Here is a 121896-nt window from a genome sequence, read left to right as displayed (position 1 = left end):
ACACATCCAGCTGTTACCACACTACGTTTTCACACTCTTTTCCTGTGAAGATGATAACACCTCTCCCTGCCTGCTAAACACTCACTGAGTCATGATGTGTGGTGTATCAGCCCAGTATTAGGATAGCTTATGGAATACTCACAAAATGCAATCTATTGCTTTCGTGTTCATGGGCACAAATTGTTCCTTTTTTTGTGTGTTCCTCAGAATGAAATCAATGGCAATGGTAAGTCAATAAGGACCCTTTTTCGTGGTGGACACACAAATTAAATGCATACATCTAATTATGTAATGGTCAGAGCTGGTAACTTAGTATTAAATATCAAACACAGGACGGGTTCAGCAAACAGGATTTAGTTTGACACCGTATGTCCCAAAGTGTTGTTCATTGTACCCTAAACCATCCAGGGCCACTGCTGCCATGTGAGCGTCCTACGGGTAAATGAGTGTCCTACGGGTAAATGAGTGTCATAAGGGTAAATGAGTGTCCTAAGGGTAAATGAGTGTCCTAAGAGTAAATGAGTGCCCTAAGGGTAAATGAGTGTCCTAAGAGTAAATGAGTGCCCTAAGGGTAAATGAGTGTCCTAAGGGTAAATGAGTGTCCTAAGAGTAAATGAGTGTCCTAAGAGTAAATGAGTGCCCTAAGGGTAAATGAGTGTCCTAAGGGTAGATGAGTGCCCTAAGGGTAAATGAGTGTCCTAAGAGTAAATGAGTGCCCTAAGGGTAAATGAGTGTCCTAAGGGTAGATGAGTGCCCTAAGGGTAAATGAGTGTCCTAAGGGTAAATGAGTGTCCTAAGAGTAAATGAGTGCCCTAAGGGTAAATGAGTGTCCTAAGAGTAAATGAGTGCCCTAAGAGTAAATGAGTGCCCTAAGGGTAAATGAGTGTCCTAAGAGTAAATGAGTGCCCTAAGGGTAAATGAGTGTCCGAAGAGTAAATGAGTGCCCTAAGGGTAAATGAGTGTCCGAAGAGTAAATGAGTGCCCTAAGGGTAAATGAGTGTCCTAAGGGTAGATGAGTGCCCTAAGGGTAAATGAGTGTCCTAAGGGTAGATGAGTGTCCTAAGGGTAAATGAGTGTCCTAAGGGTAGATGAGTGTCCTAAGGGTAGATGAGTGTCCTAAGGGTAAATGAGTGTCCTAAGGGTAGATGAGTGTCCTAAGGGTAAGTGAGTGTCCCAAGGGTAGATGAGTGTCCTAAGGGTAGATGAGTGTTCTAAGGGTAAATGAGTGTCCTAAGGGTAAATGAGTGCCCTAAGGGTAAATGCTTTGTGAGGCTCCACCCCCCAAAACAAGGGGAAAAAACACACAAATATTTGGAGGTGCAATCTTCCTTAAACACATAAAAGAAAACCTGAACTATACAATTACAATATATATTACACTTTATTAATAATAATTATGTGATGTAATTATTATTACATTAGCCTGAACAGTACCCAAATACAAGGGGAATGAATTAGCATATTAGAATCATCTTTATTGGTAATGTATGCATATACAGTACATACGAGGATATACACAGAAATCAACAAATGAACAAAAACAAGGACTACAAAGTAGAACAAAGGTAAGCATCAACATTGAACTACTATGTACACATGTAAAATATATATATATATATATATATATATATATAAAGTGTATATATATGAACATAAAACACAACAACAATTACAATGAAATGGAGATAAAAGTGCAATAATGCAGAGTGCAAGGATGCTTGAATAAACATGAAAAGATTATCAAAGGATACTTTATGTACACGAGGTAGGTTGAAAATGTATATATATATATATATATAGAAGTACCAGATTATTGCACAGGGATTTGTTTCTGATACTAGATATGATTATGATTATGATGTTATACTCTCGTCATCCAACCCAACCAGAAGCCTAAATCCCTGTTCTGTCACATGACGTAATGCTGAGTGTTGCCTGTTTCTTTGTGGGAGGGTGAGATGGAGCTGATTAGAGCTTTGCTGGCCTTTAAAAACATGGGACAGCATACGTGGTGAGAGACAAGATCTCCAGACTACAGGTAAGACTTGAACTGTTGTTGTGCTTCAGTATAGTGTTTGTATTATCCTTTTACTTTCTTCAAACCATTGTTTTTACCTGTTTATGAAGCGATATCTATATTCTTCATCACCTCTAATCAAGCTGTTCAGGTCTCACAAACTGGCATATTTGCTCATTGTGTTGCTAATGTTTTCTTTGTAATTAGAAATGGTGAAAAAAAGGAAATAAAAATGCCAAAAAGAGTAGTTTTATGGGCTCATTAAAAAAAAGTATTCTGTCATCTGCAGTTTTTTTTAGGTCTTCCCTCTTGCAGAATATATATATATATATATATATATATAATTATTAATTCATTCTTGTTTTATGTTACATGTATACTCTATTTTTAACCTTCATTTTTCGTTAGGTTTGACTACTTGGCGATTCTTATTTTAAAGAGAACTTGTGGTACCCAACATTTCATAAAATCTTAATTTTGGTTTCTTGTCCAGCCATAGTTATTATTTCTTTTTTTTAAATAATAAATGTCCTATTTTGCCCTTGATTAGTTTCCATTACGTGCTTTAAATGAAATGCAACAGTGTGTAAGGGATTCATCCTTCAGTCCACTGTGACCAACACTGACAACCAACCAGGAGTCTGAAGGTCTGAATTTAAAAAGAAAAAGACTAAAAAGATCACACTTGCAAAAAGTCTAGTTTCAATACTCAAGGCTGATTCTTATGACGAAACAGATGGTTTGTCCCCCGTTGAACTGAACCAAAGGGACTTTCCTCTTTAAATACAGCTGTTATCAGGCTACGTGTTCACACTCTTTTCCTCTGAAGATGATAACACTTCTGGGCTTTTCCATGCTGCACAATCCTCTTTGCAGCGTCTTTGTAGTCTAGATGAGTTTGTTACAGCAACGCCTAAAACCAGGTATTATAATAAACGAAATGCTTTCAAAAAAAATTTAAACTTTGTATTAAAACTAAAGTGTTTCCTTTCTTCTTACTGGAATATTGATTACATTTCTTTGTTTTTATAGGTTTATTTTCATATGTTTTAGTCCATTATTAGAATTATTTGAGGTGTTTAAGCGAGTTTTGAAGTGTCCCACTGAATCCAAGAACAGTTACTGTATCAATGTGACATCCTGTAATCCGGGATCCCTTCAATACCTCTGGAGTGACTAAAGTAACTGCTGTACAGCTGCTGTATTCTGACAGTAGTGGGCTATTTGAACAATAAGATGTGTGATTTATATTAGCTCTTTATCGTCACATTGATTTGGCAACTAGAGCCTGCTCAAAATAATGGAGGTTTCACAGAGTATTCTTAGCCAAACAGACGAAACACAACGGGAGATGTTATTCACAAGATAAACAACTACCACGGAGAATAGTGATTCACCTCACACACAAATAAGTGAACAAACCCTCCCCTCATACAAACAAGAAGCTCTGTCTCACAAATGCTTCACAAAGCTGTATCACACGGGTGATAATGGGGTCATTTTATTCATCGTTACATTACTCGTCACACTGTATGGTCCAGGAGGAGCTCAAATCTCAGACTGAATATTGTTAAACTGCAAGTTACAAGCCACCAAATCTTGATATCCTTGAGCAGCCCAGTATCCCTAAGTATTCCACAACTCACAATTAATGTTGATTACTAATGCTCATGTAGTGATGTAGAAAATAATGGCGTGTAGGAGAGATGTAGCATGTCTGACCTCCCGGAGATCAGAGTTTTCATCCTGTCACAGACCTGCAATTAACGCTCCTTTTTATGGACTGGTTCTACAATCTTGTATGAAACATACAGTGGTTTCCATGTGCAGATATTGTAGAAAGTACCAATTTTAATTTGAAAAAACTCGTCTCAAAATATCTTTTAATAAACTTGTGTCTGGTGAAAGCGTGCGTAACAGTCGAATAAATTCAACCCTTAATGGTTTGACCAAGAGAAAGCAAGGAATGTGGGGCCTAACTGATCCTTCAGGGACCTCCAGGGAGTACCAGCTAAGTAGAATACAAAACTGCCCATATTGACTGAAAAAGTAAATAATCAGTTAATTAATAAATTTCAACCAGACCAGGATTGTGCTTTTAATGCCAACTTCATTCTCAAGACTGCTGCTGCCATTTGGGTGAACTAAAGGTAAATGCTCGGGGGTGCTCCACCTCCCAAAAAAGGGAAAAATACGCACACCCAAACATTTTTGGAGGCGCCATCTCCTTTAAACCAAAGAAATATATTGTCATTATAAATGTTACACAAAAAATAGATCCTGAACCGTACAATGAGAGTAATATCAGGAGCCCTGACTCAGGCCGTCACTGTAATGAATTGCTATAAATGTATGTGGGATTCTGTGCTGTGATGCTGGATGCAATAAACCTCTCAAAACTCATACTGTTATTGGCGTGGTGCTTGTTAGTGAAGGTTATTTTAAGGTGACATTTTTGAGAGTGTTGGTAGTGTTCTCTTCAGACCTGCTGGTTGTGTGTGTTTATCTTGTGTAACTCAACTGGTAGATAGTTCATTGTCAGTATCTTCCTCCTGGTCCTGGTTTCCTCCATGCACACATTTCAGCATTGACCATACAGTAATTTATATTAAAATTTTAGCGCCAGCATGGTGCCCCTCCGGCACTTGGTGCCCTACACCCAGCACGTGAGCGTAGCATTTTGACAGCTAATTGGAATGTAATGGTCCACTGTTTCAAAAGCAGACATGACGAGGTCTAAGTGGGTCAAATAGTGCGGTCACAGGCATCATAAGCTAAGAGTGTGTCATAAGACTAACCCGAAAGGTTGAGTCATATTGCAATGACTGTAAATCCATATCCTCTATTAAATGCTGCGTCTGGTTCTCCACAGCCTCCTGTGACGCCATGGCCTCCAGTCGTCCCCTCCTGCTTTTGGTCCTGTGCAGTCTGACTCTGGCTGATGCCCACTTCAAGCTGTTTAACCTGCGGGCCAGCAATCTTCCCTCCAACATCCTGGGAGACACAGACGGCTATGTCAAAGTGTTCTGTGGCTCCGCCACTCTGGGTGAAACGTCTATTCGCAACAACAACCCTAACCCCTGGTGGGAGGAGGAGTTCACCCATTTTAAGGCCCAGCAGAATGACGTGCTAAGGCTTGAGGTTCATGACAGTGACTTCGGCTTCGATGACTTGCTGGGAGTCTGCCAGCGTCAGATCAAACTGGGAACACACAACCACGACTGCTTCCTGAAGAAAGGTGGCACCCTCCACTATACCTACACACTCGGCTGAGACATTCGGCATGTGTAGATGTATTTGACCTTCAGTCGTCACATGCAGCCTACAATTCACTCAGACTGGCTCAGAGGGTTGTTTTCATCCTAATAGTCCCAATCATCCTAATTTAGAAATAGGATTAGATCAGAACAATAGTGACTCATTAACTTGATCAATGAACCTTGTTCTGGTAGCTGTCACACTATCATTGGCTATTTGAGCCTGTTTCTTTGACTGCCAATGAGAAATAAAGTGTGCTGGAAGAACCAAAGTGTATGTTTTCAGTCATTCAGCATAATATTGTGGTAGTGAAAGATATAAATAATAATTTGACCTTTTCTTGTTGACAGGAGTTTAGCACCTTCTAGGGCTGATAAAGTTTACTTTATAAATTCCTGATGAACATCACATCAAACCACTCATGAGAGTAAGGTACATGTATGGGAGAGTTGCAACAAAGTAAAGAATGTTGCTCTTTTTCCTCTTGTAAAAACGAATGTAAAATAACATGACAAACCTGTAACTGTGAAAAAACTGTAAAATACCATTTTCTTAAAGAGTTTTTTTCACATAAAAAGAAAATGTATCCTTTCATAAATATTTACTTTTTTAATAGATGTAATTGTTAGATTCATGTTTAATACATGTTTTAAAATAGATACAAGTGACAATTAATAGTAAAAGAAGTATTGTTTCTGTAATTTCACAGATTTCATTGTTAATTGATATTTTGTATAATTATGGAACAACAATGTTGAGTATGGGTTGTTATGAGTGTATAATATCTTTTAGCATTGGTAAACTGTTCAAATACAGTTTTTAATATTGAAAAGAAGAAAAAGTAGTAGTAATAGAAACTGTTATTCTAAATAGATTTATTGTTATATGAAAGATATTTATGATTTTAATGAGGCTGAAAAAGAAATATAAAATGCTTGTAAAATTACAGGTTTATATGATTAAAAATACAATATTTTAATGTCATTTTACAGATACTTGCTTTACTAATAAAGTTATTTACCACCTAAAATTAGTATTAATACCGTACATAATTCGTAAAGAAAGGAATGATAAAAAGACATATCTTCTGTTATTTTACATAACTTTACTATCAGGTACAGGAATAAGTCTCAGCTGCCATTAAAAAAAAACGTTGCAAATTTCACCTTGGTGCTCATGAATAAAACAGAAAAGTCAAACTAAAATGCTAAACAAAAACATTCATTGTTATTCATTGATGACATTTTCGAAAAAAAATTCAAACATGACTTCAAGTTAACGTCAACGCTTTTCCCTCAGGTGCTGCTTCTGGTTGTAGTCTTTCAAATCAAAATGGAACTAAATCTATGAAATAGAAAGCTGCCATAAGCGTCTATCAGATCCAGTTCACCAGCTTCCTCTGTGAATACTTTGGACAGTCAGACACAGCTCAGAGATGGAAGCGCAACATATCTAGAGCATGTACTTTCTGCAGTCACAAAATCTTACCCTCATACTGTATGTCCCTTCACTTCTTTGTTAGTGGGTAACAATCATAATAACTTTCCACATAATCATTCACAACGGAGTCTGTGGATCATCCTGACTGTCATGATTTCAGAAGATCAACCCTTTGTGTTCTATTCATAACAAGACATGTTTATATACGACACATTACAAACCAGTTTGCCATTTCTTTTCCAGGAATGTGACTCCGCATCTCTGTTCCTGCTCACCAAAACATTACTCTGCTTCTCAGTGTTTCTAGAGGCCAGCAGTATAACTCTACAGTATTTCACAAGTTAAACTAATATACGAGAGAAAAGTCATCATTTGTGCAGAGAAACAGAAATGCATACAAGAAACTACAGCCGTAGAACGTCTCCGTATGTGCTGGCAGACTATCAGTTATTGTCTTGCAATGTCATACTGAGCTCTGTCCTTCCAGAGTCCTGCAGGTCATAGTAGATCCTATGGATGTCAAGTTCTTCTTTGTAGGGCAGTAAGTCCTGTAGTGTGAACTCATCATTCTGGCCCGTCCACACCGTTAGAGTGTACCTGTGCAGAACATAGGTGAGCATAAGCATTCAATGAATAGCTCAACGTTAATATATATGTCAGACAAATTATTACTCGTTCACGAGGTCGTCTACTGTTCACAGCTGCTGGTAGGAGCAGTGATAGCTACCATTACTGAACAAAGACTATCACTGTAGATGAGGTGCCGTGTAGGCCATTATACCTTCATTACGTTGCACATTAATATACAATGCCTCTCACAAAAGCTCTTGAATACTATGTGTAGTGAACCTGTAGCCTATCAAAAAAAGGCCACCACGGTTGCTGATTGACTTTGTTTGTGCAATAAATGGCATTTTTCCAACATTAACAGATCACAACCACTTTCTCTGTCATAATCTATTTTCTAAACCATATGTAAGAGCCATTTTGTTGTTTTTGTTTTGTACAACCTCCCACCACATGGGGGCGTAGTGCCGGTGTGAGTCAGGCCACAGGTAATATAATCAGTGGGGTCATTGGACCAGGTGGTTGCTAATAGGTAGAAGCAAACAGTTTTTGACCGTGAAGATTTAAAGTGAAGTTTTAACAAATGCAAATGTTGTGATTTATTGGCATTGAGGAGAAAATGGCACTGAAGAGAAAGTGGTGTACTCTGATTATGTGAGGAATAAAATGCCTATATTCGAAACTGGACTTTGTTATTTATGGCACGCGTCAGAACAAGCATTACAGCAACCGTAGTGACTTTTTTATTGGGAAGCAACGGTCACTACACCATAGACTAAAGAAATCATAAATAATTTATCTTCATTTAATATTGCACGGTCAAAAACTTTGCCGTTTTGCTCAGTTTTGCACCTGAGGGCCGCGAGACCGTATATAGGTTATCTAATGAAGACACCAGAGATATTACAGTTATCCATGAGACGCTCAGTTACAATATAGCTTCCCACCACCTGGTGGCGGTAATGCGTCAGTCAGTTGTTGAACAAGCTCCAATAAGCAGAAGAAGACATGTTCAATGTTTATGCTTAGTTTCTCTGTTCTACTTGTTGTCATATATATATTATTTGTTTATTTGTATATTCCATGTATGCATACGCATTCATGGTCAATAAAGCTGATTCTGATTTATGAAGCGAACTCCAGGTCCACACAGTGAAATATGTCTGACATTGAAAGCTATTGTACGAGGTGAACCGTGATGGTTATTGGTAGAGAGCTTAATGGTAAGAGACGAAACAATCATTCCATGTCTCTTGATTAGCTCGGCTAGATTTTTCAACCATTACTTAAAAAAGGAAGAAAAAAAAAAAAGAAATACCAGAGTACTTGCGTGCCTGCTATGCAGAATACGGTTATACAGGTTACCAGGTTTGCTGATGTGAATGACTGGCCTCACTGTGTTGTTTAATTACCTGTCCGACTGTTGGAGCAGCCATGAGAGCTGAGAGAAGGACTGGGCCAGGAGAGCTGCACGCACTGGGAAGGTGACTGGATTCTTCAGGGCTCTACATATCTCCTCCATCACACGCACCATATTCCAGCTGTAACCTAGAGACATATTCAAACCAAACAAATCAATATGCAAGCATCCGTCAAACATTATCTACGAGTTCCACAATAAAAGCCAACGGAGTCCCCACAGACTTCTGTGCACCTCGACATAACCTCAGGAGTCTCATCGTCCGGTTGCATAAAAGTCATACTAAAACAGAAAATAATTTGTATAAAATAACATTTTACAAAGAATATATCATAATATAATGCATAATACATTTGACATGCTAACTACAGAAATACTTACAGACTTAGACCCTTAAAGTTTACCAAAGAGGAATAGTGAAGAGTAACTGCAGCATGTCCTCTGAGTCATAAACAAAAGGGACTTAAATAAAAGAACTAAAATGCATAAAATGATATACCACTATATGTAATGCAACTAAAACAATTGGGGGGGGGGGGGGGGGGGGGGGTAGAACAATAAATATCTTGTACATGCAACCAGAGCGATAGCTACTTCAGGGTCAAAAGTATAGCAAGAAGTATATAGCTAGTAGTAGTGAAGTGTCTTCACCTGCGTTATCTGTCCCAGCAGTCCATCCCGTAGTCCAGCCAAGTGACAGCACGGTGTGAGAAGGAAGAGTTTTCACAGAGAAGAGGAAAGCCTGGGGGTCCAGAGGTCTGGCCTGTCCCCCAGGACCAGAGAGGATATCTGCATTGATCCACACAGGACGGTCTGGCTGATACACCTCCTCCAGCAAAGCGACAGATGGAGACACCGCCTCCAGGCTGTGGAGAGTGCACCACAGTGTTGGCATAACACACAACTACATGTTGCATTTAACGGATATAAGATGCGTCTCACCTCTTGAAATCTAGTTTTATTCCCTTGTTGTGATCCTTCACTCCTTCCAGCCACTCTTTCAGTGTGATGTCACTGTCGGTGTCAGGGGGATGTGCCATGATTGGCTCTTTGGGGTCACGACCTCTGATTATTACATCAGCTTCAATCATATGAGTGGGACCTAAGGGTGAAAGTCGGTGGTCAAGATAGTCAGTGATGAGCCGAGGACAACGGCCGGGTCAACACAAAATCAAAATGAAGACATCCTGAAGACATCTGAAGCACAATTATGTGTAATAGTTATAGCGCCACCTACTGGTAACAGGAAGTTAAAGTCTCTATACTTTGGCTCGTTTCTCTTAGTAGGTAAATCAGATCAACATCAAATGAGTTCCACACAAACCGACAGCAAACCCCGGTGGTGCAATGAAAAAAACTTTCATTCACTTATTTCTATTTTGAATACATTGCTGTATTTTTCAATGTTCAAGACCACAACTTGAACCACAAGGTTCACATTGTTTTTCAAATGATAAAAACTATTGTCCTGGATTTGGCTCCATACGATCAATGCTGCTTGCAGCTTTAATTACCATTAATACTACAAATAAACATTGCTATGGGTGGCACAACTTCGCTGCCATTATGTGCAGAGTATATTTCAATTTTGGAATAAAAAGTCAACAGAATATGGAGCCACTGGCCCGCTGTGGTGTCGTGAACGCGCTGCAGACCCACCTGAGAGCGCCTCCGTCAGCCTGCTCCTGCTGTTGACAGCGTGCGACCATCTCACCTCGGCTGCGTGCCATTTCTTCACTTGACTCGGATTTAATAAATACTCCAGCGTCCGGTCAGACATCCTCTCTACAAAATAAAACGTGTCGTAAATCGCTAAAAGACAGAGACGAGTAATGCTGCCGTGAGACGGAGAAGGCAGCGTAGTGTTAGCTCATAGTTTGCTAGATTGCGATACGTAACTTGGAGGGTATTTTGGCTGTTTTACCATTTAAATTCCAAACGAAGAAAACTATAAAACATCCGAAGAAAACTAAGGCAGTACTGCGCCGGTTAGACAAAATAATCCTCTTCATAGCTCATTTCCACCATTAATATTGCTATTCTTCCATTTCTACTTCTTCTTCTTTGGTGGTTTTACAGCAGCCGGTATCCATACGTTGCATATTGCTGCCACCTTCTGGAACTAGACCATGGCTGCAGTCGAACTGTTTAATAAGGCCAAATCCCAATGTCCGCCCTAAACCCTCAAACCCTGAACCCTTAAGGACTTAGTGACGTCACCTGGTAAGTGGGTGAGTGTGAGAGACTGTGAGGGCTTGAGATGGTGTAAATATGAATGGGACAGCACTTTGTTGCAACATATCACGTTACCATGAAAACGACAAGAAATATGATGTATAACTGTGTGTATTTATTTTATACTTTGTACTCCCTGATTTGAACGTCTTCAGGCTCTTTCCTCACTAGATGAGAGGTAACTTCATATAATCTATTTACTCGTTTTTGTCAAAACAGCTTCAATGACAAAATCAAATGTTTGATGAATAAATTAATAAATATCTTCTGATTTCATGTTTATTTTTTGTTCCATTTTTAACCCTTAATGTTTCTGAGTAAATGTAATACTCCAGGCTGAACACAGTGATCCGTCCTCTTTGTTTACCTTTTTTTTTTTTTTTTTTACATATGCGTCCACTGGTTACCCCGTGTTTAACGTCACATTGCAATGATTTGTGGGTAATTCCCTTAGGCTAAGTCAGCATATAATGCTGATTTACGGAAAGGGTTCATAAAGGGCTCAAAATGTCTGCAAGAGAGCCCTCAAACACTTGATGATTTGACAGTGGGACAGCCCTAAACCCTCACGGACTTCGCGGGAGCGCGTCTCAAAGTCTGTGAGTCCGTAAGGGGGGACATTGGGATTTGGCCTAAGAGACTTGAGAAGTACCCTTAGTAACTGTTTCTTTAACTTCCTGTATATTCTTTGAAGGCAGCTGAAAACTGTCCGACTTGACCACAGTCTTTTGTCACCGCCCCCTGCTGCTGCCGCCTGCTCTCGTCCACTTTCATTTTGCTTCGGGGTGCAAGTGTCGTTTCCCCCACTTGCGTCTTAGTCCAAACCACCAGAGATGCATTTTTTCAAAGCGAACATTAAATCAGTAGAACAGCTGATCTTATTTTACGGAAATTCTCTGTGTTTGGTTGCAGGATGGCAGTCTGCCATTTGCACGGAGCATCCAGGACATCCATTCAGAGTTTTCTTTGTTGAGTAAACTGACAGAGCTGTTAATGAACCAGGGAGAGCAGGAGGAGGCTCTGCAGTACGCAACACTGCCCGTTCAGATCAGCGGCAAAGCAGGTAGACAGAGGTCAAGCGTGGCCAAGAATCTGTGCCTCATCATCACTTTCTAGGACCCCATGGAGGCTCCCTACTACACCAAGGAGTACTGCTGACTGGGCAATCTCACTCTACACAAACTGAAGGTACACGAGCCGACTATATTTCTGTGTTTGCATTTGCATGACCAAACGGAATATATACAGTATGTTTCTGAAATAAATATGACTAATAAATATTATATTAATTATTATAAATAAACATCATTCAGAGTAATTTTGAGCTACGTAAGTGATGATTGTGACGTGTGTTTCGTACTGATGTTAACTTGTTTATACTTATTTTCAGCCCAATGGTAATGTTTTTCCTGACCATAACTAAGTGGCTTTATTGCCTGAACCTAACTGCGGCCGATTCATTGTAACGACTTGGTGTAGAATGACATGCGAAAAACAGTGAATGAATTGATACATTTGCACAACACACATGTACATGTACACTTTTTTATTTATTTGTTTTACTATTTGAGGAAATCGTGAATTTACCTGTCAAAAACTGATGTCATTCCTAAAAAGTTAGGCAATTGTTTTTTCACAATAATAACACACTGACACAACATTTTAGAACCTAGAGTTCCTCTGGCTTCAAGTGAAAGTGTAGCCAGTCAGTGTCTTAAAAGAAGAGGGTTTAGATTTTGGCAGAGCAACAGTTGCCTTTACCTTTATATGGTATCGTTTTCACAGAATATAGCACCAATCAAAATCCAGCCTACAAATAATGAATTCATTAAAAGGAGACCTCTGCTCTCTGTACTCTCCCCAGGATTCTTTTGACACAGTGGGCAACTTCCATTTGGCTCTGGCAGCGGCCCTGGAGGACCAAGCTAACCCCGAGGCTCTGTATGTGGTGTACATGAAGCTGGCCGAGATCCACGGCAACCACATGCCCGATGCTCAGCTGTGCCGAGAATACAGAGACAGAGCCCAGAGTCTGAAGAGAGTTCTCTCTGGAGAGGAAGGCGCTGCTGTTGGAGAGCAGGACATGAAGGATGCAGACACGGAGCCGGGGCAAAAGAAGGACGAGGACTCTGGTGCTGATATGGAGCGTACGGCAAGTTTGCTAAAGAAAAACTGCATTTTCACTTCACCTGAAAATGAAAAGTGTGAAGATAACTTGCTTCCAAGAACTGGTATAACTCACAGAGACAGGATGTACAGACATAATCACAATAATCTTGATGCAGATGGCCCTCTTGTTGTTGTCTGAGACAGAAACCATCGTCGGTCGTACAGTGGCAGTATTTTCACCGAGTCCTTTGATACAGCCAAGGAGCAGATCTCAGACTCCAGCAGGTCCACTGACACTTTACAAACTCACCACACTCAAACAGATGGGAAAGACTTTGACACTGACTACCACACGCCCAGTCAGTGACCTGATAGTTACAAAAGTGACATCACAAGACACACAGATTCTGATGTTCAGGATGAACAAAACACCCCCTAAAGAAACGGATGTGCATGCAGATCCGATTAAAAAAGATGTCTTGAGGACAATCAGTCTGATACTGACCGAACAGAGACTGTTGGCATAGACACTGATGAAGCTGTAAGTGTGGATGACTACACAGAGAAATGAGATAAATGTGAACATAGTCTCTGAGTGGAGTTATGTTCTTCACTGACATTTCCTGCGTCTAGTCACATGTTTCTTGACCAGCACATTGACTCTAACGTTCAGCCACATGACACTTATTGTAGGAAAGATGACGTGAATAAAAACAGTCTGAGAGAATGGTGAGTTGATGAGACAGACGGTCCATCACTACACCTTGAACTATGCTCATGTCACACTAATATTACTCTGATAATGTAGAGAGTAACAGTGAAAATACAATTGTTTTGTTTCTTTTTGAAGCCTTTGGGAGTTTGATCTGGAGGACACCAAGCCTCTGCTGACGCTGGTAAGACAAGGACCCTGAGAAGAAACTATGAATAGTTTTGAGTGAATTGTTACACTATTTTGTCCTCTAAATATGTCTAAACTGAACCTCATATATAATCCATTGTTTCAGTTGTGGGCAGTAAATGTCAGCAATAAAATGAGGGACGTTGAGTTTGAAGCCAAATTGCTCCTCAACTCCCCAGAGGCCTCACCTCCTAATTTTCAGTGAGTTGTATTTGACGCATATGTATTAACAGTTAAATGACAGTGCTTTTAACATCTCTGTGATATCCTGAAGGGTTTTAAAAACGAATTTAATGATTGTAACCGACAGACATCCTAAAGTCCTCAGCATGGCAGAAGACGACGCCAAGGTCCTGAGAAAGAAGGCGCAGGAGGCTCCCTGCTCCAAAGAACTCAGTCCAGAAGAGGTGGTGTTAGAAGTTGTTCCCAGAGTCCTGCAGGGCTTGTGGATGCTACCCCCCCCCCCCCCCCCCCCCCCCCCATCTTAAATATGCATTCCCAGAAACTCAGCAAAATGTCTGTTGGGGTTACAGTGGCCGAGTCTCCGAAGCCCTCACCAGTGTGAAGCGTCATGCCACCTTCTCCCGCTCCATCAGGGATGACATGGTCCTGTCTATCCAAACAAAGATCAGACAGACACACCCACATAATGTCCTGGTGCAAAGGAGCAAGAGCTTCACACCAGTGCTGCTGAGTTGATGTAGCAGTCGGACAGATTTGTGGGATGTTTCAGCCCCAGAGCCCCAAAGTACCGGCTCATCTGACACCCGCTGCTGAACCTCCAGCAAACACTCCAGGAAGATTTAAACCTGGCTGTAACTGAGGAGCCGCTAACACTCAGTCCAGAGACACACTCTGCTGTGGTGGCACCTCCACCAGTTTCTCCAAGTTCAGACCAGGGATGATGTAAATGATAATTCCTGCTTGGAGATTGACCCAGAACCAACGAGAGAACCAAACCCCGCTGCTGTTCCCGCTTCTCCAACACCCCTTGTTGAATCTCCATCCATTGACGTTCAGGCCAGGGAGGATGAAAACCTAGAGCCCACAGTAGACCCAATACCACAAAGCAAAATTACTCAATTACAATTAAAGAATGCTTCATTCAGAGTGTTAATAAAGTATCATCAGCAAATGCCCATACTGTCATAAGTTAAAGTACTCATTATCCTCTTTCAAAATATTATTTTAGGTAATGCCTCATTTTACAGGTCTGCGGTTCACCTTATCGGAATTTTTTTAGAAAACCACTAATTAATAATTACAGGTAAGGAGTTCCCATCAAAGATACAGCTACATTTAAATCCAAATAAAAAGTAATTCATTATTTAGTTATAACTGGAATGTCTCCATGCTGAACTATTTGCTTAAATTTCATATTTTAACGACTCGTTTCACAAGGCACATTTTTTGGGGACTTATGTCGCGTAATAATACACATTTGGTGCTTATGTGGGAATTTCTGGTTACTTAACGTAAACTACAGTGTCCATCCGTATTTGGACTTAATGTTCTTCATGTGGAAAAAGGCTGACTCACATAAATAAGTAGAGCCGAATAATGCAGTCAAGTAGGTAGCTTTTTGGGTACTTTTCCTCTGTGAGTAAGTTCCAAAACTGTCCATGAGCCCTGGACTTCAGCTGAATGTCAGCCTGTAGTGTCAGAATCTCATCCTCTACTCCAGACGAGCAGCTTCTAGCTGCCGGCTCAGCAGTTGCTAAATTGAGAGCCATGTTGAGGCAATAGATATGCTCTAAATTCTGTATTGAGAACTGGACACTTGGACAGGATCAGTGTTTTAGGGATGCTGAGGGGCTGGAGGCCCCAACAGATGCAGAAGAACTCCTAAACTAAAGGTTATTAGATACATTTCAAATTTCTACATCTGATTGAGGATTCTAATACTTGCTTTTTATGAATTTAGTCTGTATCACCTCGGTACTGTGTCCTTCTTCTGTGATAAATTCAGTTAAGCACATTTTCTATTTCTGCAGGAAGGTTTGTTTTTTTCTTAAATTGAGGGAAAATGTACTCTGATCTGATCTGTTGTACAATACCTTTACATGTCCCACTTATGTTAACGCAGATCACTGTAGGAGTTTAACACTTGACTGACAGCTCAGAGGTCCAAATGTTTATGAATCCATTGGTTTATGATTTTTTTCTTAACCTGATTTGAAATCTTACACAGCCTCACAAAACCTGTGCTGTGGTTCTCTGCAGCTCAACACAACATCAGTGTGTGTGTGAGCGCAGCACATGTTGGCCTGCTGCAGAGAAAACCAGAGCAGAAGGAAGAGCTTGAATGTAACAGACACAACAGATTACCACCATCGCCATCTGGTGAGCTGCTCTGTGAGTCACAGCCTGGTGTTCTCCTGCATCATTAGCGCCCTCTAGTGGATCAGCCAACGAAAGGAGCTGCAGGTGGATCCCTCCTCAGTCCACTGAGCTCCCTGACTGAGGCCATGTCCACACCACTACGTTTCCATTTTAAAATGCATATGTTTTGCTACGTTTACACTGAGCGTCCACACTACGCCGGAGTTTTCGAGCACCGAAAACGGAGGAGTTTGGAAACGCTTCCGAGGACGGATAAGTTTGAAACCTCCGGGGTTGCCTCTTCGTGTGGACGGTCGAAAATGGATAAGTTTGGAAACGATGACGCCCACACCCACGTTCGCTACTTGATTGGTTCTTAGCAGTCATGACGTGTCCTTCCCTGATTCGTCACGCCCCTATCACCTGACCCTTTCCCCGGAAATCATAAACAACAACAGCCTTGATTACCGATCGACTACCAGGTTAATTTAACATGGACAACTAATTACAGGTGTTGCTGACCTTGCAGTCTTTATTAGCAGCTGTTGTGCAGTTAACGTCTGCATTATTATGGTGGAAGCAGCTGTTATTGGAGCGATTAGCGAGAGGCTCTCCAGTAGGACAGAGACTTCAGCCACCAGCAGAGCTACGAGTAAGAACAGACAACAAAACTGAGGAAACGAGTGAGAGATGTGTGTTGACCACATTTATGGACCCATAATCTAGTAAACTTTTATGTGTAAGTGCTAATATTGAAGTAAATTTGATGTGAGAGAGAGATAGATTAAGACCCACAGTGCTGTAACTAAGTCTGAAAAATAAAACTTTCCACGAAATGTGTCTGTTTGAGTTTATAGAGGACGATTTTAGAGTAATATCTTAAGTATCAAACACGACCGTTCATTATTAAAGACTACTATATTATGTTGTATTTTTTTAACTAAGCAACCAATCTACTTCCCGTTTAAAAAAAACGGTTAACTTCCGTCTCGGCTCTCCTCCCTCTAGACCGCTTACCGTTGCGTTTGGTCAGCACGTCTGGGTGGGTGGTCGGCCTTGCATGTATTTTGTCATATGACAACAAATTAAGACAAAAATTCAGCAAAATCAATGCTAGCTACCAGCAGCAGCATGTCCAATTGTCAGGTGGCGCTATGAATCAATATGGGCTTTTAGATGCCTTCAGACCTGGACTCTTATACCACGTGTGAAATTTGGGGCAGATCGTACAATGTAAAGTCAAGTTACAACAGATTCGTTGCGCAACATGCAACTGCCCCGCCTCACCACATAAACACCTTTCCATGAAAACCCAAGAGCTTTGGATTTTACCATTGAGAAGATCTTGAGTTTCTGCTGAACACATTTGAGATGAATCTGTTGAATCCTCTAGTTTTGAAAAGTTCCATACTGCACCTAAAATGGCATATTGTCACATGACCAATGAAGTCACTGTTGATGGTATTGACTAGTCCCATGCAATTTAGCATCACAATAGCCGGAGGCTATTCAACCAAATTGAAAAAAGAACCAGATAAACCCTCTTGGAGGAGTTCAGAAAAGTTAACATGAAAAACGCACAAAATTAAAAATGCCCATCTTCCAGTTGTGCGGAGACAGTGAAATACGTCCAAAATCATGAAAGCAATGTGGTTACCATATTTTGGGAATATCCGAGCAACTAAGGCCTCCAACACATTAGGGGGCGGGTCCGCTAAACACACATGAACCCAATCACTGTACATTCTAGCTACAAGTTGAGAAGTTTTGATGTGTGTGCAGAGTTTTGTTTGTTTTAGAGTAAACTCTAAAACAGGGTGTCAAGAATGCGTTCAAAGGATAAAAGTGTTGAGGGGGCACTATAGATCTGACCTGCCATGCTCAAACCCAATTATCTCATGAAATCAAAATAATGACTTATTTGAACATGGGTGTCAAGTTTTATTTGTCTTTGTGCATCCTAAAGTCCTCAAACAAGTGTTTGTAAAATTGAATTAGTATACAAAATCATACATGGCTGACTGTTTAAATAAATACAATGTGTTCTTAAAGATGAGAGTAACATTTTGTGAATATCCAATGAACTTCATCCCAACCCTGGCATGCATTTGGGGGCACGATGGAGCCCCTGGTCAGGTTAAAACCCAATCACTGCAGAACTTTGCATGTGCCATTGTTTTCGTATTCCACCATCCCCTCAAAATGCAATTTTACATGATCTTTCACAAACTTTAAACATACAATTAGATTTTAGATGTATGTGTTCTAATGCGTTCACAAGCATTTGCAAACACATTCTTCTCACTCGTTTGAGCAGCAGTGCATTGTGTTGTTTTTTCAGTATATCATTACGTGTTTTATTTCCATTTCAAAAAGAATGCACTACTTGAAAGCTCTGGTTATAATATTGTTTACACTTTGTTGCAGAGTTAAACAAAAAATGATGTTTAATAATCTATTTTTATGCACTCTTTTATTGTAACACAAAATGTGTCATGGCTGCTTCTGTGCGCTCTCTGATCTTGTGTTTGGTTTTCTATCTAAAAATAATCTGAGGATCCTGTCTAGAACTCAAAATCCCAGTACCTGACTGAACAAAGAAGTGTTCTACAGCAACATTGTGGACCTTATTAGTATCTTGTGGAGGATTCTGGCTCCATCCTGCAGATCCGTTTTGGCATGGCACTCACACACACAATGCATTTTTCATAACCAAATGCAACCTTTGTGGGGTAAAACTCTGCTTTGCCAGTGTGGTTTTAACAACGTGTGGTTCTAACAACGTCTCTGGGGAATATGTCACCATGGCTCATGTGCGTGAATCGTTGGACCGGCAGAAACACTTCTACAGAACTTAGCTTGAACAACAGGAAAAGGGCTTCAAAACGTGTTCAGATCATAGTTGATTCTTCAAACAGGAGGATTAATGATCCGTCGAAGCAAGCTCATGATCTCAAAGTGAGTCTGGAAATGACTCAAGATGGTTTTGATGATATTACAATCTCATATAAAACTTGATTAAAATATTGTAATGAAACCAGGACAGATTTGGACACAATCACAAAAGTTAGATCTTTTTTACATGTAATCTCAGACAGAACAGAACAAGAAAAGCTGACTGGATGTGAAGAAAAAGTGTGAAAACTCTTCAGTAAGAAACTATCACTGGATAAAAATAGAGTTGGATGAGGCTCATAGGGCCGGGGAGCATATGGCATCTTCATAAAAGCCCAGACCCCTTTGGGTCCAATTTCTATGGCTGAAGGACAAACTTTCTGTTCGAAATATAGCTAAACATTTGAAGGGCTCAGGCGTCTTTATCAATGAGGACTTCCCTGAATCCATTCAACAAAAAAGGAAACAGCTACTCCCAGCAATGAAGGCAGCTCAAGAGAGAGGGGACATTTCAGATTTGAGATACGACAAAATTATATAGAGCTCTCTGGTGTGTCTGATGGAAAGAATGTTATTGTTGGTGCTATATATTTTAATATAAACCTTTCAAAAATTGATTAGATACCCCCACTGGAATTTGTCAATATTCATTACTTAGTTACTTTTCCCCCTCTTATTTATAAATCATCATGAGTTAAAGAAAATTCTGCTACTTTGATTATTAATAACATCTCAACCTCAATGACTGTATTCCAATTTAAACATCCACCAAGAAAAACATTCAAGATTTCAATAAGCCTCGGTTTACAATAGATTTTGTAAGCTATGTCTCAAATCCTACTCCTCTTACCCGTGGTGTTTATGAATCCTATAGATTCCAACAATCCACTCAAGCAGAAAAACAATTTTTAACGATTATCTATTTTGCCATGTTTTTCAAAAATACTTGAAAAAAATTACATATAAAAAAGGATTCTGTTTCATGTAGATTCTAATGCAATTCTTTAAAAACACCAGTATGGTTTCCACTTATTTGCTTATTTGCATTATGCGTATATGGCTTTACTTCACCTGATTGACAAAGTTATGTCTGCACCTGATAATAATTCATTTATTTGCAGTGTTTCACAGAACTTTCAAAAGCCTTTGATACAGTTAACCATAATATTTTATTGGTAAAAGTTGGATAAATATTGTTTTCAGGATACTATGTACAAATGGTTAAAGATGATGTCTCTAACAGAAGACTGTTTGTGTTTTGGGTTGCTATTCCAACAAAGCCAGACTGATCTGTGGGGCTCCACAGGGGTCCATTCTTGGACCATTGTTATTCCTTATCAATATATTTGAATATAAAAACAATCTATTTACTATTTATGACATTAATATTTCTCTAATACTTGTTTTTATTCAAAAGATACTTTTAGATGAAGGGAATATTCCTGAACAGTTCAAGACCTTTAAAGCAAATTCATAGGTTCATTTTGTATCTTGTTGAAGTACTTTGTCATCAATATTACGTAGTCATATCTTTATGTATATGAATGTTGTGTTCTCCTTAATATTGTGACATTATTTAGGTGGAGGCTTCAAGTAAGACCAGGGGGCTTTCTGCCTCTTCCTGCACTGACCTGTTAGTGCATGAAGACCAGAACACTGACCTGTTAGTGCATGAAGACCAGAACACTGACCTGTTAGTGCATGAAGACCATGGCTTAAACTGTTGCAGCAGAGGCTGAGATATTCTGCTCTTTTAGTCCCTATTATAGGCTGAGCTCCGAAAACACTAGATCCTACATTTCTCATAATGTCCCTCTATGTGCTGGTATCATCAGGATATTTTCTGAAGAGACAGTAAAGACATTACACTCTAGTGATCCGTATGACAAGTAAGGGACCTTTATGTGTAAAATAAGCAGAGTACTCCTTTAAGTTAAGCTTTACAAACCTCATTCATTTCTCATTTATCTTCTATTGCTTTCCTTGTAAACATATAGCTCTCTCTTATGACAGGTACATAACAACTGCCACAAAGAGTCTATAATACAGAAAAACGTATGCAGCTGAACAACAAAAACATGTCTGGTCAGTCTTCTGTCCCCTGCTGTGAATTCCTCGTAGTAATGTCCGAGCTAAGCTAAGAGACAGACATAATCTGAAAAAACACATGGAATGCAATGTTTTACCATTATATTTGCCTTCCAAATATTACAGCAGGATGTCTGCTGTGATCCTTCCAAGCTTTGTTCAAATCCCTTTCATTACTTGAGCATTTGAGCGAGCATACTTCAGACCAGGTTTGGGTGATCAAGGGTTAACGGAGGATGTTTTCGAAGGTCCTGGGGCCCACCAGGGGGCCACTGCTGGGAGCAGCTGTGTTTCTGGCTTATTAGCCCCTTATCAAGATTACTGCAGACAGGAGGCCAGAGGACAGGACAACAGATTGAGGCCTGACAATCTCTTTGTACCATACAGAGAAAATATCATTAGAGAAGAGGTCAGCTGTTTGTCTGAACCACAGACATTCTCACGTTGAACTTGGAGATTTAGTCACACATCCGTCTAGTTTATTATATTCAGTATTTTGCAGACTCCAGTCGAGCATGGATGACATCTTAATAAGAGCCACGAGAGGACAAAGACCCCCACGAAGACAGGTAGTGCGAAAGGCCCCAGTTGGCGTGTAAATCACTTCATTGTGCTAATCAGGTATTAGAGACAGCCGGAGCAATTAGTGAGTTACAGCAGAGATTTGTATTGGCGAGGCAACAACATTTCTCCCTCCATGAGAAACCTCAGGGATTTGGTCATACATAGTGCTGTTGCTCTTTAAGATGCTTGAATGGGCCAGAATCCTCTTACTGTTACTATCCACACTAATTCTCAGTGGAGGACATGAACTGCTGTGTTGGAGTTATCACAGCCTCTTATCATGGCCTCAGCTGTCAGGCTGCTATAGTGAAACGCTTTCTCATTGAACCTGTTTTTGCACAAGGAGGCTTTGGTGAATAGCATGCCTCTTTTAAGTGACATTCATTTGGTTACCTGCAATAACAACTGTGGACTATACCAGTACATTTACAAAAGAAAAAAGGTGGAAATGATCCTAATGAATTCTACTGACTGTTTTATTTGCAGAAAATAATTAGAAACCTTTAATGGCCTTAAATTCCACGACTTGATCTGGACATCTAAACATCTATACTGCTCTGATTTACATTGAATTTTGTACACATATTGATGGCCCCCTGCAAAATAACTGGATACGTTGAATGTCGACATTTCTGAACAAATAAAATCGGTTTTCAGAAACGCTCATTGCCCAGTGGTTAATATTGTGAAGCAACTGGTTAGGGTTAGGCAAGAACATGACTTGCTTAATAAGGTTAGAAATAATAACGTAACACTGAATCTAGTGTAAGTCAATAACGTTCCACTTTCTCACAGAAAAATGTTCTGTAACAAGAGTAACAATATTGCCTAGAAAGCAAAAAGTCACCTTTGACTTTTGATTCCACACGGGACATGAATGGTTCATGGACTGTACTTGTAAAGCGCTTTATAGTCTTTCCGACCACTCAAAGCTCTTTCACACTACTTGTCATCATTCACACATTCACACACTGATGGCAGGGGCTAAGTGTCACCTGTCTATCAGACAAACTCATTCACACACCGTAGGCACAGCTACGGGAGCAGGTTTGGGGTTAAGCTGATCGAACCGCCAATCCTCTGATTGAAGGACGACCCTGCTCTCCACTTAGCCACAGTCACCACAGTGAAGAGTGGCCAACATTTCTATCCATGACAAGGTATCCCAAACACTACTGGCCACATTTTCATTAACTTGGCAGATGACTTTCATGACCCAAAATTGATTAACCCCTTGTTTCCGGGAAACCCAGGACCTTTCCTGTTGTGCCAGCATCTGGTCAAAGATTCCATTTGAACACGAGAAATATCAAACTTAAGATGAAAAAACAGAGATCAGCTAAATTTACTGAGGATATTCATGCTCTTCAGAAGATGGACCCTTTTGGACACTCACTGAGCTTTCCTATAGTGCCATAGGACAACATATAAAGTCTGTAAATAACATTTTCAGGCAATTAGATTCAACCATAGACCATTTTTTTTGCCTTGTAAATATCTTTGTCTTTCGGTTTTTCCCACATCCAGTGGAGCGATTGATTGGCGACTGGTGTGCTCGGTCGAAGGTGTTGGCTGTGAACGGGATTCTTGCTCTTTTGAAGTAGTTTTGTTATTTCTTGATGCCCTCGCTTTTATCCAACAGGTGCTTGATGCGTATAGGATGTGGGGAAAGAAGGGCTCTTGCAGTTTGTTTCATGGTCTTCTGACCATGAGGAGCTGGGCTGGTCACAGACCCACTGTTTCCAGCTGTGTAGTAGACTAATACCACTGGGATTTAGGTAAGTCAAGGCAATGCAATTCTTTATAAATATCTTTTTTAAACTTTATTATAATGCACATTTCATTACAGAAAAACTCAATATGCTTTACATTTAAAAGACCAATTAAAGTAAGACATGAATTTAAATAAAATAAAATAAACATCAAATATATGCAACACCAAAGAAACATATTTATGATGACACCCAATACCTACACACACACACACACACACACACACACACACACACACACACACACTTTAACACTGTTCACAGGCCTTAGGAAGCAGTGAGGATTAAAGCTCTTCATAGATCGCAGCTCGTCCAGCAAAGCATCCCAGAGGGCAGGTCCACAGTAACTAAGGCGACACCCACACTACTACGTTTGCGTTTGGAAATGCATATCTTTTGCTACGTTTACACCCAACACTACTCCGGAGTTTTAAAATACCAAATAAGAAGGTGTTTGAAAATGCCACAGACGCCATGTTAGTTTGAAAACTCTGGTGTTGAGTTGTAGTGTGGACGGGCGCAGAACCAAAGAACTTGGAAAAAAGATGATGTAGAGCATGTAGCGTAGGACATGACAAAATCCTGCGGAAAGTAATTGAGAGAGCCACAAGCTACAACCTGAGGCTCAATTTTAAGAAATGCCACATCCGTCATGCATTGGTGCCATAAGTGGGACATCTGATAACAGCAGAGGGCCGTAGACCTGACTCAGCTAAAAGAGAGGCACTACAGCATGACACCTGAAGGAATCCAGACCTAGCATCCAACACAGAAAACACTTTGTCATTTGGTATCGTGGACACAACCTCCTCTACATCATGGTAGTGCTCTCACTTGATGACTTTATTTAGGTTGCTTTGGTCCGTGCAGATTCTTATCTTCTTATTGCACACTGTGGCTGGCATTGAACTCACCCACTCCAGAGGCTGGTGGACTCGGGTGATGTAGTCATCCTTTTCCATCTTAAGCTGTCGGTTAACAGGATGGACCACGGCCATTGCGTCTGGGTCAATTTTCATTTTATTTTTTTTTACCTGGCAGTGTTCCATTGGTGCACGTCAATTCTGGGTAATCATCCAACTGGGTCAGTCTGTAGTGAGCTGGGGTCACTTGCTGTGTTCGCTTGGTTTTCAGCAGTGTTCTGCAGGGAGTAAAGACTGCCTATAAGGCCCAGATGTTTAGCTGTAGCACCGTAGAGCACATGCTCCTCTGCTATGTTCACTATTTCAAACTTTAGACTGAGCTTGCACTTCTTGTGTTTTATTGTGAGGTCAAGTGCAGCCACCGGCTTTAGCTTGTGATTGGAGTATAAGTTTAGTACCATCTTAGAGCGCTTCAGCTGGCCTTTGTGCATTAGTATCTGATAATTGCCTCGTGTTATTGTGTTGCATTTTGCTCCAGTGTCTATTCTAAACCTCAGAACTTGAATATCTACACACTATTATCCTCTTCAGTGGCGTGTGCTTGTGTCATGTTCAGCAATCCTCAGCCAAATCTTCCTTGCTCTACATTTACAATGACAAACATGTTCTCGCGACTGGGTTGAGTGTTTCACTTATTTCACCTCAATTGATTTCAGGGTCGGCCGTACAAACAGGCAACGAAATAAAGACTTTAGTTTAGTGCAGAGCTGAGCTATTGTGGACATGTGAACCTTTGAACATGGCCGTTAGTAATGATGGATTGGATGTTTGAATGCCTCCCCATCTGAGCTCCAGCAGCAGCATTCTTTGTTGGCATAGTTTAGAAGAGGGGGAGTGAGGGGGTGAAGTTAAGGGTCACAAGGCAATTGGAGCTCTTTTGAGATGCCATTGTTGTGGAGGGTCAGACAGGAATGGATGTTAAGATGTGCAGGGGAAGGACATGTGTGTGTGTTTGTGTGTGTGTGTGCCCGTTTGTGTGCAGGAGAGAGAGAGAGAGAGAGAGAGAGAGAGCGAGAGAGAACCCTCAGAAATAAGGAACCCCATAACTTATAAACAGCCCAGTCTCTCAAAGGAAAGTGTAAGCTGGAATTTTTCTTGAAGAAAAAAGCAGAATGAGAGGCATCACACTGTTACACACTCTCTTCTAAATAACTATTAACCTTTTATTCCACGTGCTTTAATGTTGCATAATGTCTGATATGTGTGACACATTGCCAAATTTGTCAGAGTGTTATTTGGACATTAGCATACCGTCGTAGTCAGTTGTTAATGAAAGCACCTCAGTGGGCAATGACTGACTGTCATAAACCTCTGTTACCTTTCAAAAGCAGAATTAGCATTGGCAGCCCATTAGCAGACAGCTGCTGCTCTTCCCACTGCTTGTAAAATACCACCAACAGTGTTTGCTCTGTATCAGCTTTGTACCAGTGGAACCGACATACAGACACAATAGCATGTGCATGTTCATCTCAGAGATTAATTGTGATGGATTTAGATTATATATGTCTAAACCCCACATTAATGCACTATGATGGTGTGAGGTTATACCTAAACCTGGTATTATTCTGGTATTATTCTATATTTACGTTATTTCAACAAACCACATGTAAAGAGCAAACCCAATAATGTGTTTGTCCATCTCTCAATAACTTCTCTACCCTCTAAACCCATTGCTTTTACTGAATATGTAAATCTCTAAAAACAGGTCATGCAGTGCAACAGCAAGGCTCATTGATGTGTTTTAACGGAGCTCTATGGCACAGAGGAAGAAGACATATCGGACTGTGATACACAATACTTGTAGGTTAAATCCACAGCTGGATAGAGTATCAGCAGCCTTAGTCCTGCCGAATCTGTTTTAGCTATTATATATATATATATTATTATTATATCCTCGATATTGTTTGTCAGTGTTTTCCTAAATGTATAAATATGTTTTCTGATATGTCTCCTTCGTGGCTAAAATTTGGTTATGTTCTTGCACATACATTATTTAAGTATTTTAGGGGGAAAATCATGACCATTGTTAAAAGAATGTAATGTTGACTGTTGGTAGGTGATGGGATGCGAAACATGGCCTCTGCGGTGTCGGTTAAAAGTTTAATACCAAGCAATGACAAAAACAACTAGAGATGTGAAAAGAAAAAGTTAAAACAACAAAAGTTGTGGTCTTGTTTAACACAGTTGTAGATGTCTGTGATGTTAATCTGTTAACTGTATCCTCCTGTTGCACTCTGTGAATCTCTGTGTATTACCATACAGTGCAGGTGTGAAAGAGGAGGGAGTGTTGGCTTCCTGTTAGCTGCTATTTTGCTGGTGTGAAGTTGATCATTTCTTGTGACTGTATCTTGTATTGTCGGCATGTTTGTTTACCCACACAGACCACTTCCAGCTGTTCCCCCTGACCACTGTTCCGTGTGGCACCGTGGATGAACGGCCCTTGTAGATCATTAAAATATCCTTATTTTCACTGATTAGTTCTACCATTTGGTACCGTAAAACTAGTGACAATGAATTTGATTTGCATTCTGAAAGAGGGAAGTGAAGTCACACTGCATGCAAATAATCACACGTCAATTTCAAGATTTGAGCCTTTCTATTTATCTCTATGTGCCTCTCTCTATCTATGTATCTATATGTGCCTCTCTCTTTCTATTTATCTCTATGTGCCTCTCTCTTTCTATGTATCTCTATGTGCCTCTCTCTATCTATGTATCTATATGTGCCTCTCTCTATCTATTTATCTCTATGTGCCTCTCTCTATCTATTTATCTCTATGTGCCTCTCTCTATCTATTTATCTCTATGTGCCTCTCTCTTTCTATGTATCTCTATGTGCCTCTCTCTATCTATTTATCTCTATGTGCCTCTCTCTATCTATGTATCTATATGTGCCTCTCTCTATCTATTTATCTCTATGTGCCTCTCTCTATCTATTTATCTCTATGTGCCTCTCTCTTTCTATATATCTCTATGTGCCTCTCTCTATCTATTTATCTCTATGTGCCTCTCTCTATCTATTTATCTCTATGTGCCTCTCTCTTTCTATGTATCTCTATGTGCCTCTCTCTATCTATTTATCTCTATGTGCCTCTCTCTTTCTATTTATCTCTATGTGCCTCTCTCTATCTATGTATCTATATGTGCCTCTCTCTATCTATTTATCTCTATGTGCCTCTCTCTTTCTATGTATCTCTATGTGCCTCTCTCTATCTATTTATCTCTATGTGCCTCTCTCTATCTATTTATCTCTATGTGCCTCTCTCTATCTATTTATCTCTATGTGCCTCTCTCTATCTATTTATCTCTATGCCTCTCTCTATTTATCTCTATGTGCCTCTCTCTATCTATTTATCTCTATGCCTCTCTCTATTTATCTCTATGTGCCTCTCTCTCTCTATTTATCTCTATGCCTCTCTCTATTTATCTCTATGTGCCTCTCTATCTATTCATCTCTATGCCTCTCTCTCTCTATTTATCTCTATGTGCCTCTCTATCTATTTATCTCTATGCCTCTCTCTATTTATCTCTATGTGCCTCTCTCTATCTATTTATCTCTATGTGCCTCTCTCTTTCTATTTATCTCTATGTGCCTCTCTCTATCTATTTATCTCTATGTGCCTCTCTCTATCTATGTATCTCTATGTGCCTCTCTCTATCTATTTATCTCTATGTGCCTCTCTCTATCTATTTATCTCTATGCCTCTCTCTATCTATTTATCTCTATGTGCCTCTCTCTATCTATTTATCTCTATGTGCCTCTCTATCTATTTATCTCTATGCCTCTCTCTATTTATCTCTATGTGCCTCTCTCTATCTATTTATCTCTATGTGCCTCTCTCTATCTATTTATATCTATGTGCCTCTCTCTTTCTATTTATCTCTATGTGCCTCTCTCTATCTATGTATCTCTATGTGCCTCTCTCTATCTATGTATCTCTATGTGCCTCTCTCTATCTATGTATCTCTGTGTGCCTCTCTCTTTCTATTTATCTCTATGTGCCTCTCTCTATCTATTTATCTCTATGTGCCTCTCTCTATCTATTTATATCTATGTGACTCTCTCTATCTATTTATCTCTATGTGCCTCTCTCTTTCTATTTATCTCTATGTGCCTCTCTCTTTCTATTTATCTCTATGTGCCTCTCTCTATCTATTTATCTCTATGTGCCTCTCTCTATCTATTTATCTCTATGTGCCTCTCTCTATCTATTTATCTCTATGTGCCTCTCTCTTTCTATTTATCTCTATGTGCCTCTGTCTTTCTATTTATATCTATGTGCCTCTCTCTTTCTATTTATCTCTATGTGCCTCTCTCTATCTATTTATCTCTATGTGCCTCTCTCTATCTATTTATCTCTATGTGCCTCTCTCTATCTATTTATCTCTATGTGCCTCTCTCTATCTATTTATCTCTATGCCTCTCTCTATTTATCTCTATGTGCCTCTCTCTTTCTATTTATCTCTATGTGCCTCTCTCTATCTATTTATCTCTATGTGCCTCTCTCTATCTATTTATCTCTATGTGCCTCTCTCTATCTATTTATCTCTATGTGCCTCTCTCTATCTATGTATCTCTATGTGCCTCTCTCTATCTATTTATCTCTATGTGCCTCTCTCTTTCTATTTATCTCTATGTGCCTCTCTCTATCTATGTATCTCTATGTGCCTCTCTCTTTCTATTTATCTCTATGTGCCTCTCTCTATCTATGTATCTCTATGTGCCTCTCTCTTTCTATTTATCTCTATGTGCCTCTCTCTATCTATTTATCTCTATGTGCCTCTCTCTATCTATTTATCTCTATGTGCCTCTCTCTATCTATTTATCTCTATGTGCCTCTCTCTATCTATTTATCTCTATGTGCCTCTCTCTATCTATTTATCTCTATGTGCCTCTCTCTATCTATTTATCTCTATGTGCCTCTGTCTTTCTATTTATCTCTATGTGCCTCTCTCTATCTATGTATCTCTATGTGCCTCTCTCTTTCTATTTATCTCTATGTGCCTCTCTCTATCTATTTATCTCTATGTGCCTCTCTCTATCTATTTATCTCTATGTGCCTCTCTCTATCTATTTATCTCTATGTGCCTCTCTCTATCTATTTATCTCTATGTGCCTCTCTCTATCTATTTATCTCTATGTGCCTCTCTCTATCTATTTATCTCTATGTGCCTCTCTCTATCTATTTATCTCTATGTGCCTCTGTCTTTCTATTTATCTCTATGTGCCTCTCTCTTTCTATTTATCTCTATGTGCCTCTGTCTTTCTATTTATCTCTATGTGCCTCTCTCTATCTATTTATCTCTATGTGCCTCTGTCTTTCTATTTATCTCTATGTGCCTCTCTCTATCTATTTATCTCTATGTGCCTCTCTCTATCTATTTATCTCTATGTGCCTCTCTCTATCTATTTATATCTATGTGCCTCTCTCTATCTATTTATCTCTATGCCTCTCTCTATTTATCTCTATGTGCCTCTCTCTTTCTATTTATCTCTATGTGCCTCTCTCTATCTATTTATCTCTATGTGCCTCTCTCTATCTATTTATCTCTATGTGCCTCTCTCTATCTATGTATCTCTATGTGCCTCTCTCTATCTATTTATCTCTATGTGCCTCTCTCTTTCTATTTATCTCTATGTGCCTCTCTCTATCTATGTATCTCTATGTGCCTCTCTCTTTCTATTTATCTCTATGTGCCTCTCTCTTTCTATTTATCTCTATGTGCCTCTCTCTATCTATTTATATCTATGTGCCTCTCTCTATCTATTTATCTCTATGTGCCTCTCTCTATCTATGTATCTCTATGTGCCTCTCTCTAACTATGTATCTCTATGTGCCTCTCTCTATCTATTTATATCTATGTGCCTCTCTCTATCTATTTATCTCTATGTGCCTCTCTCTATCTATGTATCTCTATGTGCCTCTCTCTATCTATTTATCTCTATGTGCCTCTCTCTTTCTATTTATCTCTATGTGCCTCTCTCTATCTATGTATCTCTATGTGCCTCTCTCTTTCTATTTATCTCTATGTGCCTCTCTCTATCTATGTATCTCTATGTGCCTCTCTCTTTCTATTTATCTCTATGTGCCTCTCTCTATCTATGTATCTCTATGTGCCTCTCTCTTTCTATTTATCTCTATGTGCCTCTCTCTATCTATTTATCTCTATGTGCCTCTCTCTATCTATTTATCTCTATGTGCCTCTCTCTATCTATTTATCTCTATGTACCTCTCTCTATCTATGTATCTCTATGTGCCTCTCTCTATCTATTTATCTCTATGTGCCTCTCTCTTTCTATTTATCTCTATGTGCCTCTCTCTATCTATGTATCTCTATGTGCCTCTCTCTTTCTATTTATCTCTATGTGCCTCTCTCTTTCTATTTATCTCTATGTGCCTCTCTCTATCTATTTATATCTATGTGCCTCTCTCTATCTATTTATCTCTATGTGCCTCTCTCTATCTATGTATCTCTATGTGCCTCTCTCTATCTATGTATCTCTATGTGCCTCTCTCTATCTATTTATATCTATGTGCCTCTCTCTATCTATTTATCTCTATGTGCCTCTCTCTATCTATGTATCTCTATGTGCCTCTCTCTATCTATGTATCTCTATGTGCCTCTCTCTATCTATTTATCTCTATGTGCCTCTCTCTTTCTATTTATCTCTATGTGCCTCTCTCTATCTATGTATCTCTATGTGCCTCTCTCTTTCTATTTATCTCTATGTGCCTCTCTCTTTCTATTTATCTCTATGTGCCTCTCTCTATCTATTTATCTCTATGTGCCTCTCTCTTTCTATTTATCTCTATGTGCCTCTCTCTATCTATTTATCTCTATGTGCCTCTCTCTTTCTATGTATCTCTATGTGCCTCTCTCTATCTATTTATCTCTATGTGCCTCTCTCTTTCTATTCATCTCTATGTGCCTCTCTCTATCTATTTATCTCTATGTGCCTCTCTCTTTCTATGTATCTCTATGTGCCTCTCTCTATCTATTTATCTCTATGTGCCTCTCTCTTTCTATTTATCTCTATGTGCCTCTCTCTATCCATTCATCTCTATGTGCCTCTCTCTATCTATTTATCTCTATGTGCCTCTCTCTTTCTATTTATCTCTATGTGCCTCTCTCTATCCATTTATCTCTATGTGCCTCTCTCTATCTATTTATCTCTATGTGCCTCTCTCTATCTATTTATCTCTGCCGATCCAAACCAAACCCCAAACTTAGGTATTTCACAGTGCATTTCTTTTCACAGCAGTTTTGGTTTCTGCTCATTTCGGATGCCAATCTGAAGTAGTTGAACCTGCTTGTGATGGTGAGTAGCCGATAAGAGAGATAAACATACTGGTACAGCGTACATACAGGTGTGTGCCAGCCAGCAAGCTGGAGAACAAACATCTTTTTGACAGCAGAGAAAATGTTGTTTTTTAAGAGGGCTAAACGCCAACAAATGTGAATTTAGACGGAAAATGTCCTCAGATAAGAACATGTTGTGAATGTCCGCGTTGCTGTGTATGAGAGAGAGCGTTCGAGAGAGAGAGAGAGAGAGAGAGAGAGAGAGAGAGAGAGAGAGAGAGAGAGCGAGAGAGAGAGGGAAAGAGGATTTTTGCATGCAATGGTTTTGTATTTTGTTAATAATAATGATTAAAATGTCAATGTTGTGAATGAAGCTTCAAACTATTTGGTAGCCTACAACACTAATAACTATGTTATTACCGCTAATGGAGCGTACTGTCTTTGCTTGAGACATCCTTAGAGCCCCGTTGGTATTATATGGCTCGGGTTGTGTTCTTTGTTTGAAGAATAAACTCTATTGCATCAAACTCTGTCTCATTGTTCTTCAAAGATCATCTGGACACCAGTATTAAGTATGGAATAACAATAGAGTTGGGGAACATTAGTTTAGACTTCATCAACTGGCCTGGTCTGAACTTCTTTTCCTCTACACAACCACAACCACATGGACATGTGTAGATATGAAGGTTAAATGACCCAATATGTGGCCAATAGCTATATAAAACTATCAAGGAATTTCTGTCTGTATGGATGTGTGTATATGTGTGTATGTGTCCTTCACAAATCTTGTTCATTAGATGTTCTACCGATTTGATGGAATTTGGATATGCACCAAGTTCAATATAAATAAACTTTGAATAAACGATCAGCAGCGCTCTGCGCAGCAGTGGGGCCGGGGCTTCAGCGCTCCGCAAGTTGAGTCAATTATGTCGTCCAGACTGCAGTTCACTTTTGCTGCTGCATGCTGGATATACTGCCAGTACAACTGAACTTTTATTTACTGTGAGAACGAGTGATGAGCGATTCTCAACAACTGTGATGAAGTTATGGCTCTGAACAGGCACTGCAGTATTTCCTTTAGATATGTTTGGAGGGAGAGTTCTTCGAGCAGAAGTTGAAGGTGTAGTTATCCTTTTGACACCCAACAAAACACTTCCAATAACTCTATTCAGATTGTCTGCCTGGAAACACAACATATGATGATTATGAATCAGATCAATGGCATCTTAGCAGAAAGACAAGCACTGCATTGTAAAAGATCAACTCCTACTGCAACCTATCTATTGTAAATAAATGCATTAAACAGAATTGTCAAATTCATTGCCAGCAGTAAACATGCTATTAAAAAAGCTCGCTAGCAGTAGGTTAGCTCTTTTACCCCCATCATTAGCACCAGTCATGACCCTTTCCATGCAGGCCGTAGCGGTCTCCAATAAATCGGAGATGGCGTAATTAAGAGGTCTGGAACAGGCCACTACTCCTCTATTTACAATGTTCTCTATATGTTGTGTCATAAGACCGATGATCAGAGGGAGCCACACATCTAAAGTGAGCTGAGTTCAGGGAAAACATGGCACAGTATATGTTAATGACATTTCTACCTCACTTTTCCTCGACAGAAAGACAGACAAACAGACAACTGGCTGAGCTCCTTGTCAGCCTGCTGTCTGTTTCACTATTGTGTTGCTGCTTTAATGCTCAGCAGCCAGTCACTGAGGAATGTGGAGCTGCTGTGACTCACTACTTTACGCATTTGCATGCCGCTTGTTGAACGCCCCCCGCCCCCCCTAACTCACCTCCTCGCTGAGTGTTTAATTAAACTTTTTTGTTGTTGTGAACGCAGCAGTTTGGAGTTAAGCCTGATGCTGGGATCAGGGCCTGGGGATGGGAGTGCGTGTGGGAGTGGAAGGTGGAGTGGGGGTGAGTAAGGCATTCGTCAACCTACCATCGAGGCCTCCACCAACCAGAAAGGTGCTGGGTAAGCTCCCAAAGGTGGGGGTGCAAGTTGAGTGAACTGGGGAGCAACAATTCATTGATCTACAACCAGCACTTGAAAGTGTAAAACTAGACTACTTTATTAAAAAGTTGTTTTGATTAAACGCTGAAAACGTCAACGGAGACACAAAGGAAGCGTTAAGCTTCTCAGTGTTTAGCCTTAACCGACTCTAACCACATTCAGGATGCAGGACGTGAACCCTGGAGTTCAGTGTCTTGTGATTTGTATTCCGTTCAAGAACGTTACACTTTCTGAAAAAAAAATGCTATTTCCTCCAAAGTAGTCAATCGTCAGTAAATCAGTCAAAACCAGGACTTCTTATAGTTTATAGTCTTATATTCAGTTGTTCAATTTAAAAATTCAAAATCATGATTCATAGTTAATACAGTTTATGAAAATAATGTTACTTGGTTAGTGGTAAAATCAATATGTTTAAGATTGCTATGGATGACAGTTTAATTAACCCTTTATTAAAGGTATATGTAGTCACATTTCAGTTGTTGCTTGTAAACACGGCATTCAAAGTTTACCCGTCAGCCAGGCGCTAGAGAGAGGAGAGAGAGAGAGAGAGAGAGAGAGAGGGAGAGAGAGAGAGAGAGAGAGAGGGAGGGAGGGAGAGAGAGAGGGAGAGAGAGAGAGAGGGAGAGAGAGAGAGGGAGGGAGGGAGAGAGAGAGGGAGGGAGAGAGAGGGAGAGAGAGAGAGAGAGAGAGAGAGAGAGAGAGCGAGGGAGAGAGAGAGAGAGAGGGAGAGAGAGAGAGAGAGGGAGGGAGGGAGAGAGAGAGGGAGGGAGAGAGAGGGAGAGAGAGAGAGAGAGGGAGAGAGAGAGAGGGAGAGAGAGAGGGAGAGAGAGAGGGAGAGAGAGAGACTCGTTGGTGAGACCAAAGCCGTGAATCAGAAGAATAAAAAGTTATTTTCTGATTCCTTCACGGACGTTTTGTTCCAAAGCACAAATAATCACATCCACACAGGAAGGTGCTGGTTTGAATGAATGCAGCCTGTAGATCTTCAACGCCAAACACTTTTAGTAGATCACAAGGGATGATTGTTGTCGGAGTAACACGTTTCCCTTTAGACTATGGCACAGGGAGACACAGGACAATTCAATAAGTATACAAAGGGCATGTTGATGCCCCTGACATATTTGACATGAAGGAAGTCTTCATCTGGCACTGGTTCATTTCATTCAATTTGATTTGTAATTCATCTCTTATTTTATACATCTCAAATATTATTTCTCCAATAAATCATGTAATGTGTGTTTAGATTGTTATCACCAGGAGAAAATGTAGTATGTCTTTATTTAAGCATCTTAAATGATTCAGAATAGTAATTGTTGTTGAAAATGTTCAGTACTGAAGCAATGAGTTGATTAATCGATTGCCAACACGTTTAGATAATTATTGCTGTGTATCTTCATCCCTACTTGTTTGCTGACATCACCATGGACTCAGTCATTTCTGACATTTTACACACCAAGCAATTCTTCTATTAATCAGCAACTTAATCAGCTGCTTGAAGCTCTCGTGATCAAGTTACTAGTTGTAAGTTGCAGCCCTGGAAATCCCAGCATCTCTCTGATTGATTGGTGTCAGTTTGGATTTAAATGCAGGTGTGTGCAACGAGTAGTTCCTGAAAACATGTAAATGCAAAAAAAAAATAAGCCAGTGTTGAATGAGTCCAATCCAGTATTCCAGCTCATGTCTTCCTCCCCTCACTCTCCGCTGGGCCGATTACTCTGCTTTACTCAAGCCCAGCTTGGTCTCCAGAGAGACTCACACACACTCCCAAACACACATTCACACACACTCAGACCCAGAGTCGCTGTGGTCAGGGATGTAGGCGCTGGAGCTCTCTCTCAGCAGCTAACTTGGAGCAGCCTGGATGGAGCGCTGCAGTGTGCCGGATGGAGAACCTGTGGACTGACAGCAGACACTGACACTGACTGAAACCTCAGCATCCTGTTTTACCATGGAGTTTGGAAGAGTTTGGTCCAGATATCAGAGGACGGTGCTGATCACCATGATGATGTTCAAACTGGGTAAGGCTTCAACATGTGCACATCACCTTCATATACACGTGTGCCAAACATCTGAGTAGGAGCTGTAAGGCACTTTTTAGGGGGAAAACAAACAATTTACAATTACATCCACAGTCTGTATGCCTTACTTGTGTGAAGAGCACAGAATGTGTGCTAGTTTGTGTGTGCGCACATGCGTGGCGATATATTGATATGTGTGTTTACAGCCACTACAGGAGCATCCTGGAAAAGTACCTGATGGGTTGCTCACCCTTTATTTCATGGTTCTGTGCTTTAATCATTTCCAACAAGGTTCCTGGAACAAACCATGTTGCTCTTAATGTAGGGAACATATAAACAATGTTCACTCGGCACACGTCCAATGAATATGCTCTAATTAATTGCTACCATTACCTGGTGGGTATTTCAGATGGACAGGTCAGCTGAACTTACAAAAATGTGAAACGTCACTGTTTTTCCAATTTATGAGGTAACAGCATCAAATCAAAGGTTACTGTTAATTGTAAAGCAAAAAAACATTTTTTACAACTAAATTGTGTCGTGATTCCTGTTTCTATGTGAGTTTTCGAGACATACCACTAATCACAACTCCCTGATTCATAATTTGAGAGGATGTAAGTAGCTTCCTTATGACTCCCTCATTTGTGTGATGACTCTGCTGGTAGTGGGGTGTGTCTGAGTGTGTGTGTGGCTGTGAGGGGGGGGGGGGGGGGGGGGGTCATTGGTCGACCCCACAACCTTATGAAACCCTATTGACCCGTTTTTCCCGCGACCTTCATTCGTGTGAAGCGTCTGAAGCTGGTTGTAACGCTGGTGGACCAGCAGCTGGGATTGGCTGAGGGCGGCATTGTTGAAGCTCACCATGGTAACGCTGTGAGCGTCCGGCTGCACTGCTACACAGCTTTTTTTGTCTTTGCTTTGAATGGAAGGAGTGACGGGTATTAAGGAGCACGGCGAGAGACCTGGCACTCTGAGCTCTTCAGGATTTAAAGCAAAAGACAGCAGCCAGAAACACTGACGGAAAGCAGAGTACATGTGATGATGAAGAGGAGCTTAACAGGGATGGAAGAGCATGACTACAGACTTACCTTTCAAGAAAAGTACATAAAAGCACATCTATGGCATTTACACCAAGTTACTGAGAGTGAGCAGCTGAAAACTAACTTCTTAGAAATGACTATTTTCTCTTAATACCCGAGTAAACACACAGTGATGAGCTTAATGACTAGTCCAATAACTACAAAAAAAACTAAAAAACGCAAACTAGACAAAAATATTGTGTTAGAAATGAAGCAGTCTTTGCAGCAGCTCACACAGGAGACAAAAGCATGTGCGTCTCTGACTCAGTGTGTAACTGACTGATTCAGAGAGGATTTGTGCATTTTCTTTGTATAAAACAAAGCAGCCACCTGCTGTGAAGCCTTCGGAGCACAAAGATGAACTGAGGCAGAGCTGCTGGTCTCTTGTAGTGATTCAATAAAATTCCTCTGAGCCCAACTTGTGCGTTAGGCAGGGGCTTCCCATTCTCTGTGATACATGGCGTTGCTGCTTCCTCTGCCCTCCAGCGAGACGCTGTTGACTTTGGGTTGCTGTCTTTGTGACTCGGGGAGACCTGTTCTCTCTCTCGCTTTTGGCACCTGTCAAGAATGAAAAAGTCTTATCTCATTTAAGAGTATATTTATCTTATTAGAATCGGCTTTTTTAAGACATGCAGAGGTTCTTAAAAAGTATAAATTGTCTTAATAACATATGTTCATTCAGCGTAACATTTTCTTAATGTCATTAACTGAATTTGTTAGAGTTATTTGCGAGAATACACAGATTCTCCCAAAAACAAAAAACTGTAATTAAGCTTATGTGACTTGTTTAGGTTTTGAAATATTTCAAAGATAAGTTTGTAGTTATTCGATAATTTTCTTATTGTCAACAATAGTTTATTAATGGTGCCTTGTAACTACTCTTTGACATCCTTGTCTGTGTCTCTCAGCCCAGAGCCCATTGATTTCCACTGAAGACATGAATAATTAAAAACATCTCACAGGTATTATAAACACTCAGTAATATCCTGGCCGCTGGTCACTGTAGTTTTTATCTAACGGATGAAATAACCTGAGTAGGAAGCCTGAGCCAGAGTCTGATAGATGAACGTGCAGCGTAGACATCATCACATTTAGCCCAAACTGCACTTCTTCAGAACTGAGGAGAAGCACGGTAACATCTCATTCATCACAGGGGCCACTGACGGCACGAAATAATCAGGCTATACCTACGAATAACAGTGTGCCGTCATTTGTAGGCATCCTATGATATATTTTCATATGTTATGCGCGTAATCATGAATGAGGAAGTATAAACCCACCAAGGGCCGGAGGGAGAGGGAGGTGGATAAGTCCAACAAACATCTGAACCAGGAGTCAGCCGTTCGTTCCCCGTGTAAAACGAGAAATCAAAGTTAATCTATTAGCCTCATAATTTACGACTTCATTAACGGTACTTCTGTAGATATTTGAACCCAAACGATGATCTTTTCCAAAAAGCTAACCAAGTAGTTTTGTTCTTTAAACCCCAACTTTAGAGTGAAGTTGGGGTTGATGTTCCTGAACCTTGGTAATGTCTCGGTGTGTTCATACTTAGATGAATTGGTTTTCCTGCTTTTCTGTTCGTTTTGAGATTCATTTTAGAGTTCGATTTTTCAAAACCTGCAGATACATTTAATATAACAAGGAAGCAAGTTGAAGCAATGTTAGAGCACACCCCCTCTGAGGAGACTCTGTGAGGTCCCCGGAGAGCAGTTGATCCTGACATCCTTCTACCTACTTACAGTCAGAGGCTCTGCTCAGCGTTACTGTTGAACTGAGACGCTGGTACCACTCAGTGCCGGGAATCAACCCTGTCTGGCCATAACCATGATCTATGAAGTGCTCAGTAACGGGGGGAGGGGCTAGGGGGTGCTGGTATCAGCTCCCTGGAATGTGTGAAGGGCTGATTGGGTTTAGATGGAGGGGTGAAGAGTGAGGAAACCCTCACTGTCTCTGTCAGCCTTCTGTGAGATTACAGGCAGCCAGGTTAAAGGGCATGGTTCTGACTGAGCTTTGCATGCCGGTGCAGGGAAGGATCTTGGCTCTCTTTGACGAGGGAGGCCAAAGAGAGCCACAGTGAGAAAACGTAAGTGAGAGCCAACAGAGGGAGGTAAAAGAGGGATGTGATGCAAGACAGAGGAAATTACACTTCTGAACAAGACATCCCAGCTGAGGTTGAGATAAGAAGTAAGAAACATGCACAAAAATATCACCTTTACCATCACACCTGGATCCATTAACCCATTCTGTAGCATTGAGGGATTTACTGCATTAACACAGAAAATAAATCTCTTCCCATCGCTGTCAAAACTTTCATGGTTCTTAGAAAATAAAAAACAGAATGTCAATGTATGTTCACACTTCCATATACATTCTTGTTGAATTGTATCACTGCTCTACAGTTGCATTTAGTAAAATGAGAGGCAAGATGGTGGTGCGCACAGACGCAGCTGCTTTGTGCTCCTCACCACAGCTTCGTGTTGTTTTCTAAAAGCTGTGGCGCAGAACTCAGACATCTCAGTCTGAGAAGACTGATGTGCTGCCACACTGCACCTGTGCTTTTGCTGCAACTGCTGATGTTTGCACACTGGTTAGTTGTGTATATATATATTTGGACTTGCACAGATTCAAACTTTTTTATCGCTAATATTTATACAGATTTTTTCATCTAATTTGTGCCGTATTTATTTCTTAGAAATATGTGTGAGGTCTTTTAATAAAATACATCACCCTATCAGGTTGAGGAGATTTTGTTATGCTTCCACAATGACAATAAAGTTCTTGAATTGAATTGTGTATAAAAAGCAACGCCTACATTTGTGGGCAGCAGGGAAAGTTGCAGGTAATCTGTAATACTGAAAGATATAAATTAGTTTTGGGTGAATCTCGGGTGTGCACTAGAATAATCTGACTTTCAATGCTTCGAGAAAACAGCTGGACAATATTGGCTTGTCGGTCGGTTGGTCCACCACTCTGGCATAAACCTGCAACATTATGATTATGATCATGTGAGCATGGCTATGTTAGCATTAAGCTCAAAGCACCACTGTGCCGAAGTAAGGATTGATTCCTTTTCCCTGCACCTCATTCTGACAGCTTTGGTTATTAACACTATGCGGGTCTTTTTACCAGAACAGAAGAAGCACAGCTGTTCTCTCGATCTATCAGGTATGGAAAGCAAAAAGATGGTCAGAGGAGAGGTGAGAGACTGATGTGAGGAGGGGAGACTTGGTGTTGGAGCAGATGAACGTGATCACAGATGCATGTGAGAGGAACTGGAGGTGTTGAAGTGGATGCAGTGGGAAATGAGAGATGCAGGTGTTGCAGGGATGATACACATTGATACTGGGATGTTTTTGTTGATGACTTGCTAGCAGAGGTGCACATTGATGATGACTTTATCCAAAGCATCCTATGGTTCCATGCATTTCTAATGCCTTTGTGATGGAAAATCGAGCACCTTCGTAGGAGACACAGGGGGAAAGACGTCAGACTTGGTTGACATACTTGTGGTTCTTCTACCTTAGAATGGAAAGAGAAGAATTTTTAGCCAGACTATGTAACTTTTGAAAGAAAAATGGACACAATCTACCTCTTCCATTTGAAAAGCTGAGTTTATAATCTATAAAATGCATGCAAGTCAATACACTTAGGGGCTTTGCTGCTACAGTATTACTTGATCCATTATGAGCATTAGCTAATGGTGGATTAAATGGCCAGTATCTAGCAATTTGAGGGATCTATTAGCAAAAATAGACTGGTTTTCATTAGTGTATAATCACCTGAAAGTAAGAATCATTGTGTACTCATTAGCTTAGAATGAGCCCTTATAGCTACATTCACAGAATCTGCCACTTAGCACCCCATGTTTCTACAGTAGCCCAGAACGGTCAAACCAAACACTGGCTCTGGAGAGGGCCTTTCATGCTTTCACGTTACCTGAAGGCCACTGTAGCTCTCTACGCACTTGTGAAACTGCGGTAAAGTGAGCCGCAGAGTGTTAAATCATGGTATCGCCAGCCGCCGTCTGACTTCTGTTTCTCCTAAAGTAGAGTTATTACGGTATGGATGGTCTCTGAGCAAGATGAACAGTGTTACCACGGTTATGCACTTGACTCACATTACGGCAGTCTTGGAAAGGGAGAAGTGAGCGGAGGGGTATTCGGTTGGTTGTAATCTGCCACCACAACGCTAGATGCCACCAAATCCTACACACTGGCCCTGTAAGTAAACAGGTCGTACCCCTCCAGAAAGTATGTTATTTTCAACTCTCAACCATCTTTTGCATTTTTCGGGTTAGTAATATCACTATTGTTCTATAGATCACAGTCTGAAGTACAAACTGTGTACAAACAGTAATGAGAAAAACTTTCATTGACAACATTGACAGCTGCATGTAATACGTTTGCTTTTAACACCATCTGCTGTGAACTTAAAGGTAGCTAAAGGTCAGAGTTGTAGTAGCCCACTGTATAATCCAGGGGGCAATGCAGCTAAAGGTCACAAAGGAAAGGCGGTGTACTGTGTTAGCCAACAGGTATTCAGTTCACTTACAGCATATTGAAGTTCTCTTTCACAGTTGTGTACCTTCATGGCAGGCTTTTTAAGTACGTCCCATTACATATTCAGAATCAGCTTTATATGCGTACGCATACATGGAATTTGACTCCGGTTTCCACTTGGCTCTCGATGTACATACACAAATTTACAATAAACAATCAAAATAAAAATATATATAAAAAATAAAAAAGGGCAGCAAAATAAAAACCAGATGTAGGTATAAACATTTAACAATATGTACAATATAAGTATAAACATATATCCAAAAAGTATGTATGTATATATATATATATATATATATGGACATAAACCATAAACCCTTCATGGGGACATGTTGACTCAACAGAATATAAAGGGGTAATCTGTGAGTTTATCAGTGTTTTTGGAGATTAGCGCTCAAACTACTTTGGTGATTTAGTGGTATTTTTTATAAATTGAGGTCACTTGTCAATTAAAAGGTTTACCTTGGTGTTTTTCCTTTCCTTGGAATTCTAAGTTTATTTTCATAGCACTCTTGTGTTTACCATTGTTGCTACCATCATCACCAGCACGTTTGCGTGGCAGAGGGGAGTCAATGTGCTATTTGTATCGCCGAATAGGACTTTAACATGAATTGAATTTGGGAAAGACAAAGGTAAATATGCAATGTTTACATTTTTGGTAGTACGGTACTACCTCTCTCCATCCCTGTTTGGGAATCCGGCTTGTGAGAAAGACAGATTTTTTATATGAAAAGTGTTGCGTATTGCATCTTTAATTGCAATTTTGTCTTCCATTCCAGGCTTACTGTGCACATCTGCAGCAGACACGTGTTTGTCATCTCCCTGCAACAATAATGCCACATGTCTCGACTCCCTGGGTGACTATGTGTGCCTCTGCCCCAAAGGACCGGTGTGGTACATGGGCAAAAACTGTGATGAGCTGTATGACGCCTGTATCATGGCGCCTTGCACCAACTGTACCAGCAAGCCTGGGACTGACGAGTTCACCTGCCACTGTCCGGACGGCTTCACAGGGCTCAACTGCACTCAGGATGTAGATGAATGTCAGAGCAACCCCTGCAAAGGTATCCAGTCCAATTGTGTCAACAGAGTAAATGTCTATTCCTGTCACTGCCCCCTGGGACTGGGAGGGGAGCACTGCCAGAATAACGTCACCACTTGTTCAGAGATATCATGCCAGAATGCTGGCACCTGTATGGACGTCCCTGACGTTGGGCCCGAGTGCCAGTGTGCTGCTGGGTACCAAGGGAGGAACTGTGAGGAAAACATAGATGAATGCCAGTCTCAGCCCTGTCAGAATGGAGCCATCTGTAAAGACGGGGTTAACGCCTACCAGTGTTTCTGTGTGCCTGGATTTCAAGGCTTCCACTGCGACTTGGACATCAACGAGTGTGCCTCTCAACCCTGTCAAAATAATGGCAGATGTCTGGATGAGGTGGATCACTACAGGTGCGACTGCACTCCAGGCTTCAAAGGTGAGCCGCTGTTTAGTAAGTCAGGGTTAAGATTGGCTGGGATATTGAAATGAGGAATTCATGTTATTGGATCAGAGATTCTTGTTAATGATCTGACATTTAATATAAATATATTTGACTATTAAACATATATGCAGCTCTGCTCCATAGACTCTCATCAATAGTTTCAGATGTTCTTCATGTTCAGGCTGCTTTAGTGGATCTGGAGCTCATCCTAGTTAAGCGTTGTGTAATAGTGATACTTGTTACACAGAGAGGTTGGAAGGAGATATACGATTTTCTACCTAAATACTGGCAGGAGCGTGTTTGGTTATCAGTATCAAAACTAAATTATTGACATTAATACAATTATTAACATCAATAAGATTAGTAACTAATATTAATAATAACGGGGCACCACCCTGAGAATAGGAACCAATAACCAAACTATAAACTCAAAATGTCAATAGTCAAAGTACTATTTCACATTCAGAGTGAAACATGAAGGTTTGAATTTGAGCACAGTCCAGGATATCCAGCTATTATCACAACACACATGCACAAAGTAAGCGCAGAAAGCTGCTCTTTAAAGTATAACAGAGTTTATTAAATTCTAATAACATTGATCAAGTCAAATGATATCTAAAACTAAAAACAACTACTACTATACAAATACGAGCCTACTATCTAAAATCAAAAAACAATCCGTGGTGAGAGATTGTATTGTGTGTGTATGGGGAGAAGCAACAAAACTACTAAAATGGCGGATGCAGTCTCGTGACCACACAAGACTACAAAATCGCATTTTGGAATGAAAACCATCAAAATGGTGTTTACACTACAGAAATGGCAGAAGATAGATAGGACTACCAAAATGGCGAATGTCGTCTCGTACGTGATCACCTCTACTAAAAACAAAAAAAACGATGGCGGGGCCACGATAGAGGCCGCGTTTACACACCACGTGTGTCTGAGATGAGTAGCAAAACCTATATGTGTGTGTGAGAGTATGTGTGTGGGGTTAGTTAAACAAAAAGACAAAGAAAGGAAGAGAAAAAAGTAACACTCCAAACAAGGCAGATCCTCACCGGCGCAGTAAAATACAGGAACTATTTCTCTATCACACAGAAACCCGAAACTCAGCCGCAGTTCTGGTCTTTTAACTGTTCGTTACAGTTCCAACTTCACTCGCGGTGACTGATTCAACACAACACTATTACAGCAGCATGGAATACAACAGTAGTTTCTTCACAGCACTAACGGAACTCTGCGGTCCGTAACAATAACACGTTATAACAATACAGTAACTTAGAACAAAGCAAAGCAAGGTAACAAACACACTCTGACCTATCTCTGCCCGGACAAAAGCCTCTTACTCTGAGATGACTTTGTAGCGGTCGATGTGGTTCTTCAAATTTCTTCATTAAATTCAGGATCCGGCGCTTCAAGCTGTGCGGCGATAAATCCTCCGTATGGCAGCAGATATTCCTCGGAATTCTCTTCCTTACAATCTTCTACAGGTTAAAGTTGTCCGTTTCTCTTTCTTCAGGATCCAAAACAGTCTATTGTTCGTCCAGCGAATGTAGAACTATTCCTAGGTTTTCTTAAAAGCAACAACGTTGTGCGTGCGTCCTTTAATGCGAATAGAATCGCGTGGGATGGCTCCGAGCTCGAGGTAACGCAGATTTTTATAGTCTCATTGGGGCCCTCGTCCAATGAGTTGAGTTTGGACCAAAAATCACACGTAGGTGAGATTTAATGTCTCAATCAGGCTGTTGATTACCATGCAGGCCCAACACCCAACAGCCTTTGTTCCAACCACATGGTGAAGTCCCAACACACCTGTGGAGGTATCATTAGCAGAGTAGGTTAGCACATCATTAACTAGCGTTAGCACTTCTATACTATGCTAGCTACTGAAGGTATACTGAATGTGTTTTAGTGATTGTAATAGTGAATAAAGATGGTGGTTCACTTTTACACTTTAGCTTTTATCTTTACCTTTAAACCTGTTTTCATCATGATCATAGCCTTCAAACACATACCGTAGACCCTTCTGTCTGAAATCACTAATAATATTTATTCATGGAGTGCCGTTTGTGACGTTAGCTTATCTCAGGGTAAATTATGAGACACTAGTACTTTACATTTAAATGCTAGGCTGGATTACCAAGAGGGTAAAAAGGGCAACAGAATCCAGGGAAGGCCAATTCAATGAGTTGAAATCAATTTGCGGTAATTTTGTTGATTTAGATCTAAAACCATATTTGGTGCTTATTATTTCATAAATGTGTGTTTAATCTAATTACTAATACTAACTGAGACACAACAACACCTGGGATAAGATAGTGCTCAAGAGACTGCGTGAATTTGTCTTGTCAATCCCATTATCTGTATGAATTAGGTCCATATTGGATGATTCCGCGCCAATACTAATGTGAAGTGCCAATATAGGAGGTAGTGTGGCCTTTATTTAGAGAAGCAGAATGTAAGAGTCTGAAGACCAGGGTAGTGGATTAGTGTAGCACATTTGACCAGCATGCGTGTTGTGTCAGACACCTGAATTTATGCTTAACTTTTTTTTTAAACTGTAACCACAATCTTTTTTGTGTTTAAGCTGCTATGCCATAGCCATACTTCATTTGCCATAACCTTGATCTTTCCCTAACCTACCATACTGTAGTTCAGTCAGTCCATATTGAATCGCCAATCTTCAGATTGGAAAATGCTCCACCACTGAGCCACAGCCGAACCTTTATGCTAACCTTGCATTTATCCAGGATTTTGTGGCAACTTTCAGTGACTTTAAATTTGCCAATTTTTAGCAGTATGATTCAGACAAACACTAAATCTTTAAAGGAAATTTTTCTTTGGTTAGAGATTAATTCAGTCAGTACAAATATATGCTTTATTTGTTATCTTTGTATAGAGAGCAAGATGGGTTGAGCTTTTATGCCAGTAACTATATAAACAGAAGTTGCATGGCTTTTTTTTTGTTTAAGTAGCATTAGTCTGTGTTGCTGTCGTCCGTCTGCAGCTCCAGTGTTATTGTGTTGTATCTGAGTCCTTGGCCCGCTGCCATGCCCGCTCTGTGCCCTGCAGGGATTAACTGCGAGGTGGAGATCGATGAGTGCGAGGTGCTTCCCTGCCAGAACGGCGCCACCTGCCGAGACCACGTCGCTACATACACGTGTGAGTGCATGGCCGGCTTCCAGGGCCATGACTGCGAGGTCAACATCGATGAATGTGCTAACATTCCCTGTTTGAATCAGGGCAAGTGCATTGACGGGGTGAACAGGTAGGATCACACACATACATGTTTACACTTTCTGCACATACCCAAACATACAATTTCAGTACAGTTAGAATGATTTGGGTATTTGAAACGCAATATAGTTGACAACCATGAGGTTGACAACTGATACGTCCACATAGACTGTAGTACATGTAAGTGGAATCCCAACTTAGTTATAAATGAGGTCTGACAAACAGACAAATAATGTTTGAGTGTTTCAATTAAAAAGATGTAGACCTATACTGTCAAGGTTGACAGATTCGTCAGCTGGTGTGCTGTTAATTATCTGACATTTAATATTAGGAAGATGAATGGTAAATGGTGAATGGACTTGTACTTGTACAGCGCTTTTCTAGTCTTTCCGACCACTCAAAGCGCTTTAACACTACATCATCATTCACCCATTCACACTCATTCATACACTGATGACAGGGGCTACCATGCTAGGTGCCACCTGCTCATTAGGACTAACTAACATTCACACACATTCACACATCGTAGGCAGAACTACGGGAGCAATTTTAGGGTTAAGTGTCTTCGACATGCGACTAGGCCAGGGGTCGGCAACCTTTTCTATCCAAAGAGCCATTTTGCCCTATTTTCCACCAAATAAATTTCGTCTGGAGCCGCAAAAGCTATTTGATATCACAGCTTATAAAGTTGTATATATAGTTATATTATATAAACAAAAACTATAGTTTGTTGTATTTATGAAAATATAGAACAAGAATAAAGACAATTCTTGACATTTCTTTGCAATTTTACCTGATATAACAATATCAAACTCTTATGAAGAGGAGAGTTTGCTGCAGCAGCTCAGAAATCATCTCCAGCGTGTCACTGTTCAGCACACAGGGGGCTGTTTTAGAGTGTGCAGCATTCAGCATGTCGTAGAAAGCATTTTTCATAAAGAAATATGATTATTGCTCCAGACATATTAAATATCGAATTAACGGGAAAAGTCCGAGCAGCATCATCATACCAGCCATTGTAAACACTGCAAACACAATTATACATGAACTAATATCATATCTGGAAGATATCTAGAAGATTTGCCACAATTTTGGCCAAAAATCGACGACCTATGCTCTCTCTATGGCTCTCTCATCACGGAGCAGGATCGCACATGAACACATGCAGGAGGGGCACGATTCGACCCGGAAACGCACAGCGGCGTCCAAATTACTCTCTTTCAAACCGTTTAAACGTTATGGGTATGCATGCCAGCATCAGCCGCAGGTCACGAGAAAAAAAATTGGGTAAAAAAACTTACGTTTTGGCGATGAAAAAAGGATTTATTCGAGCCGATTTTTGCACAGCTCTGCCCGCCATGTTCTGCTGCATGTCTGTGAGTGAGATCAATGCGCTCGCGGAATGAATCACAAAATGGCAGACGATTCTGTGGGGTGGAGCAATCCATGTAGAGAGGGGGGTTCGCCCAGCATTTTGCGATTTTTAGTCAGTAAACAGACCCGGATACGATCAAACACCCCTGCATGGCTCCCGTTGGACTATCCCGCATCTAAAAATGTCTCACACAGTAAATCGGCCTTACCAGGGTCACATAGACACACATTATGAGCCATTTATTGTTATGAATGACAGATATGACACATCATAACTGCTCAAAATTATTCAAAATGGTGTCAAACTGATTTATTAGGATTATTGAACACTCTTAGTGATAAGAAAAGTGAATATATAGTTAATATTTAATTATATAGTATATAAAATGCAGCAACAGCAATGCAACAGCTGGTTCCGATAATCAAAATTTAGATTTTTATGACCATTTATGCTGGCCTGCTTCACTCAATCGAAGTAAAATATGTTGTGGGGACATGTAAAACGTGGTGTTCTATGACTGTGGCGTGTTTTTAGGCTTGCAGCTGCATTATTAAAAAAAAAAAAATGTTCAATACAAGTGCTTTTTTTCAGGCGAACCTAGAAATTTTTTAATTTGAGCTGTGCCATAAGTGTATCAGTTATTAACCAGTAACATATACACAATATTTACACAATTCAACACATCTCACAAGTGTTACCAGTATTCTAGCATCAAAATTATTAAAATAGACCTTGTAGTTAGAGCTCGGGACTCTCTTGAGTATGGGTATGCAATTTTCGAGCAGAGGCCTAAAAATAGGGCTAGGGTCCTATGGGTTTTAAACTCGGTGCCCAATATGTATAATTCCGAATTATCTAACGGTTTTTAGTTCCTGGGTCCGGATCCGGTGCGCCAGTTGGGGACCCCTGATGTAGACTCAGGGAGCCGCAACAGAGAGGCTGGACTAGGGAAACAGGGGATCGAACCGCCCATCCTCTGATTTAAGGACGACCCTGCTCACGTCTGTACTTTTTTACATCTGAGTTTTGTATCGAGTGCTGTTTTGTGTTTCATCTATGTGAGGTAACAACATTTTTGCCAATAATAGAAACTTTAAAGGTTTGTAATAAAGGCTAGTTCTTGGTTTAGCTCCTGAGTCTTCAGAAAAGGGTATTGGAAGAAGGCAGTGGTGGGCCGTGCATTTTATACCTGGGCCTTCACTGCTGTCCTGCAGCTGAAACACCTCATTATGACGCCACAGCTACGGTTATTATTTGTTTCGTGTTAAAATGAAGCTCAACACCTATAAATACACTAACTGCAGAGTGCAGATACATGAATGCCCCGAGAGTGTGTCTCCTCTCTTCTCTGACTGCAGCTGGGACTGCTGCGTGAGGCTGCTGTGAGAGTGACCGCCTGTGAGTGCTTTGGGGCGGCTCACGGCAGCACCCGCTGCTCGTTCACGACAGTGCAGAACGGTACGTGCTTTCATGTCAGAGTCAAAACACCAGAAAAGTCTCCAAAAACACCAGAAAAAGTCGCTAGATTTGTCGCTAGTAGCTTTTGACAAAAAAAGTCGCCAAGAGGGTTTGGAAAGTCGCCAGATTTAGCGAGAAAGTCGCCAAATTGGCAACACTGGCACCGACTAAATGTGTCCCCAGAGCAACATTGGATGTAACAATGGTTCCTATCACATATAAAACCAAACAAAAATCTTCATAAAAACTAGTTGTACAATTAATAATATATAAAGAAGCATATTAAAGCTACTGCAGATGTAAAAACAAAAGCAGTTCACTTACCAGAGCTGCTGTTCACTATTTAAAGACAAAGTCCATGCTCCTTTCTTTGTTAATAAAGAGTTTAATCTCACGGTTGTTCAGTACATCCGTGCGTTTTAGTTCCAGTAAGAAGTCCTTCTCCATTCATGGACGCCAGTGAAGACAGTCGAGCCTCCCCAGTTGTATTTCTTGAATAGGTTTTAATGCGTTTGAGGCTGAAAATGTCCGCTCCACAGAGGCAGCAGATATTGGGATTGTCACCACCCAACATGTCACGCTAGCCCACTGACCAATCACGTACTTGTAGGCCAGCTAGCAGGCTCTGGCACGTCAAAGAATACGCCCAACATGTCAAACTAAAGATCTGATTGGCTGAACACTATGACAATCAACAATATCGTCCCCATTCACTTAAACTGCAAATGGATTCACGTGTGAGTCTGCAGGCCTCGGGCCTCTGTTCTTACCTAGAGACACAGAGGTGAGATCTGATTGGATAAAAGCTCTCCTTAAAACAAGCTGCACTGGAAGCAGAGCAACTGAGGAAGACAGTAGCTGTGCAATGAGAAAATAAGATAATGGGAAAAATATTTGTATAAATTATAATACATGTAGTGTATTTATGAAAAATTATTAAATTATGAAATAGCTATAACTTTGTGATTCTGTCTAGGCCAGCAGAGAAGGCCTTGCAGGCCCTGACGGCCCACCACTGGAGGAAGGAATCGTGACTTTATACCCTACTTCAGAAGGCTGCTCTTTGTTAGTTTTAGTAAAAGGTCAGGTGAACACTTAAGGATGCAGTTTCTCTATAAAAACACTTTACAACATCTTTTATGCATAGCTGTAAAACGAAGATGTGTGTTTGTGTGACATATTTATTGTCTTTTTTATTGGTCTTATTTCTAGGTGAACTTATGGTGGCCTTTTAATCATTAATCTATCAATTGCATTACTTTTGTTTTCTAATTCAGTGTTCCTCTGGAATATGTGTCTGGTGTTGGTGCTGGTGTTAGTACTGGTGTTGGTACTGGTGTTGGTACTGGTGTTAGTACTGGCTTTGGTACTGGTTTTGTTACCAGTGTTCAGAATCAGAATCAGAACTGTTAATTGTCAAGTACCTTACACATACAAGGAATTTTACTAGGTCAATGGTGCATAACAATGAACAATGAACACAGTGCAATAATCGAGACATCATTTAAAAATAGAAGCATATTAAAATGTACAATAAAATATGGTAGACATACAAACAGATGACAGTACTTTAAAACAAGCATATTGTAAAAGTGGCAAGTGTATTTAAATATAGAAACATGGAAAGGATGTGCAAGGGATTGTAACGGTAGGAAATTATCAGTGTGTGTGTGTGTGGGGGGGGGGGGGGGCTGGTACTGGTGTTAGTACCAGTGTCGGTACTGGTGTTAGTACTGGTGTTAGTACTGGTGTTGGTACTGGTGTTGGTACTGGTGTTGGTACTGGTGTTAGTACAGATGTTAGTACTGTTGTTAGTACTGGTGTCGGTACTGGTGTTAGTACTGGTGTTAGTACTGGTGTTAGTACTGGTGTGAGTACAAGTTAGTATGGCAACATGTCTTTCATATATTGTCTGCTGTGGATTAATAAAGTTCTCACCTGAGCTCACAATGCAAACGTGGTTAACAACTTGTCTGGTAAATCATGTCACTCTACAACAGCACAGAAACATGATCATACGCAGAAACTAAACATGAATCAAATAGCAGATGCAGCTTGTCACAGTGTTTCCAATGATGTTTAGTTCAAAGTCAAGGCCCTCTTCGTATGTTTCCAGAACGAAGCTTCCATTAATCTTTATCTTTGTGTTTGAGTATTTGTTTTTGCTGACATGCATGAATGATGTATTTGATGAGACTTTGGTGGAATCTGATCAAATAATGAATTATATCAAGGTTAAAATCATACATTAAGTGATACTGGAGGGACTCTATATTATTGTCTGATCCATGTTGGTTTATATTACTGCTGATTTCTATATGACTACACTCGGCCAGCAGTGTGTTGTGACAGCCTGAGGCTGCATGGCAGACATTAAAGTTGACCAGGGATAATAATTAATCCACTTACTGCCAGCCATTGTGATGAGTCATTAGACGGATAGAGGTGGTGAGAATACCTGGTAGTAACACTGAGTAGACGAGGACGGATAGAAGATGCTATATGTTACACTTAGGAACAAGAGAACTGATAAACATAAAATAGAAGATCTTAGTGCAGGTTTGGACAGAAGAATGAAGTGGTCAGACGCCACGCAGCTGATCATCAGCATACAATTTCTGTGGAACTTTTCAGATTTCTTTTAATGAGTGCCGCAACATTTAAAACGTAAAAAATCTCTTTCAATAAGTTGGTGTCCAAAGATTCTATTATCTTTGAATATTCAAAGAGAGACTGTAACTTTTGACAGAATAACTTGCACATTCTTGCTGTGATACAGAAAAGGAAGAATTCATAAGAAATAACACACCCTTGCTCATTTCAACACACTCAGGGGGTTTGTTACTACTTGGTCCTGTATTAGTCACTTGTGGCCACAAGTGACTAATACGGCTACTGTTCAGAAAACAATGAAATAGCCTTGCAATCCATTTTTATTCACTCTATATATCCATTTTGCCTTTATTCGTCCTTCCTCCAGATATGAGTGTGACTGTGAGGGCACCGGCTTTGTGGGCGACCACTGTGAAGAAGATATTCCTGAATGTGCTTCCGACCCCTGCCAGCATGGAGCTACTTGTTTGGAGGAGATCAACCAGTACAAGTGCCTCTGCTGGCCAGGTACACATCACTCTGTGCACCACCTCTACACCTGCTATAACCCACTGCTCAGTATACGCTATCATACTGTTATATAGCAACAAAACATCATCACAGTGTGAACAATGTGCTGATAAAAAAGTGCAAAGGAACTGTCAGTCAGGTCAAAATTCCAAGACATGGACTCGGGCTGGATAATCTACCCGCGGTTATGGGGCGGCTGTGGTTGAGAGGTAAAGCGGGTTGTCTTCCAATCGGAAGATCAGTGTATGAATGTGTGAATGAATAACATGTAGTGTAATGCGTTTTCAGTGGTCTGAAGACTAGAGAGGCGCTACACAAATGCAAGTGCGTTTACCATTTGTCTTGTGAATTGTGCTCTAACATTTCCATTCAGTAGATTTGTGCGTGTTTGCCAGCATGCGGTACGAGTCTGCTCCTCCCGTCTCTTCTAACTGGGTCCCTGAGGATCCCTGAAGTGTCTTAAATAAGAGTAGCAAAAATATTTCCTGTCCCTCTATTTTCTCGAGTTCTCTAGCTGCTCATTTAAAGGTTACATTATACACTTTGTCTCTTCCAGAGCAGATGCACTGGGACACATTTTGATTGGAAGTTGGGAATACTGACTTGGATATATCGACTCCTGACCTGCAATGGATTGGGGAAACTAAACTGTCTATACAGGCTATAAGCAGTTTGGTCGAGCTCTTGTGCAACCTACAAAATCCACAATCCTTGTTAGTGTTGCCAACTATTGGAAGGCATGCTCGAAAAGTCAACTTCACAAGTGACATCACAACCTTAACTGACCCTAAGCAGCTTTAACATCAGCTCTTATTTTTAAAGCTGATATTATTTCATTTCATGTGTCTCAATCTATACGTCTTAAATACTTTCATGAAGGCTGTTGTATAGATCAACTGTGGACACTGGCATGAACTGGTTCTTGTAAAGCATATTTTGTGGAAAAAATAAGTCTATTTTTGAAAAAACATAAAAATAACCAAATATAGAGAGAAACAAAAAATGCATTCCAAAGTTCAACTGAAGCTTGTATAAGGCATCCGCACTCTGAGTTAGTCAAATAAAGTGGGCAACCCCCCATGTTACAGTTAAAACATGACTTTGTGTTTCTATCTGCAGAGGGAGGGATACATCCTGGTATTGACATGCAAGTTTGGTAAAGAAATAGTGTATGTCATTTACAGAGCTCTATTGGCAGAAATTGAGTGTAATATCAATAAGTACTTTTTCTTTTGTGTATAATCACCTGAAAATCAGAATGATTGTATTTTCATTAGCATCGAGTGAGCTGTTTATATCTACATGGAGCCCGTTACCATGTTTCTACTGTAGCCCAGAGCGGAATAGTAATGTTTTCATGGCAGCCACCATCGCTCACCTACTTAACACCTGCAGCCTCACCGCTAGAAGCCGCCAAATCCTACACACTGGTCCTATAACAAAACCCACTCGTTCAGAAAGAAACGTACGTTTTCAGCTCGCTTTATTCAGACAAATCTGACAGCTGAAGTCTTTATGCAGCCCGTGTTTATGCGACTCAAATGGCCAGCGAACAGTACAGACATCAGCTCTAGCTAGCTAACAATGTGTGGACGATGTTGGTGTGTAAGTTAGGATGGAATCACTTCATGGCCTGTACGGATAAAATGAATAATTATAGTTACCATGAACTCTTTTAAGGGGAGACACCCAGGCAGGATACATGTTTGTCCATGCACTGATCAATTATGATATTTGTTTCTATTTTGCTTCATGTTTTCTTTCAGAACAAGAAAACATCCAAAATACACATTTTGGTGTTTATTTGACTACTTTGTCTATTTGTTTCTGCAGACTTCTCCTAAATTCACCAAACGTTAGCATCAGAGAATGCCTCATTTGAATATTTGAATATTAGTTTTTTTTACCCTATTTACCTGCAGTGTCCTCAAAATGTATGGAATTTTACAAAACATATATTTAAAGGCCGTTTGATCTAAATGAGTTTTTCTCAGACTCTGAGCCAGAGATCTCTACTTCAGTAGCTCTTACATTCACCAAACCTCCCACTTCCATTCCCCTCTATATTCTGAGGGGTTTGTCATATATCATTCATAGCCTGTTTATACAACATGTCATTACTAAAAACATTGTATTGACTCATCCTTTAAACATTTTTTTTCACGTGCATCTAGGTTACGAGGGAGAGAACTGCCAGCTGGATATGGATGAGTGTGGGCAGCAACCCTGTGAGAATGGTGGCGAGTGTTTCCAGCGCTCAGATATCCTGAACTACAGAACGCTGCCTGAATTCAGCAAAGCCAATTTCAGCTATGAAGAGGCCGCCGGGTTCATCTGCCGCTGTCTGCCAGGATTCACTGGTAAGCTAGTTATAAACCCTGTTGTTTCCCATGTATATTCTGCCTTATTAATAACTCAATGAAGTGATTAGGACATATGAATCTCAGTAATGTGTTCCGTTGGCAGGAGACAGCTGCTCAGTCAATGTGGACGAGTGTGAGTCTGCTCCGTGTCAGCATGGAGGAACCTGTCAGGATCTGGTCAGCTCTTATCAATGCATGTGTCCAGATGGCTTCACAGGTAGGAGAAACCTCTTATCTGCTCGTCTACTCTAATCTTCCTCCAGAGAACTCCCCACGGAGTAGTGTCCCTGTCCCTGTCCCTGTCCCTCCTCACTGCCTCACTGTGAGCATGTTCAGCTGTGATACTGTTCAGACTTTACTCACTTTACCAGGTGGTTATTAAAATGAACCACGGGTTCAGATTAGTATCATAATGACTGAATGCACACAGAAGGATTCACAAATGTATTTCAAGAATTATAAATATGAAATCATACTTTTGTTGGGGCGCACTTATGTCAAAGAAAAGCTAATTGGCTACATCCCTGCTGAAAAAAATGCATTTGTGAATCGAGCGACGTCAAAACCCAAATAACTAGAGTGCTGCAGGGATTTCTGTAAATCAACAGGAAGTTAGCATCTCCCTTAAATACATAAAATAAAGCATACTGAAAATGGTCAGTACGAATACTAAAAACAGATTATTTTTGCGTGTGCTGTGGATGTACTCTTCTCTCCTAATGTCATGCACAAAGGAAGTGAAGGAGCCTCTCATAGCGGGGACATTAAATAGATTTGCAGGTGGTGGGTAGACACAGATCTCTGACATTAAAAAAGAAAGGTGAAGCTGGCTGGTGAAGTCAGTGGTGAGCAGCAGCCCACGCTTTTGTCGAGCCTTTGACTTTTTAAGAAACACTTATCTCCAGTAAAAGGTTACTGAAATATTTCTAAAGGTGTTTGTTATTAGATCATTAGAGCTGAAGCGATTAGTCAATCAACAGAAGTTTCATCAATAACAAACTCTTGAATTATTATTTCTTGCAAAATGTTTATAGATTATAGTATTAGTGAATCAGATCGATCAATAATGAAAATAAACATGCTACATGCAAATACCAGTGCTGTTCCTTCCTCACACAGACATCTTAGTTTACTTAGGTTCTGTTCATTGCACATCGTATTGTTGTGTGTTATCAGAGTAGATTAGATTAGATTAAACACTGGGGAATCCTGTCACAAGCCAACTCTCTTTTACAGTAATAACGAGTGATAAGTTGATAGTAATCAGTGTTTTTGTGTAAACAGGACTGAATGTCCTCAGTAGACAGTGTCAGCCGACAAGTCTCAGTAAAAGGGTTAATCTTCCTCCTGCTGATCATTCCTCAGAGCCAGCCAAGGTATTAATTCGTCATTAGAGGAGATTTGTCACTCAAAAACAGGAAGAACAGTCCCAAAAACTGACCTTGAAATGCACAATCTGGATTTAGAAGTGAGGAATTCAGCCAGACGCTCTCATCAACACACTGAGAGGCTAATTGAATCTGCTAACGGTATCGTGCGATGTGGAGCAGAGGATAGAAAGGGCATATGGTATGGAGGAGCAGAAAACAACAAAGCCAATATAAGGTGCCATATGTCAGGCGTCCACCCTGGGTATTAGACGGGGGTCTCCTATGATATTTGTCAGGGGGAGGGGAGATTACAGAAAAGCTGCTTAGGAGCCTAATTAAAGCCTGATGGAAAAAAAGACGATGAAAAACTTGTGAGCAAAACAACGGCCTTTTTCCAAATGATCTGCATTTCTGGAATGCTCTCTGTAAACATCACTCTTGTGCAACAGCAAGCAAAGAGGAAAACTCCATGTGGCTCATAAACCTATTGACTTTGTGTGGCACATGTGCAAGAGGTTGACTGTCCCTGTGCATGACGGGGTCGTCACTGTAACGCACTGCTAACTGGTAGAGATGGACTCTCCTTACTGTACCTGCGCCATGCTTATAGTTTTAGAAGGCCGTTTGGACATTTGGATTAAAATGTCTGAGTTTGGTATTAGTTTTGTCATGTATTATGAGTAACGAGTTTCACTGTGTGGCTTCCTCAGGTTGGCTACAGGTGTGTGCTTTAAGCTTGATTTAGTCAATTACAGATCATGTGAACAAAAAAACTGCATTATTCATATCTGAATCTCCAGATTTCCAGCTCTTAGCTCTTTTATTGTCAAACTATCAACCCTGATGCAATCTTTTTTTTCTGAAAGTGAACATACAATTCAAACATAACATTTAACTAAAACTTAAATCTGAGACTTTCCAACTGTCATCTAATAATTGACTAACAATTAACAATTAACTTCAAACATTAGAACCTTGACTTTGTTGACCAATATCAACCAAGGTTGGAGTCAGCCCCCCCCACCACCATATTTCAAAGTGTTTTATTTATTTCCATTGGAAATAATCCCCTTTATTAGTCACTAATACCAGCCCATTGGCAATACATCTAATGTGATAAGATCAGACACAATGGTGGATGAGACTGACTAGCTGCTATGCAAACGTTAATAAAAAATCAATATGGGCTCCATGTATCGGTCCATACATGCTCAGGTCTGAAACCTTGAACCTGCAGCACCTCCTGCAGGTTCATTCTAGCATTTCCTGCCACTCGTGGGCATCCACAGGCCGGCACATGGAGCAGGGAGGGGATGCAGCACTGCATTCCTCTTGTCAAACACCGAGAAGAGCCAGCTGGAGGAGGCTTAGCACTCTGCTCGGGCTGGGCTGCAGACAAGAGAGGAGCAGGGGGTGTGAGGGAGGGATTCAGGGAGGAATGGAGGAAGGAGAAAGAGAGGGAGGTAAAGAAAAGGTGGGCGGGGCTGCCTTGTAATCACTTCTGCCTGTCTGCCTTGTACAGAGTGGACGCATGTCTGCTTCGTAAGCTAAAGAGAGAGAGAGAGAGAGAGAGAGAGAGAGAGAGAGAGAGAGAGAGAGAGAGAGAGAGAGAGAGAGAGAGAGAGAGAGAGAGAGAGAGAGAGAGAGGCTGGTTGTGTCACTTCTGTCAGCCAGCAGTGTGAGGAGTGTGTTGGTGGTTCACTCAGTGGATCATGGGGGGAAGCAGGTTGATGCTGCTGCTGCTGTGCTGCTGCTGCTGTGGGCTCTGGGGGCTGACAGGTACGGTACGGTACAGCACTTTAAGGCTACATTAACAAAAAAGTTGCGTGCTTATGTATGAGGGTGGAGTCCTGGCACAGAGAGGACAAACAGCTTAAGGGTTCCTTAAGTGTAGAGTATTTTAAAGGACTATGTTAATGCGAGTTGACTGCTGCTGCCAAGGCTTAATGTTGAATGCAGTTTGCTAAGTGGCTGTGAGTACTGAAACCAGGCAGGTAGACTGTAATTCTGGCTCAGGGTGTGTGTGTGTGTAGGTGTATGTGTGTGTGTGTGTGTGTGTGTGTGTGTGTGTATGGCAAGCATGTAGTACATTATTTCAATGTCTAGTTAAAACAAAAAGTAGGGCAGACACTGATTTAATTGTTTTAGGGAAATCAGTGCAAATCTAAGTCTTCTCTAATTATCTAATTGTGCAATTAATGTTTTTTCCTCCAGTCATGACACTAATGGAAAAATGTATGCCTCAACCGTATCTGCATTCCCCCTGATTGAATAACCAGATTTATGTGGTTCAATTATTAGTAAATATGTCTTCAATTGTGATCCATTCGAAGGGTGTGTATTGGCTGCATCAGTGTTGTTAAAGTAAGTAGTAGTACTAAACGTGAGGGTCTCTCCATGCAGGCGTACACTGTGAGGTGGACATCAACGAGTGTGATAGCAATCCCTGCAAGAATGGCGCCACGTGTGAAGATGCTGCCAACTCCTATAGGTGTCACTGCCCTGAGCCAGAGCCTGGCCAGGAGCCTTGGGGCGGGCGAGACTGTGACGTTGGTCTGGTCGGCTGCCAGCAGCACCACTGTCAACACGAAGCAGGTTGCGTCCCCGTGCTGACTGATGATGGAGACCATAGCTACACCTGCCTGTGTCCTCCTGGCTGGACCGGAGAACGTTGCAATACCTCCACCACCTTTTCCTTCAACTCCGAGGGCTATGTCCACATGCAGCTGCCTGTTCCCAAAAACAGGACGAAACGAGAAACCAAGGACCAAGACAATCATGGGCTCCACATGCAGCTCCGATTCAAGAGCACTCTGGACGACATGGTGCTGTACTACCGGGGCACCGTGGAGCGCTTCGTCTCCCTGGAACTTGTTGGAGGCTCCCTTCGGGCCAGGGTGAAGTCAGGGAAGGTACTGCAGGTCATTTACCCTGGCCTAGTCAATGATGGTGAATGGTACCAGGCCACTGTGACCATGGATGAGAGGCTGGTTCTGGTTGTAAAAGGACCAGGCTGTGAGGATGACTGCTTTGTGAAAAATGAGGGCTATAACCATCTGATCTTCCTCCAGCCAAGCTCCTTTCAACAGCTGTATGTTGGAGGGGCACCGCAGGAATATTTAGCACAGACGTCCAGCGGAAGGGGGTTCATTGGATGCATGGAAGACCTTCAAGTTGACCACAAGCTACTTCTGCCTCAGGACCTCATCAGAGAGGAGAACCAGGGCTTGGAAATAGGATGCAGTAAAAAAGATTGGTGTCAAGATGACCCATGCATGGAACGTGGGCAGTGTGTGGACATGTGGGTTCGTCCCAGCTGTCAGTGTCATCGACCCTACTATGGAGAAAGCTGTGAGAAAGGTGAGAGTGTACCTCATGGGTTAGTAGGACTGAGTTTGACTTAAAAACATTTACATTTTCCACTGGATAGAGTAATTTGTGGCGAGCAATCAGAGCGGCGATCTCCAGGACTATGCGTAGGAGGAACTGTAGGAATGCTTCTGTAGGTGTGATTCTTTTGTATCCCACTCAAAGTAAGGGTCCTGATTTTTGGTGAGGGTATGACACATCCAAATGTAGGGATGAAATATAAACTCCCTCCTAACGAGCATTCAACGAACACTTTGTCTAGGCAAAGCTGCCGATATCAAAGTCTGAGCTCCTTTATCTCCTCCACTCTGTAATAGAGTTAGCTCCTACTGCTGTTTGAGGCTGCGATTATGCCAAAGTGTTAAAGAAGTACTCCAGCAAACTGGTATTGCACTGCCGTGAAGTTGGAGAAAAGGATGAAAAATAGAGCATTATAATTCAAAGTACATAAAAATCGAATCAGCACCACAATCCAAAGCCATGTATTCCCTACAGTATGGCTCAAAGTCCAAAGGCACTGGATCATGCACTTCTCATGATGCAACTCAATCGTTTACCTTTCTGGTAAATGCACTTCTTCCAAACTTTATGTTGACAAATGTGGCTGTTAATGCCCAAGCTGAGACACACAAGTGTTTCTTTTATTAAAAATAGCCTCAATAAAAATAACGAGACGTCTCTGATAATTCATGTGGAACTGAGTACTCCTTCAAGAATACCTAAATAAAGGATTGCTGATATAGGTTTAGCATGTGCCATTGTGTTTGGGTAAGATACTGATAACTTTGTGCTTCTCACCCCAACCTCAGAATATCCATCCTGGACCTTCGGTCATGAGAACACCACCAGCTACGTCGGCTTCAACATCACGGAAACTCATGGAGACAACTTCACTATCTCCTTTTTATTGCGCTCCCTCAAACACAACGGTCTGCTTCTGCAGCTCCATCGAGAAGGAAAGCCCTACCTGACAATCTATCTGAAGGAGGGCACTGTTGCTATTTACAGCCCTCACACCACACTGCTGTCGGAGGCCAAGTTCGTCACTGACAGCAACAATAATTTGGTGACTTTAAAGGTGCAGTACGGCCATGTGGTTTTCCCCAAAGCAGGAAATCATCGCGCATTAGGAAACGTTAGTATAGAGGCAGGGGACGTGGCATATGTTGGAGGGCTCCCTGCAGGCAAGAGTATGAATGCCTGGGGTGGAAATGTCAAGGGCTGCTTGCAGGACATTCGGCTGGACCACAGGCATCTGACCATTGAGGATCATCTGGAGGGGGTGGAAGTTTACCAGGCAAGCACAGAGGAGAACGTGCTGCCAGGATGCCATAGTGATGACACATGCAAGGTGAAAGAGGCATTTATTGTCTGCTGTATGATTATTACTTCAACTACAGAATAGACAACAATAAGATGAAATGTGCACTCCCCTCAAGATCACGTGAAATGCAGAAAAAGGCTGAACTGATGACAGCTTCAGTATTTGTTGCTGATATTCTTTAACTATGTACAGTAGTGTTAGGCCTTACCGGTCATGTAAATACATCAGAATTTGTCAAAAGTTAGTGCTGCATGTCTCCAAGCTCAACTGTACTCTGGCTCAGTTGCTCTTTGATATAGCTCACTAAAGCCAGCATGAGAATGTAGCAGAATATACTGTTAACATGCTATGTTATTACTGTAGAAGTGTAGCTCAGGCTAATGGGAATGTAAAGTCAAGATCACCAAAGTCATTCAAATTCATTTTCTGGCTTTAATTCAAAATACTTTTGAGAAATTTCAGTTTGGACCTAAGTGATGTACTGACCAACCAATATTGCCAACTCTTGAGACACTTTATGTAATCAAGTAAAAGAGTCCATGACGTCTAACATAACAGAGATTGACAAAGCTGGTTTATATTCAGTTTTGATGAAAAGACAGGTAAACACTATAATGTGTTGCCAGTGTGAAACACTGACCCCGTGCTTAAGGTGTTAGCACCTTGCAGCATTGTCTGATAGCTGGGCTGTACTGTATAAACATTGATCTGGTTGTTAGTGCTCAATCCTCTCTGCAGCTTTTACCACTGCCGTCGCATCAGGTGAGAGACTTGACAAGTGATCATCTAATCCATCCATCTGTGTCTGTCTGTGCACAGGATCAGCCCTGTTTCAATGGTGGGAAGTGTCAGGTTACCTGGAATGACTTCCTGTGCGACTGTTCCATGAAATACTCTGGCCGGCTGTGCGAGGCACGTATGTGGTGCGTCGACAACCCTTGCTTTGACGGAGTGCGTTGTGTGGACCTACAGGATGGTTATGAGTGTAAGTAATCCTTTGACAGTGATTATCGCTCTCTTTATCAAGTCAGTGTCAGGTCAAGTTTGTTTGTTCAGCTCTTAATTTCTTAATTAGATTCACAGTCTTAAAAGGTATCTGAAGGGACAACCTGCCAACCGTAGACCCTCACTGACATCAGAGAGAGAACTCCCCAGTCCAAGGGAGGAAAGAAGCTCCCTGAACTCAGGAGTCTGACTGCAAGAGGTGTTTGAGAGGACGGATTATCCATACAGAAACAACAAACTCATTTTTACAAGTAGCAGAAATAATAATATCAATAATAATAATACACTTTATTTTTGTAGCACCTTCCATACAAGAAATGCAGCACAAAATGCTCTACAGGAAGATTGACTGAACATTAAAAAAAGCAAAAAACAAACTTCAGTGCAGGTAGTTTGAGACTAGACATTTAAGCCAAACAATATCCAGTTTGACACGAATTCACTACAGGTCTCGATTATACCGAAATAACTTTCCACCACCTCAGAAGATCTTCCCACGGCTGTAACCTCACTGCAGGTCTCATCTGTTTCGGGTACAGAAAACTGACCCAGAAAAAACACCAGTGTGACACACCAGCGTCTTCAAAATCTACCAACCGCTGATAACAATTAGAAGAAAAAAACAACTAAAAATATGAAAATGACTTCCATAATTGGCTGCATGCACATATACATCAGTAGAGGCATAAAATCACTCAAAAGTCAACATGTTAAAGAGTTGCAGCAGTTGCATGCAACTTCTGCATGTCCTTATTTTTGGGAGTTCATTTATATATAAATACACAGTTGATGTCAACTGTCAGTGATGTAACACAATCCCTATAATATTTGAGATTATATGTTGGTATTTCTAAGAAAGCAGGATTGTGGTGCAGCTGGAGAATGTAGTTTGGCTCTATGCAAATAATGTGTAGTAACGTCACAAACCAGTGGATGATTTCATCTGGTGACTTGTGGAGCTAGTGGTAGCTGGTTTCATTGGAAAAGAGTTGTCAACACACATTTTACTTTCTACAGTTACTTAAGTGAAGTTAATGTTTCTCTCTGGAGCCTTCATGTTCCTGTGAGGTTGTACCTGCTGGCAGACACAACTGAAAAGCGAAAGTGAGGCTTAAATGGAACCAATCTTAACACTGATGGTGTCATCATCCTACTGCCATTGCATTGTGCAATCAACATTTATTTCATAATGATGAATAAAAGCAAAACACCTGTCTATTGCCAATTAAGTTAGATTTGATATTTGTCCTACTTCTGGAAAGCACGAGCGCTCTGCTAAACAATTGTACAAAGCAACTAAGATGAGCAACAATGGTAAAACATATCTGAACTGTACTTCAAGGAGTGCTTCAAGGTTTGGGGGATCAGTAGGGGGTTTTGAATCAACATGTAACTTATACACAGTCCTTGGTTTCAGTAACTTCAGTAACAAAACTACTCATCATCTTCTCTTCACACAGGTTTAACTGAAGCCATTTTTCAGGACAACGCTCTTCAGTATGTTGCAAACAGCTCCCTGCTGAGCCCGGTAACCAACATCACCTTGGATATTCGGACGCGGGACGAGAACGGTATCTTGTTACGGGCCTTCAGCAGAGCAGAGGTCTTCTGCCTGGGTCTGCTCAACTCCTCCCTGCTGGTCAAACTGGACAGCGGGGCGAGTACAGAGCTGCTGGCCTTCACAAGTGACAGGGCCATCGCTGACGGAGCGTGGCATCAAATCCAGCTGGCCATGGTCGATCCCACGCAGTTAGCATCCCGCTGGCGCCTTACCATTGATGGGCAGAGAGCTGGTGGCAGCTTCGGCATTGGAGGCAACCTTAACTTCCTCAATGACACCAAAATCTGGCTGGCTGAGAAATACACTGGATGTTTAGGGGAGTTGAGAGTGGGTGGAGTCTACCTGCCTCTCATAAATGTACCAGAAGCCCCTCAGATAAGCCAGTTCTCCAAACTGGGTGGGCATGAGCCAATGATAGGATGCCAAGGTGCACCCATTTGCGATTCCCAGCCCTGCCTTAACCAGGGTGTATGCCAGGATCAGTTTAATGAGTTTAACTGCAGTTGCAGCGCAGGATGGGAGGGGGAGCTGTGTGAGATGGAGGTAAATGAGTGTTCTTCAGGTCCCTGTGTCTACGGGACATGTAAAGACCTTCTAGCAGACTACCAGTGTGACTGTGAGCCTGGATACACAGGAAAAGACTGTCAGCACGAGGTGGATAACTGTCACAAGTTCAGCTGTGTGAATGGAGGAATCTGCATGGACACGGTGGGAGTTCACACATGTTCATGTCCTACTGGATACGTCGGCAAACGCTGCCAGTGAGTAAAGACTTCCTCAACATCACATTTGAGTCTTTTTAGCTTTTGCTCATATTTATGAGAATTACCATACTGTTGTGTAATGACATCATGTCTGTAAACATCCTGTCTGATGCGTGGAAGATGCTAAATGAACCAAAAGCTTTGCGTAGCCTTTAGGGAGGTCTATTGGCAGAAATGGAATCTCATATTATATTCTCTTTAGTATAATCACAATTGTTGTGTTTTTGTTATCTTGAAATAAGCCGTTTGTATCAACATACAGAGCTCAACGTCCTCTTCACTGAGCCTGCCGCCATGTTTCTACAGTAGCACAGAACTAACAAACCAAAAACTGTCTGCTAGTGCACAGCAGGTTCCTCAGAGCTTTTCCCCTGTAGACAGCTGCGGCTGCTCAGTGTTGATAGCTGAGTGACTGAACCAAAACTGTCAAATTGGGAGCTGTAAAAGCAGAACAATGAGCTAAAGGGAACTGCAGAGTTGGTGATATTATATAGTTAAATGAGATAAATATATTATATAATTAAATGAGACTACTAAACCCCATCAATAGGCCTTTACAGCATCGCTGTGTTCACTTACTGCAACCGTGGTGTAGTTCTTTTATTGCCTAACTTCCACTTGTTACTTCTGACGATTATATTCACCGTTCACAAATCATAAAGTGGTGTTGATTTTCCAAGATTATCTTGCTCAACTAAATTTATCATCAGCGTCACCGCCAAGTTTATTTTATGCTATTATCAAAAATCCAAAAGAAGGGATCCAGGTCGATACTAACTTCCTGTTGGCCTACAAGAATGATGTCATCCCTGCAGCACTCTATTACACATAGTCATGAGACGTGAAACATTGTTAATCTGAAAATATTGATGATGTTGATTGATGAGAAGTGCAAAGTGTCTATCTTCACAAACTAAATAGTTTTTAGCGACACAAAACTTGTTTCATGTTCATGCCATTCTTATAAATGACATTAGCTTCAGATCATTATTTATTCTCAAGTAATCAGCGTTACTGCTGAATGTTAAACCATAAGTAAATTAGATTCAAAACAGACCTTCACCAAGGCCAAACAATGGTCAAAGGTTCTATATATGACATTCAGAGCATTATTAAAGCAGCAAACCGCTATTGTGTATGTAAAGATATAGAGGAGTAATGTCTACCTGAGCAGAGGATGAAGGCGCTCTCCCTCTGTATGTGTTGGTATCAGAGCTTCTCTGTTCTTTGTTTTGGTAGTCGGGCTAGCCGCCCGTACATCTTAGTGCATTTGAGTCCCTCCCTTCCTGGCTAACTCGTCGCCCACCTTCCCATTCCATCCCAGGTTAACGTTGTTCGCTCCGTCAGCTCTGTCAGACTGTTGCCATTATTAGCAGTGTTAGTGTTGTTATCCCTGTTGTAGTTGGTCCTTGAAAAGGGAATGCTTGATTTGATGAAGCACAAGCCACGATCAATGCAAAACGTCAAACCAAACTCAATGGTGGAATTAGGCCTTTATGATTGTGGGATTAATTGTGAAGTTCTTAGTTTCTCCTCCACTGCGTTTGGGTCGTAATTAAAGGTCACCTACATGTATAACTACCAAATCATACGTTTGAGTGTGCTGAATATGTGTGTGTGTCCGATAGATGGCGTTTTCCTCCAGCGGCATGCGATTCAAACACAGAGTGTCTTAATGGAGGGGTCTGTATAGGAGGTGACTCTGGAGGTAACTGCACCTGCAAGCCGGGATACACTGGTGCCAGGTGAGAGCAGCACACTGCACATTCCTCACCACTCACACACAGCTGCTTCTCAGGAAAAAGTGTGTCTGACCCACATCCAAGTGTAAAGGTCAGGAGAGAGTGTGTGTGTGTGTGAGCTGCTGCTCTGTCAGTCAGCGTTTTGTTAAAGCCCTTCTGATGTTTTTCAGGTGTGAGACAGAAATAGACGAGTGTGAGTCCAGCCCTTGTCTCAACGGGGCCACCTGTCTGGACAGACTCAACCACTTCCAGTGTGTGTGTGTGCTGGGTTTCAGCGGCACATTGTGTGAGAGTAACGTAAGTGACGGCCCGATCTTCACACTGACTCTACATTTGAGTTGATTCACTTTCACAGCATATGTGCTAAATCAGAACCTGAATCTGAGTCATGGGTTTAAGATTGAAGGAACCTTTAGCTGACACAGAAGCAATGACAGGAAACAACACAGACATACACAGAAAGTACGGTTTGAAACATAAGTAACAGCAAAATAGCATTACTATATGTTAATCCCATAATCAACTGTCCCAGTCCATTCCTCTGCAAATTGGTAACATTTCAGGATTGCTAAATTAACACTAAAGGTTGTAGAATTGTTCCAACACAAAAGGGAACCATGCAAACTTTTAAATTACATCAGATAGATGAAAATCACTCAAATAAAGTTATAGCTTTGTATAACTAAAGGTGAAAAGTTAGAATATTCTTTTTGATTCGTAAAAATAAGTTTTATTATAACAGCAAATACTAACAAAAACCAAGAACACAATAAAGAAAACTAATACAAACAACAACAGTTAATAAATTGATTTTTGTCCAGATTCTCTTCAGACAAGACAACTGACATGATGGAGGAGATTAAAATAGGCAAACCAGTTGTTATCTTTAAAAAATTCAAACTAATTATGTAATAACCACTGATAAACCCATTAGTGATGACGTATGAGTGCCATATCAGAAGAATTAGCAAAGACGGAATGGTCATGTATTATAACATTCTGTCCTGTCCTCTTGCAGAAAGAGGAGCATCAGGAGCGAATCCCCTGGCTGGTGGTGACCATCCCTCTGATCACCCTGTGTGGGTTACTGGCTATACTGGTGGTTTTTTGCCTCATCATGACAGCACGGAAGAAGCGTCAGTCAGAGGGCACCTACAGCCCCAGCTCACAGGAGGTGGCTGGTGCCAGGCTGGAGATGGGCAGTGTCCTTAAAGTGCCTCCGGAGGAGAGGCTGATCTGAGTCCTGAAGCCCTGCAGCTCTGCCTTACTGCCTCACATCCAGTGGATGTATCTATGTAAAGGGCAGAGAGAACACGTGCTCTGATGTGTCACACTGATGGCCTTCCTGGCCTACAAAGAAGCAATGGAGGATAAGTCAATGACTGATCCTCCACCTGGGAAAACTACTGACCTCGAAGTCTGACAGATGGACCGGTAAAGACCAGAGGCTGAGAGAGCCAGTCTCTTGATTACTCAGGCTGTCCTGTTGGGGACAGTGCGGTCAAAGGATGCTCTGACCCTGAAAATCCTCTTGAAACTTTAAGTCTTGAGGACAATCTCAAGCTTGATTCACGTGGGACCGAAATTATGCAAGAGCACTAAAGAAAAGCCCGAACACTGTGGGTGTAAAGGAATGTATTACACAGGCTGAAACTCTCTGACACCCTCCATACGGTAAACTAAAGGCAAGCAATTCATCATTTATGGTTCAGCAAAGCAACACCGATTTCACTGCTGATTCTGCTTTGCATGGCAGAGGAAAGAAGCATGTTTACAGGGAGAAGAAAACATTTGAGACCAATTCTGTCAAACTACAGAGTTTAATTTGAGTATAAATTGCACAATACTATCAATGTGAATCTTTCATCACCAACATGCTCCTTGTAGGATTATTAAATTACACATAAAAGGAGGCGTCTGTTTTATAGTGAGATTTTTACACTCATTTAGATCCTGGGTGTATTTTGTTAGAGGTCCCTCTCAATGCTAGTCTTCATACTCCATCTCTCCTTCCACAGTTCATTTTGTCTTTTTTGTGAAAGTGAAACAGCAATTGCAAACATCAGCTGAAGAAGGAATGCATTGTTGATTCAAACATCATTGTCTCCTTTTGCTGAATCGGAATCTTTGAATTTGTACAATATTTTCTGAAGCAGCAGTGATTTCAGGTGCTTAATATCTGCATATAGATTAATTATTGTTCCATGGAAATAGAGCATTCTTAAGTTGAAGACAATACTCTTCTATCATCTGTCTGCAGTTTTTCCTTAACTCAGTTACTGAGACATTTCTCCTTATTTAAGCTGCTGCAGTCTGTGAGGGACGAGGACGTTGCTGCAGCCTTTGCAGGAGTCAAACACTGTTATGTCAATATTTGCTGTATTATATTGTCAATGTGCACTATACATGCTAACCACTCTGCTGTTTCTTTGACACTGTGTAAGGATGCTGTGAGTGTTTTATCAGAGTTGTGTTGCATATAATGTGCTGCAAAACTTCCAAGTCACTGTATTTTTCCTTTTTTTCAATATTTTTAAGGGGAACAGTATTTATCAGTAGGAATCTTATTGGTATGGTCTTAGGTGTTATCAGTATTTATGGACATACATAAAGACAATTTGTACAACTTATTTGCTTTCTTTCTAATAGTTAGATAAGAAGATAAAGAGGCAAAGTATGGAGTGTTGGCAGGATGTGGTTAGCCTAGCTTAGCATAAATAGTTGAAGCAGGAGAAACGGCTAACCTGGCTCTGTCCAAAGTTCTAAATTACACCAACCAAAAACTCTAATTTCACTGATTAACACATTATATTTCCATTTTTTAAAAACCGTGCACAAACACAAATGTAAAATTGGCACAATGTATCCCTCTATCATGAGTTACCAACAGCAAATCTATACATGCTCGTTACATGCATACTTCTACTTTATACTTTTAAAATATACTTCTGTCTTCACAGGAAGTTTTTAAGGCAACAAAATCCCTTAGTTAACAACGACTCACATTACCAACGACTCACATTACCAACGACTCACCTTAACAGCGACTCACATTACCAACGACTCACATTACCAACGACTCACCTTAACAGCGACTCACATTACCAAGGACTCACATTACCAAGGACTCACATTACCAAGGACTCACATTACCAAGGACTCACATTAACAACTACTCAGATTAACAACTACTCACATTAACAACTACTCACATTAACAACGACTCACATTACCAACGACTCACATTACCAACGACTCACATTAACAACGACTCACATTAATAACGACTCACATTAACAACTACTCACACTAATAACGACTCATATTAACAACGACTCACATTACCAATGACTCACATTAACAACTACTCACACTAATAACGACTCACATTACCAACGACTCACATTAACAACGACTCACATTAACAACGACTCACATTAATAATGACACATTACCAACGACTCACATTAATAACGACTCACATTACCAACGACTCACATTAATAATGACACATTACCAACGACTCACATTAATAACGACTCACATTACCAACGACTCACATTAACAACGACTCACATTAATAATGACACATTACCAACGACTCACATTAATAACGACTCACATTACCAACGACTCACATTACCAACGACTCACATTAATAATGACACATTACCAACGACTCACATTAATAACGACTCACATTACCAACGACTCACATTACCAACTACTCACATTACCAACTACTCACATTACCAACTACCCACATTAACGACTCACATTACCAATGACTCACATTAACAACGACTGACATTACCAACGACTCACGTTACTCACATGACTAACGTGAGTCGTTAGTCAAGCGAGTAACGTGAGAATGGCGACTCAAGTAACTAATGACGCACTTAAGTTCCGAGTCAGGTGACATAATGTCAACGTTTACTTTTAGTTTCACGAGACACAAACAGCAGTTTCCTGGACGTTAGTCCACACTTCCAGATTGCCCTAAACAGACTCACGCACTTTATCGTTCACCAATGCTGCAGATAGGGTTTACATTGGAGTTTGTTGAAAGCTTGGTGCATCGCATACAGCCAGTAAAGAGGGCCTTTGTGCATCAATTTCCGATGCCGAGGGGCACTGGGCAACTGATGGTATTTGATGAGTTTGGAGAGAGAAGTGGTTGAACTCACGTTGGTGACACTGCACAGAAATATTGGAAGGATGGATAAAGTGTTCACCATTACATAGTTCCAGCACTTAACTCCCCCTAAAACAACAAGTTGTCCCTTTAAACAAATAAGATACAACGTAGAGCACTTTACAGGTGTTTGTTGCCATATTTCTACACTTTGGACCCTGCTTCCAGTCTTTATGCTAAGCTAGGCTAATCACAACGCAATCCCAGCTTCCTACTGAACACAGACATGAGACTGAAATCCATCTCCTCATTTGGTCCTGGGACAGAGGATGTTGCATGTGTACGGATTATAAAGCCCCCTGATTTTGGGCTGTACAAAATGAATTCAATTGAATTGAAATATAATCTAACTCTCAGAAAGAAAGCAGATACGTGTATCTCTCCAAAGGTTGAACTATTTCTCAAAGTTGTTTTATGAATAAAACATTGTCAAGTTACCATTTTCCATACTCTAATCCTACGACAAACCTGTATTCTAGCTTCGGGATAATGTTTCACAAATAGTTATCAGACTGCTCTTTTAGACTTATAGACCCTTTAAGTAATGAATCATTTCTGTATTTAAGTTAAGGATTCTTACTGAACTCAGAATGAGTCATTAAGCTCTGATGCCGCTGTACTCATATTTGTACTCCAGGAAGTCGCACTGCTCACTTGCCTTTCATTCTGACTCACCAGTGCTGCTAACTTTACTGAACTTCACCAGGATGCTTTTACAGGTAACTAAAGGTGCTGATGTGATATAGATTCAGAATGACCCACTGTACCAGTTTCATGTCAATGTAAAGAGAACGGTTTCTGAAATGGAACTGGCATACAAGTCCCAGCTGGATATGAATTGGAAAGACAGAATGTAGTATTAAATGTACTTTTAAATGGGTGGAATGTAAGATTTAATCATGATTTGTGCAGTTCTAGGTAGGGTGGTACAATTACAATTTCTAGATTTTAAAGTTTAAGGTCATCTGACCTTGTACAACTGACCCAATATTGCTCAAATGTGGCTGATTGTATACATTTTCAGGCTAAAAGTACGTCCACATACATAGATGTATCCGTTTTTATGTCTTGGCATCTACAAAATATTGTATGGTGGCTCATCAATGCCCATGATGTTATAATACAGATGTAATGTTCACGTACGTGTGACAATCAATTGTATGGAGCCTATTCTGAAGGTCTGGGCTCCAATGTCTCTGGAAACGTGTCCAAACCTGAGGAGATACTCAGTCCGAAGAGAACCGATGTCCTCAAATCTGTTCTCCTGCTGAGATTCAGACGTACCCTCAGATTCATTCATGTCCACAAGTATTAGACATATCAACACCGACTCCTGGCTTGCGTCTCGGACCTGTGAAGACCTCTACTCTACATCAACCCCGGCTTATTTATGAAATGTGATGTTTAAACCTAATGCAGATATCAATATGGCTGTAGCTGAGGCTTATGTTGTGTATCATGGTTTACAAGTGACAATAGAAAAAAATGGGTATACAGTACATTAAAACCTGATCTCCCAACACACTGCTGCTTCTCTCACTGAGTACAAGAACGTAGGGTTGTTGTTATTCCTACTGGTTAAGTCAGAAAAACACTTAATGCAGGGAACATATGGATGTGCGTACGATGGGATATTAGCATGTGCCTTCATGTTCTCCTGCATCTACGGAACACAAGAATCCTGTGCTCTGTTTTTATGCTACTCTTTCCGACAGATAAAAGCCTTTGAGTAGACTGTAAATGAAAGTACGTCCTGAAAGAGGTCACTGAAGGAAGCTCACTGTGAGAAGTATGCTCAAACATTCAAATGTTGGTAACAAGCATTATGATATTGCAGAGTCATACAGTGGTATACAAGGACACATGCGTATCCCTATACTCAGAATGGTAGTCATTTTACACTGGAGTTGTTTTAAAGCTGTGCCATGTACAGCTCACTGTAGATCCGTACATGAGAAGTTCTATTCCAGAATAAAGAGCATTTAGTTTGTGAGTGTTTCTAACAGCTCAACCCAGGATTTACTGTCATTCACTCCCTAGATTATCTAATTTAGAAAAAAAAAACTCTTCATTTGTACTCAGAACAATTGTCTATATGAGGAGGATTTCATGGTTTATGGTCATTTTGTGCATGAAGTGGGAAACGGTGCTTTAATTGGAATCAAAGTATGAAATGTGTCTTAAACAAGGACGAATGAAATACAAAGGAAATGTATAACCTGGATGGATGTTTTCATTTTGAAACTGTTTTCCTGTCGGGTTCAGTTTTTCACATTACCAACCGTAACAAGAAAAGAACATGAAACAAGGTTAAACCTTTTTAAAAAGGGCGTAGGTGGTGTAAATAAATAAGAGATCAATAGAATTAATATCTCTTGTATCTTGAATCCACCTCCTAAAAAGTTACTCATTACAAATCTTATCTGGTTTGTCAGCATCCCCAGAATAAAGTGTTTACTATTTTACTGAGCAAAATGGCTAATTTATAAATCACCACACTGTTACTGACAGAGCTTGTATTCGTTTTAACATTGGAAAAAATATTATATTCATCATTTTAATAAAGATCATCGATGCAACTCTCAGGGACAAGAACATCTCCATCCAGCAAGGATGGAGGAAATGAATGATGCAAAACTCTTTAGGATTCTGAACATATTTGTTCAAACTGAAATATGTTACTTCACGAATAAAAAAATACATGGATCAGCAGTAATAACTGCTGCAAAGAAACCCTGATATATAAAAGTAGATTAGCTAAACTATTGAAGCCCCTTCACAGTCCCCCCCCCCCCCCCCCTCCCCCTCCCCCTCCCCCTCCACACACACACTCTCTGTCTCTCTTTGAAGCTATAATGGTGCATTCCTTTGTGTCTCTGAGCGGCTCCCACCCAGGCTGGCTGATGGTTTGGTCAGTCCTTCTCCTCTCTAATGATAGCAAGTCAAGCATCCTCCTCCTCCCTGATCCCACAGTGTGGGGGTGGAGGAGCCAGGAATGCTGACATGAAATCCTGCTCAAATTGTAAATCATTTGTGCATAAGGTAATAACAGTTTTGTTCTTACTGTCATAGGTTATTACGTTATGAGGATTATTACATTGAAAATGAATACATTGAAAATGAAGCAAACAAAAGTTGACTGGCATAATAGGTTAGAGTTCTCTCCTTGTCTTCTTAAAGCAGTTTTACATCACTCATTTTGTATGCGTTTCTGTCACGGTTTAGGCTTTGCCCCCTGTGTTCCTGTGTTCCCGTGTCTCTGTCTCTGTGTGTGTTTCCCCTGATTGCACTCATCCTACTCACCTGCCCAGTCCACCCAGCTGCCTTCAATCTTCTCATCACCCCACACATATATACTCCCCTGCTTTCCCTGTTCTGGTTATCAGATCGTCTTTGTTCATTCCCCTGTCTGTTCCAGTTTTGTGTCTCCCTCGTGTCTGTTCGGTGCTCCAGCGTACTCGTGTTTGCTCCTGGTTTGTACCTTTGCTTTTTTTGTGACTTTGCCTTTTTTTTGCCTGCTCCCTGTTGGAGTCGCTTTAAGTTTTTGTTGATGACTTTTAAAGTAACAGACCTTATTTCCAACTTCACCTCATCTCCAGTGTCTGTGTCTGCGCTTGAGTCTTAGCTAAAGCTGAGAGAACGTGACAGTTTCACTACGAAAGCCAGCAACACTTTCAATATACGCTCGTTACATGTACACATTCTTTTCAAAATAAACTTCGATCGTCACAGGAAACAACATTGGAGGCTGAAGACCTGGCAAAATGACCTGGCTACGCCATTAGTCGACACAGGAAATGCCGTTTAACTCGTGCACGCAGTGTATGATGGTCGCATCCACCAGAGTCCTGCCAGTACCCTCGACTTGCGTGAATATGCGAGAGCCCGATCAATGCTGCTTGCAGCTTTAATTTATTTGTATTATCTTAACTATACACTACTGGTGTGTTGTACAACGGGCAGTGTGAAATGCATTTGTTGGCTGGTGGCAGTCTTTTGCATGTACTGTGTGTGCGGGTATGTGGACTGGCGACAGTCTGTGTATGTATGCAATATGTTATTTGTATGTATACAAGACAAATTTCCTTTGGGACAATAAAGTCTATCTTATCTTATGACGCTGTCATCGACCTCCTACATAGATGCTTCTCTCACCTGGAAAAGCCTGGAAGCACTGAGAATCATGTTTTGGGATTTCTCCAGTGCCTTCAACACCATTCAACCCACGCTTCTGGGGACAAGTTGGAGCAGACAGGGGTGGACCACCACCTCACAGCATGGATCCTGGACTACCTCACCAACCGTCCACAGTATGTGCAGATACGGGAGTGTGAGTCTGACCTGGTGTCCTACAGCAGGGGGGCCCCACAAGGAATCGTGTTGGCTCCCTTCTTCTTCACCCTTTACACCTCGGACTTCACACACAAGTCCTGCAAAAGTTATCTGATGACTCTGCAATCGTCGGCCTCATCACGGACTGCGATGACAGGTACAGAGAGCTGAACCAGGACTTTATTGGCTTGTGCCAGTGGAACTGCCTCCAGATCAACTCAGGGAAAACCAAAGAGCTGGTGGTGGACTTCAGTCAGTGTAAACACTCTCCTCCGGTACCAGTGAACATCCAGGGAATGGACATTGAGATCTTTGTAGTACCTGGGTGTTCACTTGACTGGACAGACAACACAAACGCACCATAAAAGCTCTGCGCCGCTCCTTCAGCCACCGGCTGATTCACCGCCGGTGTGTGAAGGAGAGGTACCGCAGGTCCTTCCTTCCTGCTGCTGCCAGCCTGCACAACCAGCTCTGCTCCCAATAGACCACACATAGATAGGAAATGACTCACTCATTTATTCATACATGTGCAATATCAATGTATTGCAGATTATTTATATTGCACATATGTACAACACTTCATACTTCTTACCTCATAAGTGCGATTTTCTTGTTTTACTGATGTCTCTTGTTGCACTGTCTACTTTGCTGCTGTAGTCCTGCACATGTCTCCACTGTGGGACTAATAAGGGATTTTCTTTTCTTAATCATTGAACATTTTAAATGTGCACCTCAAACTGTTGCTTTTAGATCATTAATTGTGATCTGTCAAGTAACATATTTCCTTTTTTGTCACGCCTCTAAAATAATTTTTATTTTGTCAACTGTACTTTACACCACAACAATGTTAAGGAACACTACAACACACACCATTGACATCTACTAACACGCAATGTGTGTGTATCAGCCTGATATCTAAACTATAGAGCTCACTTAACATATCGATCTGCCTCGCTGTGTGACTGGCCGACATGTTCCTTCATCACCATAAACACAAACTAGTTTATTTTGAACACCTTCTGCCACAACTACTCACCAGAGCAGTGCTTTTCAACCTTTTCTGAGCCACGGTACATATTTTACATTAAAAAGATCCCGCGGCACACCAACAACCAAAAAAATTACAAAATGACACATTATAGCATAATACAGCATATATGCTGACAATTTAATGACAAGTCTCTCAATGTGTTGATCCTTAGTGTGAAACCTGGGCCTGTTTAAATGAACACAAAGCTGATATCCTGGCAGAAACTGAAGATGCACACGAAGCTCTTCCTCAACAGCTCTGTCTCTCTCTGTTTTTAGTTTTGTTGTCCAGGGCCCAGTTCAGAGTCTGCATTTTTCCTTTTCAAATATTTCTCCATCGCTGTTCGTCATGTCACCGCAACCTCTCCCGCGCATCATTTCATTCTACTGTCTTAAATGAACAAGGTCATTATTGCGCTGCCTACTGCCACCCACTGACATTGAAGAGTATTGCATTACTTAGCCAGCCACTATATAACAATGGCAAATTATTTGCAGCAACTAAATAATATTTTTTCGGACAGATTAAATGAAATTGGACATTTTCCCACGGCACACCTGACGATCTCTCACGGCACTATATGTGGATTAATCCGCCGCTGAAAATAGTCCCAAACAAATTAAATCTTTCCTGCTGTTTGTGTAACGTCTGATAAAAACTGCAGTGACCAGGAAATAACTGAGCCTTTAAAACAGATCTAAGCTATATATTTGTTAGCTGTTAAGATTTCACACTTCAGCAGAGAAAGCAACACACAGGATAGGGAGGCCAGAGAGTACTGAGAGACCGACCAACACATAGTTGGTTTGGGTCTTTTAATGGGATTTGCTTTACAATAAGATACATTTTGAATAACACAAACCATATATTTAAGTTGCCTCTAAGCTTTCAGTCTCATGATCTTTTGATCCTGATGGACCTGCCTGTGTGCCTTACCCTTAAATAAACCATTTTATTTTACTCTGCTTTACTCATATATAAAGTCAGGGCCATAAGTATTTGGACTGACTATTTTTCTAATTTTGCCTCTTTACACGACTTTAACCACGATACACGACTCCAGTGGATTTGAAATTAAGCAGTCAATATGTGGTTGAAGTGCAGACTTTCAGCTTTAATTCAATGGATAAAACTAAAATATTACATGAACTTTTATTGAATTATGGCAATTTGTATACAGTCCCCCACATTTGCAGGGGCTCAAAAGTAATTGGACAATTGTTTGACAAACGATTCCATGGCCAGATGTGGTCGGTTCTGTCACTATTTCATGAAAAATGATGCAGATAGTAGGATTCAAAATGTTAAATTAGCATTTGGTAGCTGGTCCATGGAACTCTCAGCATGCGGATCAAAAAGGTGTCAATGCAAGTGAAGGAGGCCATTATTAGGCTAAAAACACTTAACAAACCATCAGAAAGATAGCAGAAACATTAGGATCGACCAAATCAACAGTTTAGTACGTTCTTTAAAAAGATGGAATGCACTGGCAAGCTCACCAACTAAATAGTGGCTAGAACAGGTGAGGAGAGTTGTGCTGATGAGGGAGTGTTTGATTACTGATCAGGGACAGGTGAAGGGAGTTAGGCTGATGAAGCTAATCAAAGACACAGAACACACAAACCCTTCATAACATCTACTGAAGTCAAGAACACTCTGGAGGAGGTAGAGTGCCATTGTTAGTCTACAATCAAGAGACGCCTTCATGAATCTAAATACAGAGGGTTTACAACAAGGTGCAAACCACTGGTAACACTGAAGAACAGGAAGGCCGATTAGACTTTAACAGAAAACATCTAAAAAGACTGAACAGTTTGAGGTGTTTAGGGCTAAACTATCTGCTCAGATTCAGCCTAATACTACAAAACTGATTGGATTGCTTCTCAAGGCAAAGAAATGGAATATTGTTCAATTGGTGAAGTAAGTCACCTGATCTCAACCCAAGTGAGCAGGCCTTTCACTTTCTGAAGATACAACTGAAGGCAGAAACTGAAGGAGGCTGCAGTAAAAGGCCTGGCAAATCATCTCCAGGGGAAAAAACTCACCGCTTTTGGTGATGTCTATGGAGCCAGACTTCAGTCATTGACTGCAAAGGATTTTCCTCCAACTATTAAAAATAATGATTATATTCACAATTATGTTAGTTTGTCCAATTACTTTTGAGCCCCTGAAGAAAATATAACTTGCCTGAACAGACTTTTGTGTTGATTACTATTAGTGTTTACCTCTATTTTTTGAATCCCTCAATCATCTTTCTTATTTCTCTACATTTGTTTCATTGAGAAAATGTTTGCCTCAGTTTGATTGTGACGATGTAACCCTGTTTCAAAACCTTTATTAGATCAACTTACAGTCCCTTGTCACCACTTTAACATGTCTACCATGTCCCACATGTCCTTCAGATACAATGATATATGCTGACATTTTCCTATACAAATAAACTTCATTATAGACTCTCCCACCCTGGCCCTCAGAGCGGGGTGCATGGTGCACCCTGTCTCCCTCCCACCCTGGAGCACCTCCTCCTCCACCCATCTTCCCCTCACTCTCCCTGACTGAATGGCTGGCTGGCAAGTGACAGGACTGACAGACGAGGCCTGTTCCTGGGTTAGTTTCTTGTCGGCGGGGAGCGAAGCCTCCCGGCGGTGTCAGCCATCATAGTGCCAGCTCCAGGTCTAATGAGGGAAACTGCCGCCTCGGCATTCTCTCCCTGGTGTCAGGAATTGGCCGACAAATCAGCAGTGCATCACGGGCTCAGCACAAATGATATGTTGACAAATGCAGATATTTCACTTTTAATTGACACTAAGAGACAGAGATGATCCGGCTGCCAGAGGTTCTGAGGAGACAAGGACAAGACAAGATGGGAGAGAGATATATGGAGAGGGAGAGCAGGGACGGGGGGAAGAGGGGGGTCTCTAAACAGTGTTAGAGAAAAGAAGATAATGGAATAGGCCTTGGAAGATGTTTAATATTTGCGCAGGGTGTCATTTTTTCTGTGTGTTATGGTTGAGAGGGAGAAGAAAGGGGGGTTGAGATTAGAGGTGTGTGTTTCCGAGACTTGTCAACGCTGACAGCTGCTGTATTATACGGCAGCCTCACAGCCTACTGACTCCTCTAAACCCTGACAACATTGCCTATTCATTTAGCCAGGTGGGCTCTCTCTGTAAAGTCCCCGATCTCACTCCGCCTGCCAAAAGCTGGATCAGGGAACACTTGATATTCCACTATGTATTTGCTCTTATTGTCTGCATGCCGAATCATTTTTTTGGGCTATAAAGTCTTTTCTTTAATAAGTCATACCACTGTTCATAAACTACAATACAAAGTTTTATTACTGTGTCATACATTGTGTCCAGCTTGCAGTAGCCTACACACCACAAGTAAATCATGTATAACCAGATCCAGTATACTGCGTTGACAGTTTCTAACTATACTACAAAGAATATACTAGTTATTTTAAATTTTGGTCTGTTTTCGAGACCTTCAGGTGTACAGCTAAATTCATAGATTACTGGTTGAGTATACTGTATGTAATTTGAACTACATAATTCATAGTAAACTCTGTAGCTTGCATTCTTTGAGACAAGTTAGCTAACTTTATCAAATCATTAAGAAAATATTAATATCTTTTTAGGTTTGTCGAGCAATTTCATGAAAATGGACACGTTTAAGTGATCGTGTGCTCTTTACATAGTTTGTGATGACTCGTGTTCATTTCACTTCCTGTTTTATTTTGTATTCACGTGCCCATGCTTCCTAGGTTGCTTTACTTCCTGCCAGTTTTGTTCATTCCCTGTGGTCCATTATCTCATCAGACCTCCCAGTACTTATACCCCTCGGTGTTCACTAACTTGTCAGATTGTTAGTTCTTTTTACAAGACTAGCTCTCCAGCGTTTGTTTGTTCCCAGTGATTTATCTGGATTGTGATTGTAACCTGCTTCTTTGTTTTTCCTTATTCTTAGTGAGCTCTTTATGCCTTTTTGTGTGCAGCATTGACTGTTCAGCTGACTGCCTTTTCTGTCTTTTGTAACTCAAGCTCTCAGTAAGCTTTTGGATTTCTGTACTTTACTTTATTCTCATGTGATCCTTGCTATCGAGTCTTTTGTCTGACCATCACAATGTTCTTAATTGTACTAAAATGTTCTATGTGTCCCAGTAAGTCATGACAGTGTGACAGTGAGCCAGCATGAATCATACCAGAACCCGGAAACATAAGCAGCTAAATGGAATTCAGCCATAATTCATTTTATTATTTACACTTGTTTTTCCTCCGATGATATGTCTTCTGTGAAAAGGGGCCTCTGTTCATTTGAAAGGGGAACCGATTAAACTTCCATGTCTTTTAAGCATTTAGTATCTAAATATATTATATTGTACAGGTAACATATATACTGTAAAATCCAATCTACCCTTGTGAGGTAGAAAAAAGCAAAAACACTGAAAATCTATATTTGAAATTGAAACATTTATAGCCGAATTTTGATTAGATCAACTTTGTAGATAGCAGATATTCCCATTAAAAGACTACTTTGGTTTATTTATTTTATTTTCCAAATAAAACTCCATGTGGTCCTTACTGTGAACTTGAAGCGCAAAGACTATAATTTTACAAATCTAACTTTTTAATAAAATGACAGCAAAGGTATGCACACATTATGTTACCAGAAGATGCATTTGTCTTACTGTTACAACATAGTTCCCCACTGTTAGCAATATGCTAACTTTCAGTGCTGACAGTTTGATGATGTTATCCAGTTGACTGAGAACATACACACACAAGTCAATAACAGCTTTACTCCTTTACTTCCATGCAGCCCTTAACAATATACTAAATCTATCAGCTAGCCAGACCAGTCATTAAAAATGTGTGTGACAGCAGACAGCTTGGACCCCTTGTTCCCCATGAGTGTCCTGACAGTCCAGTCTGACAGGGGGTTTGACCCGCTTGACTTGTCTTTGATGTCATTTAATGTTAATATGAATTGGGGGCTCCCCGGTGCTTCCACAATGACTGTTTATCAATCCAATAACATTAATCCTCCAAAAGATCCAGCTGTAAATTTAACCAAGACGCATAGTCGGCAGATTAAGGACCGATAGTGGCTCTTCAGGAGGAGGTTTAAACCAACTATGGGTTCCAGTGTGAATGGAAATAGTTCTGCAAAAAAAAGGTTCTGCAGCATTTGTTTTCCAAAAACATTATTTTTTTGGTCTTGTGTTTTGGTAAATGAGTTTAAATTACACATTTTAGATTAAGGCAACTAACGTCCTGCGTTTGACCATCAGGAAGAGCAACAGATGAGGGATTCCTCTTCCAGAGCAGAAAGAAGAGATGTGCACAGATTAACCAACATAATGTTGTTACATTATTGATGCAGGATGCCAAAACAAATACAGATAAATTGTAAACATATATGATGACTGGACCTGGGAGGACAATAAGCAACTTAAGGGGTCTCCAAACACATAATACCTTCGCCACACAACCTCCTTTCCACCAAGGAGACCTGAAAGAGGACGGACAAACAAGCACACAGAGAGGAGGGGAAGAGAGAGATGCTATTCTTCCTAAAATATAGAATGTTCAATGAAACAAGGAACACCTATTTTGACAACTTTAACTCTATAATCACAAATTTCAAAGAGTTTAATGAGCTCTCAAAATGATCTTGCTGCCCAACATCAACAACCCTAACCCTAACCTGCTGATCAAAATAGCGAGTGAGATTTAACACAACATCAACATTTCTGTCTGTCAGACTTTGAGTAATCACACGGTTGTCACGAGTTTCTGTAACTCGATCAAACTGCTCTCTATGTTGAGCAGAGCCATTGACCGGCATGTCAGTTTTATCAGATTTTAGAGAAATTTCTTGACATGCCAGTGTTTCAGAGCTGACAAACAGTCCTCTAATTTAATAATGTGTGAATAATCAGCATTCATCTCTATAGGAATATCATCAGCGTAGCAGTTAAAATTAATTTCACAACTGCTAGGTGTGGTTTAGAGGTTCAACCCTTGGCTTTTCTGGGGTAAGTTTGGCTACAATGTCAAAGAAAACTCTAGGATTATATTGAGAACATATATAAGCTGCTTTTGCTGTGGACAGAGCATGCTTGTAATTGTACAAGCTTCTGCTATGAGAGGTAAAACGTATGTGTTTGTGTTCATTCTCCTGCAGTCCTTAAGAACACGTTTCATCAATAAACCACAGTGTAGACCAGTGACTTTGAGTTGCAAATGAATCCAGAAGACTAGAACAGAGCTGTGTTGAAGTCCATGTCGCTGCAGTGAAAGGAGCCAGAGCTAACTGCTGAAGTTGACGGACCAGTGTGGAGAGTGGTAAATATGTCCGCAACAACATTAAGAGGACAGGATAGTGTCGCTTCACATTTGTATTATTAAGTGATCTGATACCACAACTGTGACAGTAGAGACATGGCAGAAATCTCTATCCCATGTCATAAAATCAAGTCGGAGGAGTTTCTACTGGAGTGAGTGGGTTCATGTACAATCTGACTGGAACCAAACATATCAAGAAGGGCCAAAAAGTCTTTACTTAGAGGATCATCAGTGTTATTCACCAAATTCTTCTAAACATTGTGAATAAGAGTCAGGTGGTCTATGGAGTTCCACAAGTTGGAGCCTGTAGCACAGGACAAGACTTTTTATTGTTAATGGAGATTATTTTATTACAAGAGCCTCAAATTTGTTGAATTTAATATCAAGATGAGGTTAAAATATAAATGGGCTTATAGATTAAATCAATAGGTACAGGTAGTCAGGTGGAGAAGCCTCGTTTAATGGTAAGAAATCAAATGATTGGTGGACCATAATCAGACATTATTAAACCAAAATTTTAACTTGTTGGGGCTCCAGTTGTCAGTAGGCCAGTCTGTAGAGCTAGCAGTAGATGTTGTAGTAATTGGAACAAGATTCCTTATACTGGTGGCCTGCATACGTCCTGGTGAGAGGATAGCGTTGTGGAACCAGCTTCCCGTTTCAGTCCGGGGGGCAGACACACTCACCACATTTAAGTAGGCTTAAGACTTTCCTCTTTGATAACGCTTATAGTTGGGGCCGGCTCAGGTTTATAGTTGGGAGTTGGGGCCGGCTCAGGTTTATAGTTGGGAGTTGGGGCCGGCTCAGGTTTATAGTTGGGGCCGGCTCAGGTTTATAGTTGGGGCCGGCTCAGGTTTATAGTTGGGGCCGGTTCAGGTTTATAGTTGGGGCCGGTTCAGGTTTATAGTTGGGAGTTGGGGCCGGCTCAGGTTTATAGTTGGGGCCGGCTCAGGTTTATAGTTGGGGCCGGCTCAGGTTTATAGTTGGGGCCGGCTCAGGTTTATAGTTGGGGCCGGTTCAGGTTTATAGTTGGGGCCGGTTCAGGTTTATAGCTGGGGCCGGTTCAGGTTTATAGCTGGGGCCGGTTCAGGTTTATAGCTGGGGCCGGTTCAGGTTTATAGCTGGGGCCGGTTCAGGTTTATAGCTGGGGCCGGCTCAGGTTTATAGCCCTGTTGCTCTCCCTAAGGTATCTTCCTTTTTTTCTCCCCGTTAAAGGTTTTTGAGGGTCCTGGGACAGAGGATGTCACATGTGTACAGATTGTAAAGCCCTCTGAGGGAAATTTGTGATTTTGGGCTATGTAAAATGAATTGAATTGAATTGAATTGAATAAGCTTTATTAAACCAGTGTTGAGCGTGTCAGTTTCCACTCGTTACATGCATAGTGTCTTTTCAAAATAAATCTCTGTCTTCACTGAAAGTTTGGTTTAGGCAACAAAACCACTCAGGAAAAAAGGGAAAAGCTTGGTTGACCCTTCCTGTCACATCTTTCTAACTCCACTGACATTCTGGAGGTATGTAGTATCTACTGAATTGTTGAATTTGTAAATGACGTGTTAATGATCAATTATTGAAGAGATAATTACCAATTGTGTGCCATTTTATAGTGAATTTGGGTGAGACAAAATCAAATTAATATGAAATAAACTGATATAGGATCATTTTTTTTTCAAGTATATACGCTATTACTATTTCAAATGCTCAATATAGGTTCACCTCCTTTAAACTGAGTGTCAAAAGTACCTTCAAAAATGACTTACTGACGTTAACCACCTACATTAGTTTCAGGGAAAAACTAGAACGTTTCACTGGGCTTCAGGTCACTTCATCTGCTTTCTTGATTGTCTTGATTGCAGTTCTCCGTCATGACCACCAGAGTGCAGACACAAGCTACAGCTTTAACTGAGCCAAACGAGCCAAGTTTCAACGTGTATATTTCACATCCTTGGGCTTTGCTCATCAGATCAGTTTAAATAACTAACCCTCCAAGCTTCCACATCTCTCTCATGAATAAAGCTATGGCCCTTAGTGGTGCCTGCACTGTCTCCTGGCAACGCTAGACTGCTCTCTAAAGCTTAATACACAGTCTCTCTGACAGACACACATGTGAAAATACACACACACAACACGGGTAATAGTTGCGGGTCACAACAGAAACATCATTAGATACCCAGCTGTCAGCCACTTTCTTGGATTCTAAATTGCTAGAGTGGGTGAGAGTGATACAGCACAGCCGAATAATGACTCAATTGCATATTGTCTGATCTGTTAAAAAAAACCCTGGCGTCTTCTCACCTTTAAGTGTCTGCTGGAAGTGAAGGCAGACATACTTAAAGTACTGCAGGAATCAAGTCGAGTCTGGGCTGAATGGCTTGACTCAAGGGGTGTGTGCGTGTGTTTGGGGGGGGGGCTTTCTCACGGAAGTATGAGTTTAAGGGAGTAAGTTTCACACGAAGGCAAGCGAGAGTATTTACTCTGCTGATGAATTTGTGGTTAATTGTGAGGGTTGGTGTGTATGACTATGTGGGGGGAATGTTAATGTGTACCCTTGGGTAGGGCTGATAGAGAGGGAGACATCCCTCATTAAAGTAATTAGACCTGCAGGAGAGGATCCCCCAGCCCAGGAATAGATATGACACACACACACACACACACACACACACACACACACACACACACACACACACACACACACACACACACACACACACACACACACACACACACACACACACACACACACACACACACACACACACAGAGTGAGGACCTCTAACACTTTAGACACTAAGACAAGCATGCTTCAACAAACACCTATGCATGCATGCACACACTACACAAGTTTCTTCAAACACACGTACCACACAACCTGATCTAGTTCTAATTTTACAATGTAGCTTTGTCTCAGACTGTTGCACATTAATCCTATGATATGCCTGAAAACAATGCCCACATTTTTGGAAAAGACATTCAATATATTGTATGAATGCTTCTTCTACCTATTCTCTAACATTCCCAATTAGAGAAAGGATGAAAATTAAAACTAGACAATTAAATCTGGCCCTGAAAAACCATATCTGGGTAACTCGCAGTGAGAAACATCGTTGAAATACATTCAATGGAGTTAATTTCTAAAAAAAAGGCATGTTAGTCAATGGCTTTGACACAACCGCTGCAGTTATAAAGTATAGCATGGATTTTATTATTCAAACAAAGGTAATTCCTGGAGCATCATATAAAGACAACATGTTTTATATGCAGTCTTAAGACTTAATAGGTATTACGTGCAGAATAATGTGGACCAAGCAAGGGGTAAAGTCTGCTACAAAATCACACATAGGAACTACTACAGAGGAAGAAGTCATTTACAGTTGCTTGTTTTGCGACTGCACAAAAAGCAAAAGAGCCAGAACATTGGCCTCTTTCATGGAAGAGTTCAATGAATAACAATAATACATTTTATTTGTATAGTACTTTAAAAACTACAAAGAAACTTTACATGAAGAAAAACAGAAAGAATAGAAGCAATTGCAATATAAACAAGATAGATGACATAACAGTAAGGAACAGCACAAACACATACATAACTAAGATTTAAATAGATGAGTTTTAAGTGGTTTTGAAAGTGGCGAGTGATGGAGAATGTGAATCGAGAGGTGATGAAGGCATGGATGAGTGTTTCAGTGGCTGTGGAAGAGAGGGAGGGGCGTAGACGGGCAATGTTTTTGGCATGAAAGAAGGCGGTTTTTGTGATGTGATTGACGTGGATTTCAAAGGAGAGGGTTTGATCAAAAATGATTCCAAGATTACGGACATGTGTGGAAGCAGGAACAGTGGTGCCATCGATACAGAGAGAGAAGTTGTGGAGGGATTTGTTTAGTGATTTGGGGCGGCTGATGAGGATTTTAGATTTGTCGCTGTTGAGTTTGAGAAAGTGGCTTGCATCCAGGTTTTTATATCTGTGTGGCAGTGCGTGGTGGGGGTGATGGATTTGGTGGAGATGTAGAGCTGGGTGTCGTCAGCAGAGCAGTGGAAGTGGAGATCATGGTGGCGTGGCGTATGATGTTGCCAAGGGGGAGCAAGTAGAGGAGGAAGAGGAGGGGACTACCGAACCTTGGGGAACACCTGAGAGACTGGGGCTGCATCAGACTTGAATTTATTGATGCTAATGAACTGTTCACGGTCGGAGAGGTATGATTTGAACCAGAAGAGGGCTGTGCCAGTAATGTGGAAGGAGAACTCGAGACGGGAAAGGAGCATGGAGTGGTTGATGGTGTCAAAGGCTGCACTGAGGTCGAGTAGTATTAATATGTTGAGGGAGTGGTCATCAGAGGAGAGGAGGAGGTCGCTGGTGACTTTGATTAGGGCAGTTTCTGTGCAGTGATGAAATTGGAATCCAGATTAAAATGGTTCATACAGTTGGTTCGAGTCAAGGTGGGTTTTTAGTTGGAGTGGGAGATTGGAGATGGGTTTGTAGTTGTTGGAGATGTCAGGGTCAAGGCCAGGCTTTTTGAAGATGGTTGTGACTGAGGCCAGTTTGAGGGCGGGAGGGAATGAGCCAGTAGACAGGGAGGAGTGGGCAGAGGGAAGGGAGACAAGCCATGGCTAAAGTGGAAGGGATAGGGTCCAGGTCACAGTCTTCATGCCAGAAAGTGATTTATTGAGATCTGAGGGGGAGATGAGGGAGAATCGGAAGTGACCGATCAGTTAGTGGGGGATTTACAGATGCAGGGTTGGACGGGGCGGGGCTGGAAGTGGCCAGTTGGTTGTATCAATTTTTGCTTAGTAGAATGACAGGAAGGAGTTACATTTCACTGCTGTGGAGGAGTGGGAGATTGTCCATAGGTTTGAGAAGTTTATTTATTGTAAAGAAGAGGACCTTGGGGTTGACGGAACCGGAGTAGATGATGCCAGGGTAGTAAGTGGAGCAAGCAGTGTTGAGAGCCAGTTTATATTGCTGTATGTATTCCTTGTACTGTGAGGCCGGTTTTGTTGGAGGCGGAGTTCAGGGGTGAATCAGGGAGCAGTGTGGGTGAGAGAGACAGTTCTGGGTTTGAGAGGGGCAAGCTGATGAAGGCAGGAGGATAGTGTGTTATTGTAGAGGTTGACCAGGTCTGTGGAGGAGGGGGGGGGGGGGAGAATTTGTCAGTGAGACAGGCTGACAGAGATGAGGGGCAGACAGATTTGATATTACGGAGAGTGATGGTGCAGATGAGTTTTGGTTCTGGGATGGGGATGTCGATCTTCAGGATGATAGCTAGGTGGTCGGAGATGGTGAGGTCAGAGCCGGAGAGGTGTTCCAGTGGAACAGACCAGGTCCGCGGTTGTGGGTGGGGAAATCGATGTCTCAAGTGAAGTTGAAGCATCTAAGCATGTCCAGAAAATCTGTGGCTGTTTTACAGTCTTTGGAGTCGATGTGGATGTTGAAATCCCCGAGCAGCAGGATGAAAGGAGGAATTCAGATAGGTCGGAGAGGAAGGCAGGGGCGGTAGATAATTGAAATGACCAGGGGTTTAGGACCAGAGAGTTTGAATGTCAGCTTTTCAAATAAGGATGGACTTTGTATGGTAGTCAGGTTGTTTTTTATGTCTTGGCGGTAAACAGCGGTAATTCCTCCACCGCGGCCATCAGGGCGTGGTTTGTCCAGGTGTTTTTGCCAAGTTTCAGTGAGACAGAAGATATCAAGGTTGTTGTCAGTGATGAATTCATTGATGATTGGGCTTTTGTTGCTTAGTGACCGGGTGTTGAACAGAGCAAGTTTCATGGAGTGTTTTGTTATTGGTTGTGAGGATTTGGGTAGGGTTCTGAGATTGGCTGGATTCACGTGCCGTTTGGTATGATGGCGTAATGAGAGTGGTTTGTAATGGTAATTTTTTATGTAGTATATATTTCTACTTACTTAGTATATATATATATATTTCTACTCAGTATATCGTATTCATGCGCAAGTAATTTTGCTCTGAACTTTGTTGAACTTCACCGTGTCTCTGTTGTGCAGAAGAAGAGTTCTCCCTCTCTGTTCACAAAGATAACCAACTGTGTTGTATGAGAATGTTCCAGCACCAAGGCCTTTGGGCCACTTGCTTTGGTTGCTGACCGTTTGTTTTTGAATGTTGTTCCCATCAGTCTGAGACTGAAATGTCTAACATTGGCCATCGGCACCCACCTTTGCTTATTCTGTATAAAGGTTTTTCCTCACTGAGACTGTACGCAATCTGTTGTGATGATTGAACCTTCTCTGCGCAGAGAATAAATACTTAAAAGACAATCTGGCATTTTGTATTTCAGCATGAAAAGACTCACGCAAAGCGGGTGTAGGAATTTTTTCCATTACAGGTTGTACGCCGGTCCTGAGTCCACAGAGACGGGATGTAATTGACAGAAGTGGGGTTGTAGATGATAAATGTAGCCGACTCCGTGCTACTCGCAGGTCCTCCTCAACACACAACACCGTCTTCAGCAGTTAGGGTTTACTCAAACGTATTTTATTTACAAACTTAAACAAAAGTTTACACTGCCGTGCGCTCTCTCCTGTCGACCGCCTCCTTGGACCGCACACAAGCCAGTGTGCATCAATCAGTCTGACTGTTGTAGGCTGGGGTTCCTCTTCCTCTGTGTCTCACCAGCCACCAGAGCTCCAGCCTGCTACTGCTTAAAGGAATGAGGGATAATTAGCAACCGGTTACAGCTATGTCAATTAACCCTGGCACTGTTCCCCTGAACCACTCCCACAGATCTGTCCCCTGCAGCTGAGCACAGACCATGCCCACTACCACAATGAACTTGCGCTGGGAGCCCATATGAACATCACTGGGAGGGATGTAGGACAGATTGTTTTTGTTTATGGCTTTGTTAATGCGGTGTGAACGGGGCAGCCTCTCTGTCACACTAGTCTGAAGTGGGCGAGCTGCAGCTGAAGGGGTAGCAGTCACGGGAAACTGTGCTCTGAGGTGCCAGCGTAGAAGTAGAGGAAGGGGCGTGTGTGTAGAAAGTAAATAATCTCCGTTGCCCCGGGGAAGCAGTGTGTGACTGCGTTGAAGAAACGAATATTCCTGATTATGGAATCCCTGACTATCAGTGTGGTCGGGGAGAAGAGGGGATAACACTGCACATGTAATATGGGTCGATGGAGGAGGCAAATATTTAACCAGTGGTGACGGAATGGACGGGGAAGGACTGAGAGAACGGGGGACCGAAGCTCGCTGCGGTGCTGGTGTAAAGAGCGGTATGGAACGGCGAGTCCTTGTGCAAGAGGAGGGCTCAGGAATGATTGGCGTAGGGATCTCGGGGGACCCGGGGCTGTGGGTCCCGTGAGGCGGCTAGTGGGATGGCGTAGGAGGCGGGTAGTCCCTAGCCAGAGGAGTGAAGTCGTGCAGGGTAAGAATGTCATATTTATTCTCCAGCTGGACCTTGAAGTTGTCTCCCTCTCCGGCTGCTGTGAGCACGGACCAGGGCTCGTGATGGGATGGAGTGGAGCTGACCAGGGCTTAGCTCCGCCATAGCCAGGAAGCCTCAGGGACTGTGATCGGAGGAGTGGCCATGGCAGCAGCACTGGAAGTGGTGGAATCATGCACACGGTCGCTGGCTGTGTCGATTTGTGGTGGACCGAAGATGATGGCATCCTGGATCCTGTGAAGTGTGGAAATTCTTCCTTTCAGCTCTGAAATAATTAAGCAAATAAGTATTTGCTCAATTATTGCATTTAAGTACAATTTTGTAATACTTGTACTTCAGTATTGCCATTTGATCCTATTTCATACGTCTACTCTACTACTAAAAAAAATATTGTATTCTTTACTCTAATGGACTGACATACTGTATATAGGCACTATTGTACAGATTAAGATTTTACATAAACATGTATGATAAGCCTCCAAAATAATGCATTTAAAAAGGTGGGGCAGTTCCACCAAAGAGACATTTCCCCTTTGAACTTCTGTGAAGATAGAGACCACATTATCCAATGTTTCACAAAAAGCAAAGATGAAAAATGCTGTAACACACTGGGTGTGTTACAGCATTTATTAAAACTGCTGTGTGTCCTGTTTGATTAACAGAATTTGCCTTTGTAAGTGAGGGTGAGTGTCTCTTGTCTGCACTGGTACCATGAGGTGTACTGAAGAAGCAGAGCACTACATTTGTCACAACTATAGGCGAGGCCTGAAATCCCGGAGGAACTGCGGAGAAGATGTCGGGGTTGCAGAGCTGACGCTAAGCGAAAGGCGAAGAGGAGGAAGTATAAACCTTCGGTACCGGTGATTTTAATGGGGAACGTGAGGTCCTTGGCCAATAAGACCGACGAGCTCAGCGCACTGGAAAAGAGTTCCGCGAGTTTAGCGTCATGCTTTTCACGGAGACATGGCTTCACTCAGATTTCCCGGACCACAGTGCGGCCGTACCCAGCTTCAGGACTGTTCGGGTGGACACAGAAGTTGTACAGAGTGGTAAGAAGAAAGGTGGTGAGATTGCAATGTATGTGAACGAGAGGTGGTGCAATCCCGACCATGTGTGTGTGAAGGAACGTTTCTGTTGCCCGGACATTGAACTGTTAGCCGTGGGGATGCGTCCATATTATTTGGCGAGGGAGTTCTCACCCGCCATTGTTGTTGCTGTGTATGTTCCTCCATCAGCTGATGCAGAGGCAGCAGTGGACGCCATCTACTCCACTGTGTCTAGACTGCAGATTCAACACCCTGGTGCATTTTTGGCAATTACTGGAGACTTTAACCACACCACTCTGGATAAAGCTCTGCCAACTTTTCACCAGTATGTTGACTACCCCACACGGAACAATAAATGGACGTTCTGTATGCTAATGCATGATGCATTCAGTGCTACAACACCTAAGTATGTTCCTCTGGTGCAGAGGCTGCCTGTAACCACCAGGACTGTGAGGAGGTGGACACAAGAGGCTAAAGACCTCTGCTGCCTCCCCCCCGCCCCTCCCTCTGTCCCCCCGGGGAGCTGCATGGACACAGAGCCCTCAACATCAAAGGGCTCTTCCACCACTGACGCCATGACCACCCTCCCCCCCCCTCTCTGTGACGACTGGCCAGGATAGGAGACAGCTGGAGAGACTCCACCAAGGCAAGGCTGCAGGACCTGATGGGAGTGGACGACGCCATCATCTACCTGCTGCAACGAGCTCAGTCGCACCTGGATGGAACCGGTGGCTATGTGAAAATCACTTTCTTTGACTCCTCCAGTGCATGCAACATCAGCCAACCAGTGCTGCTGAGTGAGAAGCTGCGGGTGGTGGGGGTAGACACGTTCACCGTCTCCTGGATCACTGACTACCCGACAGGCAGACCACAGTTTGTCCGACGGGAGAGTGTGCTGTCTGATACGGTGGTCAGTGGTACTGGAGCTCCACAGGGAACTGTTCTGTCTCCCTTCTTGTTCACCTTGTACACCACTGACTGCTAGTACAACTCGGGGTCATGCCATCTGCAGAAGTTCTCTGAGGACTCTGCAGTGGTCGGGTGTATAGGGGATGGACGGGAGGAGGAGTACAGGGCCGTAGAGGATGAATTTCTGGAGTGGGCCAGTAGAAATCACCTGCTTCTGAACGTGGCCAAGACCAGAGAGATGGTGGTCGACTTCAGGAGGAAGACGACGGCTCCACAACCGCTGAGAGTTCTGGTAGAGGATGTGGACATGGTGGAGGAGTACAAGTTCCTGGGTGTCTCCATCGACAGCAGACTGAACTGGAAGACCAACATCAACGCTGTGTACTAAGAAGGGGATGAGTCGACTCTTTTTCTTGAGGAAACTGATTCTTCAATGTGTGCAGCAAGATGTTGGAGATGTTCTACCAGTCTGTTGTGGCCAGTGCACTTTACTTTGCCGGTCTACTGGGGGAGCAGCATTGGAGCCAGAGACACCAACAGACTTAACAAACTGGTTAAGAATCATTGGCTGCTCTCCACCACCTACTGCAGGGACAGCGGAGCACTTTCTCCAACAGACTCATCCAGCTCCGCTGTCACAAGGACAGATACAGGCGAACATTCCTGCCCTCTGCAATAAGACTGTACAATAAATCACCTCTGGCCAAATCAATCAAAAACTATAACACCGTTACTCTGTTTGGTTAAATCTTTGCACTACTGTTTAGTTAATTAATTTAATATTATTCTATTTCATTGTATCTATCTATCTATAATAGGTTTTCACTTACATATTACCGAGGACATCGCCAGATATGTTTAATAAAAGAGTGATAAAAAAAATTCAAGTTACTTTTGACCCACATATATGCTACTCTAGTCTCAACTTGCTCATGCACAATGGCCGTTTGAAGTAAAATTACACCAAAGTCATTCCACATTTGTATAAAATAACTCCTGGTATCGACACGAGAGTGGTTGATCACAACCAAAATGGGTTTCTGTCTGCAACGTAATCTTTTAAAGTTAGGCTTATCAGAAAATTTTTACTTTCGTACCATCTCTCCCCTACTCTATGAAGTTCACCAATAATTCAAGTTTTTTTATAACTTTCTTTGCCTTATTTCTTATATTATTATTTGGCAAATAAAGCAGCAAATCATGTGCATGTGTATGATAGACAGTAAAAAGGAAATTTAGAGTGTCAATATTGACAGTGTCCTTAAACTTTGATCATTCCAGTATAGATATCCTCAGTCCCAGTTCCCATTCCAGACAGACACAGCTCACATCTAGGTCTCTGCGATCACATGAAAACAATAAGATTAGAGAAGTGGACAAATAGTCTCTTATCTTTCTGAAAATGTCTCATATCAGAGGACTCACTACCAGCACAGTTCTCCCTTAACCCCCTGCACAGCAACCTGGTCTGCAAATATTAGCCGCTTCTAGTGCTTTTTGAAAGCCATAACGTTAACTTTAGGAGCCCATCACATGTGTCTAACAATGCGTGGAAAACCAGCCGTACCACTTTTTTCCGGTCCAGCTGTGGCTTGTCAGTGCCTGATCTGTCCCAGCTGCTGGGTGCTTGTGTAACATCTGCTCTCAGATTTCTCCTCTGCTCTTGGATTTTCACACAACCCGGTGGAATTTCCGCAACCAATAGAATGCCAGATGTAATGTTGACAAATTAAATGATCCCACCTCATTGAGGGTATTTCACTTTACTTTTTATAGCATCCCTGAGGCAGTTACTGTTTAACCTGGTCCTCCAAGGCTTTATTACGTAATAACATGGCTTTCTTTACGACAACTTTTGGAATAAAATGTAAGTCTACCAGCGCCCATACCGTTTCTTTTACTGTAATAACTACAATGGCTGCTATTACTGTTCTCAACTCTGTTACAGGATGCTGCAAAAAAGTATGGATAAAAAGTATGGTCTATATATACACGGTGTGTATATATAGACCATACTTTTGTATATTATACACTATAGCTATGTCCCAATTCAGGGGCTGCATCCTTCGGAGGCTGCATTCGGAGACCGGTTACGTCACAGCGCTGCGACTAGGCTGTCCCATTTTGCATGTTTGTTGAAGACTCCTTCAAATGCAGCCGACGAATGCAGCCTTCAGCCCCCAGATTCGGAGGACACATCTGATGGATCCTTCGTGGCCCAGCATATCCCGAGATGCATTGCATCCCGAGATTTTATTTTATCCAACATGGCGGCGAGTGATGCGGGAGTTGGAGAAGCGGCAGCTTTCACTTTTAAATTTAATAGTGCTGGGCAAGTTAACGTGTTAATTTCGCGTTAACGCATTTTTAAAATTTATTATAATTTTTTATTTTTAATTGAAAGACAAGAGACAATACATATACATAACAACAAGAGGATGACAAGAACTGTTGCTCTCCCTGCAGACTACTGGACATCGCTGCGGTAAAGTCAGCAGACACTCAGATCTCCGTGGTCAACTCAGCAGACACTTACATTTTAGTGCACCTATATGCTGAAATTCACGGTAAACGCATTTAAACGGCACAGATTGGGAGCGAGCGAAGGACTTTGAAAGTTAGCGGAAAGATTAACGTGAGACAACATCCGGTTTCTTCAGACGAACATCCGGTTTTCAGAATAAGATGCCAACAAAGTATGAATTATATTCACATTAAGTATAAAACATGCTACCTGCATCTCGTGAACCAAATGTTATTGCCCTTTTGTTCATATAGCATTACACTACTTTTGAATTCATTATTGAACTTTGCCATAACAATGTGATTAATCGCAAAAAATCCATGCGATTAAATATTTTAATCGTTGCCCAGCACTAACATTTAAATATTGGGTTTTAACTCACTCGAATGTCACCGATACTAATGTTAAAACAAAATAAGTGACCTTATAACATCACACGTTTGTTAAAATGGTCGGGTTAAGTTACATGACGTTCGTAGCTTACAAGCTAGCTGACTAGCTAACTAACTTAACCGGCAGCTTCTCTATTATCGGGAGCTTATAACATCACGTGTGTTAAAGTGATCGGTTAAGTTACGTGACGTTCGTAGCTTACAAGCGTTACCGGTGTGCGAGATCAACTTGTTTTGAATTAACTGGTTTATGTTCGAGTGCGTAAAGCAGATGTGTGGTAGGAGTGGCCTTTCAGGACCCACGTAGAATATAACGTCTATATCAACTGTCCATGGATCAGCATCAGATGTCACAGAGCCAAGAAAAACTCTCCTCTTCCTCAATACCAAGCACGGCTTTACCAGCAAGGCACACACGCTGGTAGTGACCTTTTTTTCCACAGGAATGGCACTCTGCATCCTTAGCAGGGCACTCGTGTTTAGGGTGGGGCACACCACCACATCTGTAACACTGGGAGCTCTTTAGACTTGCACTCTGAGAGCTGTGTGACTTTGTGACATTACTTTTGAATTTGCCGAATTTAGGCTTTTCCTTTAGCCGTCTGCCTTTAAACACTGTCAACCGAGCATCTGTTTTACACCACTGGCATCACTCCTCAGTGTGTTTTGCTGCTTTTTGATTTCTTCTGATTGTCTTGCCATGTTAATGGCTTTTTCCAGGTCTATATCTTTTTCCATTTGCATGGGTTCTGAGAGCCGCGTGTCCGCCAGCCCTACCACAATCCGGTCTCTGATAAGCTCGTCCTACAACATCCCATAATTGCAGTGCTCGGTTAATGCATACAGGGCAGTGACAAATGCATCGACAGTCTCGTGTGCTTCTTGTTTGCGCATGTTAAAACGTGTACGTAAACTATATTCTTTTTCACCACAAAGAACAACTGAAAACCATCCCTTACGTTAGCATAATGGCGCTGGTCTGCATCACTGAGATTCAAGCTTCTTAGGACATCGTCAGCTTCGTCTCCCATACAATATATCAAAGTATTCACCTGGTTCTCTTCAGAGCTTGCTGTTAGGTTGCTTGCTTGGCGGAACCTTTCGAATCTACGGATCCATTTTGTCCACTCATGCGGCTTGGAAAAGTCAAAGGGCTCCGGCGGCTGTATGCTAAAGGTAGCGCCTCGTGTGCTAGGCATTCTGCTAGCGCTAGCTCCTTCCCCGCTCTGCTCCTCGTCAATGTCACTCATTGAACCTGCTCACCGATCTTTGTCCTTCCCTTCGAACCGTCTTTCCTTCCCGAGTTAGTTTAACAGCACTTCTGACACCATGTCGTGTTTAGAAATAATCGTGAGAACAGACTGCTCTTAACTCAACTCTTTATTCCATAGCTGCTCCAGTACAGTCCAGACCCCTTCCCAGGTTGCCCTGCTTCGCCCCCATTCCCCTGGGTCCTAAGTCCCCACATGTACAGCTTCGCATAACATCTATGTGCCAACATGTATTTATAATAAATACCACACCACCCAAATTAATGTTTTGTTATGTAGATTACACATGGCTGTTACTTTCGTTTGGCGATCAAGAGGCATTCATTTTTGAACTACCTGCAGCAGGTGTAGACAACTGAAATGATTAGGCATGGTATATAAGGTGGTGTAACATGGCAAAAGTTTGTGGGTTTGTGAGGAGTGAATTAAGATACGAGACAGAGACAGCGACAGAGTATAGTAGTATAGTAGGATAGTAGTATTTGGTGTAGGTGAAATTAGTGAAATGGATCCTACAATTATCAAACAAATACTGGAATTCAAATTCCACAACCGGTTTCTTGAGGGGTCAATCAAAAAGCACAAGTATGTGATCAAAAGGAGAGCCAGCACCTTCAGGATAAAGGGTAAGGATGCATGCCACATGGACTTTACAACACAATGACCATCTGATATGGTGAAACTCCCAATGACTCTAATACTATTACATTTAAACACCAGATGGAGATCTGTACTATATCTGCAGGTGGAAAAAAAACCGAGCAGGGCACATGGCAAAAGTTGTTTCAACTGCAGAGGAAGCCAACCATGTGTTTGAGGAGTTTCACTGCAGCGATATTGGTGGTCACTGTGGAGTAGAAAAAACCCACAGTGCCATTATATTGCGATATTATTGGCCTGGCATGGAGGACGACATTCGCAAGTGGGTAAGTTGGTCTCTTCAAAATAATTATGTGGAAAACACACTGAGGTTCAAAAGTACAGCACCGTTGAGTGTAATGTGTATATTTAAAAAAGAAGCTGATTTTTGTATGCATCAAATCTTACTATAAATTGTCAATATAACATATTCAGCATACGTTTGAAATGATGTTGGTCTGTTTAGATTGCTCAGTGTCCAGTGCCCACAGTGCCAGGCCAACAGGGCCAATATCAAAGAAAAGCAGGAGTACACTCCAATAGAGGTAAAGGAAACTTGTTTTTTTAAACACCAGAACGATCTTTTAATGCTAGTCTTTCTTCTCCCAGGTAACGGAGCCTCTTGAGCTGGTGGGTATAGACCTAGTGGGAAAACTGACGGTAACAGATGGTGGCAATCAGTACATATGCGTCATGGTTGATTATTTCACCAAATGGGCAGAGGCCTACCCACTAAAGAGCAAAACAGCAGATGAGGTGACCAGTTGTATTCTTGATTTCTTTTACAAATTTGGTGCACCTAAAAGACTAACAGACCAGGGCTCAGAGTTCCGCAATAAGGTATACTGATGATGCATTACAAATCTCCAATATGTAGGCTTACTGCTGTGCATGCTTATTTCACGTTAACCAAATGTTAATTTTAAGGTTAACTATAACCTGTGTGAGAAGTTGGGCATCGAGAGAAGCCTGTGGTCACCTTACCATCCACAGACCAATGGCCTTGTTGAAAAATTAAATGGCACAATACAGAGGTATATTTTCATTTCAATAGTTCAATGAATTTGAGCTCTTCATAGAATAACTAACTGACTGCCTGATTTTGTTCTGAACAGGTAATCAGTAGTGATATACTTTATGAAAATAGGTTGCTTTATTGTACCAAATGTCTATTTGATTTCTGCATTTTTAGGTCCCTGAACAAACTGGTGGTCGATAATCCGACAAGATGGGACAGAGTCCTCCAGTCAACAATGTTTGCCCTCCGCACCAAAAAACAGTTGACAACCAAGTATAGTCCCTATTTTCTTATGTTTGGGAGGGAGGCGCGGTACCCTTCAGAGGTGCCAAAGGAGTATGACGTAAGATTCTCTAATATTGTCATCCTTTTTTTAAAACATTGACTTTGGATCATCCATTTCCTCAACATTGTAACTGTGATTTGTGGCAGGTAACAGAGGATAAAGTCTGCAGCCTGGTGGCACGAGAGGACCTAAGTCAAGGACTAAAAAAACAAAAAGATTGTAACAATCTCTTGCTACCCCTGTGGGTCCTGGGAGCACAAGTACACCAGGACACGGTCAAATAGTGTTTCTCAAACGTTCTTTATGTAGTTATTCAGTTTTATTCAGACAGGCTGGACTGGGCCGTGCGCTCGGCTACCTTCCTCCGAGCGCACGCCGTGTGGGTCTTCCTGAGGTCTCCCGACTTCTCTGCCCCAAGGCCAGTCTGTGTCTCTTGCCCCGCTCTCTCGCGCCTCCGTCACTACTAGTGTTTTTATATCAGGGAGAGAGAGAGAGACACACAATTCAAGATGGGTTTCAGCTGCGCCTAATTAAGCCTCTTCCCGGCACCGTTCCCTGAACCACTCTGTCCCCTCTGCAGCTGAGCCCGAACATGCCCCGCCACCACAAAGATATTTTTAGTGAGGTCCAAGAAAATATAAAAATGGGCCAGGATGACAATTTTAAAGTGGGGGATCTGGTTCTGTTAAAAAAAACATTCGACAGGAGCAAAGAAAGGGGGGAAAAATGGAGGCAGACATGTTAGGTCCGTACAAAATAGCCCAGCTGGAAGGGAAAAGTGCCGTCCTTTCCACAGAAAAGGGCAAAAAAGCAACCAAAACCAACATAGACCACATGACTCACTATTTCCAGCCAGAGGAGAGGATCCCAGCCAAACTGAAACAAGTGTTGGATCTTTCTCCTCTGGCTGGTCCACAACAGACACAGGCACTCATACACAACCATCCACATCAACACCACCGACTGGTTGTGAACTTCCATACAAGGGCCAAGAAACAACCAACGTTGAAACTTGTAAGTAAACTGATACAAAATCCAATCACAAACTTTGAATTTCTCAAATAACTGTCATTATGTTTACAGTAATCCAAGACGTATGGACAGGACAGAGAGGGGAGACGCTGTGGTCAAGGATTGGGCCATATAAGATTTTTTCTGAAAATCTGATGGTCTTGGCCCCAGGAAAACAGTTGAAGGGAGAGGTACTTAAAAAGAAAAAAAGATATTGGACTGATATTTTACTTTGACATTGATGACAACTTACTGTTTTACTCATAGATCATGAATGCATACATAACAATGGTGGGAAGGAAAGCGAATGCTACCATTTTGGACACATATGATGACGGCACTCTGGCAGGGAACTCACAAAGGTGGTTTAAGAAGGGTGAGTAGAGCAATATAGTAGGACACGTGTATGTATATATGACAAAAATGCTAACAGTGTGTGTTTTGCATTTATTTTAATTTGTTTCAGTTGGACCTTTTAAAGCAAGATGTGGCAGCTGGAGCGGTCTGTGACGGAGGACACTGGACACTCATTGTAAGTAATCTTCAATGTTCAGATCTAAACTGAGTCATGTGATGTATGACAGCTTGGCTATAATTGGTATTTCCATTTCTATAGATCATGTATCTTAAGGAAATGCGGTCGTTATACCTCGACCCATTTGGAGCCACTGAAGAGCAGATTAATAAATGCAAAGATGTCACAAGGTACGTGAAATATCAGCTTTAATGTGTGAAAAAAAAATCATGCATTTAGGCTAATCTTTAAGGAGCAAAATTAAATAATAATCTAATTAAATAATAATCCTTGTTACTACTGCTTAGACGAGTGTCCTTGTGAGTGTCCTTGTGAAGTACTTTTTTATTGTTATCAAACATCATTCATCTGATCCTGAATTGTCATGTTTGTAAAAATGGCTAACTGTAATCAATCTGTGATGTCTTTGTAGAGCACTAGTCCGTAAGAAGTGTCCAGCAGTTGGGAGATGGACATGCTCCACAATTGATCATCCCATTCAAGTGGATGCCACTTCATGTGGCGTGTTTGTGCGCAAGGTAACAATGTGATTATCTCTGTTGCCATCTGTCATTATAAAAAAAATAAAATAAAAATCGGACTAAATTTATCTGGAATTTTTAGCTTGCAGAGCAGATATTGTTGAAGAAAACATTTCAGTACCCTGTGGACCGTGAGGGTGTGGCGAAGTTGAGGCTGGACATGGCAGTGACTCTGCTGAATAACTCAGGTATACAGGACTCTAACAGGTATACATAAATGTAGTTTCTGTGTCGGCATTAACCAACATTAATAACTTATTTTTTACAGATGACCTATCCCAACAGTGTCGGGTTTGTGGGGAGCTCAGTTCAGGGGCTGAGATTGACGAGTGGGTAAGAGATTAATTTATATCCTGATCAACAACATTTGGCTGGAAGACTGGGGTGAACCTTACCTCAACATCACCGGGTGAACACTCACAATCCCACAGCGACTGAAAATGTATAGTTTAAGTCACCTAACTTGCACGTCTTTGCACTTTCGGAGGACACTGGAGCAGCTGAAGGAACAAAGAATGGAACACAGCTAAGATTTACACACAGTATCTGAGATTCATACAATGCCACAGGATTATAAGGAATGACTGTTTAATGAAGTTAAAATAGCTTAATTTTACATCCTAATCTGGATGAGTGATGTCAACCAGACAAAATGTAAGAAAATACTCAAGGCAATATTTTTCACTTTCAGATTGAGTGCACCACCTGCACGCTGTGGTTTCACCAGGGATGCGTAGGCCATCCCTCCACGGATCAGGACTCATGTCGGGCATGTGCCTGAAATTGTGTCGTGGAAGTTGTTCAAAGAAACCCTGTAAAATTGTTATTGTACACATACTTGCCCAATAAAAGAGATTGTCAATCCTTACTTATCATAATCGTCTTTCCTTCTGTAAAAAAAGTCTAGGTACTATACAAAACAGATCTTTCATAAACAATTAGTATTTATTCACACTAGTTATATATTGAATGTTTTTACTGCACAAATTAGTGTAATTACTTTAGTTGTATTTCTCTACATGTGTTGTATATTCTAGCATACACAGACATTTTACCTACTCCTGTATTTGTCATGCATATTTACAAGAGCTGTTACGTTCAACTATTTCCCCACGGGGATCAGAAAACAATTTATGATGCTTAAATTTGCTCACATTTGAGATGCCTCCATGTTTTATCACTGTCGTGGTACAAAGCGCGTAAAATGATCACGGTTCGACTGCAATTAGGTATTTGCTTTCGGTGGTTGTAAATGATGCAAGAAGAAACGGCAGCCAGTGTTTGACTATATTGTAGATATATTACAAGGTTACTGTATTATATACCTATTCGCTCAAGTTTAGGTTGTATTATTGTGAAGCATTTACTAATGTGAATGTTACACGAGTACTTCGACACATCCTCTTCGCTCCGTGGCTCAGTGGTAGTTCAGATAACACTTTAACATCATGGGTCGGTCATAATCAGCAGTTCGACTCCTGTGGGTCCATATTTCTACTATTTTTCTGTCAGCAGACAAATATTATTTGGGGATCCACCGGGTTATTTGTTGAAAACATTCTGAACTAATTCCATCTGAAGTGAGTATGTTACTTCACCTTAAATAAAAATATAGCCTTACATTTGTTGTCAAAGCCCTTTTACATTTAAGCTAACCTAAACGTTAGCTGTTATAATGTACTGGGAGCTAAGAAAAATAATGTTAGCGTTTTTTAAAAATTGCTATTTACAATCTGTATAAGCTTGTGTCTTCAACCAGCCTAATAGTACAACTTTTTCAAATAGGCTACAGTTTCTGTTTGTGATACCAACAGATACCAGAGAACCATGGCTGGGAGACAGTCCCCTCGAAGGATCTATGGAAACTTTAATGATGACTCTGATGAAGACAAGTTGGAAATCTCCGAAGTTAAAGCTAAACTCAGTGCTAAAGTAAAAATGGAGGTAATTGCTACTTACCAAAAGCTATATTTACATTTAATTTAGCAGTTGTCATACTGTGATTTAACTGGTAATTGTAATTGGGTGGTGAAGTGACGTTTTCATCAACATACTGTATAGGGCCGTCTGCCTGCAGTAAAATGGAGAAAACAAGACCAATTTGGGCGGCTGATTGTACGGAGTCACAGTTCCTCAAAAAGTATGCAATGCCAAATCATACTGTGTCACTGTTATTCCCTTGCTTTTTTATAATTACATTTTGTAATCACTATCCTTGTCTTCCTAGCGTACTCCAAACGTCAGAAAAAATCTTGCCAGACGCAGCAACTTAATATTTCTGCAGAACATGTTGACAGTACAGAAGGTAAGCACTTCTATCAGTGTCAACTTCTTGCAAGTTTGTCCTATATATAGTTGGTGTGTATGGGGCCATATGTACCGGACACATGTGTCAGACTTTCAAATGAATTATAAGATAAATTAAGTACAACTTGTATTACAAAGAAACAAAGAAGTAATGTGCTAAATGAACCTTGTAAACATGGATGCAATATTGAGTCAAAGGTCACAGTTTAGGTCAAATGTAGTATTGACATTAATTCTCTGTATGTGTTGCTCTGCAGGCACATTCACCTCTGACGTACAAGAGACTCACAATATGATTGGTAAAATTCCATCAAAATACTATAATGCTGTTGTTTTTATTTAGATTATTGTATCCATTCAAGTCATACTCATTAAGGCATTTTACTTCTACTCGAATAATTTAGTTTCCTAAAAACAATATAGGTGAACATGACACTGAATGTTATTAGCCACCTCAAAGTTATTTTATCAATCTGTCTGATTATTTATTTTCCATCTATTTGGTCTTACTGTTATCTGTTAACTTCATTTCTCAATATATTCAAATAAAATAACTGCAAAAACTGCTAGAAGCAGTTGAAGAGGATGATGGTAGACGTTCAAATTCCACTGAAGCCTCATCTGCCTCATATGGTCGAAGATGGACAATACGTCAGGCTTTATGCCTTGAAAGATGGCAGAAAGCAAGATGGCAGAAAGCAAGACCTCAGCTTCTTGAGGCCATGTTGGAGGCAGGGAAGATCCCAAACAAATGCTTTGCTCCAAATGTGATATTACTGTCCATCGGCAATACACTTTGCACAACAGATAGGGGGCAGTTACAAAGCCCTTCTTCCAACCCGGTAGAACTAACTATTATCCCTTTATCTTTTACATAGTTCGTCTACTGCCATTTACTCTGCCCAAAAAGATTTGCAGCTGTGATGCAGAAAATGTGTCAGTCAGTGGTGGGCAAAAAGTGATCGTCATCAATATAAATGGTAACATATCTTTCAACATTTGTAATAGTGCACAAACATTTTCTTGCCTTAAATGTAAATCTGATTTACATGTCCCAACAGGTCGTTATGACCTCCGTGTTCCTCTGCTGACCTGTGAAAACTGCCACTGGACACCACAGTTGAAACACTTGGTATCAAATGGATACTGGCCTGGGACAATTGATTTCCACACAGTGTTTGCCATCGATGTATTTCTCACCTTTGAAGATCTGAAAATCAGTGCACCTGGTCTGAGTAGACGCGCTTTCATTCGAATGCTGGAAAGTCGCTCAGTTCGTGCTGCCAGGGTAATGCACAGTCTAGATAAATTATAACAAATGTGTATTGTATTATATATTTGGCAGATGGAGTGCATTTGTGCCATAACTTGCAAAAGGACTTTTAAATATTATACTTAATCTCCTACTTTATCTCCCACAAGTTATGCAATTGATGCATGTTAACACAGGATCTTAGACATCTATCTTGTCATTCATTATGCATTCATATTTACTAGGTTGGCATAACATCTGCTGAGAATTTCCAAAGAAGTGTCTTGGAGTGGACGTATTGCCGGCACGAGATTGACAAACTTCTTGGAGATGACCATTTCTCATGTCCTGCCTGTGGAGATAACATGGTCGCGGTGTCTCTTGACGGCAACAGAAAAATGTATCTCTTCAATCGTAGAGGGTAAGTTGCAAGAAAGCAACATGGACATTTTCTTTATATACTATATTCATCCATTAACTGCTTTTTTTCTTCCTAGGACGGATGAATACTCATATTTTGAAGGGACTTTCATTGCCAAAGCCACAGATGTAGAAGAATTTGTGAAAAGGGTTAGAGCCAAAGTAAAATCGGAGAGTTTTACCGTGATATATGTCATAACATTCTCTTTATGTGCAAAAGTTAGTGGTGGATTGTAAGATGTAAAATGCATATGTCACAAACCGGGCAGAACAGCCATGACAAAAAAGGGAGACGCATTCAATGAAACAGTTGATTAATTATTTATTAAGTATAAAGTAATATAAAAGACGAACATAAACTAACAGTGACATGTGAAGTCAGTCATTTCAGCAGTGTGAGTGGGTGCGTGTAAAGTGTATATGCAGTGTTGTATAGTGTAAAAACAAACCGAAACCGAAACCAAAATGGGTGTCTCAGGAAGGAGCGAGCCCAACTGAGGATCCAGAGGGTTTTTATAAAGGGTGCGCTGGCACATAGGGCCAGTGTTGTTAATTGCCTCAGGTGTCCCCACTCTGCCTGACGATCCTCTGCCACACCTGCAAAGAAAGCAGCCACACAGGCAGACAGGGTCGTCACACATAAGATGTAATTACTTTTTTGTAATGGCTGTTGTATTGCTGTTACATTAGGCACCTGGACGCCCATCCTGTGGTAAATCTAACTTCAAAGCAGGGAGGGAGGCTACCAGAAAGTCTGAGCCCAGGCTGGATGAAGAGGGCATGATGACATGAGTCTGCAGACACTGCATTCTATTTAGTGGTAATAAAATATATGTTGTAGTTCATTTTGAACATATTCACATCTAGTGGGTACTTACAAAAACGGCATACTAAAATGGTCTTTAGACATTTCAGTAGCAGCTATGATTCATGAATAATTATGCACTTTTGAAAAAGTAATTAAGATTTTTTTTATATTTTAGAGTAAACAATAATATAGCGATGAAATAAACCCCTTTCAAAGAAATCATTTTTGTTTTGAATGCAGGTCTCCACATGTTTCGCAGGGAAATATTTGCCTACCCCCTCTACCTACAGCACGATCTTGGAAAAGAACACAAGATTGAGTTAATTTGCACTGATGTCATGTGGAAATACTACCCGTATGTACAGAGGGTAGTTGAGTCTTTTCCAGAGCTGCAGTATGTCCTGCAAATGCGTCCATGTCTATCAGTGATGCATGCGAAAGGTCACTCAACAAAATGTGAGGTGAAAATGTTAATGTTTTTTGGCTAACATTGTATTTTTATGTCTCAATTGACTTAATTACATTTCTTTTTGACTGTTGTCAGGTGGAGTGGAGTGGTCGCAACCAGGAAGGGGCAGGTATGTTCTAACGATATTTTTTAGTAAATAAAAAAATAATAATTTGGCATTAAGGCATTGTAAAAATTTAAAGGTTTGTGTTTGAAATTGCTTTAGGTTTGACAGTTGGAGAGGTAGTGGAAGCTGTCAACACTAGAAAAAGGTTTGTTGGTTCAGACCTGTGCATGAAATTACGTAAATATAATAGAATGTGATCGAAACTGTCAACAGACTTATGCTGCGTTCACGCCAAACGCGGCGCGAATTCATTCAGTGTGCCGCCGGTCTCGCCGGGGACTATTTGTGTTAATTCGCGCGAATCGCGCTGGACGTGCCGGAGAGGGGGCGTGGCTTATCGCCCTGAAAGCCGTTCAACTGTCCGCCATTAACCATGGAAAAAATAACCTATTTCTGCTTAGTACGTGTTGTGGAAGTCACAGATATCCCGGCAAACTAAACGCCGTCATGTCTGGGTTCATAATATTGTTCAGAGGAGCTCCATGGATTTTATCGAAGTGTATTCACTGTGTCTAGCAAGCCACACGTCGCTGTTTACTACAGCTGTATGAACACAAAATAAACTGATTTGGCTGCGATTTAATGGCAATAAACTGACAAAAAGGGACTCCGAAATAACTATGTAATGATGCCGATTTGTAGGCTACTTGTCTTCTCAATGGAGCTCTGATGGATCGGTGCTAGGCTATGCTAACATTGTAGCAGCTCCACCAACACTCAGAATAATGTCATCTAGACGTAAATACGGCAGCGTCTATTCATTGTTTGTACCATATGGTTTACACACACATTTATACAGTTTGGTCCGGTCTCTATTGATATGAGGTATCGTAGAGACAGACGGCTACAGTATTTATTTCCTGATTCAACAATGGCAGGAAGTCAGTGATGACAGGGGAAGCAACTCAACGCTGTTAGGCTATCGCGCGGGGGCGCAACACGAATATTTCGGCGAAGTTGAAAAATTTCAACTCACGCGTTTGGGGCGAATTCACATCAATCGCGCCACAAATTTGCGTCAATTGCGCCATCGCAAATTCGCGCCGCGCCAGTCTCATCGCATCTGTGCATAGACTTTGTATGTAATCTACTCGCGCGAATAATTCGCGCCGCGTTTGGTGTGAACGCACCATAAGAAGACTGAGGTAGAAAAGGACATGCAAAACCTATTAACAACACTGCAGACAACAGCAGGGGAAATGAAGCAGTGGGTGAAGGAGGTTGAAGAGTGGGCTGCATCAAGTAAGATTCATCCTGTAGCCATCTAAATATTAACTTTCAACTGATAGTCACTTAATATTTATGGAAATTGTGTTAATTTACAATTGAGTTTTTACATTAAGGTCCAAAGGCCATCAACTGGTAGGACCAACAGGGACTGCATCGTGTCATGGAAGGCCTCGTCCTTCAAATCAAATAGCGAAAAATAGAGCTGTACAGAGACATTGGTGGATTATTATTCTTCGTATTATTGTATCGTTTTGAAATACAACTTTTACGTACTGTAGTAATTTGTGGAATGTTCACAGGAAGAGAAAAATTGTGATTTTGTATAAATTAATAGATAACAAAGAGCCGCAAGCCCAAACGCGACATTATTGCAAAGGAAAAGCGGAAACTGGAGGAAGCAATTGCAGCCTACAACGTCCTTGTGCCAGACAGAGAAGCTGTTGATACAGCAGATGCCATTCTTAGTCAAGACTTCCCCATTTGGCCATGGGATTCTGGTAAATGCACTTTTATATTGCATTTTATATCTATTGTGTGTATTTTTATATCTTTGCTGTTCCAGTACTGTTTTTGGTCTGACACTATCAGTCATATACTGTGTATTTAAGTCCCTTTTGTACCCTTTGTAATTTTGTCTATTGTTCTTCAGGAGTAATAGATTGAAGTTTGTTTTCATTACTGTTTGAGAAATGCAATATTATCACTTCATTACAGCATCCAAAGTCCCCCTCGAGACGAATAAATTTGTCTGACAAAGAAATGCTGCTGTCTTGACTTCGAGAAGAAGATGGGATTCTCATCAAAGAGATGAGTATCCACTGTCGTTACCTGAAAGGATCTTTAAAAAGTATGAAAAGAGAGATCCAGCAGATAGGAGGACCTGGATAAACAGAGTATGTATTTAACTGAAATATAAAGACCCCAATGATCATTATTTGATATGAGTTTATGTATTTGATCGTGATTTATTTGAATGCAAATTTATTTAATGATCACAAAGGTATAGAACAATGTGAGCTCACATAAGCCAGTATCTCTGTCACCGTTCTTGTCGATGTAATGATGTAATGCTGTCCTTTTAACATGTCCTTGGAGGCATATGAGGGGCTGAATGATTTATTGAAAAATAAACTCCAGGAGATGGAGACACAGATGAAGGAGGTGTTCAGCATATACAGGTTAGTATACTACATACACACTTTTGTTGAGAAATACACTGGCTTCAGTTGTTTTGAGTAGAAATAGTTGAGAGGTATTTTCTTTGCATGCAAACATTATAGGTATGGCATATAGCAATGCCACATTAATAACTATAAAATCTTATATAATATATTAAAGTTAGCTGTCATCTAACACAATACAAACAACTAACATTGTTGATTCATATTGTATAGAGATCGCTCACTATAGCTTGTATATATGAAACAATATTCTTGATAATCCATTTGAAATATTTATTGAAATTTGTATTAATGGATTAGAAATGTCCCTGTACAGGATAAAATGTCTTCACTCCACACTATATATATATATATATTGTTACAACACCTTCCAGAACATAGCAACATAAGATGAATTTCAGTACTTTTTTACATTTACCGTATTTTCCGCACTATAAAGCGCACCGGATTATAAGGCGCACCTTCAATGAATGGCCTATTTTAGAACTGTTTTTATATATAGGGCGCACCGGATTATAAGGCGCATAGAATAGAATAGCGTCGTAAGCGTGTCTCTTGAAAGGTGCCATTTTGGGGTCTTTATACACACAAGTGGTGTTGGACTAGGAGTAAGCACAGTACCGGTGTTTACCGCGGTGCGGCTTTGTAGTTTACCAGTCGTACTGAAACATTTTGACAGAGCGCCGTGTACAACCAGTATGGATCAACCAATTAACCAATTGATCCATATATAAGGCGCTCCGGATTACAAGGCGCACTGTCGTTTTTTGAGAAAATTAAAGGCTTTTAAGTGCGCCTTATAGTGCGGAAAATACGGTACATTACATTTTTCAGTTTTTAGATTCTTCATTTATGCAAGTCACTGTATGTTTACCCCAGCATTCCTTAATATTACCTTGCAGGTAGTATACAATTTAGATTTGTCAACTGTCAAACATTACAATGCTGTCAGCCCATGAAGACTAAAAGCCTGAATGCAAACAATGACAATAAGTAATGCTTTTATATGCAGGCAAGTTTTGATGGACCCCACTGCCCTACAGGAAGAGGAGGATGATGATGAGGTGTTGGATGGGGACCCTCTGACCCTTGATGCTGACTCTTCTGATGATGAAATAGATTAACCTCTTCCAGACATGGCCCTTTCATGATAGTCCTTTGCAGTTTGGGAAACCAAAAAACATGTATTTTTCTTCATATGCAATATTAAAGTGATATTTTACCGATTCATAAATGGTGTATTTTATAATTTCAATTATTATTAAGTCATATTAATCTTGCAACCATTCAGAAAAGCATTAAAAACCCTATTTAACACTTGGAAAAGTTTTTCCTCAGCTGTTCTAACATTGTTGAAATTGAATTCATGGTGGATTTATAATATTTCAGAAAACAACTGACACCGTCTGAACTTTGCAACCGGATATCTGGATATCTTCATCTTCTCACTACGCAGGCTAGCTACCATGGTAGCATAAGCTTAAACAAAGATGCGTCTACGATCAAGACATATTGGAGCTCGTCGCTGTAGCCTTGTGACCACCGGTTGGAGTTGCGGATCTCTGGCCCTCCAAAGGCTGCGACAAGCTGTCCCTCTTAGGAGGGAACGGCGTGTTTCTCCGTTCGGAGCCCCGGACTGGATGACGCTCCTGTCATTCACCAGTCTGATAAGGGCCACCTAAGTCGTGAAGACAGCAATCGGTGAGATCGATTAACATCGTTTTCTATACCAGTTGTTCATTTTTCCACGGTTGGCAGAGCGCTTCCGCTCTTAGCTAATTGAGTGACGTGCTAACGAGAGCGTAGAATATACGCTGTCGGCCCGCCCTTCACAGTGAGCAGAGTGTCCTCACTCAGGCTAACTTGGTGAGATGCTAGTTGGACTAGATTGACATTAACATTGTGTCCAATTGCTTTTGTAACATTACGGCTATCACAGTTAGCAGAGTGTTCCCGCTCAGGCTAACTTGATGATACTAGTTCGACTAGATCGACATTGACAGTGTGTCCATTGATTTTTACACCTGACGGATATCACAGTTAGCAGTTGCCAGCTTATTTTCTCATTGCACAGCTCCTGTCTTCCTCTGTTGCTCTGCTTCCAGCCTGCAGCACTGCTTCCAGCACAGCTTGTTTTACGGAGAGCTTTTATCCAATCAGATTTCACCTCTATACTGTCTCTATAGAAGAGAGGCTTGAGGTCCTCTAGGTAAACTTTGCAGTTTAAGTAAATGGGGACGTTATTGTTGATTGTCATAGTCTTCAACCAATCAGATCTTTAGTTTGACGTACTTTGATGTGCCAGAGGTAGCGAGGTAGCCTGACAAGTACGTCTGCATTAACGTGCAGCTCAGCATTAATGTGCGCCGTGATTGGTCAGTGGGCCAGCGTGACTTTTGTCAAACAGAGTTTACAGAGTTTAGTAAGAGTTCAGGTTGAAACATATGTAAGAGAAGTTATGACATTTTTTTGCATTTTGCTTGGTGTAGATTTTTTATTTTTTTTTTACCTGTGTTTTTTTAACACTCAATGGCTGGAGGAGGAGAAACGGATTTCTCAAGGGCATTTCCAGAAAAACTGGAAATCTTATCAAAGGGTCGGTCAACCCCACAGCTAGCAGCCCTGACCCAGCATGGAAAAGGATTTGTACAAACGGTATTTTTGGCTGACAGCGGCGGAGAAGCGTTGCACATTTTATGGCTAAGAATGCATTTAATTTCCAACTGAGCTCTTGGTGTTTGGAACTGTTTGGAGCTACGCTATGCTAACCAAGGCAGCTACACGACACCATAGCACCACAGGACAAGCTACGTGCTTTTGAAAACTTTTGGAGAGACCCAAGTGGATTTACAACTCAACGAACACGTTCGCAGGAGGACCTCTGACTGGAACTGAACCGATGTTCTGTACAACCACGGTATTATACTCTTTGTTAACAAATAAAAGGAGGATATACTTTCTTTAAGTGAACAGCAGCTGTGGTAAGTGAAGTGCTTTTGTGTTTTTACATCTGCAGTAGCGTTACTACCGTTAGATTTTTTTATGGTGTAGTTTTTATGATATGGTGAATATTGTTCCCTCTGATGTGAATAATATTTGAATGGCTCGTGCTCTTATTTAAATCAGTAGGGAACAGCTACCTAAACCTGCGGGTAGAGTTCGTAGCTTGTGTGCTGTTGTTTTCCCGTTAAGCTAGTGTAGCGTAGTCTCAGCTGGTTTTTTTTAGTTCCGGGTTGAGAGATCACACAGCCCGTTGTCTCCTACGTGAGCGCAGTCCACTGAAAACATATTTCCCACAATTTAAGCTTCTGCATTTTCCAAATACACTATGTCACGGGGTGTGGTGGTGGACTCAAATGCAGGACCAGAGGTAGTGAGAAACAGGTTTTAATGAGTATTGAAACAAATAGGAATCGTTACCAGAAAACAACAAGGAGTCAAAGCGCAAGGCAACACTTTCTCCAACAGACTGATCCAGCTGTGCATTTGTTATTTTATCTTCTATATTCTGATATTTAATTTGTCCTACTCTGTTATTTCATTGTATATATTGTGCATTTTTTAATACTTAATATTTTTGGTTACTCTGTTACTTGGTATGTCTTGCTGCTGTAACATAGAAATTTCACCCTAGGGATGAATAAAGTATCTATCTAAGACAAGAAATAAGGGGGGAAATCCGGCAGGACGAGGCAGGGCAGGGAGATTGGAAACCCGGGAACTGGACGAGCCAAACGGGCAGGTAGAAATGGCAATGATCTGGTGGTGAGTGACTGAGAGGCAGGGGTTTATATAGTGGCTGATAGAGGCAGGTGAGGGGAGTTGTGCTGATGAGGATGCTTGATTAGTGAACAGAGGCAGGTGAAGGGAGTTAGGCTGATGATGAGGGAGGCAGACAGGTGCACTGAATGAGTTGATAGGTGAGTGAGAAATAAAAAGACAGGAGAGAAGGGGCAGAGCTGTGACACACTAGTATTATTCAAACGTATTGTTCGGTTCGTAAGCCGAACGGTTTAATACGAATACGTGTATTGTTACGCCTTTAGAAACAAATAATAACCGTAGCTGTGGCTCATAATTAGGTTATCCAACCAGCGTCGGAAATACACGAGGGCAAAGGGCAAAAATGCCCCTAAGAAATATAATTTTGCCCTTGATATCACTAGGAGGGGGGCAAAAAATGCCCCCATAATCTCCTCTAATAATAATGATAATTGAATGAACTTGTCAAAAACATCGTAGCCTATATGACCCAGTCCAGTTGCCAATAGAATGGTTTTGATTTTCGCCTTGACTGATGTTGCGTGTGTGTGAAGAACCAAACTTTCTAAACAAATAAATAAATGGAGCGCTTCTTAATCAGACCTGTGACTGCGGTCAACTGAGCAGACACTTAAATTGTAGTGCACCTATATGCTGAAATTCACGGTAAACGCACGCAAACGGCGCAGATCGGGAGCGAGCGAAGGACTTTGAAAGCTAGCGGAAAGATTAACATGATACAACATCCGGTTTCTTCAGACGAACATCCGGTTTTCAGAATAAGATGCCAACAAAGTATACATATTGCATAATGGGAATTAGATTAAATGAATTATATTCACATTAACTATAAAACATGCTACCTGCATCTCGTGAGTTAAAGGGAAAATACACCTAAATTGTGCGCAAAGTGTCTTTATTCTTTGATTTGAGGGTTGCTGGAAATGAATAATACCTTACTGACAGTCAATTAAGATATTTTACGAAGCAAAAAACTGAACTGAATTTGTACCTTCAAATGGCACATTTTTTAAATGTTTAAGGTGCTATAAAAATGTTTCTCAAAAATTCCATACAATGACTGATGTATATGTAATCAAGGCATCGTTGACTTAATAATTGTTAATAGTTGTTTAAAAAATGTAATAACAATAAATAACCACAAAGAAATAAGAATAAATTGAATATGATTGTCTGATTTATGTTTGTTTGTTCAAAAAAATCTAAGAAAACACTTTGAATCTGTAGACTACTGCCTAATAGTCTTATTGCCATTTGATGACAATTGCTCATATACTGTAAGCCTAAATAAGTATATTTATTATTTTGAACAAAGGTTAAATGTTATTTGACAAGTTTCAAAAAGTGCCCCCAATTTTTCAGTGGGGACAAAAATTGCCCCCTAAAAAATATGTAAATTTCCTACCCTGTATTCAACTGTAGTAGGACAGCACAGAAGGCCCAGGTATAAAATGCACGGCCCGCCACTGATAGAACCGTAGTTGCATTCGTAACTTTCGTTTTCAAGAATGAAGATGTCATTTCAATGTAGACACACGTGGGGTCGCTATTTTGTCTAGTTCGTGGAGCCATACATTTTCTGGTACGTAAAAGAACGACGAAGAAGAAAACGAGGGTGACGTACTTCCTGTCCTGAATGAAAATATTCCCAGTTAAACATGCAAAGCAAATAATTATATCTGCAAAGTGCGATCGTATCGTGATTTATGCAGAAAAAAGTGCGAACGTTATTATATATAGTCTATGGTGCGAACACATCAGATGGTTAACAGTTCAAAAGCTGCAAAAGGGATCCCAAGCTTGCACTACATCCCAAAAATACAAAATGCTGGTATGAGAACGTAGAGTGAAAATAATGGTTAGACATGAAACGCCCCAAAACACCTGTGATTAATTAACCAGTATAATAATTAGTCCAATGGAGTTGGTTGAAAATTAAACGCAAGCAGGATAATGTAAACAAGAGTAATAGGGGTGTATCTACGTACGTCACTCAGGAATCCTCATTGATGGAGTTGTATGAATCATTTCAGGTGAAAAAAACGACTGTTATGGTATACACGAATAGTTCCTATGACACACATCAATGGCAGACGCCTAATGCTGTCATAATCTGCAGGAGATACAAAAATATACGGGAATTAGATTAACCCAATCATTAAAATAAGTATTGAGGTGGCGGGGGGGAGACAGGACAGGTTTGTTAGCGATCGCATGTCACCATGAAAACGCTGTCCCAATACAATACTTCTTAAAAGCACCTCTCATCTCAGGAAAGAACAGTAACAGAAAAATAATAAAGACTAGAGTACGCTTTTTCCAATTAATAACAGCCCGACGTGTGGTCGAGCGCATTGTAGGAAACAGGGCAAAGATATGTTGATTAGAAATGTATTTGTAATACGTCAAACACAAACGTGAGCACAATGTAGGAAACACGGCAAAGATATGTTGATTAGAAATGTATTTGTAATACGTCAAACACAAACGTAATCAGGGAGAAAATACGTTTCCAGTCAAACGTAATTGAGAATGCATTTTAGTTTTGGGGGAACGTAATTTTTAGGAGACAGTGTTGGAACCAGAGTATATCTCACTTGTGTTTCTGACTGTGAGTAGCTGTGACTTGGATGTGTGACGCAAATTCGCCATAAGAGTGTCGAGTGTGAAGTTGTTTGTATGAGTGCTTCTCAAGAAAGCTGCAAGCAGCAACTCCGTAGGCCAAACATTTGGCCCGCTGTGAACAGATGTTTTCATTTGACTAGTGTAAATCAATGACCAACAACCAACTTGGCAGCGCTAAGTCTATTGCTTTTTACCAACTTTTTTATGGTCAAGTAAGAAAACATTTTCAAAGTTGTGTCCCTCAGTATTGACAAAAGGCAATATAACATTTAAAAAGTCAACTCAGATGTTAATGAAAGATCACAGCTGAAGTTTCCCTGCTGGACAGTACACACCTAGCAGAAGGATCAACAGTTTTGTGTCGCCCGCTGGGGACTACATTCAGTCAGACTTTATTCACAGCTGTATTATAGAGGAGCTTGGGAGGTGAACTTGAAAGCCTAGCACTGCTTGACTACTTGAAACAGAGGAATCTGGGGAGGAAGAGAACAACAGAGCTAATTAGCCAAGAGGAGCTGACAGGGCACAGCCAAGTGGCTCAGCACCATTCGGGGAGGGGGAGGCAGTGGTGAGGGCATGGGCATCAGAGTAACTACTTTATTGGTTTCCAAGCTACTCATCAACTACTCTGTAGTTTGCACAGTTATAGGTATGGATGTGCTTCATTATTATCAATGTTACTAACACCTGGTGGTTTTAATACAGTTAAAAAAGATCCCTTAATAAATATTTGTAATAGCAAAGTACAGGCACAAAATATTAGCAACAATCATCACATTAGCAGCTTCAGTATCTTCCAAACAAGCAAGTGTGATGTAATCCACCCACATCCAACAACAAATGTGTTAATACCTTTTCTGAACACTCAAAACCCAAAGGTGGCTGTCAGTCGTAGAGAGGAATTATAACCAGGTTGTAGTCGCAACAAAAAAAAAAACACCATCAATATCAACAAAGACCATGGTTTAAAAAGTATTGTCACCACAACAGGACATACTGGTATTGAAAGTAGAGGGGGATGACAGATATGCTGCAGGGCTACTTTTTTAGTCAGGGCCCACATAGTAATTTTACATATGCCCAGAGGTTTACAACAATGGTCCAGTCCAGATTTGATTTACATTGCTGTCAGGTTCCATGACCTGGGCCCCGTTCTTCGTACCTGGCTAACTGAGTCAGCCGGATAATTTTCAGGATAAGATTACATAAATCAGGCTTTTCAGTTCCACTAAGCAAGTTTGGCAAAATCACCATAGCAACACATCCATAAACTTGAACCTGCTCCAGCGCAGGCTAACTTAAGTTAGCTGGATAAGCTTGCCACTCCTCCGGAAAAAAATGGCAGCTCCCTTCCTCAGAGATCCCATTGATGAAGGAGCGATATTAGTTAGATTAACGTTTTATAGGGAGAGAGTTCTTCGACATCGCCAAGATCCGTTATCACATCATGATGACTTCCTATACGAGTGCTATCGATTCTGCGACAAGGAATAATTTATTTACAAGACCTTCTCGAGCCATACATTGCGAACACCACACGCCGCAGCCGAGCATTGACTGTCTCACAGACTGTATGCATAACCTTGCGCTTTTATGCGAGTGGTACATTTTTGTACAGTGTCGGCGATGCGGAGAATATTGGGAAAGCCGCTGCATGCCGTGCTGTTCGTAAAGTTTATTTGGCGCTTAAGAAACTTATGGATGTGTTCAATACATTACCATGGCACATATTGTATTGACTCACCATTCTGAATAATGTTTTTGTGCTTAGTTGTTACTTGCTCCCATGTCCTCTTGATGGCTGGGTTGCAACTACATGGGGGTTGAAAGCACTCATAATTATATGACAGTGTTATTAGTACACCATAGCATATCATTATTGTAGAAAATGATTAAGGTGGACTCATGATAAGAATAGAGAGAATCACACACAATTTATTTTCACTGCTTCAATTGATTGAATTTCTGATTATGAATAATACATACATACTGATCCGCCCATACACAGATTCGCACACACATATTCAAACTCCTAGTTCTATATGGTAATCTACACATACATGTATATACACATATATAGTACATGATACATAAGCGCATACAGTACATATATCCTCATAAGTATCTATTAATTCGTATCAATTAGATACTGTTTGGGCTTGTTTTTATCTACTTATTCTGAAAGAGTTGAGATAATTATTTCCGCTAGCAAGGTCTCATTCGATGATGCATTCCATTAAGCCTACTGTCAGCAGGCACATCTAAAGAAATATAATCTGATTGATTGGGGTGATGAGGCACTTAAAATTAGCCTATACATTTTCCCAACACTTACGCATTTAACTTGTCTGCGATATTTTGCCATGCTTCCTGTCTAGCCCTCGCAGCGGTGGCGGTGTTACATTTTGCCATGATTATGGTCTTGAATTCCTCATATGCGTTCATGATCATCTCCTGCTCGTCAGCGGAGAAAAAATAGGCTCTTTCTTAGAGTACTTGTACTGTTAGAAAATCATGGTTTCGGTGATTGATGCTTCCCCCTTTTGAAGTAGGATGGGCACGCTCAATTATCCTGATTACTGAAGTCTGGTTCGAATTAACGAGATTGTTTGAGCGCGGATCAGCCTTTGAGAAACCGAGATAGCCTGACTTCAATCATCGGGTTAATTTAAGCTGGCTAATAGGACATTTCATCGACTTAGTTGAACCACGTACAAGGAACGGGGCCCTGTTCCGTCACCTTTATGATGAAAGTTTGTTTAAGGAGTGACAGGAATGGAAGACTGAGGGAGGTGTGGAAAGCTTTGAAGCAGTTCCATCTGGTGAGGTACAATGTTTTGAGTTTTTGAGGGGTGACGCTGTTGAGGATGGGATCTTGAGAGGCAGAGATTAGGTGTTCTAGTTGGCTGAACAAAGTTCTCAGTTGCCTGAACTCATTTAGCTAATTGTGCAGTCTGTTGTCAATACCTTAAACTATTTCACATGGTAAAACACAATTTGCAGATCTCACTTAGACTTTTCAGCAAAACTCTAAACACATTCTCAGTCTCAAAACACATTCTGCACTCTAATGCACGTCATCCATACTGGTAAACACAAGTGGCAACAATCAAATACAAATAGAGAACACATGTCATTGATTAAACACAATCACTCAAAATTGATTTCACTTGTATCAAATGACGTGACACAACCAATATAAGCCAGTTTAGAGAGCAAACAGGTGGTTGAAGGTGGGAAGGAGAAAGTCTGAGAATGGATAGAAGAAACAATGTGAGAGGACAAGTGCGTATGCGAGGTGGGCGACGAGGAGGAGGGCAAGAAAGAGGAAGAGGAGGACGAATAGGAAGAGGAAGACAAAGAGTGGAAATATCTGATGAAATTCGAGCAACAGTCATAGACCATGTTATAGTCCACGGACTGACAATGAGGGAAGCAGGACTTAGAGTGCACCCCAATTTGAGCCGATTTTCTGTGTCCACCATAGTAAGGACATTCAGAGAAGAGAACAGGTACAGTATGCTACTGTATTTTTGTAATTGCAAATTTACTGTACTACACTATGCAGCTGTTTCAATAGACATTTGTAAAGTTCATCGCTGTATGTATTGTACTGCATGAATATTTTTTGTAACTGCACATCTACTTTTTGTAGAACTGCAAGGCTGCCACATGCAGGTGGAAGGAGAGCTATATTCACTCAGGAGCAAGAGACCGTTATAGTGGGCATGGTCCTTCAAGATAATTTAATACGACTCAGAGAAATCCAGCAACGAGTGATACAAGACAACACACACTTCCAGGGAATCGACAGTGTGAGCATTTCCACTATTGACCGTGTCCTCCATCGTAACAGGATACGAATGAAATAAGTATACAGAGTACCTTTTGAGCGCAACTCACCAAGGGTGAAAGAACTGCGAGCTCAGTATGTGCAAGTAAGTGTACATTCAGACACATTTACTGTAATCCAGATTGTCTACAGTACTGCCACATACTATGTGAATGACATTACTCTTCAGTACATACAATGTATGTGAATCAGAAGTGCATACAGTAGGCCTAATTGAACTCTACAATATAGCACTGTCTCTGTACAACTTACTAAATTCTACATACATTATATTCTGTTCCTACACAGACAATATTTGACTTGGAATCCTTGGACAGACCCCATGAGTTAATCTTTGTCGATGAAGCAGGCTTCAATCTAACAAAGAGGAGGAGAGGCCGAAACGTGATTGGACAGCGGCCATTGTTGAAGTCCCTGGTCAACGAGGTGGCAATGTCACAATCTGTGCTGCTATCAGCAACCATGGTGTTCTACATCACCATGTTACACTCGGGCCATATAACACCCAGCATCTTCTAAGATTTCTGGCCAATCTAAGAGATATTTTATTTGAGCAGCAGGGTCAAGAGCTAAATGAGAATCCCATTCCCACTAATGTGATAGTGCTGGACAATGTCAGTTTCCACCGAGCTGCTCAGGTAAGGGAATGGTTTAACATCAATGGTCAGTTTATGACCTTGTACCTCCCTCCATACTCGCCTTTCCTGAATGCGATTGAGGAGTTTTTCTCCTCATGGAGATGGAAAGTGTATGATAGACAACCCTACACCAGAGTAAATCTGCTGCAAGCCATGGAATTAGCCTGTGGTGATATAGGTGAGGAATCATGTCAGGGCTGGATACGGCACACAAGAGGCTTCTTCCCCCGTTGCCTCAGGAGAGAAAATATTGCTTGTGATGTCGACGAAGTGCTCTGACCTGACCCAGCCCAAAGACAAGAAGAAGCACATTGATGACATGTTGACTCCTTTGATTTTTGTCCCTTTTACTGTAGGATTGTATACTGTAGTAGGCCTACAGTGCATTGTAGGCTGTATAATGTACAATAAACAAATTGTATGGCCTTGAACATCATGCTTTCTATTTGTTACAGTAACAGTACTGACTGCTCAATAGATTTTGACTGGTTGCAGGTTCATATCAACAAAGAATAAGAATTACAGTATCACAGAGACAAAGGACACGTTTGTGAGATGCAGGGTACAGTACTGTAAAAATAGGGGTACAAGGAGGAGGAAGAACAAAAGAAATTGCAAAGAGCAAAGCACAGTAGTCATTTCTGATCAATTTTGAGCTACTGTAATAGAACATGTTTTCGTTCATATGAAATTTGTTTTGAGATTGAAAATCTACTTCTCCCTGAGAACTATATGTTTTGAACAATGTGTTTTCTATTTATTGGTGTATTGTTTACTGACTGCTTGATAGTGTATATTATTTTGATCACTTTGTTTATGATTTGAGAGCAGTGTTTGATTTTGAGCACAGGTAAAACTGTTTTGAGGCGAAAGTTTCATTTTGCAAGAGGATTCAGAGGTTTTGTAAATAGTGCTTGAAGATGAGGTTTTGTGTTTACAGTTTTGAGAAAATGGGTGACCGTTTCAAGAAATGTGACTTAGCAATCGAGAAAAACTGTAACAGACTGGAGAGGCTCCGTTGCTACAGTAACGTTACATGAACGAACAGAAAAGAGCGATGCAGGATGAACAACGACAGACCGGAGATGCACCGATAGTCTGTGCCCAGGAGAGGAGCTGGGCCGTCGGATTCCAGGCCGTTAACTAGTAACGTTAACGTGAGTGAAACGGTGAAGCCAAAGGGTCACACATCGCTTGAAGAGGCATTAGCTCGAGGCACTGCATATGACAAGAAAGGCAAGCGGCAGAGCGACATTACGAACGCAATAAAGACCCAGCTATGCAAGGACATGGTCCTGCTTACAGACAGTCGAGGAAGACTGGTTCAGAGCAATGATTAAAACATTGGATTCAAGGTATGTCTTACTGGGGCAACAATACTTCAGCCAAACTGCTATCCCAACATTATACGAACAAACGAGCAAACCCTATAGTAAGCAAAGCCTTTATACATGATGACTTTAAAATGTTTTTATATTTTATGTACTCCTGACAGTAGATTAAGCCATTATAAACCTATATAAAAACAGTCATGGAAAAAAAATAATACCGTGAAACCACCAGAATCTTAAAAAAATACCGTGATACAGATTTTTGGTCATACCGCCCAGCACTAATGTCTACGTCAGCGCTGTTGTCTGAGTAGATGGCGATGGTCTTTTTGGACCATTCATGTCCCAAAGAATGGCTGTTACAACTATGGGATACATTTCGGAGATTGTGGAAGGAGTGAGGGATGAGAATGCGGGCGGCAATGCGGCTGAGAACCACTTGTTGCCATAAAGTAGTGGTCCCCAAACTGGGGGTGGAACTACAGGGGGGGCGCGGCTTCATCACCAACCCACACACACACAGGCACACACAAACACACAGACACCGGTAAAACAATATAAAATAAATTGATAACAAATACAATTGCAAACAAGTTGTAAAGATAAGGCACGATATCATATGGTTGCACCTAAGAAATAAAAGAACAATAAATCAAGCGGAACCGACGTGACATGCACTGTGTTCCAACCACGCCCCCCAGAGCGGCTCATGTTACAGACCGACTAGCGGCAAAACTAGAGAGAGAGAGAGACACAGCGACACAAAGAGAGCAAGAAAGAAACAGAGCAACACGGAAAGAGAAAAAGACAAGAGATAGGAAGGAAGTGATGTACCAAGATGGACAGATTTGTAACTGGTATAAAGCACAAATCAGATAGTAAGTCTGTTACAGCTGTAACAGGCGATGCAACCACCACAACAACGGCACAAAACCAGGTAAAAGCAAGAAAATATAACGAGGCATATCTGTCCCTGGGCTTTACAAGCACTATGGTCGGCCAAGAAGAGAGACCCCAGTGTGTTGTGTGTCTTAAAATACTGGCGGCAGACAGTATGAAGCCCACTAAATTGAAAAGACACTTGGAAACCCTCCACCCCTGATCATTCGCACCAGTCACTGATTGATATGTAGGAATAGGAATGTACCTATCACTCAAAAAAAACGACGCTTTCAACTAACTTAATAAAATCATGGAAAGGATTTCCACACGATTAAAATACTTTATTTAAGCATAAAACAATTATGTTGATCCAACTTGAAGTACTTAAGTAGGATCAACTTAATTTATTAGGGTTGGTTCAACACATTTACTTGGGTTGTGTCCAACTCAATTTAATAGGGTTGGTTTAACTAATTCTACATTAGTAACAAATACAATAGTCAATTAAGTTGGACCAACCCAAATTAATTTAATCCGGCCCTAGTAAAATAGGTTGGACTAACCCTAATAAATTACGTTGATCCGGCCCAAGTAAATTATATTGGACCAACAGAATTGCTTTTTGCTTAAAGAAAGCAGTTTAATCGTGTTTAAATACTTTCCATGATTTAGCTAAGGTAATTCTAAAAATAACTTTAGAGTGTTAATATTTTTTAAATGTTTACCGTGAACCAGAACTGAAACTTAAGTTTTAACAAAATATACTGCCTGGTTGGCTGGAAACATAAGACAAATGGGAGATGTTGCAATACAATTGTATTTCTCAAAGTAGGCACTGAATAATGTTTTAAAGAGCAGTTGCTTGCAAACATACATATCAAAATTACAAGTTTTCTCAATGACATACATACAATCAAAATAATAAAGTACACTGCTTCACTTATTTTTGAAAGTGCCAACATAGTGAATCTTGGTACTTAATCCATTTGAAAAAAAAACAAGCAGTCTAAAGAAAACCAGTCTCGACCTGACTTTGTCTTTAGGGTTCAGGTACACACATTCCTCTTAAAATATTTCAAACATTCCTCTTTAAACATTAAAAACATTCCTTTTAAACATTTGCAATTACTAACTTATTGCACTTGTCGTTTAATGTCCTGGTGAACTCACAGGATTACAGAAAATAGCACAGAAACACAGAAGTTTCTTATCTGCTTTAGCCATCAGTGGGCAGTCTCAAACTAACGGGAAAGCTTTGTTTTGAGAGCTTGTCCTTTTATGGATAGTTTGTTTCCATTTAGTTCCATCATGATCTTCTGCAGAGCTTCGAAGGTGTACTTGAGCTCTGGAGGGTAGCTCAGGTTGACAGCGTACATAAGCGCAAGCAACATTGACACCGCAAAAGGTACATTTCCAACTCATCTAGCACTTCCACCCCCTCCAGAATGATTCCAACATCCTTGGGGTCATCACTGGGCTCTGCACCTTCTTCTCGAATGACAAGGATTCCAAAGACTGTCTCTGTCATGGCCGTTTAACTGCTTTCGAAATTCTGTGACAAAACAATTAACAAGGGCAATCATTTTTCACTTATGTGCATTACATCCCCTTTTATTGCACATGTTAATTTTACTGTATAAACAGCTATCAATAACTAAAGCCTCTTAACTCCTAGCCCTATTTTTAGGCCTCTGCTCAAAAATTGCATACCCATACTCAAGAGAGTCCACAGCTCTAACTACAAGGTCTATTTTAATAATTTTGATGCTAGAATACAGGTAACACTTGTGAGATGTGTTGAATTGTGTAAATATTGTGTATATGTTACTGGTTAATAACTGATACACTTATGGCACAGCTCAAATTGAAAAAGTTTCAGGTTCGCCTGAAAAAAAG

At 41.1% G+C, this 121896-nt stretch overlaps 3 protein-coding genes and 1 long non-coding RNA gene across 5 annotated transcripts; 3 read left to right on the top strand and 1 right to left on the bottom strand.

Annotated features, from left to right (window-relative positions):
* Window positions 1-4903: 4903 nt before the first annotated feature.
* Window positions 4904-5290, top strand: LOC142957266 (perforin-1-like). The gene has a single exon (XM_076098952.1). The coding sequence runs from the start codon at window positions 4904-4906 to the stop codon at window positions 5288-5290; it is 387 nt and encodes a 128-aa protein (XP_075955067.1).
* Window positions 5291-6133: 843 nt separating this feature from the next.
* fam151b (family with sequence similarity 151 member B) lies at window positions 6134-10771 on the bottom strand. 2 transcript variants are annotated; one of them, XM_076099456.1, is made up of 6 exons: window positions 10627-10771; window positions 10362-10487; window positions 9645-9804; window positions 9354-9568; window positions 8695-8830; window positions 6134-7312 (listed from the first exon to the last, which is right to left on the bottom strand). In XM_076099456.1, exons 1-6 carry the CDS (start codon window positions 10712-10714, stop codon window positions 7159-7161), a joined length of 879 nt encoding a protein of 292 aa, XP_075955571.1. In that variant the 5' UTR covers window positions 10715-10771; the 3' UTR covers window positions 6134-7158. The 2 variants fall into 2 exon arrangements, with proteins under 2 accessions (XP_075955571.1, XP_075955572.1); XM_076099457.1 differs by having other exon boundaries at window positions 10362-10764.
* On the top strand, window positions 10383-17073 carry LOC142957556 (uncharacterized). The gene is made up of 6 exons (XR_012956145.1): window positions 10383-10925; window positions 11850-12125; window positions 12802-13587; window positions 13897-13942; window positions 14054-14148; window positions 14258-17073. It is a non-coding gene; the product is annotated as an uncharacterized LOC142957556 (long non-coding RNA).
* An 18704-nt stretch (window positions 17074-35777) lies between these two features.
* LOC142957523 (protein crumbs homolog 2-like) lies at window positions 35778-66903 on the top strand. Its single transcript, XM_076099413.1, has 13 exons — window positions 35778-35847; window positions 42268-42963; window positions 46045-46240; window positions 52023-52162; window positions 54340-54525; window positions 54632-54745; window positions 58302-59258; window positions 60077-60618; window positions 61411-61576; window positions 63057-63918; window positions 65550-65666; window positions 65834-65960; window positions 66682-66903. Exons 1-13 carry the CDS (start codon window positions 35778-35780, stop codon window positions 66901-66903), a joined length of 4395 nt encoding a protein of 1464 aa, XP_075955528.1.
* The last annotated feature ends 54993 nt before the right edge of the window (window positions 66904-121896 follow it).

This window comes from Anarhichas minor, unplaced genomic scaffold, assembly GCF_050575085.1.
Source record: "Anarhichas minor isolate MPS153535 unplaced genomic scaffold, ASM5057508v1 ptg000025l, whole genome shotgun sequence".
In the NCBI taxonomy this organism is placed as follows: Eukaryota; Metazoa; Chordata; class Actinopteri; order Perciformes; family Anarhichadidae; genus Anarhichas; species Anarhichas minor.
Note: the sequence above shows the minus strand (reverse complement) of the source record. Positions and strands in the feature narration are given on the sequence as shown.

What these genes read in the sequence shown, in the direction of transcription:
- fam151b (XM_076099456.1), bottom strand. Translation starts at nt 10,714, where the DNA reads ATGAAGAGGATTATTTTGTCTAACCGGCGCAGTACTGCCTTAGTTTTC. An exon ending in GCTGACGGAGGCGCTCTCAG is followed by an intron (nt 9,805 to 10,361) that starts GTGGGTCTGCAG and finishes TTTCACCCTTAG; the next exon opens with GTCCCACTCATATGATTGAA. An exon ending in CTGCTCCAACAGTCGGACAG is followed by an intron (nt 7,313 to 8,694) that starts GTAATTAAACAA and finishes TGTTCTGCACAG; the next exon opens with GTACACTCTAACGGTGTGGA.
- LOC142957266 (XM_076098952.1), top strand. Translation starts at nt 4,904, where the DNA reads ATGGCCTCCAGTCGTCCCCTCCTGCTTTTGGTCCTGTGCAGTCTGACT.
- LOC142957523 (XM_076099413.1), top strand. Translation starts at nt 35,778, where the DNA reads ATGGAGTTTGGAAGAGTTTGGTCCAGATATCAGAGGACGGTGCTGATC. An exon ending in CATGATGATGTTCAAACTGG is followed by an intron (nt 35,848 to 42,267) that starts GTAAGGCTTCAA and finishes CTTCCATTCCAG; the next exon opens with GCTTACTGTGCACATCTGCA. An exon ending in CCGGGATACACTGGTGCCAG is followed by an intron (nt 65,667 to 65,833) that starts GTGAGAGCAGCA and finishes GATGTTTTTCAG; the next exon opens with GTGTGAGACAGAAATAGACG.